The sequence below is a fragment of the Nycticebus coucang genome, chromosome 8 (assembly GCF_027406575.1).
Source record: "Nycticebus coucang isolate mNycCou1 chromosome 8, mNycCou1.pri, whole genome shotgun sequence".
In the NCBI taxonomy this organism is placed as follows: Eukaryota; Metazoa; Chordata; class Mammalia; order Primates; family Lorisidae; genus Nycticebus; species Nycticebus coucang.
The window spans coordinates 49,165,733-49,309,911 of NC_069787.1; the positions used below are offsets into that span (position 1 = coordinate 49,165,733).

At 42.2% G+C, this 144,179-nt stretch overlaps 3 protein-coding genes, 2 long non-coding RNA genes and 1 pseudogene across 5 annotated transcripts in view; 3 read left to right on the top strand and 3 right to left on the bottom strand.

Annotated features, from left to right (window-relative positions):
• The first annotated feature begins 11,836 nt into the window (after window positions 1-11,836).
• On the top strand, window positions 11,837-11,971 carry LOC128593099 (uncharacterized; annotated as a pseudogene).
• A 5,177-nt stretch (window positions 11,972-17,148) lies between these two features.
• On the bottom strand, window positions 17,149-18,319 carry LOC128591330 (protein APCDD1-like). The gene is made up of 2 exons (XM_053598823.1): window positions 18,241-18,319; window positions 17,149-18,020 (listed from the first exon to the last, which is right to left on the bottom strand). The coding sequence occupies exons 1-2, from the start codon at window positions 18,317-18,319 to the stop codon at window positions 17,149-17,151; spliced, it is 951 nt and encodes a 316-aa protein (XP_053454798.1).
• A 15,277-nt stretch (window positions 18,320-33,596) lies between these two features.
• Window positions 33,597-108,964, top strand: LOC128591331 (uncharacterized). Its single transcript, XM_053598824.1, has 7 exons — window positions 33,597-33,719; window positions 34,153-34,580; window positions 38,710-38,768; window positions 60,591-60,660; window positions 66,521-66,613; window positions 104,518-104,582; window positions 105,037-108,964. Coding segments are annotated over exons 1-6 (774 nt in total). The 3' UTR covers window positions 104,519-104,582; window positions 105,037-108,964.
• Window positions 77,723-81,686, bottom strand: LOC128591233 (uncharacterized). The gene is made up of 3 exons (XR_008381553.1): window positions 81,541-81,686; window positions 78,001-78,185; window positions 77,723-77,744 (listed from the first exon to the last, which is right to left on the bottom strand). It is a non-coding gene; the product is annotated as an uncharacterized LOC128591233 (long non-coding RNA).
• LOC128591228 (60S acidic ribosomal protein P1-like) lies at window positions 95,399-96,109 on the bottom strand. Its single transcript, XM_053598675.1, has one exon. The coding sequence runs from the start codon at window positions 96,000-96,002 to the stop codon at window positions 95,658-95,660; it is 345 nt and encodes a 114-aa protein (XP_053454650.1). The 5' UTR covers window positions 96,003-96,109; the 3' UTR covers window positions 95,399-95,657.
• A 27,947-nt stretch (window positions 108,965-136,911) lies between the features above and the next one.
• LOC128591230 (uncharacterized) overlaps window positions 136,912-144,179 on the top strand; it is an 8,224-nt gene continuing 956 nt past the window's right edge. The window contains exons 1-3 of the long non-coding RNA XR_008381551.1: window positions 136,912-136,987; window positions 137,363-137,483; window positions 143,224-144,179. The exon at window positions 143,224-144,179 is cut by the window's right edge and continues 956 nt beyond it. This is a non-coding gene — a long non-coding RNA (uncharacterized LOC128591230). The remainder of the gene's footprint in view (window positions 136,988-137,362; window positions 137,484-143,223) is intronic.

Below are 144,179 nucleotides of genomic sequence, written 5' to 3' on the forward strand. Positions count from 1 at the left end.
GCAAAGGCTTGTACGTTTAACTAGAGAAACTGCATTGGTTAGAAGCATTTTCTGTGTATAAACACAGGGTAGTTATTAATGTGTGTGTGTGCATCCGTGTGTGTGTACGTGACTTAGTTGCAATAAAAAAGAAAATAAAGACTGCAGTGCTTTGAATCATAATGATTTGCAACTAGAAATACATTAGCCTTGTCTATGGTTGTTGCTAAATATATTAAATCTCAGGATGTGGCGGGATGGAAGGACAGCCTTAAAATAGTCCCTTTGAAAATAGCCCCTCCGGGGGGGCTTTTCTCTGCAGATCTATCTCCTTGACACACATTCCCAGGGAAGTCAAGCCAATGAGCAGGGTGCAGGGCAGATTCTGTGGAGGAAGGAACAGACCCGATTGTTCCCCAGTGTAAACCCATAGGGGTGCCAGGCCAGAGGTCCTCACACTTGTCCCACCTCTGGGCTCAGGACACTTGGATCACAAATACCCTCCCTGGTGAGACAGCTGGTCCCCCTGCCAGGTGCACACTCATCAAACTCCTCAAAGCTTCAGCTGCTGGGCAGACTCCCTCCCTCCCCCTGTGTGAGCTGTTGGCAAGGACTGGAGGCTAGGGCAGGACTTCGGTTGCCTGTGCCCCATTGTTCTACCCCGGGGCTCTCTCTTGCAGCAAGAGGCCCTGGGTACCAGGGCAAGCACCCACCTAGGAGCAACCCATATTCAAGCGGTTATGTGAATTCCCCCGTCCCCTTGCCCTCCAGGGGACACATCTGAGGTGTGTACTTTACACGAATTCCTAGTGTTGTTTGAAGGAATTAAATTCCAGGGACAGCTGTAACCTGCTTTACTCCATATTCCCTACTGGCTGTCTTCCTTTCCCTACCCCTCCTCTTGGGATTTCCTAGGTTCAACTCCCAAATAAACTATTTGTACTTGGTACCTTATCTCAGGGTTGGTTTTTGAGGGAACTTGAACGAAGACAAGTATATGACTCCTCTCATGGTTAGTCAGAGTCCTCACTAACTTTGCCGGATGCAGATGAAAACCGTGAGAGACAGTGCCAGATGTCAGCCTTCTGGATGCGCTGTGATGACGGACCATGACCTCAGGACAGAGCTGGGAGCTAGGTCCAAAGAGAGGAAAGAGCCTTAGTGGATGCAGGAGGACAGTCCCTTCCGCTAACCCAGTGCTTCTCAAGCTTCTGAATGCAGCGGCCCTTTAAGACAGTTGCTGTGGGTCACGACCCGCAGGTTGGGAACAGCCGCAAGCAGCACTTCTGTGTTTTCCTTCCATTCCAAGCTTCACCTTGGAACTTACTCTGCGTCTCAGGAACTGCAGTAAGTCAAACTAGGCCACTGGGAAGTTTTTTGTAATAAAGATTTTCCAGCATGCATTCAGATGAAGATGACTTTGAGACTATTGATTAAGATGAAGAAGCAGGCTTGGGAGGAAAAGAGGCTGCCCCAGTCAGCCTCCTTATCCTGCTGGCCCAGCCCTTACAGCAGGACTTGTCTAAATTCTACCTCAGAACCCATGCCCATGTGACTAGAGACCCCTTGACAGCCCCAATATGTCTCTCTTCAAAATGTGATCCCCGATCTAGCAGCATCAGCATCACCTGGGCACTTGTTAGAAGTGCAGCCCCATAGCAAACCTACTCCTCAGGGTTTGCATTTCAGTAGCAGCCCAGGGGCCCAGGTTGCACAGCTGGCGGTTAGAGGTGGCTGCCTCTGAAAGGGAGTTAAGGTGAGAACTACATAGCTGAAGGACTGGGTGATTGCTCTTGGATGTCCACAAGACTGATAAAAATGTAAAACCATGTGCTCTCACCTACCAGGCACAATGTAACAGTACACGGCACACCTCCTGGGTGAGGGCACAACTACAGCTTGGACTCTACCTAACAAGGTAATCTAATTGTACCCTCATATTAATCTGAAATTTTTTAAATGTAAAACCAGTGTAAAGAAAGGAAATAGATATTTTAGAATGTTATTTAAAACCGTAACAGCATAAAAACAGAACTAAAAAATTTAAAATGTATGATTTATTGAAGGCAGAGTGAGGGAAAGAGGTAGAATATTTAGCTAAATGTTATATTGTTCATATAGAAGAGCCAAAATACATAAGTCAAGGAATAGAATTATAAGTTATGTTATTTAGAAAAATGTAGATGACCACCAGAAAATAACAGACTCATTTTAAAGCTCCAGGGAGCAGCACTAGTGAAGAGGTGGGTGGGCAGGAAAAAAAAGTTTTATTTTTTACTCTAGGTCTTCTACACTGTTTAAATTTTTATTGGCATGCACATGCATTATTCCTTTGTTATTTATAAAATTAAGATTTTTTTTAAAAAAGAACTAGATTAAAAGCTAAACAAGGTTACAAGAGCAAGAGAAGGTTTTTTTTTTGTGAGAATGCAAAAGACTTGGACATATTTATAGGCAGAGGATAAAGGAAAAATAGAAAGATAGTAAAAGTAGAAGAAAAGAAATAGCAAATAGATTTTTGTCCCCTACTTCTGCTGTGATTCTTCCTGACCTTCCAAAGAACATACCTACTCAATTTTTCTTTGTTAAATGTATTCTTTTCTTTTTAATTACAAAAGCTATCTCAGTTCTTCTCCCTGTCTCAAGAGTAATCAATATTATTGTTGGGGTGTGTTTTGTTTCTGTATCAGCTAGCTGATGCTGCATAATAAAAATTCAGTGCCATGCATTGTTTACATGTCTGGTGTGGTCAGTTTGGTGGCTTTACTCATTCTGACTGGGTTTGCCTGCATGTCTGACAGTCATCTGTGAGCCAATCTAGGGTAGCCTCAGCTGAGACAACTGTGGAGGATAGACTCTCTTCCCTGTCTCTCTTCCTCCAGCAGCCTATCCCACGCGTGTTCTCAGAGTAACAGAAGAAGCACAAGAATGGGTAGGTGCCATTGCATCAGTGTCTTTTGAGCCTCTGCTTGCAGCACACTCAGCAAATTGAAGCACACATTCTATTGATTCAAAGAAAATCACATGGCTAACCTCAAAGTCTACAGGAAAGGGCTAAACAAAGACACATACAAAGTGTCTTTTTCTGCATGGATACATATCAGAAGGTGAGGAATTGGGTCTACTATTGCAATTAATCATATTGCTGGATCAGAGGTTGACAAGTTATGGACCACAGGCAGAAGCTGGCCCATCATCTGATTCCGTGAATCAAGTTTAATTGTAACTCAGCTGTGAAGTAATACATACTTCATTTATGTATTATCTGTGGCTGCTTTCACACTACAATGTCTAAGTTCAGTAGCTGCAACAGAATTGATAAGGCCTAGAGGACCTAAAATGTTTGCTGTCTGGCCATTCATATAAAAATGTGCTGATTCTTATTGTAGATCTTTTTCTAAGTATTCATATACATCTATATTTATACATATGTCATACTAATATTAATATTTTTAAATTTTAATAAAGAGGAATATATACTACTTCTTATTTTAATAAAGAGGAATATATACTACTACTTATAATGTTCTTTGCTACTTTAAAATATACCTTGATCTTTCCATGTCAGCACAAATAGACCTAACTCGTTTTTTTTGTAACTTTTGCAATTTTCTGTTCTATATAACATAGTATATTTAACCATGTGCTTTCACTTGCCACACTCCTTTTATTTTTTTATTTCTGCCACTGCAAACAATATCGCAATAACTACCCTTTTATATGCCTCTTGGTACACATTTACAGTGCATTTCTTTAGGATAAATAAGTAGATGTAATAGGATGCATTAAAGAGTATGTCTATTTGGGCGGTGCCTGTGGCTCAAAGGAGTAGGGCTCTGGCCCCATATACTGGAGGTGGTGGGTTCAAACCTGGCCCCAGCCAAAAACTGCAAAAAATAAAATAAAATAAAAGAGTATGTCTATTTTTTCCCCCAACACATTAAAACAGCAAAGGTGAAATAAATTGAAGTGAATATCAGTATCTCACTACTTAGATCCTATCATTATCATTTTTGTATACTGGCTTTATCATACATCCATTTCTCTATGAATTCATTAATTTGTCTAATGTATAATGTATTTCCAATTAAATTTTGAGAAATCAGTTCACCTCTCCCTAATTACTTCAACATGCATGTAAATCATTAGAGTCAAATATTTTTTAGAATTTTAGTATTTTATGTAAGGCTTATGTGCAGTAAAATGCTCAGATCTTAAACAAACATTCATGGAGTTTTGACGAATTGTATGCCTGTGTCACACTAAACTCTACCAAATGCTAAAACATTAACATCACCCCAGAAAGTTTTCCCCATGCCTTTCTCAGTCAAAGCCTGATCCAGAGCAAGGCCCCAATTCTCTTCAATTCTGAAAAGGCTGAGAGAGGTGAGGAAGCTGCAGAAGGAAAGTCTAAAACTAGCAGAGGCTGGTTTCTGAAGTGTAGAGAAGGAAATGGTCTCCATAACAAACAAACAAAAAAAGTGCAAGGTGAAGCAGCAAGTACTAATGTAAACACTGACACAAGTTGTCCAAGAAGTCCTAGTAAGATCACTAATAAAGGTAGCTACACCAAACAGCAGATTTTTGATGTAGACAAAACAACCTCATCTTGGAAGAAGATGCCATGGAGGACATTCATAGGTAGAAAAGAGAAGTAAATGGCTCCAAAACTTTGAAGTTTTTTTAACTGTCCTCTTGGAGGCTAATGCTAAAGTTGGTGACTTTAAGTTGAAGCCAGTGCTCCTTTACCATTTAAAAAAATCCTAGGGCCCTTCAGAATTATGCTAAATCTACTCTGTCTGAGCTCTATAAATGGAACAACAGTGCCTAGATGACAGCACATCTGTCTACAGCAGCGGTTCTCAACCTGGGGGTCATGACCCACAGGAATTATATTAAAGGGTCATGGCATTAGGAAGGTTGAGAAAGGATGATTTCCTAAATATTTCAAGACCAATGTTTAGACCTACTGCTCAGAAAAAAAGATTATTTTCAAAGTATTAGTGTTCAGTGACAATGTACCTGGTCACGCAAAAGCTATAAAGGAGATGTACAAAGAGATGGACGTTGTTTTTATGCCTGCTAACAGAACATCCATTCTGCAGCCTGTGAATCAAGGAGTTAATTTTGACTTTCAAGTCTTATTATTTCAGAAATTACATTTTGTAAGACTATAGCTGCCGTATATGGTGATTCCTCTGACAGATATGGGCAAAGCAAGGAAGGATTCACCATTCTAGACACCATAAACATTTGTGATTCATGGGAGGAGGTCAAAGTCTCAACATTAACAAGAGTTTAGAAGAAGTTGATTCAAAGTTTCATGGATGATTTTGAGGAGCTCAAGACCTCAGTGGAGAAAGTACCTGCAAATTTGGTGGAAATAGCAAGATAGAACTAGGATTAGAAGTGGAGCATGAAGATGTGACTGAATTGCTATAATACAATTTTGTGATAAAACTTGAACGGATGAATTGCTTCCTATGGATGAGCAAAGAAAAGTGGTTTCTTGAGATGGTATCTGTTCCTGGCGAAGATGCTGTAAACATTGTTGAAATGACAACAAAAAAAATTAGAATATTACATAAACTTAGTTGGTAAAGCAGCAGTAGGGTAGGAGAGGACTGACTCCAATTTTGAAAGAAGTTCAAGTGTGGGTAAAATGCCATAGCTGCACAAACTATAGAGAAATCTTTCATGAAAAGAAGAGTCATTGGATGCAAGAAATGTCACTGTTGTCTTATTTTTTTAAATTCCTGCAGGTACCCCAACCAATAATACCACCATCCATCTGTGGCCATCAACATGTATGAGGCAAGACTTTGCACCAGCAAACAGATTATGAGTCGCCAAAGGCTCAGATGATTGCTATCATTTTTTAGAATCAAAGTGTTTTTTAATTAAGGTATGCATCTTGTGTTTTAGATCTAATGCTATTGGACACATACTAGACTACAGCACACTGTAAACATATAAATAACAGCACACTGTAAACATATAAACTTTTATAAATATACGTTTATATGTACTGGGGAAAAAATTCTCATGCCTTGCTCTATCTCTAATAGTATCTATCTAGCTTTGAAGTTTTAAAGCCAATCAATCTTAAGAAGATGAATTTAAGCCATTCACAATTATTTTGATTACTAATGTTTGGATTCATTTCATCTTACTTTATTCTCTTTGCCATAATTTTTATTGTTTCTGTTTCTTATTCTTGTATTGACTTGATTGTATTTGTTTTTTCCATCTTTTCTCCTAGAATGGTCTGGAAGAAATAGGTTTATATTCCTGGGGAGTATTCTTAAACTGTAGCACATACAATTTAATTTGTATTTGTCTACTTATTTTTAAAAAGATTCACTGTATCCTCACTCTAAGAAGACAATAACCTTGGCGTTGTTTCATTTTCCAATCCTCATTTTCATCCTTTGGTTTACCTCTTTTATTGATACCAGCCAGAAGTCTAGCTTTGGATAATCTTTTTTTTTTTTTTTTTTTTTTTTTTTTTTACAATCTCTCATTATTTAGACCTAGCAATAAATCTTACTAGGGAATTTTCTCTTGGATTCTCCCCACCCCCATACAAGAGTACCTGTAAATATTGCTTTTACAGAGCACCTGAAGCTGGTAAGCTGCATCTCTCAAAATGTCATCATTTCAATCACACACTTACTTGAGAGTTTGGCATTGAAGATTCCACACTACACCACCTCACCACAGCAGCTAAAATTCTGTGAGTTTAATTGATGTTACTTTTCACACTGTGCTTCTTAAAAACTTCTCCCATTCTCACACATTGATCACTGGGAAGGTTCTGGGTCCTATTGTCTTCCTTTGCTTAGAAAAATCCTCCTCATTTGAGTAGGAAGTAGATTTTGAACATATGCTGACAGGCTCCCACCCTTTCTACCTCAACTTCCACCTGCACAGCCTCAGGTCTTGAAAAGAAGAGGAGGAACATTGAGTAGTCTAAACTGGCTCCCATTTGTGCAGTCACAAAACTATGTGCTTAAGCCTGAGTGTTCACATAAAGCAAATTAGGGGTACTTTTTTTCTTTATAAAAATTATTCTTTGGTGTACAAAAGCATTCAATGCAATTTTCCTTTTAATATCCAACTTTTCTAGTACATTTCAAATCTGATTCCATTTCCAACAATTCAGTTGACTTTTTATTTTGTAGAATACAGTGATTGTATTAAACCTATAAAACAAGTATGCCGATAGTTCCTCTTTACAGGTTTTTATGTTTTTTGAAGTTTCAAGGATGAAATTCTGTGAATTCATGCAAGATAGTGGAGGACCTGGTATGGTTTCTGGACATGGACTCTCCCGCTGAGTTGTTCAGATGAAAGAAATTGCAAGGAAAACTAGAAGCTACTGTGAGACCTTGCAATCTATACTCAGTCTCTATTTTTGATAATGTCATTTTTAAACAAATATCCTCATTAAAGTTTTGCAAAACAAGAGCTGTAAGTAGTAATTTAACTTGAACTTCTAGAGCCATCTTCCTTTCTAAAGGTGTTCAGGTGGGCCACACTCTTGTTCCCACTCAATAACCCAATTAAGGTATTAAAGACTGATGAATTGTTTCTGATGAATTGCCCAGGGTGACAGATTTATCTGACCGCAGTAAAATCCTTAGCCTAGGGTCTGGCACTTAACTTGATGCTCACCAAATATTTTCTTTCTTTTTTTGTAGAGACAGAGTCTCACTTTTTGGCCCTCGGTAGAGTGCCATGGCATCACACAGCTCACAGCAACCTCCAACTCCTGGGCTTAAGCGATTCTCTTGCCTCAGCCTCCCGAGTAGCTGGGACTACAGGCGCCCGCCACAACGCCCGGCTATTTTTGGTTGCAGTTTGGCCGGGGCCGGGTTTGAACCCGCCACCCTCGGTATATGGGGCCGGCGCTTTACCGACTGAGCCACAGGCGCCGCCCCAATAAATATTTTCTAAATGAAGAATCTGGAGGGTTTTTTTCCCAGCCAGTTTTGTAGACTTTTCACTTCATTGCGCTGCCTCCCTACTAATCAGGAACTGCTCATTAACACAAACTGCTTGCAAGGGACTACCTGTGTAGCAGATCGGAAGGTCGGCCTCCTATTGGTGTTATTTGTGCCTGAAATGCAACCCACACACATAACTTCTCTATGTGGTCTGTGTGTTCAGGAATCTTGAATGTTTTCCAGGAGGGGGTGTGGAGGGTGACTTCTCACATGTGGACAGACAGGGCCTGCTTCCTGAGCATGCAACCTGTGCAGTTGTGCTTGAGGAGTTGGGAGTCAATGCTTGTTTTAATGCTCTTATTTCTCCACTTTGAAACTCTTAATTTTTAAACAAGAGGTTCCAAGTTTTCTTTTTGCACTGGGAAATCTATAATTGATGTAGCCCATCCTGGTGGTTAGAGACCAATCATGAAAAAAAAAAAAAAGATTAAGGCTTTTGATATGAATGATACTTAAGTGGGTAAGATTTTCAATGTCATATAAAGAATACCTATTTTTACAAAATATGATATCTTCTCTGTGTTAAGGGAGGAGAGTGAATATTTGTCAGGGACAGGGTAACATTCTAGGACCGTTGATCTTCCCATTTTGAATGTAAAAGAAACTTTCGGGTCCGGGAGTCCCACCTGCTCAGGTTACAGACAGGGAACATCCAGAAGTAGCTCAACAAGCTCCTGCCCCCTTGACCTGGCTGGAGGCAGGTCGCAGGGCTCCTGGGTCCCCCTGCTGCTTAGACTGAATCAGGGTCTCAGAATCAGAAAGTGGCAGGTCAGGGAACATGGTATCTGTCTTCACAGAGTGGTCTAGGGCTGAAGGTGGCCTTCTAAGTCCTGGAGTGTGGTCTTTTGACTGAATCTAAATTTTATAAAACAAATCCTTTTAACAGAGGGATTTGTCCTGTGAAGTTTTGATTCAACTGAGGGACTGCACTTGGGGATCTGGAGGGTTGCATGTGGCCTTGAAACGATAGGTTCCCCATCTCTGGTGGTATAGAGATTGTAAAACAAACAAAGGCATAGCCCGTAGCTCAGTAGATAGGGTGCCGGCCACATACACCCAGGCAGGCGGGTTCAAATCCAGCTGGGGCCTGCTAAACAACAATGACAACTGCAACCAAAAAATAGCTGGGCGTTGTGGCTGGCGCCTGTAGTCCCAGCTACTTGGGAGGCTGAGGCAAGAAAATCACTTAAGCCCAAGAGTTTGAGGTTGCTGTGAGCTTGTGATATCACAGCACTCTACTGAAGGTGACATAGTGAGACTTTGGTCTCAAAAAAAAAAAAAAAAGATTTCAATAATTGCATGTTTATCTTTGCAGTGGTACAGGCATATTAATGAAGGCTAATCTACAAAGAGCCAAAAAAAAAAGAAAAAACCTTGAAGGAAAAACGGATCAGTTGTCCTCAGCTCACATATTTGTCTATGAGGAGGTCGCTCAGTGGGACAGGCAACATGATTATTCACTGAGGTCTCTTTGTCCTCAGCAACCAGATTAAGTGGGGAGATGAGGAGAAGGTCCTCCCGGAGCCGGAGCAGTGATATGCCTTGGCTACTTTCATTCCTATCACTGTACGGTGGAAAAAGTACCTTCAATTGATGCAGCAGGAACCTGAGTGAAATAGCTTAAAGTTGTTGAAAGTAAAAATAAAATTGGCATGAAGTGGTGATGAGGAAAGAACTGTCGGTGAGCCGTCATGAGCTACGTGGGCACGCTGTGGTAGTGTTGCATAAATATTTCTGACAAATAGAATCATGAGTTTTGTTTTTTTTATAACTTTTTATTGTGGTAAAATACACATGGCATAAAATTGATCATTTTAACCATTGTTAAATATACAGTTCACAGTTCACTGGCATTAAGTACATTCACAACCCTATAAACCCATCACCACTATCTGTTTCCAGGACTTTTTCATCTTCCCAAAGTGAACCTCTGTGCCCATTAAAAAATTGCCCCCAACTCCTCCTCTCCCCAGCCCATGGCAAACCCTATTCTACTTTCTGTCTCTATGAATTGCCCATTCTAGTATCTTACGTAAGTGGAATCCTACAATATTTGTCCCTTTGTGTCTGATTTAACTCACTTAGCATAATATTTTCAAGGACCATCCATGTAGTCGCATGTAATATCGGAATTTCATTGTTTTTTAAGGCTGAAAAATGTTCCACTTATGTATACACCACATTTTATTTATTTATTTCTCTCTTAAGGGACATTTGATTGTTATGAATAATGCTTCTATGAACTTATATAAAAATTTCTATTTGCTTTTAATTTTTGAGTATATGCACAGTAGGGGAATTGCTGATCATATAGTAATTCTTTTTTTTTAAGCTTTTTTATTAAATCATAAACACATAGATCATATATACATTAATACATCTATAGAATACAGTGTGCTGATTTCATATAGAATTAGGAATGCTTACATCACACTGGTTAATATATACCTTATCTCGTATATTAGTTATTGTGTTAAGACATTTATACTCTATACTAATAGATCCGACATATACCCTTGCCTCATGCACCATTGGTGTGATCCCACCATTCACCCTCCCTCTATCTGACCTCCTCCCTCATTTCCCATCTCCCTCCTCCCTCCTTCATCTTGGGCCATAATTGTGATCTATTCTTCATATGAAAGTGTGATTGATTGTAAATTGGTCATATAATAATTCTATGTTTAATTTTTTTGAGGAACCACCATATAGTACTGTTTTCCATAGTAGCTGCACCATTTTACATTCCTACCAACAAAACACAAGAGTTCCAATTTCTCCACATCTTGCCATCACTTGTTGTTTTCTGTTTAGGAGGGGTTGGGTTTTTTTGTTTGTTTGTTTGCTTTTAATAGTCATCCTAATGAGTATGAAGTGGTATCTCACTTTGATTTAGATTTACATTTCTATAATGACTATTGATGCTGAACATCTTTTCATGTGCTTATTGGCCATTTGTATGTCTTTAATGAAATGTTTATTCAAGTCTTTTGGCCATTTTTTAATTATGTAAATGTATAAGGTATGAAGTATTGTTATAATCTATACAATATGGAATAATTAAGCCACGCTAATTAATATTTCCATTACTTTAATTTTTTTATGGTATAAACATTTGAAATTTACTCTTAGCAACTTTGAATATGCATTAAATTATTATTAACTATAGTCACCATGCTGTGCAATGGATCTCAAAAAATTTATGCCGCCTGTCTAATGGAAACTTTGTATCCTTGACTAACATCTCTCAATTACCCTTATTTCCAGGCTTCTGATAACCACCATCCTATTCTCTGAGTTTGTTTCTTTTTTTTTTTTTTATTAAATCATAACTGTATACATTGATATGATCATGGGGCATCATACACTCGCTTCATAGACCATTTGACACATTTTTATCACAGTGGTTAACATAGTCTTTCCGGCGTTATCTCAATTAAGTGAGATAACATGATCTCTGCCCTTCTGTGCCTGGCTTATTTCACTCAGCACAATAACTTCTAGGTTTATTTCTGTTGTAGCAAATGACAGAATTCCTTTTTAAGGCTGAATAATATTTCATTATACATACATATATTTTATTTATTCATTCAACCATTGATAAATACTTCTGTTTATTCCATAACTTAGCTATCATGAATTGTGCTGAAATGAACATGAGAATTCAGATATATCTTTGACATATGAATTTCAAATACTTTGGATGTGCGCCCAGAAGTAGAATTGCTGGATAATACAGTAATTCTATTTTTTTTCAGGACCCTTCATATAGTTTTCCATAATAGCTGTACTAATTTACATTCCCAACAACAGCGTACAAGGGTTCCCTTTTCTCCACATTCATGCCAATCACGTCTCGGCCTTTTGGCTAAGATCAAGTTTAGTGTCTACATTCTCTTTTTTTTTTTTTTTATTAAATCATAACTGTATACATTGATATGATCATGGAGCATCATACACTCGCTTCATAAACCATTTGACACATTTTTATCACAGTGGTTAACATAGCCTTTCCGGCGTTATCTCAGTTACTGTGCCAAAACATTTACATTCTACATTTACCAAGTTTCGCAAATACCCCTGTAATATGCACCAAAGGTGTGATCCCACCGATCCCCCTCCCTCTACCCACCCCCCCCTTTCCCACTTCCCCCTATTGTTAAGTTGTAGCTGGGTTATAGCTTTCATGTGAGAGTCCCAAATTAGTTTCATAGTAGGGCTGTGTACATTGGGTACTTTTTCTTCCATTCTTGGGATTCTTTACTAAGAAGAATATGTTCCAGCTCCATCCATGTAAACATGAAAGAGGTAAAGTCTCCATCTTTCTTTAAGGCTGCATAGTATTCCATGGTATACATATACCACAATTTATTAATCCATTCGTGGATCGATGGGCATTTGGGCTTTTTCCAACCATAAAAATACTAGAGGAGAATGCAGGGAAAACCCTTGAAGAAATTGGTCTGGGTGAGTATTTCATGAGGAGAACCCCCTGGGCAATTGAAGCAGCTTCAAAAATACACTACTGGGACTTGATCAAACTAAAAAGCTTCTGCACAGCTAAGAACACAGTAAGCAGAGCAAGCAGACAGCCCTCAGAATGGGAGAAGATATTTGCAGGGTATATCTCTGACAAAGGTTTAATAACCAGAATCCACAGAGAACTCAAACGCATCAGCAAGAAAAAAACAAGGGATCCCATCGCAGGCTGGGCAAGGGATTTGAAGAGAAACTTCTCTGAAGAAGACAGGCGCATGGCCTTCAGACATATGAAAAAGTGCTCATCATCTTTAATCATCAGAGAAATGCAAATCAAAACTACTTTGAGATATCATCTAACTCCAATGAGACTAGCCTATATCACAAAATCTCAAGACCAGAGATGTTGGCGTGGATGCGGAGAAAAGGGAACACTTCTGCACTGCTGGTGGGAATGCAAATTAATACATTCCTTTTGGAAAGATATATGGAGAACACTCAGAGATCTAAAAATAGATCTGCCATTCAATCCTGTAATTCCTCTGCTGGGCATATACCCAGAAGACCAAAAATCACAACATAACAAAGATATTTGTACCAGAATGTTTATTGCAGCCCAATTCATAATAGTGTCTACATTCTTGCCAACACTTCTGTCTCTCAGCTAACAGTCATTCTGACAGGTGGGAGATGATATCTCACTGATGCTTTAATTTGCGTTTCCCTAATAATTGGTGATGTTGAGCATTTTTTCCTATATCGGATGGCCCTTTGTATGCCTTCTATTGAGAAATGTCTATTCAGGTCCTGTGCTCACTTTTTAATTGAGTGTTTGTTTTCTTGTGAATTGAGTTGTTTGAGATCCTTATGTATTCTGGATATTAACCTATTATCAGATTTATGGCCTGAAAATATTTTCTCTCAGTCTGTAGGTTGTCTCTTCATACTGTTGATTGTTTCTTTTGCTGTGCAGAGGCCATTCATTTACCTATTGTTACTTTTGTCACCTATGCTTTGGGGCTCAAATCTAAAAAGTCATTGCCTAGACAAATGTTGAATAGTTTTCCTTCTGTATTTTCTTCTAGTTTACAGTTTCAGGTCTTATGTTTAAGTCTTTAACCAATTTTATGTTGATTTTTGTATATAGTCTGAGATAAGGGTCTAACGTCATTCTTGTGTGTGTGTGGATATCCAGTTTTCTCAACACCGTCTGTCAAAGAGAGACTGTCTACTTCCCATTGTGTGTTCTTGGCACCTTCACTGAAAAAAATCACTTGATAATAAACATATGAGTTCATTTCTGGACTCCATTGGTTGATGTGTGTATTTTATTTATTTATTATTTTTTTTTTTTACTAGTTACTTTTGTTTTATTGTGGTAAGAAATACAGAACACGGAGTTTGCCATCTCAACCAGTTTTAAGTGGCTTCCCACTGCTGTGGAACCATCACCACCACCACCCGCTGCCCCAGGACCCCTTCATATTCCTCCACTGTAACTCTGTACAGCCCCCAGGCCCAGCCCCCGGCAGGCGCCATCCTACTGTCTTCCTGGATGACCTCTGAGGAGTGGAAGAGCAGGCGTCGTGTACCGTTAGCCCTTATTTCACTCAGCATAAGCTCCTCAAGCGTCACGCATGTCAGCATTTCCATCCTTTCAAAGGCTGAACAATATTGTGTTGTGCGCACACATCACATTCTGTTTACAGGTTTTCTCAATAGACACTTACGTTGCTTCCATCTTTCCACTACTGTGGATAATGCTGCTATCACCAGGGGTATACGCCTATCTGTTCCAGTCCCTGCTTTTAATTCTTTTGGGTATATATCCAGAAATGGAACAGCTGTGTCATATAAGAATCTTATGTTTAATATTTTGAGGGACCACCAGTGTCTGCAGTGGCTGCAGAATTTTACATTCCTACCAGCAGTGCACAGGGATTCCGATTTTTCCACATCCTCACCAACACCTGGTTTGTTTTCTGGTTTTTATTGTTTTCTTTTCTTTTTTGTAATAGCCATCCTAACAGGTAACTTGGCATCCCACTGTGGTTTTGATTTTCCAATGATTAATGATGCTGAACAACTTTTCATGTTCCTGCTGATCATTTGAAAATCCAAGCCCTTCGCCTGGGAGCTTTCAAATCATTTTGCTTCTGTTGTTGACTAGTTACTTTTTGAAACAACTCTTCAGCTGTCATTAAAGCTAAAAACAGGGGCGGTGCCTGTGGCTCAGGGAGTAGGGCGCCGGTCCCATGTGCCGGAGGTGGCGGGCCCGGCATGCGGGGTGGGGGGGGGGAGGTAGTATTTTGGCCTTTGTGGATACTGTCAACAAGCTACCAGGTTTAGCCAGGGTTGTATGAGGAGACACCTATTTTGTAGACAGGTTTTTTAAAAAAATCATTTGTGCTCCTAATTCTCAAACTCTTTGGCTTGAATCAAAATTATAAGTACAAAGAGGGAAGTAGAAATTAAAGGCTCTATGTTGTATTTTTAAAATGCCTTCTCTTTTCTAAGATGCTCTTCTTAACTAGTATCCTTCCAAGATGAATAAGTGGGAAGAACATAGAATAAGATAGATAGTCTTATTAAAAGACAGAGTGATTTGGACTCCACCGTATCACTTGCTTTATAAAATCGCTCTCTCTTCAGATCTGTGCTCTGATACATGATTCTCTCTTGAGACTCGTCCTCCCCCTGGCTCACCAACTTGGCACCCTTTCCCTGAATCTCAGAAAGGGCTATTTAAAGTCAAAAGTTTCTGTACACAAATAGCTTGAAGGTTAAAGCAGAGGGACCAGAGAATGTTTCCTTGTTGCTATTCTTTATACTCACTATAAAAAGCTTTAATTCAGAAGTAGGGGGCGAATAAAGATCCCTGTACAATTAGACTCAGAAAAGAAAAAAACAATCAAACTTATCCTATAAACAAACAAAACCCCTTACATAGTATAAGTGAGCAGTGTTTTGGGCAAGAAGTGGGGTTTTGCCTGCTCTGCCCTCTGATTCCTGCCCATCTCTCTGGTAGCAAGGTCAATAACTGCGGCTGCACTTGCAGGACGCTGGAGTCTGGGGCTGTAGTCCATTGTCTCCTGAAGCTTTACTTTGTCCCCCAAGACACCACGGGGACATTTTACAGATGCAACCAAGATGTGAGGAGAGGAAATCACTCAGCTAAGAGAACTTACAAACAAAGGTAGAATCAGGACCCCGATTTGGCCTCCGGACTACTGAGTGCTACTTCCTGCCCTGGGCTGCCCCTTGGGGGGTGGAGGGCGGGGGTCCTGTAAAGAACAAACAGTCCCCTATCAAGGACTCCACCCCAGGAAAAGGTCTTCTCCCTCGCGAGACTGATGGGGATTCTCCAGGCTTTCTCCTGTTCCCTGCCAATATTTATTTCTGGAGAGCTGGTTCATCAACAACATTTGCTGACAGTATCCACTTGTTTTCGCCGTCTTCCCAGAATGGAAGAAAGGACTTGACGGGATCCTCATTCACAGCAGGCTGGATACAACACACATCTTCAGAAGCAGCATTTCTAGGGCTAACAGGTTTTGTTCAAGGAGGAGGAGAACTGGGAATAGATGATGGAAACAAAACACCATGAAGGTTTCTGGAAAGAGACTTACTGTGGCTAATGGCCCTGGTCAAAAGCTTTCTTGGAAAGTACAGTTTTCCACGTGTTTGATCGCGTCTCTGCTGTGGATAATCCTGTAGGCACAGCCTTCTCAGGGCCTACCCACGGCTGGCAGGTTCTCTGACGCCAAGACCACAGAGTCCAGGGAGAGCTGAGCATGCGGCCAATGTGACGAGGTCCTCATGGACATGCAGACTACAGAAAGCTGTCACTGCACACCAGAGGAGCCAGCATCCGTCACACGTGACCAGTGTTCACATACTGGGGAGGGACGGCACAGTGCTTCTCTGCTCTTGGATTCTAGGAGCTTATGGACTCGGCTCATTTTGGTCCCTTCAAGGGAACTTGGGTGACTCCACTTTCAGAAAGCGTGAGGGGGAACTGCTGTGGCCACCCACACTATGTCCCTTTAACTGTAGCTTTAGGTACAGGCTGCCCATGCTGGCTGTCTGGCTGGCTGTCTGTCCTGTGGGAATGGACTGAATGTTTGTGAAGTCCTAAACCCTTATGGCAGGGAATTAGGAGGCTGGGCCTTTGGGAGGTGACTAGGCATGAAGGTGGAGCCCTCACAAGTGGGATTAGTGCCCTTAACAAAGAGATCTGAGTGCTCCGTGGCTCCCTCCCCACCACAAGGGGACACAATGGAATCAGAGTCTACGGTCTAGAAGAGGCCCTGAGCAATGCACCACACTGGTGCCATGAGCTGGGCTTCCGGCCTCTGTGAGCATAAGAAATAAGCACCTGTTGTTTCTGAGTCCCAACGTCTATGGTGCTTCGTGACACCACCCTGCATGGACTGCAACACCAGCTCCCAGCAAGTAGCACGGTGCCGAGCTGCAGAATGTGGGTTCGGTGCAGTCAGCCACCCTGCCAGGAGGTGAGCAGAGCACAGGGCACTCGGGGGGACTCTGAGAGCCTCGGGGAGACACCGCATAGCAACCCACAGCCAGTTACAGACACCCAGGAAGGGGCCTGTGCCTCGAGAAAGGTTCACTGCTGGTTCCCGCATGTGGAGTTGGCTGCCGAAGCTCAGGGAAGCAAATCTCAGCCAGACACTCTTCTGCGTCCTGCCTTGGCATTCTGCAGCGGGGGCTGGTAGCTGGACGGCCGGTAGAACGTCCTCTGGGAGGCATCGGTGTGGATGTCGCCGAGGAAGAGCTCCTCCACCAGGTGGTCTGGGCTGTGCTGTGGGTGCTGCTTCTCCACCCAGATGAGCTGCAGCTCATGCATGGCAAAGCTCACGGCTGTGGTGCACTCACAGCCGTTCTCCTCCAGCCACAGGTCATAGGCCACGTCCTGCACCCAGGGGCCCCTGGTTCCCAGGAAGCCCGGGCAGGTGCGGTTCACCAGATGGCTGAGCTTCTCGGCTGCTGCCTCCTTGTGGCTGATGACCTGGACATTGTGCAGCTGGTAGTCAGCTTCAGTGTCCCCTCGGATGATCCAGGAGGCCTGGCGGAGGCGGATCTTGCCCCGGATGATGAGCGTGTAGGTGGGGTCTGTGCACCGGTTGCTGCCATAGTAAAACTGGTAGGCCTTGAATGTGTTATTGTGGTAGAATCTGTAAGATCTTGTGATGAACTCAGGGCCTGACCTTACTTCACAGACAGTGGAGACCAAGTGGCCCTCGATTGTAGGCGGCATCTGCACAGTGATCCGTGCACCATTGTGGAGATGTTTGAGCATGTGATAGCACTGCGACTCCTTGAAAGCCCTCCAGGCACTTTTCTCTAAGGACCTAGGATGTGATCGGCTGTCTGGATGAAGGAGGGCAGAACCCTCTCCCAGCCCATGAAGCAGGAGGGCCAGGAACAGGTATCTGAGCAGGAAGAGGCGCGGACAGGACATCTCCAGTGCTCCTCGGAGCCCTTCGCTCGCCGGCCTCCGATCGCTCCCGGGAAGCTCGGCGGCGCTGCGACGGCGCCCTGCCCTCCCCCCCCCCCCCCCGTCCAGGCCCCGGTGAGCGCTCGGCCACAGCCCGCGTGCGGCCGGGCCAGGCCCAGCTTCAGGCGGCCGCAGCGCGCCCCATGCCGGGCGGGCGCGGCGCGGGGCTGCCGGGCGCGCGCTCCCTGGGCGTCGTCGGGCAGCTGTGGGCGCCCGGTCCCCGTCCGCGTCCCCGCCTCGCCGCGTCCCGCCCCGCGTCCCGCTCTGGCCGCCGCGCGCGCCGCTCGGAGCTGCAGTGGCCGCCACCGCCGCCGCAGCTGCAGCGTCTCTTCATATTTCCAGAGCGCCGCCGGCGGGGCGGCCAGGCGGTGACCGCGTAGGAGCCGGGGAGGGGTCGGCCGGGAGGCGACGCCGCGCCACCGCCCCCTGGCTGCCGCCGATGTGTCTATTTTAGTCAATACCATTCTATTTTACTTACTATAGCTCTGTAATATAGTTTGTAAGAAAATACTGTGATGCCTCCAGCTTTGCTCTTTTTGCTCAAGATGGTCTTGGATATTTAGGGTTTGTGGTCCCATATAAGTTTTAGGATTATTTTTTGAATTTCTGTGAAAAATAACATTGGAATTTTGATAGGGGTTGTATTGAATTTATAGATTGCTTTGGCTAATATAGGTATTTAACAATATTAGTTCTTCCAATCCATGGAATATACAGGGTGTCCCAAAGGTTTCCATACATAGGAAAAATGAACAAACTCATATTTTATATTATATTTTAATATTGTATATGTACATATTAATCAGAGAAATATTTTATAAATATTTTGTCAAATTTTGTAATGAGCATCTTGTAAAGAAAGGTATGTTTATCTACAATTTCCCATTTTCCCTGTGTATATACACATGGTGACCTTTGGGATACCATGTATTTCCATTTTTGTGTGTCTTCTTCAATTTCATTCATTAAAGTTTAATCATTTTTCAGTGTACAGATCTTTCACCCCTTCGGTTAGATTTATTCCTAAGTGTTTTTTGTAGCTATTTTAAATGGATTGCTTTCTTAATTTCTTTGTCAGATAACTCATTATTAGTGTACAGAAATGCTACTGATTTTCATGTGCTGATTTTGTATCCTGTAAGTTTACTATACTCACTTATTAGATCTTAAAGGTTTTTGGTAGTGCTTTTAGAGTTTTTGATATATAAGATCATGTTATCAGCAAACAGAGACAATTTGAAATCTTCCTTTCCTATTTGTATGCCTTTAATTTCTTTCTCTTGCTTAATTGCTCTGGCAAGGACTTCCAGTATTATGCTGAGTAGAAGTGCCAAGACTAAGTGCTATAGTTTGGATGTGGTTTGCCTCTACCAAAATTCATGTTAATATTTAATCCCCAATGTAGCAGTGTCGGGAGGTCGGGTCTAATGGGAAATGTTTGGATCATAGGGGGTGAATCTCTTGTGAATATATTAATATCCTCTCTTAACGAAGAATAAGTTCTCGCTCTTTCAGGAATAGACTAGTTCCCTGCCAAAGAAAGTTAGTAAAAGGGTTTGGCTTCCTCTGTTTCTCTCTCCTGCTTCCTCCCATGCCTTTGTATGTGCATACTTGCCTTCCACTTTTAGCCTTGACAGGTAGCAGCATGAGGCCCTCATCAGAAGCCAAGAAGATGCTGGCACCATGCTTCCTGTACTTCCCGGCCTGCATAACAATGAGCTAAATAAACCCCTTTTCTTTATGAACTACCCAGCCTCAGGTATTCTGTTATAACAATACAAAATGGACTAACACAATGGGACTCCTGGTCTTGTTCTTGATCTTAGAAGAAAAGCTTTCGACTTTTCATTCATGAGTATAATGTTAGCTATGGGCTTGTCATATATGACTTTTATTATGTTGAGGCACATTCATTCTGTAACTACTTTGTTGTGGGTCTTTATTCCGAAATCATGTTGAATGTTGTCAAGTGTCTTCTCTGCATCTAATAAGATAATCACATGGTTATTGTCCTTCATTCTCTTAATGTGATGTATCACATTTATTGATTTGCATATATCAAGTCATCTTTGCATCCCAGGGATACAGCCAGCATGATCACAGTGAATGATCCTATCAGTGTGCTGTTGAATTTGGCTTGCTAGTATGTGTATTTAGGATGTATCTATGCACATCAGGGATATTAGCCTATATTTTTCTTTTCTTGTAACATCCTTGCTTTGTTAACAGGGTGATAGTGGTCTTGTAAATTGGGTTTGGAAGCATTCCTTCTTCAATTTTTTGTAAGAGTTTGAGAAGGATTGAAATTAATTCTTTAAATGTTTTGTGGACTTCACCTGTGAAGGCCCAGGTCATGGGCATTTTTTTGATGGACAATGTCTTTCAAATGATTCAATCTCCTTATCATTACTGGTCTGTGATATTTTTTAATTTTTTCATAATTAAATCTGTACAGGTTTTATGTGTCTAGTAATTTATACATTTCTTCTATGTTACTCAATTTATTATAATATAATTGTTCACAGTGATCTTTTACATTCCTTTGTTTTTCTGCAATATCATTTGTTATGTCTCCCCTTTCCTGTCTGATTTTGAGTTTCTTCTCTGTTTTTCTTAGTGGATTTAACTAAGAGTTTGTTGTTGTTGTTGTTATTTTTTAATCTTTTCAGGAAAAAAACTCTTATTTAGTTTTTATGATTTTTTTTCTATTGTTTTCTGGTCTTCATTTTATTTATTTCTTTGTGATCTTTGTTATCTCTTTCTTTCCGTTAGTTTTGGCATAGCTTGTTCTTTTTCTAGTTCCTTGAGGTGTAACATTAGGTTGTTTGAGAACTTTCTTCTTTTCTGATTTATTGCTATCAATTTCCCTCTTAAAACTAATTTGTTGCATCACATAAGTTTTGGTATGTTGTATTTCTATTTTTGTTTGCCTCAAGATATTTTTGGTTCTCTTTTTTATTTCATCTATGACTCATTAGTTGTTCATAAGTTGTTGTTTAACTTCCACATGTTTGTGAATTTTCCAAGATTTCTCTTATTACTGACTTCTAATTTCATGTCATTGTGATCAGAAACTAATTCATATGTTTTCAATCCTCTTAAATTTGCTCAGATTTATTCTGTGTCCTAATAGCTGATCTATTCTGGAGAATATTTGGTATGCAGCTTAGAAGAATGTATATCTGTTGCCATTGGATGAATGTTCTGTATGTGCTTATTAGGTCCATTTGGTTTTAAGTGTATTACAAGTCTAGTGTTTCCTTTTTAATTCTCTGTCTGGATGATATGTCCATGGTTGAACATGTCATATTTAAGTCCCCTACTCTTATCGTATTTCAGTCTATCTCTCCTTTTAGATCCTTTAATATTTGCTTTGTGTATTTAGGTGCTCTGATGTTTGGTACATATATATTTACAACTGTTGTACCCCTTCATGAATTACCTCTTTATCATTATATAATGTCCTCCTTGTCTCTTTTTACAGTTTTGCCTAATATAAATACAGCTACCTCAGCTGCCTTTTGTTTCCATTTGCATGGACTATCTTTTTCATCCCTTCATTTTCAGTCTATGTATATCCTTAAAAGTGTGGCAAGTCTTTCTAGGCTGTATATAGTTGGGTCTTATTTGTTTATCAATTCAGCAACATTATGTCTTTTTATGGAGAATTTAATCTGTTTACATTGAAAGTAATTAGTGGGAAAAATAAAGTAATTATATATAGGTAAGGACTTTACTGCCATTTTGCAAATTTCTTTCTTTTTTCTTTCTTTCTCTTTCTTTCATAGATTTTTTTTTCTTTCTCCCTTTCTGGATATCTTCCTTTGTGGTCTGTTGGTTTTCTGTGGTGCTATGCTTTGAATCCTTTCTATTTTTTGATTTGTTCATCTACTACAGATTTTTCCTTTGTGGTTACCATGAGGCTCTCAAAAAACATCTTTTAAGGCTTGGCATCTGTAGCTCAGTGGTTAGGGTGCTGGCCACATACACTGTGGCTGGCCAGTTCAAACATGCTCAGGGTCTGCTAAACAACAATGACAATTACAACAAAAATAACAACAACATATAGCTGGGCATTGTGGCGGGCATCTGTAGTCCCAGCTATTTGGGAGGCTAAGGAAAGAGAATCACTTAAGCCCAAGAGTTGTAGGTTGCTGCGAGCTGTGATGCTATGGCACTCTACCAAGGGTGACACAGTGAGACTCTGTCTCAAAAAAACACCCAAAAAACAAACAAACAAAAAAATCTTTCAATAGGCTACTTTTCAACAGTTAACTTTGATAACAATTTAACTTTGATTCCATACAACAATTCTACATTTTTACTCCCCCATCTTATTTTTTTAGTTGATGTTTTATGAGCATTTTATGCTTTTGATGTCAATATTTACATCATTTTGCAGTTTGTGTCCCTTAATGATTTATTTTTGCTATAGTTGTTTCAAATAGTTTTGTCTTTTAATGCTCATACTAAAGATAAAATTGTTTTATACCATTGCAGTAATATAGTATTCTAAACATGACTATATATTACTTATAACTTTGAGTTTTGTGATTTGATAAGTTTTATGTTACTAATTAGCAACTTTTCCTATTAGCTTAAAAAAAAAAAAAAAAAACTTTCCCTTTAGTAAATTCTGTAATGCAGGTCTAGTGATGATAAATTCCTTTAGCTTTTGTTTGTCTAGGAAAGCTTTTCCTTTTTCCTCATTTCTAAAGGATAGATTTCCTGAGTATAGTATTCTTTGATGGCAGTTTTTCCCTTCAGCATTTTGAATATATCACCCTATTCTTTTCTGTCTTACAGGATTTCTTCTAAATAGAAAGATAAATAATTTTGGGCGGCGCCTGTGGCTCAGTGAGTAGGGCGCCGGCCCCATATGCCGAGGGTGGCGGGTTCAAACCCAGCCCCGGCCAAACTGCAACCAAAAAATAGCCGGGCGTTGTGGCGGGCGCCTGTAGTCCCAGCTGCTCAGGAGGCTGAGGCAAGAGAATCGCGGAAGCCCAAGAGTTAGCGGTTGCTGTGAGCCGTGTGACGCCACGGCACTCTGCCCGAGGGCGGTACAGTGAGACTCGGTCTCTACAAAAAAAAAAAAAAAAAGAAAGATAAATAATTTCATGATAAATAATTTGTTATAAATTATTATTATTATTATTTATATAATAATTTCTGCTAAATAATATAAATTTATAATTAATAATAAAATAAAATAATTAAATTAATAATATAAAATTATATATTATATATTTATAAAATATAAATTTAGATAATTTCTGCTAAATAATATAAATAATTTCTGCTAAATAGAAAGATAAATAGTTCATGATAAATAATTTGTTAAATTTTGCTGCTCTCAGAATTTTTTCTTTGTCTTTGATTTTTGGTAATTTATTATGTTTCATAAGCTCCTCTTTGAGTTTAGTTTTATTGGAGACCTTTGTGCTTCCTGTACCTGGATGTTGGCATTTTTCCCCAGATTTGTGAAGTTTGTAGTCATTGTTTCTTTAAATTTGTTTTCTGACCATTTTTCTCTTTCTTCTCATTTTTAACTTCTATTATTCAAATATTAGTTCTCTTGATGATGTTCCATAATTTTTATAAGCTTTCTTCATCCCTTTCCATGTTCTTTTTTTCATTTAGCTCCTCTTACTATATAATTTCATATGATCTATCAAGCTCACTGATTCTTCTATTTGACTGAGTTTGCTGTTGAAGCTTTCTATTAAAATTTCCAAATCAGTCATTATATTCTTCATCACTAGGATTTCCATTTGTTTATTTGGGGTTTTATTGTTGTTGTTGCTATTGTTGTTGTTCTTTGGTCCAACTTTTCATTTTATTTGTGCATTGCTTTCCAGATTTTATTTAATTTTTGAACTATGTAATTTTGTAGTTTGCTGAACTTCCTTAAGATAATTATTGTGAACTCTTTGTCTATCATTTTACGGATTGTTATTTCATCAGGGTCTATTATTGGAAATTAAAATTATTGGAAATGTTTCTTTTGATGGCGATGTAACTCCTTGATTCTTTGTAATCTCTGTGTCCATACATTGGTGTATGTATATTTGACAAGACAGCCTATTTGGCCTTTACATGTATTCTTTGAGTAAACCTTCACTATTTTGTCTATCCTGTGATTTTGGATGGGCTGGCTGCTAACAATCCCAGGCAGGCAGACCTTGTTCCCAAGTTCTCTAGTGGTTGGGCCATTATCTTTGATCCGAGGTTGAGTGGGGCTGCTGGCTAGGCTTCACTGTCCAGCAAACCCACTAACTGCACTCTGTCTGAAATCAGACAGAATTGCTGGCTGGGCACTGAAATTCTATCTGATGAGAAGGGTCACAGGGTGCATTTCTAAGCTATATAATACTATTGGAGTTCTGCAATTGGGTTAGGATGCAGACTGGGCTTTAAGGGTAGGCAGAGATATAGCTCCAAACAGATAGGTCCACATGCTATGCTCCATAAAAGTGCACAGTGGTGGTCGTGGTGGGTATATCCCTGCCTGGACAGTAACTTGATATATATTTAACAGCTAAGGACAAAACGAGACTCAGGTGGAGGGATTAGAAATCAATATTTCAGGCAGATGGAAATCAAAAGAAAGCAGGGGTCACAATTTCAAGATACATTGGGCTTCAAACCACAAAAGATAAGGAATGATAAAAATAAAGTACTCTATTTTCTTGTCAAGGGAACAATACCAGAAGACATCTCAAGCCTAAGTCTTTATGCACCCAAATTAATTAAATGTTTCCAGATTTACAAAATGAACTCTAACAAGTCTGAACAATATAATATCCTATAACAGCATAATTTCTGGGGACTTCACACCCTATTGACAGAACTAGACAGACCCTCCAAACACAAACTGAGCAAAGAAACGATCGAATTTAACATGACTTGCTCGGCAGAAATTCACTGCAGTGACAACTTCCTGCCTGGGCCAAGCCTGTGTGGCCATTTTTTGAATTTGCCACTATTCTTATTAATTTGTAGGAGTTGTTTATATATAGTCTAGCTATTCATTCCTTATCACATATATGATTTACAATGTGTTCTCCCATTCTTTTCACTCCTTTGATAGTATCCTATAAGGCACAAAATTTTTTTAATTTTGATGAAGTTTAATTTATTTTTTCTTTTATTACCTATGCTTTTGGTATTATAAGCAAAGAATCATTGCCAAATCCAGTGTCACAGAACCAAAAGCTTTTTATTGAACAAAGTGAGTTTTAGAATGTCATCAATTTCCAACAAATAAAACTTTAACATATTCATTAATACTCAAATTCTACAATATAGTTAGATTGAAATTAAAGGGATAAAAAAAGATATACCATTCAAGTATTAACTTTTAAAAAGCAGAAGTGGCCATACTGAGATAAGTAGACTTTAGAGCAAAGGAAATTACTAGAGACAAGGATGAATGTTACATAGTGATACAAGGATCGACCTTCCCAGAAGACACAGCAATCTAAATTGTGTATGCTCTAAACCACAAAGTTTCCAAATACATGAGGAAAAAAAAAGTGCTAAAAGGGTAAATAGACAAATTCAAAATTATATTAATATTTGGGAATTACCACACTCCCCTTTTATCAACTAATAGAACTACTAGACAGAAAATTGGTAAAGCCATTGAAGAACTCAGCACAATCATCAACCAATAGGATCTAATCAACATATGTGGAACACTCCACCCAACAACAGCAGAATATATGTTTTGTTTTGTTTTGTTTTGTTTCAAAAGCTAGTAAGACATTCACAAGACAGACCACATCTTGGCTCATAAAACAAACTTCTACAAACTCAAACTATTTGAATCATACAGAGTATATTCTCTGATTATAACAGAATCAAGAAAGTTAAATAACAAAATCTCCAAATAGTTGGAACTTAAATAACACACTTCTAAATAAATCATGGTTCAAAGAAGAAGTCTCAGGAGAAATTTTAAATATAATAGAACTGAATAAATATAAAAAATACATGTCAAAATTTGTGAGACATAGTTTAAACCACGGGTTCTCAAACTGTGGCCCACGGACCACATGATGCAGTGTAATTGTATTTGTTCCCATTTTGTTTTTTTACTTCAAAATAAGATATGTGCAGTGTGCATAGGAATTTGTTCATAGTTGCTTTTTTTTTTTTTATACTATAGTCCGGCCTTCCAATAGTCTGAGGGACAGTAAACTGGCCCCCTGTTTAAAAATTTTGAGGACTCCTGGTTTAAACAGTGCCAAGAGGGAAATGCATAGCACTAAGTTCTTCCATTTAGAAAAGAAGAAAAGTCTCAAACTAGCAATGTATGTTCTTAGCTCAAGCAGCTAGAAAAGTACAGCAAACTAAACCCAAAGCAAGAAGAGGAAGGAAAAAATAAAGATAAAAATGAGAAAATTGAAAGTAGGAACACAATAGAGGAAAATCAATTAAACCAAAAGCTTTCTTGTAAACAAAATCAATGAAATCGATAACCCTTAACAAGACTGATGAAAATAAAACAGAGAATACATGAATTATCAATATCAGGAATGAAACTGGGGATGTTATTATAGATCTTGCAGTCATTAAAAGGAAAACAATAAAGAACTACTACAAATAATTTCATGTTTTACTTCTTAGAAGGGATTCAAAAATTTAGAAAAATGAATAATTTTTTAAAACTATAAACCATGAGAACTCAATCAGAATGGGAGATGATCTGACTAGTCCTATTACCAACCATTGAAGAAATTAAATTTATAATTTAAAAGCCCATTAAAAATACGTTCAGGGTCAAATGATTTCACTAAATAATTCTATCAAACATTTAAAGAAGAATTAACAACTATTTTATATAATCTGTTTTCCCATAAACAGAAGATGAAGAAACATCCTTAATTCATTTTATGAGGGCCTGATACCAAATGAAACACAGTAAAAAGGAAAAGGTAAAGCTCATGCCAATATCTCTTATAAACTTCAATGCAAAAACCACAACAAAATTGAATGTAAGTAGGTATAAGAAAAATTATACATCACGACCAAGTGTGATTTATTCTAAGGAGGCAAGGCTGGTTCAACATTTGAAAATCAATCAATGATATCACTTCACTGTATTATAGATAGGATCATGTCATTGGCATTTTATAAAATATAACACCCATTCATTACAAAAACTCAAAGCAAGTTAAGAATAAAAGAGAATTACTGCAATGGGATAAAAGGCATCTATGTCCATTATGGTGGCTCTCACCTGTAATTTAAGGAGCTCAGGAGGCTGAGACAGGATGATTGGTTGAGGCCAGGAAGTCTAGGTTTCAGTGAGCTATGATCTCACCTCTGTACTCCAACCTGGGTAATATAGTGATATTTTATCTCAATTTTTTTTTAATTAACTAGGCATGGTGGAAAGGCCTATACTCCTAGCAACTTGGGAGGCTGAGGCAGGAGGATCAGTTGAGCCCATGAGTTCAAGCCTGCAGTGAGGTTGATGACACTACTGCACGTCAGCCTGTGCAACAGAGCCAGAGAAACTTTGTCTCTAAAAATAGCATCTACAAAAACTCTGTAGCCAATACACTTAAGATAAAAGACTGAATATTTTCCCCTAAGATCAGAAATATGGCAAGGAAATCTATTCTCACTACTCTTACCAACATGGTACTGAAAGTTCTAGCCATTGAAATATGATATGAAAAAAAAATAGATGGTATGTAGATGAGGATGGAAGAAATAAAATTTGTGCTATTTGCAGAAAATGTGATTATTTACGTAGAAAACTCCTAGACATGATAGGTAAATTCAGCCTGGCCACAGGATACAAGATCAACTAGAACATAAACTCACACAAACATGCCAGATGATTTTTTTATAGGTGCACAAAAGCAATTCAGTGGAGGAATTATAACCTTTTCAACAAATGATGCTATAAAAACTGGGTGTCCACAGTAAAAAAAAAAAAAAATTGACATCAAGTTAAACTTACATTTTATAGAAAAATTAAATCGCAGACTTAAATGTAAAACGTAGAACCATAAGAAATACTTTTAAAATTGGAGAAAATCTTCAACATTTAGGGCTAAATAAACATTGTGAGACTTGACACCAAAAGCAAGATCCATAAGATGAAAGAATGATAAAGTGAGCCTCGTCAAAATTAGGAAGGTTTGTTCTGCAACAGTTCATGCAAAGAAGATGAAAAGACAATCCAGAGATTGGGACAAAATATTTGCAAATCATATATCTTACAAAGGATATTTTCTATGCTCAGGAGGCTGAGGCAAGAGAATCGCTTAAGCCCAGGAGTTGGAGGTTGCTGTGAGTTGTGTGAGGCCACGGTACTCTACCAAGGGCCATAAAGTGAGACTCTGTCTCTACAAAAAAAAAAAAAAAAAAAAAGGATATTTTCTAGAATATATGAAGAACTCTTAAAACACAATAGTTAAAACAAAACACACCTCGAAAGAGTACATGGGCAAAGGAACAAACATTTCACCAAAAAGAAAAAAGAAAAAGGGTACAGAGATGGCAAATCAGCATATAAAAAAGATGTTCAATATCATTAGCCATCAGGGAAATACAAATTAAAGCCACAATTAAATATGACTACACTAGTAGAATAGCTAATATAAAAAATTGTGACAACACCAAATGCTGCCAAATATGAGGAAAAAATTACATTGCTGTTGGAAATGCAAAATGGTATAGGCATTCTGGAAAACAGTATGGCTGTTGTCACGATACTAACTGTATTTACCATATGCCCTAGCAATTGCCCTCTTGAGCATTTATTCCAGAGAAAAATTATGTTCCCACAAGAACCTGTACAGGAATGTGGATAGCAGCTTTATTTATAATAACAAAAATCTGGAAACAATCCTTCAACAAGCAGTTCAACAAGTGAACGGTAAACAGTTTACTGTTGTGTTACCTCCATACCATGAATACTACCCAGTAATAAAAAAGAACAAACTATTCATTACACACAGTAACTTGAATGAATCTCAAGGAAATTTTGCTGAATCAATAAGAACAATCCCCAAAGACTGCATTATTGTATAATTTCAATAGAATATTCTTAAAATGACAAAATTGGAAAAAACAGCTTAGTGAGTATCAGGGATGGGGGCTCTTCCCCAGGTAGGTGTGGTTATAAAAGGCCATAAGAAGGACGCTCTGCTAAGTTCAGTTCTGTATTTTGACCGTCCTGGTGATACATGAAGTTACACATGTGAAAAACGGTATAGAACTAATTACACAGAGACAGGAAGGGGAAGAGAGGGAGGGCCAGAGTGGATTGAGTACTGGGGAAATCTAGGTCAGGTAGGTGGATGCAGCCTGGTTGCCATATTCTACTGTAGCTTTGGGAATTGTTACCAGTGGGTGAAACTGGGTAAAGGGCTCACAGAATCTCTGCATGTGAATCTACGATTGTCTCAAAACACTTTAATTTTTAAAAAATGTATGAATGCTTCTGGGCTATATATGTTTTAAAATAAAGTACAATACTCTTAAGAATGCAAATGCCAAGGGGCAGAAGGCTATTTCTTAAAAATTTAAGAAGGCACCTAGCCTGTAAGTGCCAGCCCTTCATCTAAGGCCAAGAAGCAGAAGGCTATTTCTTAAATTTAAATAAACCTCCCACCCCATAAATGCCACCCCCTCACCTGGCTGTGGGCGACGTGATGTGTGCTACATAGCGTTGGAATTAGGTGTTCGGGAGGGAGTGGCCCTGGCTTCTCCGTGTTCAGGTATGAGTCTAGGTGGTGTAGAGATGGGCGTTGGTGTGACAGCCAGCCAGGGCAAGGGGCAGGAAGAGCGAGAGCTATGCCTCCCCCACTGTCAGGGAGGGGGCCGAGGAAGGTGCGGGCAGAAAGCCAGGCGACGGCTTGAGGAAGGTGCTGGCGCCTTGGCGCCTCGGGAACCCTCCCGCTTCCCCTCCAGGAGAACACGGGCGATGGCTTAACAGCCCCGGTGCAGCGACTGAACCCCACGGTCCAGAAGGAAAGGTGAGTGCGGGACTGTGGCTGCAGGCGCGGCCTCTGGGCAGCGGCCCAGGGGCGTGCGGAGCTGAGCGGCTTGCAGAAGCGGCGCCCGGTCTTAAATGCAGCGGAGACGCCAAGAAGACTTCCAATGCCAGCATCTCTGCGGCCCGGGGGCGTGGGGCCGCCCGGAAATCCTGGCGGCGCCAGCCGAGTAGCGTCTGCAGGCCGGGGGCGCGCACACGGGGCACGTGGGTTTGTACGCGCACACGAGGGGCACGTGGGTTTGTAGGAACCCGCGCCGCGGGGACTCCTCCCTACTGCGCTGTGGCTGCCGGGTGCCAGCTCTGGAAGAACAGTGGGTTGGGTCCCTACCTTGGTGCAGGCGGTCTCTGCAGCTCCAGCCCTGCACCCAGTAGGCAAAGCCAGGGAGAGAGACATGGACGCTTACAGTGTCCCGGCGGCGAGAGGCCCTTTCCACGCTCCTGTCTTCCGCGACCCCGCGGACTCCTTCCCACTCCGGAAAGGACCGGGAAGCCAGGCGGCTTTGTCCAGTGATGGCTAGGGGTGCAGGCGGGGGACAAATGGGCTTCCCAGCTGCCCAAACCCCCGCCTGCGAGAAAGACTGAGATTGACCAGGGGCGCCTCGGGGCTTGGAGGAACTGCACCCCGCAGCTGAGCTCGGGAGACTGGTGCTGGGACCCCGCCGGCCGGCAGGTTCCACGTGGGTGGATCCCGAGAGGAGGGCAGCAGTAGGGTCGCAGATCGCAGCTCACACCTACACGCGGACCTGAGCTTTCAATGCTCCGGGCAGGATTGGCTCCCTGAGCTCGCGCGGGAGGGAAGGCGGCCGAGTTTGGGGCTGCGGGGAGGAGGTGAATGACTGAGGTGGGGCCGCAGGGAGGGGGCAGAAGGCACTAGAAGGCTGTGGCCCAGCTGTCGCAGCAGCCCCGCAGTTGGCACCGGGCGCGAGGGGGCGGTGAGGTGCCTGCTAGTCGCACTGCGGACCCTGTCGGCATAAATCTGCCCTAATGATGAAAGGAAAAGGGTCCACGTTAAAGGGCCATGGCAGGCAGAGACTCTTGCTGGTTCCAGTCCAGGCATAGGGATTTGGCTGCCAGGATCTACAGTTTGGAGGGCAACGCCAGTGTCATAATGTGGGGAGATGACCGTGAGCGCGGCCGTGTTTGCGCTTGGGAGCTTCCACCTAGAGCTCCAGAAAGCCCTGGAGAGGGAGCTTCCTGAAATTGGGCATATCCCACGTTGTCCTAAGCCTACCACCCACGCCTTCCTACCCCATTCCAGCCCCACTCCCAGGTCTTAGCAGAAAGTCATTTAAGCACAAGTGGCATCACCAGTTTCATTTTAGGTAAAAACCCAGACAAATCCCGCACTTTGTTAACCTGTCCGCCCCCAAAGCACCCGGAGGCATTTTTTTCACAGCTCTAAGGCATGGTCATTCCAAAGCCACAGGGAGTGAGTTGTTCAAGTCCTGGGCTTCTGCTAGGCAAACCCCGGAGGATGCCACCGGAGGACGCTGAAGGCAAAGGCTAGCAGGGCCCGGCGCGGGCGAAACTACCGTGCTACTTGCATCCTCTGCGGGAACTGAATGTGGACAAGCCACGTGATCCCTCTCCCCTGGCGAGCGGGGTCAGTCCTGCGTGGACACTTGGTTAATGTCACTCTCTTCACCTCTCGAGTGTCAACAGAGAATGACTCAGTAGACAGATGTCTTCGGAATCCGAAAATCCACCTGCCCTTGTCCAGTCTCACTGCCCTTGACACCTCTGCCCTTTACTGAGACTGGCGCTGTGCGTGCACCTGGACCTCCCCCAGCTCCCTTGTCCACAGCTATCCACAACCAAGGCAACTGGAGCAGGACCTTTCCAAGTCACCTGTCTCACGTCAGCAGCCACACCGAGGCGTCTCCCTCGCCCTCCTTCCCAAGGGCAGGGACCATGACAGTCCAAAGCTCCGGTGCCCCACACCCTCCCCCTGCAGGACTACCCCGGTGTCACACACCCTCCTCCTTGGGACTACCCCCTGCCTGTGTGTGTGCGCTTGGGCCACGCGTTGAACCGCACAGAGTAAATCCCCAGACCTACAAGACAAAGCATTTCAAGCTAAGATGATCCAGAGTTCAAATATAAGGCACTTCTCCAGGCACTGAGCGCTCGCCACCGGACTTGGCCTCTGGGACATTGCATCCAAGAGAAAAGGATTTTGTCTCTGAATCCCCACCAGATCAGTTCGGAAATCACCTCTTCTGGACGTGTAGCAACAAGTGGCATCACCGCCTCCCAGGCAAACCCAGAGGGACTGCTCTTCCCCTCTCCCTGTTCTTAGTCCTTGCGGGAGTAGCTAATGGGGGATGGGAGACAGGGAGAAGGACATTCTTTTTTATTTTTTTTTAATTTTTAATTGCGAAAATTCCGACCTGTACTATGGGATTCTCTGGTCAAAATCAACCTTCAATTTTAACGTGGCAGTAACATCAAGATTCACACCTAGAAATGGAACATTTAACCCACTTTTCTTATTGAAGAGGTTGTTTTTAAACCTAGTATCCTCCCTCCCTCACCTTGACAGACTTACACTTTATGTGATTTCCCCAACTTTTGTGGTTTGGAGAAAGGAGTGGGTGATGGGAGGACACCAGGGGTAGCCAGGCGTCCATATAGAAAATGTGCTTGGTATTAGTTTAATAGGGCAATTTCTTTTTGCATCAGATGCCCCCCACCCTTTTAGGTAGATTATGGGTATATTCAAGCTACCTCACATGTTTCCTATCTGTCCTTTGTGCCCAATGCTTAATGAATAAACTTTCTTTCAGGTAAATCTTCTGATTGCTTGTCCTATACCCAGCTAAGCCCAGGTAGGAATGAGTTAGTTAAAGTCCCCAAGTTTAGACGCTGAGAGTCACAGTTGGGTTTAAAAAGGCGCTGGAAAGCGTGTTGCCCGACTGCTGGGAGTGGGGGATAAAGGTGGCGCGCCTGAGGACCAAGGGCCACTATTCCTCCCCATCCCATTACCACACCACCCAGGCCCTGGCCTCAGTTGACCGCTGCTGCGGTGGCCTTGGCTGCAAACTGCGGAGTCCCTGCTCAAATCCAGTACGAAACTCCCTAAAGAATCCAGTGTAGAAACAGGAAACAGACTTCTCGGTCCAACTTGACTATAACAAATAATCTCCTAAGTATACCCACATAACTACCCAAGCGGAGAACAGACGCCCAGATTCATGGTCACCACGTGTTGCTGGAGTTGGCGCAGACGCATCTGGGCGTGTAGCCCCGGACATGACACCGCAGTTTCTCCAAATTCCTGCCATCTAGGTTGGTGCAGTCCGGAGAGAGGGCCACGGGGAGGTGGGATGAGAGGCTGCGGGATCCACTAGCTCTGGGGGAACACTAGGGTTTAGAACAGCATGCAGTGGGGCAGGGGGTAGGGTGGGGGGCTCTCGTACAGCTCTATTCTCCCGCATAAGAAAAGCAATGCTTGTTATGGACGATTAATATTAATAGCTGGGCATCTCATGACCATGCAGCGTATCCCTGCCGGCACCACTAGCTTTAGTTGTTTTAATTTGACCTTTATTAGCAATGTGCTCCCACAGGCTGTGAACTGGATGAGCACCCCATGACCGCCCTGTCCCCTTGCACCCCGCCTGCTTCCTGGGGAGGGTCGGAGCTTGTAGCTCCTCCGACGCCGCCTCTGCAGCAGAGAGCAGGCCCAAGTCCCTCCGCTTCAGACCTGGGAGCGGTCAGGCATCCTGGGGCGTGGTCCGGGGCTGGTGGTCTCCCAGCCTTGGAGCTGGGCGGTGTCTGCCATGCATCGCCGTGAGTTCCTCTCAGTACAATGTGCTGGCGTGCAGAGAGGAGTAAAGGAAACACCATTCTAAAGTGGTACTGGCATCTATGGAGCGGCAGTGGTCCACACTGAGTGTGCCTGTGCCTAGCGGTGTGTGTGTGTGTCCGAGGGGGGGGGAGCGGTTATTGCAGCTCAGGGGAGGGTACTGCGGCCAAGGGCAAGGCGGGAGGACAGTGAAGGCCGGCTGGCCGCTTGCAAGCCCTTCCCCGAGTTCAGCTGCCGGGATCACCAGCACTGCAGCTAAAGGGGCTGGTAGGCTCTCCTGCACCCCCCACCCCCCCCACCCCGTGCTCTCCCGCCTTCCGTGTGTCCCCGGCTTTTCCAGGAGGAAGATGGGGTGCCCATTGCAAAGGGGCGCGCTGGGGCGCGGGGCCGGGTGGTCACGTGTTCCCCCTCCCCGCCACTGCTGCGGGAGTTCCAATCAGCGCGCCCCAGGGAGCTCCTCCCGGGCAGGAACCACCCGGCTCGGCTGCGGAGGGTTGGCCGGCGTCCCCGCCGAGTAAGGGGCGGTGGTAGCGGCTGCTTGGTTACAAATGGCCCCTCCGGTCCGGCTGGCCTGCTCGCTCGAGCTCGGGGCGGACCCGCCCAGGCCTGCTCTTCCAGGCGGCTCCCTGAGCCTCATCGCCTTGCCCGGGGCAGCCCGCTGTCCCGGCCACTCCTGAAGGCTCGCCAGGCACCTAGCACTGAGTTTTGCCTGCGGAGGTTGCGACCGAAGTCTGGACCGCCTCGGCGTGGGGTTCGCCTTCCCGGCAGGTAAGTGCGCCCGGCGGGCGTGGGATGCTGCAGGGAAAGTGCGTGGTCCTCGGATGCGGACGCGCATCTGTGCGGTGCCCAGGTCAAGTTTGCAGAGCACTGGGAGGTCTCTCGCCTCTTTGACCTCCTCTTACTGCTCTGGCAGGTTGGAAGCTTGGACGACAGCTTTGATTTGGGGAAAGGGCTTCAGAAAATTCTTGTCTTGAGATGCTTGGCAAAGGTTGAAAAGACACATCAGGTGGGATCGTGGAGCTGCAGTTGATGGGGTTAGACAAATGCCTTAGCGTGTGCGTGCGTGTCTGTGGCTCCTGGGTGAGAGTTATCCCGAGATGGAGCTAAGCTGCTGCAGAGGGTCATTTTGCTCCCCAAAGCCACTTTGACGCTGGAGAGTGATTGAGCCTCTCTATGATGGTCATTAAATGTTATGGCAGCAAACCAGTGACCCCCAGGATTTCTGATATACCCCTGTAATAGCAGGAGTGCAGGTGCTTCAGTAAAGAGTGTGTGAGATATTAAGGCACCCAGAAATTTCATACTCCTTTTATCTTTTAGCTTCTTGGCAGAAATTAAACATTAAAAGTGCTGAATCATGCAAAAAGACACGGAAAATAATTTACTTCATATTTTTGAAAGTTTTCAAAGCTAATAATATCTGCATTTTTGGATGAGTGCTTTAAGGTGTAGGCACGAGGTATTTAAAATCATATTTTGAGACTGTGCCCTTGGTTTGATGGCTCTCGGTTGCTTTCTTTCTGTATGGTGAGTTGTATCCATTAATTACTTCTTACCATCCTCACTACCCTCTCCTCACCCCCACCAACAGATCAACAACCCCTCCCAAAACAAGAGTATGTATGTGTGAGAGTGTGTGTTGGTGTGTACATGATTGTAAAGGGACTGGAGGAAGCAGTCCTGAGAAATAGAAAACATCAAATGATGAATGCAATGAAGGCCAGTTTGATTTGTCATATGCCACTGAAGGGAATGTCAAACTGATAACATGCATACTGGAGAGAAAATGAAACAAGAGTTGCCCATTGAGGAAGAAATCAGCCCTAATTCGATTGTACTCAGTAAAGGAGCTGAGGGTAATGCTTCCACAGTCCTCTTTGGTGGAGGTGGAGGGGTGTAGTTTTGATGCAAGTTCTGAGGTCAGACACCAAGTAACATAAAGATGATTTTTAAAAATCAGAGTCAGGATTAATTAAATGGGTGTGTCCAAAGGTAGCCCTTGCTCCTTTACTCTGGGCTGCATGGTCTGAACTGCTCAGTGGCCTGCTGACTCATTAGGGAACCAGCATGGCTTAGCAGGGTTGGATGTTACTTGTAGATGCTCAAGCACTGTACTTGTGGAAAAAAAAAAAAAATTAAAGCATCAACAGAGACATTCATCAACAGACAAGCCAGTCTCCTTTTCACATGTCTTCTTTAGGGAGGGTTTTCCCCCTGATTCCTTGACTTGTCACCTTCATTTCAATACCTGTCATCCATGCTTGTGCACAGCACATTTGATGTGACACAAAGGTTTTAATCTAAATCTTAAGATTAGAAACAGCGACATTCTAAACATTATGATTATTTCAAAGGTATTTGTGAAGTCTACTGCAAAACTGGAATCTGAATGATTGAGTTTTCTTTACAGCATTAAAGCTCCCTTCACATTGCATGTAAGACCAGGGAGCCCCACCCTGTTTCTGAGCATCTGCATGAAAGACCAAGAAAGGAACTCAACAGTTGCAGTGGTGCAGGGAGAGGCTTTTTCTAGGCTTTGATGTTACCTTGATTTGAGTAGTTATTAACATTTTGGAAGGTAGGCTTTAATCCATAGGTAGGTCTTAAAGAGCATAGTGTTATTTTGTTTCACCTGTCAGCTTGTTAAAATGCCCATTTAACTTTCAGAGGTTTATTTTGATAAAAAAGGGATATGAATGAAGAGCTGCTTCCAAATTTTAAGATCCTGAGGCGAAGAGACATGATTGGAAGGACAAACATTAAAGCAAATAGTGAAGCTAAAAGTGTTATTTTTGCTTTGGTATTCTTAATAAAATTGCTTTGCAAAACTAAGTTATTTTAGAATGAGAAGGCTCATTTTCAGGCAATGTATGGAATCAACCAGCTTGTGGGAATGACTAGCACCTGGCATCTCCGTTAGAACAGAGAGGCATAATTAGAGCAAGAAACAGATGAATGAGTTTACCTTTTACTGCTTGGTTCTTCAAACAGAAACCAGTCATGTCGCATCAGATTAGAGGAAGGCTATTTCTGCAATAAAGCAAGATTTCAAATCTTTTTTTTTTTTTAATTTTTATTTGTGTATTTATTTTTTTTTTTTAGTTTTTGGCCGGGGCTGGGTTTAAACCCACCACCTCTGGCATATGGGACCGGCGCCCTACCCCTTTGAGCCACAGATGCCGCCCAAGATTTCAAATCTTATTTCAAACCTGTGGGAAAGTAAACATTTTGAGCTGCTATGAAGAAAGAAGCCTTATACATTCACAATTCATTATTATCATATCTACGCTTACCCACATAATCTACTGCAGATAGTGAGTCTGACCAAGGGAACGAAAAACACCTTTTAAATTTAAAAAAAAAAAAAAATTCAGAAGGATGCCTACTAGTTAATACCATCTATTTTAAAGTTAAATAAGTCATTTAAAGAAAACAAAATGATAATTTCCCTCGATGGCTAGATTGAATTAACGCATTTCCAAATCTGAATGTAGTGACCGGTTAGCAGTAACTCGGCAGTTCTTCCAGCCTTAAGTGATACTCTAAGTGAAAATCACTTGTTCTATTCTGAACTTAACATGTAAGCTCAAAGCTGCTGAAAATATCTTCTGCTTTTTTCCCCTCCCCCCCACTTATATCATCTTTCTTCTCTTTTAAATCTTCCAACCACACCTGCAAATCCTAGCACCTAGAAGGCCTTGAGAGTCACCAGGAATACACAATCAGGTAAATTGCCTGTGATTGCGGGTCATTTTGAAATCAAAATAGATTTCAGCGGCAGCTTCAAGAGTCAAATTGGCAAGACATTTCTGGTGCTTTGCTCAGACACTGGCCCCCTGGCAGCCTGGTTTCAAAGACGGTCTTTCCTTAAAATATGCAGTGATGATTTTGTGGAAGTTAGCTCAGCCCACTTCCACAATTAATTGCAGTGTCAGAAGGTTCCAGAATAGTACCTCCTTGAGTTAGACAGTAAATATGCACACAGCATTGTATGAGGAACATTTCAAAACATCCACCTCCCAGTAAAGTAAATGTGACGGCTGAATAAATACCTGGGCTGTGTTAGCCTACAAATGGCAACAAATCTCATTTTTACCATAAGAGATGGTGTTAATGTACACTAAGCTTTTTAGGATACTGGAGAACCTTGCAGGATGGAGGCAGACATCTGATGTCTGACTTCTTTTGGTGATGGCTTCCAAGACTCTACCTTTTTCCATTTGAGGGTGTCAGGTTATGTATGTTTTACAAGGAATTTGAAGAAAATAAATTGTCCATCTACTTATTACACAGAGTTGTAGGATTAGTAGTATCATTGGTTTTAAGTAATTGAAAATTAACATATTCATATGTTTTGGGGTATGTGAGTATTGGGTTGATGCAGTAGAGAATAGCCTCATTTGGAAATTGCTGCCTCTTTAAAATTATGTGATGTTAAATATTTGTACATACATCTTTGCAAAATTGAAGAATGTGCTTTGGTGTGCACATTTTGCCACATACGCATGTGTCCTATACAAACTAGAATTGCTATTTAGGATTATTTAGTACTTAATTTTGTACTAGTACTTGGCCAGTAGAGAGGATTTTTGTTTCATTTATAGCAATGATTGGGCTCTGAATCTGCTGTTTAGGTATCTTAGTATGGAGAACCATCAGATGAGGCAGCAAACTAATACATTTGTTCTTATCAGTACATTTGTTGTAATGTGTCATCTGTTAGGTTGCTAATTTAAAAGTAATCCACTTCTAGGTGTTAGAACTGAAAATATGAGAGATAGTTATTGTTCAGATGTAGCTCAAGATGCATCTCCTTTGGTCAAATTACTGTACATCTTTGTTACAGACTTTGGAAACTGTTAAGACTGCTAATGATCTAAACCTTTTGGTCTTACAGGTGTTCTTTTGATACAGTGGATAGTGACTCTGCTCTTCTGCCTGAGAGTGGTTCAAAATGTAAATTCAGCAAACCAAATTAATAATGATCATTCTGAAGATCTCTCCCGAGCAGTTCTCACCATTTTTGGTTCCTTCTACCCATGATTCTAGCTTACAAATAAGAGTCTAGCAGGAGGTGATGTCATCCCCTTGGGTGGTGGGGGGTAGCGAGGGGAATGCCTAGCCTGGATGACCATGACCGTCATCATAGCCACTGACTGGTGTTCTTCTCCTCCCTGCCATGTTATTTTTCACGGTAATAGAATATGAACCTTTGGTGTCTGAGTAATGCTGAATTGATGTCGTATCTTTCCGGGTGGCTCTGCCTGTTCTAATCTTCTCCTGGCTCAAGAGGATGATTTCCAATCTATAGATACATCCAGGCTCAGGGGCTGAGCTCTTTGGGGCCATATGAAATCCTACATCTGCTGCCAAGTTACCTTTCCTATCACATACATTAACTAAAATGCTTTAGCCCAACTGATGGAGGTCACGCTGTTAGGATCTGGTACACATAAGTTATAAAGTGAAAAGTGTTAAAGTATATAAAAGGCCACTGCTGTTTCACATGCAGAGATTGCATGGTGAGGGATTTTTACAGATTTCCTGGGGCTCCATTTATGAATATCAAGTACTTACAAGTATGTTTGGTTAAGGAGGGAACTGCCTGTGCTCCGAAAGGGACCCAGTGCTGGTTTAGACCCCTTCCTGCCTCTTTAGCAATCTCAACATGTAATTTAAGATATTTTTGCAATTTCATATTTTACATATTGCATCAGTGGTCAGGTTCTAGAAGGCTGATTTTTACTAGGGAAAACATCTTCTCTACCTTCTCTTGTCCCTTGCTTTTTTGCTTTCCTGTCTCTGCTTCCTTGCCCCAAACATGGTTTTTCACGTAATCCTCTTCACTAAATATCACTTCCATTTTTGCTTCTCTGCAGTTTATTGCTTGAGCTGCTAATAGTCTTTCAGTACAAACAGTATATTGATCACTTAAAATCTCATTTGAGCTTGACTGAATATACATAATGGGGTGTCAATAGGGAAAAATCGCATAATAAATGGCAGGCAACTTATATTCATGAGAAAAAATGTCTTGGGCAGCACACAAAATATCATGTTTACTGTAGCATGACAGAGTGATTTCTCTGGTCTCCATCAGATTCATCGGGTGGATGTTTAATAGCGAAGGCAAGGTTAGAATATCAAGATCTGGGCGGCGCCTGTGGCTCAGTCTGTAAGGCGCCGGCCCCATATACCGAGGGTGACGGGTTCATACCCGGCCCCGGCCAAACTGCAACCAAAAAATAGCCGGGTGTTGTGGCGGGCGCCTGTAGTCCCAGCTACTCGGGAGGCTGAGGCAAGAGAATCGCTTAAGCCCAGGAGTTGGAGGTTGCTGTGAGCTGTGTGAGGCCACGGCACTCTACCGAGGGCGATAAAGTGAGACTCTGTCTCTACAAAATAAAAAAAGAATATCAAGATCTTGGAACCTTTCTTTGTTTGTATGGGAAGCCTTTTTGTACACTCCATGGAGTACAAACATCTTCTAGAACCATGGCCAGCAAGAAGGATCTTTTCTACCTGAGAAATTCAGAAATTGCAAACAAATCTGTTTAAGTTGGTGTGTATTTAAAATCAGCTACTGATTTATGCAGTCCATATTTTTTAAATTTTTACCATGTGGGTATCAGTGCATACGCTCACTGTATGCGAATATCATTTTCAGTGTGTATATGGGAGAGCACAGTATATTTAGAGGAAAGTCTGCTTTACATAAATTATTTTTAAGAACAACTGAGCAGAGGAGTAGCCATGTGTTAAGAAAACTGAATCTTCTTTTTTTTTCTTTTTAAGTTTCCCATTGAATGATAAGTGAAGGAATCTCACATTTAGAGATTTATATTTAATTCTTTAAAATCAATTTTCCTGATAGAGCAGTGCTTGTGATGGTAGCTATTTCTGGTAATGTGATAGTTTGGTTACTTTATGTAGCTGACTTGGTAGCTGACTTTGTTGCTGGCCAGGTCTGGGAACTGGGGTATCTAGCCTATGAGGCAAAAGTCTACCTCCCTCCCAACCCACACCCCCGCCCCAGGACAGTGTAGGGAACGTTATGTTTTTCCCAGTCTGCTGGGTGGGAAGCAGCCTAGCTACCATCAGGAATTCTTTGTCTCCTGTAAGTGAATAAAGTCAATGGGCTCTTTGCTAATCAGGTTCTAACTTGCTTTTTTTCCTTCGTAGACACACACAAAAATCTTACTCTGGACAAATGTCTCTACCATTTCCTGTGCAATATTTAAGATTTTTTAAAGTACATTATGCCAGAGTTTTCACTTTCATAGCCTTAGGTTATGTCTGTTACCTAGAAGAATCTACTTACCACAAAGAGTGTGCAAAATAGGATAAGTGAGGCTGTGAAGATATGAAAGACACGTTGTCAAACCCTGATCACGCCTACTGTTTTTCCATAGCAAGAACTTTTGCCTGTTTTCATTTACTTTACTGACATGCTTCTGATTTGTTTTCTTCAGATTTCTGATTACCAGTAAGAAGGACTATAAAGTTTGCTGAGACGATGGGATTATTTGAAAACTAGCCAGTTGCCAAAGTTTAATAATATATGGGGTAGACATAAAGTCGATGTGCAATTTAAAATAGTTTAACATAGTAAATTGCTCACGAACTTTATGGACACCTTATATAATTATAGGACAGCTACGTATTTTAGAAATATCATTTATAAGTAATATCTTATATTCCCTTATATATGTACCAACAGTTTTCTACCAGTTAGAAACTATATGTAGCATATAGCTTTTTGCACAAAGAGAAGCAATCAAATTTGATGGCTTAAGCTTGGGAAATTATGCTGTTGAGATTATTTCAAGAACTTTAAACTCAGGAATTAGCTATTTGAATAAGCATCATTCATTTTAACCTATGAAGAAATGTATATTTGAAAATGTTAAAGCTGAGACTTACTGGTTGTCATCAGTAAGTGGGAAAAATTAAATCCCAGTGAAAAGAAAATTGGAAATATAATACTCAGAGAAATTTGAGTATTGAAACCTGCATTTATAGGCCTTGCCATTGCCTTAAATCTTGGATAGTTTTACTAATTTATTTTAATAAACTGAAGGAAGAAAGAATAGTATGAACTAAGAAATTACATGAACTATTTTCAGAGTAAACAGTAGTAAAGATTATTTTTTAATATTACAATACTCAGTGTAGTAATACAAATACACATTTTTAATAAATTACTTCCTCACCAGTCCTTAACATCTTAGTGAAAGTATTTAAAGAAAAATAGAACAAGTTTAAGTACATATTTTTTGTAAATCTTATCAGTAGAATTAAAAACAACATAAATATACTCACTCGGTTCTTCATGAATCTTTTACATCATTTAAAAAAATATTTAGCATAAACTTTGAAATAGAGTTGAACTTACCTTACAGTTGTTTCACAGAAGTGTACATTGTAATTCCTAGGGTGTAATTTTTATGTATGTCAAACCCAAATTAGGAAATAACTAGAACTCAATGTGTGTGTGTGTATATTTATACACACACATTTTCAGAAACCAAAGAGTCAGGCCTCTTTTCCCTTAGATGTAGCATATTTAAAATAAGCAAAGCAGTGGGACTGTTTTATCTTCCAACAATGATTTAAATAAGAACTAGGTTGATGTCATAGATTAAGCATAAAAAAAAAATTGTGGGTTTTTTCACTTTAATAAAAAGCATATCCAGGTAAAGAAAAACAGATACACTAATTCAATTACCAGTGAAATAGTTTGGTATATATTACTTTTAATCATTTTAACTTTACATTTAATAAGTTGATTTTCAGGTTTAATGGCTTGTTAAGAAAAAATCAACAAGTCAATTTGCTTATACCCTGTAACTGTTGAGCTTAATGTAAGTTAATTTCATTGAAGGAAATATTGTAACAGAAAAAAACCTTTAGTGCACCTCCCAGTGCCTGTTAAAAGAGTGTGTATCCTCTGAAGGGAATAACTTGGGGTAACAATCAGCCAGGGGACCTATTATTATATTATTTTTTATTTTGCATATTTATAAATAAATATATGAATATTATATAAGTATATAACGTGCTTGTTACTAGTGTATTATAATGTTGTTCTTATTATACTTAAATGTATGTGCCATTTCAAGTGAGCCTAAATCATTCCTGTTTAGTTGGAAACCTAATACTTAGACATGTCCAAATGCCTTGTGAAATTAAAGAAAGTAGGCTTGACTATTTACCCTCCTTAGTTTTTGTTTGAGATGTAAGTTGTGGCAAAGTTATTTTCTTATTGATGGGCAGATGCTCCATGATAATGTAGGAATTTGTTGGAAAGGTTTTTGGTTTGTTTTGGTTTTGGGGTACATGTCGGGGTGGTTCAGGAGTGAGAGTCCCATTTTAAAAATCAAACAATTTGGGGCCGGGCACGGTGGCTCACTCCTATAATCCTAGCACTCTGGGAGGACAAGGTGGGTGGATTGCCTGAGCTCATAGGTTTGAGACCAGCCTGAGCCAGAGTGAGACCTCGTCTCTAAAAATAGCTAGGTGTTGTTGCAGGTGCCTGTAGTCCCAGCTGCTTGCGAGACTGGGGAAAGAGAATCACTTGAGCCCAAGAGTTTGAGGTTGCTGTGAGCTGTGACGCCACAGCACTCTATCAAGGGTGACAACGTGAGACTCTGTCTCAAAAAATAAATAAAAATAAATCTGATGAAAACATTTGATCCCATCTTCAGGTTCAGTTTCTTCCTCCTTGCTGTGGCCTTGGGCCCATTCAGTCTGTGCCTTGATCACACTGGCTTTTAGCAATTGGACATGCAAACCCAGTATCCAATGGGCTTGATTTTGTTTCCCCCAAGCAGAGGAGGTATGCAGTCTATGAATTCTGTCCCCAGGGATTTGAATGTCCAGTGTCATAGCCAGTGTTATTCTTCATCATGGTGGCTACACCCTCTTCATTTTGTGGATATGCTCTTTTTATATTCCTGTAAACACCTACATTTTTCCAGCGCCCTGCCCTCCCACTGCACAGGGCCTCAAGCAGGCCCTTTGTGCCCTGCAGGCCGGGCCTCACTGTGTGGTCCAGCTGCTCATCTGTCTGTCTTCTCTGATTTGCTGATCTGTACCTCCCTCAGGTCTGGTTTGTATGATACCTTGTGGGCTTCCTCTGATGGCTTTGGCCAAAGCTGGATTCCCAAGGCCCCTGCTTCCTCCTGTACCTCAGGGCCTTGGCTCTCTTTCCTCAGGGGCCACTCCCCGCACAGTGCCCCTGCAGGCAGGACTCACAGTTGATCCTCCCCCTCCCTGGGGAAGAGCCTTTGCATAGGCTCTGCTGGCACCATATGCCGCCACAGGAGGCTGCCTGCAGTGTTGTTGTGTCTGGGGCATTCTTAACCAGATGCTCTGGCTGGTGATGGAGGCCTTTGGATTTCCCTGAGTGTGTGTGCTGGGCTTTCGTCTAGGGCCCCCACCCTGCTGCCTCAGCTCTTCTTACTGCCCCCACCCAGCATGGCGCACCCATAAACACCCCTCCCTGGTGAGCACTGTCCTTCCTGCTGCCCCAGCCTCCCGCTAGTATCCACATGTGCGTTCTCAACAGCCTCCTAGCACTTTGATGGTACTTTTGGAAAACATTTTCCTCCACCCACTTCTACTGTGAAAGAACAAGAACTTTGAGATACAGCTGGTGAATACCAGTAGTGGGAGAGAAAGGATACCAGTGACCTTCCCCGTGCTGTCCTCTCCCCATCGCCCTAGTCTCCAGCATAGCTTATGAAGCACAGGCCAGCCAGTCCAGCATCTCCATTTTGAGCCATCCTGGCTGTAACCTGGAAGCCACCTTCTGGGGCTGCTGCTTTGAGGATAGCCTTGAACAGCTGGGCCACACCCTCTGAGCCACACTTCCTCCCCAGAAGGTGTTTTGGGGAACCTGGAGGACCAAGACCTTGCTCTGGACAAGTGCATGGTGATGAAAGCCACTAGCTCTGCCCTGCTGTCCCCTGGGGAGAAAGAGTAGCAGCTGGTCAAGAGAGGGGATTGTCTAGCAAGAGTGGATCCAGAATGCTGAGGGCTTTATCTGGTGGGCCTTGACAGAGCTACTTCCAGAGATCAGTCTGGATGGAGGGAAGGAGGAGGCAGGGAGAAGGCTGCATCAGAGGAGATTCCTGTGTGGTGGCTGCAAAAGCCTGAGGGAGGGCGAGAGGAGCTGCAAGTGTGTCAAGTATCTCTTGTGGGATGGAAGTGCAGGTGGGGCAGGCAGACACCAGAGCGCCAGTTCTCGGGCCTGCCTTGCCCTGCACAGACTCTCGGTCTCTCCTCAGCACGCTGCGATCCCCCGTGGGCTGCCTTTAGCCTCTGTCCTCATTCTTCCTCCGTCTGGGAACTTCCTCTTCTGGGTGCCACCATCCTGACGCATGGGCTGGCTAAGCCAAGGCATGGCACCTCTGTGGCTGTCAGAGTTGGATGAGGGGACTGCTGAGACTCATCCTCGGGACTGGGGCCAGCAGTTGACACACTGCTAGGCCTCCATCCCCCTGCAGCCTCAGCAGGAAAGGGAACTAACCCCAGAGGGGAAGCGGCAGGTCAGCCCCTACGTGCTGTGGCCGTGAAGAGGGGCAGCAGTTTGTCTAGCCTTGTCTGTCTGGCAGCCAAGAGACCTTTTGGCAACTTTGGGTAGGAAGAACATGGCCAGTGCCCCACCCCATCAGCCCCCAGGCTTCCTCCTTGCTGCAGCCCCTCCCTGCACCAGCAGCACCCCCTTGCCCCTGGACTGGGGCATACCGCCTTCCCCAGCCCATCCCTCAGCAGCCCAAGGGCCCAGAAGTCTGAAGGAGGCGGGTGCCTCGGGCTGGCCCCTCTGTGACCCGTCACCGTGAATGTGGCCAGCACCGGCCGGTAGAGGAGCTGCTCTTCTCTGCTGTGCTGTCAGTCTCTGAGCTGACAACTGAACCACTGAGAAAGGCCAGTTCACACAGGCCCACACAGAGCGGTCCTTCTGTGCACAAGAATGGCCCAGTCGTCCGCATCAGCACCGTTTGTATCTTTATTTCTACGAGGTGTATACTTGAGAGCGGTGGAGCAGCATTGCCTTGAGAAGAGCTTTTGGTCACTGGATGTAAAGTGCACTGAGAGGGTGCATTGTCCCCAGGCAGCATGGGGGCCCAGGCCAACAGCCAGTCTTCGATCTGTGTTTGAGGAGGGGGTGGCAGCACGCTGATATGGGCTGCAGGGTCACTGTGGCTGGCAGAGCCTTTGTGTTGAGTATGGGTTGGGGGAGGCGGGGAAGCTGCCGCATGGCCTCAGGCCTGTGACAGGCCCAGGTAGGCCTGAGAACACTTTGCAGAAGGGCACGGTGGCCTGTTTGGGCAATGGGGAGCTGTTCTCACCAATTCATGCAATCTGAGAGAGGCTTGAGTTCATTAATGATTTAAGATTACAATATTGAATACCAGAGCCCCACGTGAAATGGACCATAGTGATCTGTAACTGTGATGTTGACGTGAACACCGCATCAACTCAGGAGGTTGATGAACCCCCTGGGGAAAGAGCTGTCTGCACAGAGGCCTGGTGTGATTTAAAGACAGTCCCACCTACAGGAGGCACCTTCATTCACCCGCTCTCATCTACCCCTCAAGCCCCTTCCCCCAGGTCGGATCACTTCTTAGCCTCCCCTGTCCGCAATCCTTGTTCTGCCAGAAGGGCCAGGTGGGCCGGCAGGGGCTGGGCAGGGCCTAGGATCCTCGCAGTTCAGTTCACGTCCTGCCGCTGGCTCAGGCTCTAGGGATATCATTTAAATTGGGCTGTACAGGTGTGGGTACTCTCCATCCCTCATACTGGACCCGAACAAGACACAAAGAGAATCGTTGGCCTCTTCCAAGCCTACTACTTATTATTTCTGCTGGTGCTAAATATCACTTTGTAGCATTTCCTGCCTCTCCATGTGGATGTTTTCATTTTATTTTTATAAACACCTATGCAGTGCATACTAGTATTACCATTTTGTAAATGAAGAAACTGGATTCAGAGAGAGCAGGCCAGTGGCACAAGGTCACACAGCTAGAAAGAGGCCACGCCAGGCCATGTTGTTTCAGAGGTCTGGACTCCCAGCTGCCTTAATCCAGGCTTCTGGGCCCTTCTCCCTGGTTCCTGGTGTTTCTGAGTCACAAGCCATGGAAGAAGAAAAGGAAGGAAGAAGTCAGAGGCTCGGGTGCTCCAGGGGCCCCATTTCCTAGCTGCTCCCTCCCAGCTGGGCCTCCACGCATCCATATCCGTAATGTGCCTCCCCAGAGCCCACTTTCACTTGCCTCTGCACATGTCACTAAGTCATTTCCTTAACTCTTTTTTTTTCTTGGGGTTTTATTCCTGTTAGGAGAAAAAATTTCTTTCACAATGATTTGTGTTTGCCTCTGCAGATCATTTTTTAAAGACTTACAGAATTATTTTTGTTTGACTATTAGACTTCTGTCTCTGAAAAATATATAACCATATGCTGTCAACCCTGGATACTGGCTTTGGTGGAATAGCTACCCTGCATTTTTTTACCCTACATAATGATCAGTGTTCTGTCTCAGGAAAACCCAAACTGTAGCTGGAGAAATGCCGAGAGAATAGGGAACAGGTTCATGCTCACAGGTACACAATACCTGTCATCTCAGGTACCTCTGTGTACCCACGTCAGAAAGAAGAGGAACCATGGCAGACAGGCACAGGCTTCACGGGAAGGGAGCCAAGGGAGCAGGATGAGTGGCTGACACCCTCAACACTAAGTTGAGCTCCTGAGCCTGTTTATGGGAGCAGTGGAGCAAATGCTTGGATTGGGATGTCCTGGCTTCAGACGCTGGTATGTCACTTCCTTGCTGCTGTGTACCTTCGGGCAAGTTACTTGGCCTCTCTGTGCGTCAGTTTGGGAGTCTGTAAAGTAGGATACTACCTCATAGGGTAGTGTTGAGGGCTGAATGATACATGCATACAGCAGCCTGAGACACGTGCCTGGCGCATAGTAGGTGCTCAGTGTTGTTATGGACAAGAGAAAACCACTTTCTGGAAAGGACCATTCAGAACAAATGGCTGGGGATATTTTTCACCCAGCCAATAATAGCTGCAATCCCTCTTTTCTGCAGGCAGAGATGGCTGACAGCTCTAGTGAGGTGCACGTCTAAAATCCGAAAAGGGCCCTGCCAGCCACGTCATAGGATTCAGGGAGACTATGTGATTTATTGTTTATTTACTTTATTTATGCCACGCTGCACTCCACGCAGGGTCTGAGCTGTCTTCCTTCTGCTTTCTCTTGTGTGCTGTTGCTTCTTGGTGATTGAGATTAGGACAGGAGTTGGCCCCTGTTCTGTGAGCTGACAGGCCCTATCGCCTGTCGGAGCACTTTCCTCCTTCGTGTTTGCCTTTGATTCCCTCCGAGTGGCAGGGGTGCGGTGGGGCGGGGTTTGTCTACTTGCCCTGGTGTACATCCCTGTCTTTTTGAAAGGTACTTGCTAACACAACTCTTGTCCCTTTTAAGAAAGTTCCTATTGTACTCGCAAACTAAGGCCTTCTGCAGGGGCTGGAGGCTGGCTGGGTAGTTGGGGCTGAGTCAGGTTTATCACAGGCGCCTCTGCCACATCTGAATTCCATGCGGCAGGCTTCAGGTGGTAGCCCAAGGGTTCAGGCCATTAGATACAATGAGGGGTATGGTTCAAGGACGCTGCCTCAGCAGCTCTCTTGTGGGACATTCTTAGCCTCATGGTAACCAGGATGTGACAGTCCCCTTTGTAGTTGCCAGCCACTGGGAACCCCAGCCATTTGCATAAGCTTCAACCCCGCTGTCATCCCTGGCTCCTTCCTCATGTCCACATCCATCCACCCCACCTGCAGAGTCACCACCTAAGCACAGGGCAGCCCCATCCCAGTATTAGCTGGACGGGTGTTCAGAGCTTCAGACTTCTGAGGGAGAACACACTGAAATCAGTAGACACGATCCCGGACTGAGAAATTAGCATGCTGGGTAGTTCCTGTCACCTTGCCTCTTCAGCAAAATAAGACTGCCATCTACCGTAGCTCGCAATAGTGGTACAAATGTCAAGTTTGTATAAATGCAAATCACATTCAAGTCTATTGTGTTTTCCTTTCAAATACTGGTACTTTAATCACTTAAACCACTCTGACCCTGTAACTCTACAGCATAGTGTTGATTTTTATAATGTCTGTCTTGTGACTCCTCGTAGGAGACAAAGCATTCATGGTCCACCTGGACTGCCTCCCTAACGTGAGGATCACACAGCCAGTAATGATCAGCACCGAGGCCGCACAGTGAGCATGCAGGGAAATCTAGAGCAGGGGGAAAAAGCACAGGACCTTGGGCTAGGAGCTGGGTGGTCCCATGTGGCCCACTCTACCCCAGGAGACCCCCCAGGCAGTGGATTGCCCTGGCTCTCCATCCTGAAGTCTCTGGCCAAGTTAGCATAGAGCTAATCAACCAACTCTTCTCCAGGGTAGAGTGTTTCAGTCCTAGGCTATTTACTTTAGGATTATGGACCAGTGCTCCAATAACTTTATATAGTACACTGTTGGGTAAAAAAATAAAGAGGGGAACTTCAGCTTGAGGACCCTTAACAAGCCCCTAGAACAGTGGTTCTCAACCTTTCTAATGCTGCAGTGTATTTTCATTGTTACAAAGGGGTCGCAACCCACAGGTTCAGAACTGCTGCCCTAGAAGAACAGTGGATCTTGTCGGGCAATCAAGTGAAGAAAACAAGTGATTTTGGGCTGAGTAGAACTAGATGCATTTGAGACAAAGAAGCTCAAAATGTTTAAATAACTGCAAGTGCTGTGTGCAGTAGAAATGTCCCTGACATCCTAAGAGGGTTTTATTTTAAACTCTAATCACTACAATAAACATTTTCTTAAAGAGGATAAAAAAGTTTCTAAATCTGAACAGTGTTGTCTATAATCTGTATAATGGCTATAAGAATGGTGAGATTTTTGTTTTCCCTTGGAAATGGGAAATTCCTCTACGTTCTATTTATTTTTTTAAAAACATTCATATTTTATAATTAATATATTGTCTACCGATGAATACTAATTTAATATTTTCTATTTTTTTAAAAACAACCTATTAACATGAGATGTAGTGTGTGTTTTCTTTTTTTCTCCCACCAAGTTGAAATTTTTCTGTATTTGAAATGGCATCACAAAATGGATGGGCAGTGGGTTTTTTTGTTTAATTGTTGGGGATTCATTGAGGGTCCAAGAAACCAGGTTACACTGATTGCATTTGTTAGGTAAAGTCCCTCTTACAATTGTGTCTTGCCCCTAAGAGGTGTGGCACACACCCAGACCCCACCAGGCAGTGGTTTTTATACTGGGTATAAGAATGACCTCATAGTCCCACCTGGTTAAATTTATACCCACCTCCAAATTCTATTAATTCTTCTATTACTACTTTGTTCTATAGAATACTTGATGTGCTTCTGTGGCATTTACTATGTAATAAGAAGCTAGCTATAGAGTAAACTCATATTAATTACTCTCTAAATAATTTGAGCCCCTTCCCTTAAATGTAGACACTGTAATATGGATGAACATTTTATTAGAGAAATTTGATAAATATGTTACAAATCCCAGTTGCACTTGAGGAAATGGTTTGGTCAGATGTGAACACTGAAATAAAATCCCACAGCTTCTCAAACTCTAAATTAAAATGTCAGTTGCCACAAGAGAGGGATTTTTAAAAAGGGAAATTTGTTTTTTAAAACTGAGCAAGCTAATCCACCTTGGCAGATTTTGAATTCCCGTCCTTATCAGGAAATAGGAAAAAGAATCCTCAAATGTACTGTTAAGAGGTGGCTGTATATGTGGAGAATACAAATGGATTTTAACATTAGACTAAACACAGCATAATTTGAAATTCTAACTAAAAGTACACACACTGTCTCCCCAAACCTATCCTGTATTCTTTGTTGGATGAACCTTGTCATTATGGTGTGCCTTGCCCACACATTCACGACATGTCCTCGCTCACTGCCATGTTCTTTTGTGAGTGTAGAAAAATAAAGGAATCTGAAGGTGATTTGTCTTATCACAGGCCTGATCAATTTAAAATCTGCAGGTTTGTGATAGTAGTTTTGCAGTCCTAGGAAAGCAGTAAGGAAGGGGAAAGCATTCAAATGACGCATTGCCGCAAACAAAGCTTTTAAAAATAGGCAAATATAAACAGGATTGATCGATTTAAATTGATTTTTTAAAATGTTTTATTCTGTGGAGTTTGGGGAGTGACTTAGAGCTTTAGGGGAGCTAAGGAGCTGCCTGAGTGCTGGTGGCTTTCTGTTTTTATTTGAACTGGAGCAAATGAGAACGTAAATGCTTCCTGAATATTTTCTGTTTTCAGGAGACTCGCATGAGAAAACAGCACCCATAAGTAGGAACAATGAAGCAACCTGCTTTGACTGCTTATAGGGACTTTAAACGGATGCTCCAGCTATAAAATACCAACAATCTCAGCAGGCCTCCTTTCCTCATTTCACAAAATTAATTGTAAGATCAATGTCTTCCAGGGGTTCAATCTTTGTATGTTCTGTGCACGGCAGATATGTTCTACTTGCCTAATTTTTAAAAACTGACCAATACCTTCCTGGGGAGAATTGAGGAAAATGGTATGGTCCTGGGTATTTATTTCATGACACTGCCCACAAGGCCTCACTGGTCTGTAGGCTCTATGCCAGCCACCAGTCCATCATTTCTCAGTGAAAAGAACCTTTCAGCTTGGTTACCACCTGGAGAGAGCTGAATTTCCAGCAGTCAGGCTTGATCTGGATAAATAATTAGAGCTGGAGAGGGAAGACATCACCCTGGTGCTGTCTGTGATTCTGCTAATGTAGCCAGACCCTGTGATTCCATCCCTGCTACAATCTTTTTTTTTTATTTTTTATTTTTTATTTTTTTTTATTAAATCATAACTGTATACATTGATATGATCATGGGGTATCATACACTCGCTTCATAAACCATTTGACACATTTTTATCACAGTGGTTAACATAGCCTTTCTGGTGTTATCCCTGCTACAATCTTAAGGCAGCGTTTCTCTAAAGCCGTGGAGGAAGGGAGGAAGGAGGGAGGGAGATATAGCAACAAAGCCAGTTGCTTGCATTTGTCTTGAAAAAAACTAATGACATTTTTCATTCTTTTGGTAAAACCAAGAAAACAGCTGCAGCTCTTCATCTACACCGAAGCTGAATCTCAATATGTCTCCTTCCCCAACCACCCTCACCTATCAGGACATACATGTCCCAATGCGATTACTTTGGCATACTGATTCATTTTTAAAACCATATTGCCCCTACTTTACTGGAATTTGCAGAGCTCTGAGTTATGAGGGCAGATCACATTTCTCATAAAGCAGACCCTGAAGTGGTTAATAGGTTGTTGTTGAACTTTAACAGCTGCTCATTAAAAGCCAATTTAAAAAAAGAGAAAAAGCATATTGGCTGTTGTACAGTGTCTGTGTCTCTCTACAGGTATCCATTATTCTGCCACTTTATCACATTTTATCCTGCCCTTCTGTATGCTGCTCATGGATGAGAACGAGAAAGCCTTGGCCACCCTATTCTGAGCTTCTGGTGAAATCTCCAATTTTTCTCTCATTTGTGTTTTCAGTTCTAATCTGTATTTATTGTACCATTAATTCTTACTGATTGAGACTCATAGCAAGAAAGGCCAATTTAATGTATTGAAAAATGGTAACTGTACTCATGGTGTAAGAAAAAGGTAATTAGTTAAAATAATTTAAATTCACAACAGGCATGTTTCATATGCTTATATGTTAACCACAAAAGTCCCTTAATGATCAGTTGTTGGACCAAGAACTGGAAGACTTACTGAAGAAACAAAGCCCTTTAAGCTTAGGTGGCCTGCCCTGATTCAAAATATGGCAGACTTGGAGTGTCCAGCAAGTTGGAAATTAACTATCCCCCAACCCAGGGCCAGCCTCCACAGATTTATTTATCACAGATTCCAAAATTAGCAACTTATTAATTAATAGAGTTGAATATATACTTTTCCAGCAAATCGTAGCTGGATCTCATTTGCTTTAGTCACTGACACGCAGGCCTTACTGGGTGTTTGGTGTGTGACAAACCTAGATGGTCTGGGCAGGCCTATCTCTGGAGTAAAATGACCCATCAGCCCAGGAGCACTGCACAGTCACACGTGTTTTTCCAAACCTCCTGGCTTAAGACTTCTCTTTTTTAAAAAATTCCACCCATTTAGTGAGACAGTTAACCAGGGCACCTCTGAATGGACTAAACCCAGTTCCTTCCCTCCTCCTTCCTCCCCTCTTAAAACCTAAGGGGCATTTAAAGTCTCTCTGCCCTAGGGCGGAGGAAGGTCTTTGGGGACTACTGGTTGTGTTGAGTGGGGCCGGGGTGCAGAACGCTGCCAGGCACACTCTGTTAGACATAGGAAGATTGGGGATTTTTTTTTTTTTTTTTGAGAATCATGGGACATGACTGTCCCATTGTCATGGGATAGTACCTGGGACAGTGTCAGGACTTAGGTACTGTAAGTGTCATATATGAAACCTCTGGAGAGAAACACTGTGTAGGAACTCTTTCTCCTGATGCCACTCGCAGGTTACTGCTTTCAAAGCAAAGGCAGACTCTGTCCCTGCCCCGGTGGGAAGTCTTTGCCTGCGCACTCCCAGCTTGGGATTGATTTTTGGCCCCTGCTGCAGCAAGTTGAGGGCTGGCTGGGGGCGGAGTGCAGACTCTGTGGGTTGTACCGGGAGCCCAATGCTGCCTCCGATTTTTTTTTTAATTGGGATTTCCATATGACAAAAAAGAAAGAGGTTTCTCCTCGATCTAACCATTGGAGCCCTTAACATCTTTTAATAACACCGACGGGGTAAGTGGCAGAGTCGTGTTCCCAGGGTGGCTGGCGGCAGCGGGCTGCGCAGTCCTCCCGCCTGGCCTCAGGCCCGGCTGTCCCTGCGCGCGCCCCTGTGTGGCCCGGGGACCTGCAGGCCGCCTGCTCCTCCCCGCCCTTCCCCAAGGTACTGGGGGCCATCGCACCCCACCCGAGCTCCGCAGGCTGAGCTCGCCCCCGCCCCCGACTTCTCCGCGGGGATTTTCTCTGGAGGTTAAATTGCGTGTCGATTCTCACGGGGCTTTGCCGGCTGCCCTGAGCCTGTCCTGTAGGATTCTGTGATCCGGTCCGGCAACAGAGGAGTGGCCACAAGGGTTCATTTTCTCTAGGAACCGGCTGGCCGTCTTGCCATGGCAGGCTGATTTATTGATGTATGTAAAAAGTGTGTTTTATTTTAGTAATTCGGCAACCTTGAATTCCTGGAAGTCGCCTGCCCTTCCCAGGCATCCTGTTCACTGGGAGGAATGAAAGACAAAGGTGGTCGTGCCCGCCCCCCTCCCCTGCATTTTCTAGCTGGTGACCGTTGACTTTGCTGTTGTATAGAAGGCCAATTAGGGATGGAAGGTATTTTTCCAGAGGAATCACTAAAATAAATATTAGTGTTTATAAAGTGCACTGGTCTTTTAAGAGCAGTTTGACAGGCAACCTCTTCTGGGGTGTGTTGTGCTGTCCAGCTTTGGGATGGCTCTAGGGTTGGTGTTGTGTCTGTGTTACAGTCACTGGCGTGTTCTCATCAAGGTACACGAGAATCGCTGTTGCCTTTTCATTACAAAGGCTACTACAATGAGCAAGGAAACATCATTTCAACTGTATTTTCTGTATCTTTATCTTATTCAACTTTGGTTTTCGGCTTCCCATACTTCCCCCCCTTCTCCCCATCCATCCACGCCACCATCATAAAAACAAAAAAAATCATCTCCACAGACTCTTACATTCTGGGGAGAACTCTATTATGCCTGTAAACTGAACCTGGATTGTGTTACTAATTTTGTAAGAGATTCTGTCATACAGGAAATCACAGCCTCTGGGTCAATATGTGCATATGAACCTCTCAGCCAAATAATCTGAATTGTTTTGAAAGGATATTTTTAAGCCAATGAACACTTAGCAAAAATATCTTTACAGATCCTGATAAACCTATTTTTAGTTTCAGTACTTTAAACACTTGCCCAGCCCAAGTGGCTCGAATCAATGTAAAATGTGCTTCTAACAAAAGATGTTGATATTGTGAGTGATTAAATCAATATACATTGCCATTATGGAAATAGCTGATCTAATAACAATAGAAATTTCCCTATAGAAAGTGCCACTCTGATTTTAAACTCTAGAAGATATATGTATTTATTATATTTTACAGAGAAGGAGTCGTGTAAGAATAACTAAAGTACAGTGACATTTGTTCTGGGTTTCTGTTTTCCATAAACTTACTGTATATTCTATTTGATATGTTGCCATTCACTTCTTAAAAGTGATCCACTAAATTTATAATAGACTGTCATTTATTTATGTGTAAAACAGGAGAATATAATGTGCGTATAGCTACATGCATGACTTAATCTATGGATAGAAATGACAGCCAGTAGGGTGAGAATAATGAACCGTCTGCCTCTGTGAGAAAGAGCAAGAGGGAAAGCACCCCGATGGCTAACTTGTGAGTAACCAGCAGGAAACGGGGCCAGAAAGCTTTTCTTTTGCTTCTGTTCCTAAACAAGCTTCTCCTGGCGGCATCGCATTCATGTTGGAGTGATTAAGTAAAAACAAGAAGACAGAACATTTATTAGGCAATATGTTGTTTTTATTTTGTATATTTACTACAAAAATTTTTGAAATGCCTTTATCGTCTGCTGAAAAGTAATCATAGAATTTTTATTTTGCAGATGGTGGAAGGAGAGACATTTAAGAGTAATGGTATGAGTTGGAATGTGATTTTTAAGCTTATGGGGAAAACAATGAGGCATGCACGTCTGGAGTGTATTTGGGTGTCTCTGTGCCTGTTTTATAGAAGGCACATTACCTTTGTCTTCAAACCACAGCACTGATGTACTGCACACGGAAGGAATGTGTAACGACTTAACACAGCGATATAGTAATAATGCATTCAGTGTAGGAAACAGTACGTAGATCTCTCTGAGGTCTTGAGGATAGAAGAAACTTGCCACAGAGAATGTAAGGAAGGAAGGAATAAAGCGATGCTGGGCTGACTACCTCCTCAGCTGAGAGATGGTTGGTATGCCCTGAAATGTGGATTTTTGAGTGAGCAGACACTATCTCCCTGTCTCTCCATGGCCTTTGGTTTATTGTGGGTGGAGTTGGCACTGAGGCCCTGGGGAGGATGGTGGTGTCTATAATCTTTTACTGATGGTCTGAATTCTATGGTGCTCCTACAAAATGCATGCACACAAACACACATTCATTAAATGGTAACCGTGAGAGCATGCGGTTCATGCAGCTCTCTTTAAATTCATTTAAAAGACATAATGGAATTTTAAAAAATACTGCTGCAAACCATTACCCTTCAGATCACTCGTTGTGATTTATTTTAACCTAGAAGTGACCTTTTCTCTACAGAAACTCTTGATCATTACAGAAGGGTTTTTGTTTGTTTGATTGTGCAGGCTTGGATTCTAAGGAAGAAGAGCAAGGCAGAATATCTCCGAGTGTCAGAAATGTTTGAGACAAACGTCCTGTTTGATGTTGAACTGTTGGTTCATGTAGTCATGAAAAAAATACTTTCTTCATTTTGATGAATAATTAAAAGGGAAATGTGTTTAATATAAAAGCTTATACCTGGGCAAAAATGATATTGTTTTATAGTCTGTTGTGGTTGAATCAGGAAGCAGGAGGAAAGTCATGTCTACCCTATAGATACTATTGATCATCTCTTACTTATCAAGGGTGATATGGGGAGTGAAATTACTGGGGAATAGTAGAAATTATTTGTATAGATATTTATTGATACACAAATCCATTCATTGTATTTTTAAATGTGTCAAAAGAAATCTTGAGTGGCTTGCTGGGTTGGCCTTCTGCGCACTAGAAAATGCCGTATTCTTGTTTACCCTCCTACCCCCAGCAGGTCATGAATTCCCCAGAGAAATGAGAGGTAGAGCTGGACTCCGTTAGTAACTGGTATTTGATCTCTTAGTCAATGCTGTCTCTAGGCTCCCCTTTAACGTTGTTATTTGGGGGCCAGGATGATCCCCTACCTCCCACCGCACAAAAAAGATATCTTCTATGCACTTGAAAAGGACCTGATTTTGGTGGTGGTTTGTAGAACTCAGTTCCAGGGAGACAGTAAAATACCTTAGTGATGTCTTCTTTATGTAATTTACATATTTTAGGCACTTTATGTCAGGTCAATGGCCTATTTTGCTACTCTAGACAATTTGACCAGTGTTAACAAACCTGTCATATCTTAGAAAGAATAAATTAAGAATGGCTCTGGGAAGCCCCAGAGGCCCTCATTAACTAGTTTCTAATAGGTTTAAAGAAAAAAAAACCCTTACCCTTTCTTCAAATTCTGTCCCAAATGCAGTGCTCTACTGGTTGATAATCAATAATGACTCATGTGGGATGTGACTTGCAGTGAAGTTTCATTGTCTCTCCCTAGATAGGATTTCTCTCTAACCAGGTAGCTGAAGAGTGAAAACAGATGCTTTTCATCTGTGCTTCAAGGATAGCAACATGAAAATCAAAATGTACAAAAAAAAGAAAGAAAATCGAAGTGTACAATAGAATCAAGGTATTGTTTAATTATTAGAAGCTTATACTGTTTTTTTGTTTGTTTGTTTGTTTTGCAGTTTTCAGCCAGGGCTGGGTTTGAACCCACCACCTCTGGTATATGGGGCCGGCGCCCTACTCCTTGAGCCACAGGTGCCACCCAGCTTACACTGTTTTTGAAATTAAAGAGTGGTAATTGTAACCTCATGAAATATCTAAAAATGCATAGCAAATACTGAATACTAGATGTGGATATATAGTCTAAAGCTAAACTTTTGTGACATATTTTTACATATGTACGATCGTGTAACCTTCACACCATTGCAGAACTGTCAAATACAACTAAGTAAAATGTGTATGGGTGGGAAAAAAAGAATGTATGCTAATCTGGTATGAGTGCTAACGTGGGCTTGGAAATGGACCAGTCTACATTTTACTGAATCCCCCAAATTCTTAAGACAGGGACCAGACATGTTATAGATGGAAGCTTATTGGTATGTGGAATGCATGTGCTGTCACACAACACAGTCTCCTCTTCTGTAGACCCCTCTCTCCAGCAGGCAGTGGGAGAATCAAAAACACAAACGCATGGGAGGCTGGCTGTGTCGCTACAGTTTCCTCCACTGTGTCATATCTGTGATCAGGCAGATGATCTCTGCATGGATGGAGAGTTGGCTGTGTGTAGTCAGAACATGAATAATCCAACATCCAGGAAGATGGTGGAAAGGAAACATTAATTCGTTTATCTTTTAAACCACTATCTATTGAACACCTGCATCATACCCTGTACAACAATCCTGATTAACATATAATCAGTATTATATGATTATGAGCCCATTCATCAGAAAAATCTTCTCTATAGTGAGGATGTACAGGTGGGAAAGAGAAAACAAAATTTAGAACATGGGGATAAGTGTGTATAGCTTAATAAAACATTTTGGTTGTAACCGAACACAATTTGAACTATCTCAAGAAGTCATCATTTCAAAGAGCTTTTGGTTTTGTTGATTTTCTCTAGTTTTATTTTCAGTTTTATTGGTTTCTCCTTTAATTTTCATTACAACTTTTCTTCTGCCAACTTTAGGCTTAAATTGTTCTCCCTTCTCTAGTTCCTTAAGCTAGAAGCTCAGGTTATTGATTGTAGATTTTTTTCGATCATTTCTAATATATGCATATAATGCTGTGAATTTTCCTTCAAGCACTGCTAGCCTGCATTCCATATATCTGGCAAGTTTCATTTAGTTCAAAGTACTTTGACATCTCTCTTGACATTTCTTTGTTCCACATGTGATTTAGAAATGTACTGCTTAACTTTAAGATATTCTGCAATTTCTAGTTATGTTTCTGTTATTAGTTACTAGTTTAATTCCATTGTGTTCTGAGAATATACTCTGTAGGATTTGTATGCTTTTTTAGGTACATTTTATAGTCCAGGATATGGTCTATCTTAAAGTTCCATGTGAGCTTGGGAAGAATGTGTATTCCGCTGTTGCTGGAGTAGTCTGTAAATGTCAATTTGATCAAGCTGATTGACAGTACTGTTCAGGTCATATATATCCATACTGATTTTCGCCTGCTTGATCTATGAATTATTGACAGAGGGGTGTTGAACTCTCTATAAAAACGGATTTGTCTGTTTCTCCTTTCAGTTCTGTCAGTTTTGCCTCGTGTTTTTACAGTCCACTTTTAGGTGCATACACTGTTTTGTCTTGGACAATTGACCCCCTTATCATTATGTAATGCCCTTCTTTATCCTGATGACCTTCTTCGTTTTGAAGTCTGCTATGTTTAAAATTAATGCAGCTATTTCAACTTTCCTTTAATTACTGTTAGCATGATATGTCTTTCTCTATAACCTTTTACTTCCAAACTATTGAAGTCTTTATAGTTAAAGGTAGATATCTTGTAGATAACATATAGTTGGATCTTGTTTGTATTTTTGCTTTCTTAATCCATTCTCACAATCTATTTTATCTGGCATATTTAGACCGTCACATTCAAAGTGATTACTGACATAATTTCTACCATATTTGTAACTTTCTGTGCATATTTGGTTTTTGTTACTCACCTCCCCCTTTCTGCCTTCTCTGGTCTTGATTGAGCATTTTACATAATTCCATTTTATTTCTCTTTTAATAAATAAATTATACTTCATTTTAAGTATTTGTTAGTGGTTGTCCTAGAGTTTACAATATACTTCTTAGGTTTTAGAACATTGTTGGTAAAATATGCTTACCATATTTTATAATTTTAACCATTTTTGGTGTACAGTTCAGTGGTATTAAACACATTTGCATTGTTTTATAATCATCCAGGACTTCTTCATCTTTTCAAAATGAAGCACTATATCCAGTATGTAATATACATTTTAAATCGATTATCACCTTCATATAACACTATGCTCTTCTCATACAGTACAGATAGCTTAAAGTATTCTCTGTTCATACCTCCTGTCTTTTGTGACATTGTTATTATTCATTTCCCTGATCCATATGCTATAATCACTAAAACATTATATTACTGTTATTAATTTTCTTAAATTTTATGGTATATAAGGTATACAACATAATACTACAAATACATATACAGTAAAATGGTTACTAATGTGGACAAAATTAACGTAACTGTTATTTTACATAATTACCTACATTCTCTCCCTGTGTCAAAAGCAGTTGTAATCTACTTATTTAGCAAAAACACTAAATATGATACCCTATTATTATTGCATTTTGCAGTATTATTTTATTTAAAATAATCTAATATTATTTTATTGGGGTCCTGTAAATGTGGTGCTAAGGGTAGGAGAAGGGAAGCATTCTATAATCTTCTAATTCAATCTCAGTGTTTTAGCGGGCCTGAGTCTTGAGGTTGTGACCTTAGCGGTGTTTTCTCCAGTGGTATAGCTTATTGTCCCTGCCTCATCCTCCCGTCTCTGGCTGAAGCATACCTAACCTGTTTCCTTAAAGTGGTAACTAGCAGTGAGGGTTTCTTGTCTCCTCTCTTAGGTGTACAGGAAACCTGGCGGAAGGAGGTGGAAGAATGTCCATTCTCCTACTGTATAAGGCTCTAGCGAAGTCCTTTCTGCTGGATGTAAGATTGGGGTTTTTTGTTTGTTTGTTTTTCATGGAGAAGGCACTGGGTAAATTTTATAATGATGATTCTTTCCTTGTCCTTGCCAGAGCCATGACAGCATCTTTCTGGTACCTCAATTATGAAAACCTGGTGGGATTTCTGGAGCTAATACTCAGAAGGTGAGTCCCCCTGCACCCCAGACTGTGATCCTCATGAATTTCAAAGAAAGTCCAAAAAAAGGAATTGATTTTGCGTTCCAGATTTTTTGTGTAAGGATGGGAATGTTTCCCAAGCTCTTTACTTGTGAGAGCTGATACTGGAAGTCTCTTTCTCAAGAAACTAAGATATATTTATTGACCTATATAAGAAATTCATGGGAAAGGGAGGCAAATCTGGCTTCAGTAATCACTGAGACTATGGCCTTGAAAACTGCTTTTCTACATTTTGACTTCTCCCTGTGACAGTGCCGTTTACTAATGCCAGTCATCAATCTGTTTTCTCCATGGCTGAAGACAATTCTGGACTCAGATCTTCCTCATCAGCTTTAAAAACCACCACCACCACCAACACCACCACCACCAAAAATAATAACAATAAATTCTGCAAGAGGATCGTGATTGGATCAACTTGTTTCACATGCCCATAGCCTGGACCAATCACTGTGGCTGTGAAGGGGCAAGACTATGACTGGCCCAGCATGAGCTACGTGCAGACACCTGGTGCCAGGGAGATGGAACTGTTTCCCGAGACATTACTAGATATTCTTAGGAAGCATAGATAGGAGGGGAGTGTAGGAAAGGAAAGAAAGACTACTAATCCATGCCCTATAAGGGGAATGGGGAATAGCTCACTCAAGGTAAATTTGCCTCATTTACAATTGCCTCAGCTTACAAACTCCTTTAAATCCTTTGGAATGTTTATGAGAAGGGAGGATTTCCAATCTTGCTTCTCACAGTCCTTACTGAAGTGGATAACTGAGTCTATTCATCTGATAATGCATTTAAACTGAATTATTGTGACAAAGGATTTCCATTATCTATTTCATTGTGTTGCAGACTGTCAGGATAAATCTCATGTGGGGAGAAGATCAAAGTTGCTTTCTTTTATTTCCAGTTTTTATATTCCATGACTGCTTGGACTCAGCTTGATTTAATGCATAACTTAGGACAGAAGAGCAAGGTGGTTTCTACTCTAAGCTCCTAAAGCCCCTAACTCGTGTAAAAATCTCTTGAGATGACAGTTTCTGGCAGCTCAACCTGGATGAAATTGCCTTTTTTAAAAAAGTAATTAATGTTTGCTCATTCAAGTTTGACCTGTAATAGCCTGAATGTCCTGAAAAATTTCAAAAATAGGAACAAAAGTTTCAAAAAAACTTTCTGTAAAAATAATTAGAAGGTGTGCAAATTCTATTATTAAATACAACTTGAACTGGTTTAGGCAAAAAAGGACATTTATAACCTCACCCTCCAATATATACTCTGTGCACATGTGTGTACGTGTGTGTGTGTGAGAGAGAGAGAGACAGACTGATTTCAATTCTAGGATTTTAAATGTTGTCATCAGGACCTATTCTTCCATCTCTTGATTTTGTTCTTTGTAACTGGCTTCATCCTCAGCTTACTTCCTTATGAGCTGATGTCTAGCAGAAGAGAACATATGTGTCTCTCTTACAAAGCCATCAAATCTAAAGATGGAACCTCATTGTTTAGACTGGGTCACATGGACAAACCTCAGTCGATAGAGGACGATATCTATATTTTGACCGGGTAGGAGAGTGTAGTCGGTTTGTTCAATCCTATCTTAAGTAACAACCCCCTTGGCTAGGTTTGATCACCAAAATAGAAGTAATACATATAACAAAAGGGATGATAATAACAACACACATTTATGAAGTGCTTGGTATGTGCCCAGCACTCTTCTGAACATTTAAAATGGTTTAACGAATTTATAACCTTCTCATCCCAAACTCATGAGAAGACAGAGAGGTTGTATAACTTGACAAAGGTTGTATAGCTAATAAGTAGTAGTACCAGGATTTGTACATAGCAGTCTGGATCCAGCGTGAGTGCAGTTACCACAGATCATTACTCTCTTTAAGGAGGTGAGCAATGAAATCCAGGGGCTACTCTAGAACACAGCATACAAGAACAAACAATTGTCAATATCCCTTCTAGGAAGTTATTTCTTTCTATGCCCTTCAGTTGACTGTTATCCCTGATCCTAGTTTTCCCCATAGCCCATTTGGAAAGTCAATACATCTGGATCAAAGACTAAATCTCTACTTTTAATGTATGTGCACTATTTTGGTTGTTTTTCTATAGTCTCAGCCTCAATAGATGGATTTCTACAAAGAAAAAGGTTTGAAGTGAACCCATGTCTCGTCCTTTCTGTTTCTCTCTTAAAAAAAAAAAAAAAGTCTTCAGTTTATAATTTAGAAGCCACCCTGTTCCTCCATTCTCATGAGTTCCATTCTTTTTCTCCTCAAACCCCACTGACCTAGAAGTCTGCAGATTGATTGCACCCTCTGCAGCTACGCAAACCAACTGCAGTACCCCCGACAGCAGATGAGTTTCAAGGGAATCCGAAAGAGAATTGGACAGGCAAATCAAAACATCTTGTTTCAGCCTTTTACAGATATTTATGGAGTTTGTGGGAAAAAAAGACTGAAAAAATTTGAAAATGAGGAGAATCAATGGGAGGAGGGAAAACATCAGAGTTTCTAAAGTTAGAAACTCTGAGTAACCTAGTTTGAAAGAAAAAGAATAGTTTGATGAATTCAGTAAAAAATATTTTATGAAAGTATGTGAGTGTGATTTTTAACGGAATAAATTGATACGTTACAAGGTTCAACTAGACATGTATCTTTTTCCTAAAATAGCTTGTGCTATGTAACAAACCACCCAAAGCCCAGTGGTAAAAAACAACAATAATGTCTTATTTCTCATCAGTCTGCAGGCTGATCTGGTTGGCTGTCTACATAGGCTTAGCCAGGGACAGCTCTGCCCCACATGCTTTTCTTCATCCTCTGGAATTAACAGGTCAATTTGGGCCTGGCCTTCCCATGATGATGGCAGAAGATCAAGAGGGTAATCTCAGCTGTATAAGCCCTTTTAAAGTTTCTGCATTACTTATATATCTGCCAACTTTCCATTAGCCAAACCAAGTCACATACAAAACCTAGCATTCAGGTATGAGAAGCACATCCTACCCAAATAGGAAGATACTGAAAATTTGCACAAAAAAAAGCAAGTGGAAATAGGGAGGGAAAAAGAATTCAGGCCTTTAATGTAATCTACCATGTCCTATCATCCAGCCTGTGCTGATTAGGCTTATGGGTGGTAGTTGATGAGCGATGAGCCCTAAAATACTTTGAGATCAACAAGGGGCCTACCCATGGCTTGAGTGAGCCAATCAGATAGTAAAAGGAGCTGACACCTCATCATGTTTACTACATGCCAGCCAGTGCTCTATCATCCATATCTACTTAATACTCACAATGATCTGAGGAGACATTTACCATTGTTGGCTCTATTATACTCAGTGAGGAAACTGAAATACGGAGAAATAACCTGCCCAGTTGGTAAGCAGAAGAACTGCTAAGTCGAAGGACCAAGATTCAAATCTGGACTGTCTGACTACAATACTCATGCAATTAACCTACTCATTTTTCTCTCTTGGAGAGAAAGAGACAGAATTTGCAAAACAGTAGTGAAGCAGAAGTTATCAGGATGTCATGGTCAGCCTGAGTCACATGTAAGCTTTGTTTAAAAAGAGAGTGAGAAAATATGTAGAGGTTGAGAAAGTTGGTATAGAAAGAGGAGGAAAAGAGATATAGGCAGAGGTGATGATGGGAAGAGCTGTGCCAGGACGTGGGGAGAAAAGGTGAATGAATCTCTGACAAGTCCCCAGGGCTACTTCTCTGGAAGAAGAGAAGTGGTGAAATAATGATAACAGATTCCTGGAAAGTGTATTGCCTGTTAGTAAGCATTTAGTTTGGAAAGTACTAAGAATCAAAGACTGGAGAATTGTTATGATTTGAAAACTCAGGTTGCCACAGTTGTAAACTTCTTATAAACTTTTATAAAATCAATTTTTGATTTCCAAAGTATAAAAGAGATCAAAGCAGAATGATTATGGTTGAATGAATGTGATACATCTTCCAGATGGCCCTTTCTTCAGGCTATCCTTCCCCCTCACTGCTCTGAGCTGAGCTCTGTTGAACCATCAGGATCCTTAGGACACTCTTTTAAAAACATTGACCCACACTTAGGCAAATGGTTTCTTCAATGGCTCACTATTAAACATTTTAGGTATTTTAGGTTCCATGGGCTTTTGCAATTACTCAACCCTGTAGTTGTAGTATACTATATAAATGACTGCACTTTATTTATGGACACTAAAATTTGAATTTCATATCATTTTTCATGTCACAAAATATTTTCTTGATTTTTTTTCCACCTGTTTTAAAATATAAAAACCATCCTTAGCTCACAGGCCATATAAAAAACAGTTGGTGAACAGACTTGGCCTGTGGACCACAGATTGCTGAGCCCTGAACTAGACTTTGCCAAGGGACCCTGGGTAAGAACTCTGCCTTTGCTTAGATGTAGGACAGGGGTAAGGTTAGATACAGGCTAAGATAAAGTATGACTTTGGCACTTGAGGTGAATATTCCCATCCCTGAAGATTTGTTTTCTACCAACTCACAACTATTTTCTGTCCTTCCAACACCTTCTTATTTATTGTGGAACAAAATAAGATTAGAAAACTCATCTGAGATTCTGCAGGTGTCAGATCCTTTTCTGAGAGCAAGTTTTGATCTGAGGGGCTAGGGAAGGAACAGCTAGGCTTTTCCATTCTCTAGCTTTAATTAAGATCCTACGAAAGAGACTAAGGTGGAGGCAGCACAGAGAACTTTCACTGTCTTGCCTGGGGCCAATGCTGGTTGCAAATCTAAAGAAGCTTCCTAACTTAATGGTTCCAGAACTGTATTGCCAACTTTCAATTTGCTATGCCACCTTCCACCAGAGCAAGCTTGGATGACCGAAATCTAACAATTCCTGGCAACTCTGCTATGTCAGAGTCATGTAACAAGTGCTTCTGGAGTGTCTGTGGTTTCTTCCTCCCCATTTGGAGCCAAGAAACATAAAGAGGAGAAATGCAAGAAGGAAGAAACTTAAGGTCCTAAGGCCTCACATGTAATCAGCTTAGAGCAACTGAGAATTTGACTATATTTTTATTTTCATCTAAATCCCCTTTGTGGCCCCTGTTAAAAGCTTGGGCTGTATCTTTAATGTATCAGACTTATTTTTTTAAAGTCATTTTCAGAATAAAAATAAAAGATGACAAAACTCCTCTATTTTGATTGATCACATTTGTTAATCACTTGACCAGTCAACTTAGATCAACTTGAGTGTCAAGTTAACCAAAAAAGTCAAGCGATTTTCTACAGGTGAAGCTACAGGATATGAAATGGATGGAATAATTCATCCTCCCTCAAATTTCTACTTCCCTCTTACTTTCTACAGAAGCGCTTACTTCACAAATCAGTCTTCCTGTACTCCATCCTGCCACACCAGTTGACTTAACCTGAACCTTTGCTTTTCTTCTTATGTGTAATACAGATTGAATAAAATGCTCTCTAAAATACCTGTTGAAGGGCCAGGTGTGATGGCTCATACCTGTCATCTTAGCACTTTGGCTGGGTGAGGCAAGAGAATCCCTTGAGCTCAGGCATTTGACACCAGCCTGATCAAGAGCGAGACGCCGTCTCTGCTAAAATTAGAAAAGCTAGCTGGCCCTGGAGGCCAGAGCCTGTAATCCCAGTTACTCAGGAGGCTAAGGCAGGAGGATTTCTTGAGCCCAAGAGTTTGAGGTTGCTGTGAGCTATTATGCCATAGTACTCTAGCCTGGTGACAGAGTGAGCCTCTGTCTCTAAAAAAAAGAAAAAAAAGTAATAAAATACCCTTTGGAAACATATCATCAAACTTGGGAAAATATGATAAAATGTGAAATCTTTTTTGTTGTTGGTTTTTTTAGGCAACAGTCACATTACACTGCCTTATGTGATTATGTGATCTGTGTTAGGAGGAGACCTAATTCAATGAAAACGACTCATGACACAGGAAAGTGGTAAGAGAAAATAAAAAGCACATATCTAAAAATCTCTCTCTGCTGGAAAATCAGCAGTTACACTGACTAATTGTATTTCTGCAAACTAACTATTTCATAAAGAGATTAAAAAAAAAAAAACAACCCTTAATTCATGATTTCCCCTGAAGCTGTCATTTGGTCTCAGTGGGTGGTCAGGAAGTGAAGTGCAAAACATCAGGGTCTGCATCTCAGCCAGTCTTCCCTTTGATTAAACATGGAGCCCAGACAGGAAACAATATGCTCCTTGCTTTAGTGCCATTGTGGATTGTTCATTAGTTTTAATTATTTTCTAAGGTCTAGAAGGAGCCATCAAAAAAACTTAATCATGAATGGAAGGCAAGGCAGTCTTCTGTGATCATAAAAACACATAAAGTGTTTTCGATTATGGACTTTTTATAATTTACACTCAAATTTGAACTGAAGGGGGCATATGGCATTTCAACATTTATTTAAAAAGCCTGGGAATATATGATAAATTATAAGTTTTTGTTATAAAATCAAATAACTTGACTTTCTATTATGTTTTTATGGCTAAATTTGTGAGGGTGTGTGTGGAGGAATCCTTTCTAATTTTAACTTTGCTAGAAAAATAAAAATATAGCATCTTCTTGCTAGGAGATATTTTAAAGATTACGCCAATTATACAAGGCTTGTGCTTCTGTCAGCATTTTTATCCAGTGCAGGGAGGGTCTCTGGAGCAGCCTATTCTATTCTGGAAAGTTCGGGAATTCAGAACTCGGTCTCTGCACGACTTCACATGTGACCTCCATGGTTTCATAAATTTGGCTCAATCTTTCTTCTAGAACAGCCCTTCAAGTATTGGAGCAGCTGTTGACTCTCTGAAATCTCCAAGGTCTGGGACTGTGGGCTCTGGAATCCAACTGATCAGGTTCAGTTTGAGGTGTTATCATTAACTAGATGAGTCATTGGGCAATTATTTAGCCATCATAAACCTTGGTTCCTCCTCATGAAAAACTGAGGAAAGAGTTATGCCTACTTACAGGGTGACTATGAAGATTAAATGAGGATATTCATCTAGTCCTTCACAGTCTGCCAAATGGCAAGTGCTCGTAAAGGCTATTTATTACTAATAATGTTAGGACTATGTTTCTCATGAAACAATCCCCATATGTCCTCATGTGACATGGCTTTGCATCTCCTCATTAAGGGGTGACCAATTGGTCCTGGTTTTATGAGTGAAAGTCCCACATCCTGGGACTATACCTCAGTCCCTGGCAAACTGAGACAATTGACCACCCTATTCACTGTATTGGTTACTTACTTCAGGATTTTCCTGCTTTAATTAAAGTACATTTACGATATCCCTGATAAAACCTGCTGCATGAGACAGTCCTATTAAAAAGTGCCGGGAGTGCCGAGAATTATGTTGGGGGTATTGTCTGACTTATGTTTTGATTAAATCTTGTTCTCCGATAACTGACTGGAACCTTTAACCGTGCCTTTGGCTTCAGATTTGGACTTACTCTGGATTGGGTTTGAATCTCATAAATCCTTTTATCACTTTTATTTATTTATTTTTTTTATTGTTGGGGATTCATTGAGGGTACAATAAGCCAGGTTACACTGATTGCAATTGTTAGGTAAAGTCCCTCTTGCAATCATGTCTTGCCCCCATAAAGTGTGACACACACCAAGGCCCCACCCCCTCCCTCCTTCCCTCTTTCTGTCCCCCCCCATAACCATAATTGTCATTAATTGTCCTCATATCAAAATTGAGTACATAGGATTCATGCTTCTCCATTCTTGTGATGCTTTACTAAGAATAATGTCTTCCACGTCCATCCAGGTTAATAAGAAGGATGTAAAGTCTCCATTTTTTTAATGGCTGAATAGTATTCCATGGTATACATATACCACAGCTTGTTAATCCATTCCTGGGTTGGTGGGCATTTAGGCTGTTTCCACATTTTGGCGATTGTAAATTGAGCTGCAATAAACAGTCTAGTACAAGTGTCCTTATCATAAAAGGATTTCTTTCCTTCTGGGTAGATGCCCAGTAATGGGATTGCAGGATCAAATGGGAGGTCTAGCTTGAGTGCTTTGAGGTTTCTCCATACTTCCTTCCAGAAAGGTTGTACTAGTTTGCAGTGCCACCAGCAGTGTAAAAGTGTTCCCTTCTCTCCACATCCACGCCAGCATCTGCAGTTTTGAGATTTTGTGATGTGGGCCATTCTCATTGGGGTTAGATGATATCTCAGGGTTGTTTTGATTTGCATTTCTCTAATATATAGAGATGATGAACATTTTTTCATGTGTTTGTTAGCCATTCGTCTGAAGAGTATAGGCATAGGTGGCACATTTCTTTTTTTTTTTTTTTTGTAGAGACAGAGTCTCATTGTACCACCCTCGGTAGAGTGCCGTGGCATCACACGGCTCACAGCAACCTCCAGCTCTTGGGCTTACATGATTCTCTTGCCTCAGCCTCCCGAGCAGCTGGGACTACAGGCACCCTCCACAACGCCCAGCTATTTTTTGTTGCAGTTTGGCCGGGGCTGGGTTTGAACCCGCCACCCTCGGCATATGGGGCCGGCGCCCTACTCACTGAGCCACAGGTGCCGCCCAGGTGGCACATTTCTTAAACTGATTGAAGCTATCTATGATAAACCCACAGCCAATATTTTACTGAATAGAGTAAAACTGAAAGCTTTTCCTCTTAGAACTGGAACCAGACAAGGTTGTCCTCTGTCACCTTTACTATTCAACGTAGTGCTGGAAGTTCTAGCCAATACAATTAGGCAAGACAAGGAAATAAAGGGAATCCAAATGGGAGCAGAGGAGGTCAAACTCTCCCTCTTTGCTGACGACATGATCTTATACTTAGAGAACCCCAAAGACTCAACCACAAGACTCCTAGAAGTCATCAAAAAATACAGTAATGTTTCAGGATATAAAATCAATGTCCACAAGTCAGTAGCCTTTGTGTACACCAATAACAGTCAAGATGAGAAGCTAATTAAGGACACAGCTCCCTTCACCATAGTTTCAAAGAAAATGAAATACCTAGGAATATACCTAACGAAGGAGGTGAAGGACCTCTATAAAGAAAACTATGAAATCCTCAGAAAGGAAATAGCAGAGGATACTAACAAATGGAAGAACATACCATGCTCATGGATGGGAAGAATCAACATTGTTAAAATGTCTATACTTCCCAAAGCAATCTACCTATTCAATGCCATTCCTATCAAAATACCAACATCGTACTTTCAAGATTTGGAAAAAATGATTCTGCATTTTGTATGGAACCGGAAAAAACCCTGTATAGCTAAGGCAGTTCTCTGTAACAAAAATAAAGCTGGGGGCATCAGCATACCAGATTTTATCACTTTTCTATCTTGTGTAACACAGATGGAACTAAACTGTTGGTCACTCGTGCCTACCTGGTGCTGACTTGGCATGTCCTTGAAGCCTGCTCCATCGTGCCCTGTGAAACTACATAGATAAATTAGATAAATTACCCTGCACCAAATCACAAAACATGAGATTAGAAATATAAGAATTTTGGCCAATCTGGACACTTAGAGTTGGGTTCTCAACCACATATAAACCCTCTCAGTTGTTACTGTCCTCTAATACATACGTCTGTATCTATAATTAGAAGAACTATTCCTTACTGGAATCTTAACATACTATTTCTTCCAAAATTTATTGATGCTTTGTTCTGAAAACCCTTTTAAGAAGGAAAATGAGGTTGATTTGGTATGGTATTTGGTGCCTGTGGTAACTCTTTCCTTTTCTAACAGCTCCAAAACCACCTACCTACTTGTTACAATGTATGTAATTCATGAAAAGACACTGACATATACAGGAAAAAGTTGTAATGGCTTCCAATTGCAACAGATAAGGAAACTTATCTGTGTAGAAATTTATCTGTGATCTGTAAGACCAGATGTCCCTTTGTCAACTAAGACCAGCCCTAATGCTAAGGAAATAAAAGTTACCTACAGGTTGAGAATTCAGGGCCCAGCTGGCATGGTAAATTTCTAAATTTCTATGGCTACAAGCAAAACCCTTGGGGAACTCCATAACAATAGGTGTTATCAGGCTGATTTATAACCCAGGCCACTACAAGTCTGATTGAACAGAGGACCAGCCTTACAAACCTTCCCTTCTTTTTTTTTTTATTAAATCATAGCTGTGTACATTGATATGATCATGGGGCATCATTCACTAGCTTCACAGACCGTTTACCAAGTTTCACATATACCCTTGTAAGATGCACCGCTGGTGTAATCCCACCAATTTCCTTCCCTCTACCCACCTCCCCCCTCCCTCCCCTCCCTTTCTCCCTTCCCCCTATTCTTAGGTTGTAACTGGGTTATAGCTTTCATGTGAAAACCCTAAATTATTCTCATGGTAGGACTGAGTACATTGGGTACTTTCTCTTCCATTCTTGAGATACTTTACTAAGAAGAATATGTTCCAGATCCATCCATGTAAACATGAAAGAGGTAAAGTCTCCATCTTTCTTTAAGGCTGCATAATATTCCATGGTGTACATATACCACAATTTATTAATCCATTCGTGGATCGATGGGCACCTGGGCTTCCTCCATGACATAGCAATTATGAATTGGGCTGCAATAAACATTCTGGTACAAATATCTTTGTTATGACGTGATTTTTGGTCTTCTGGGTATATGCCCAGTAGAGGAATTACAGGTTTGAATGGCAGATCTATTTTTAGATCTCTAAGTGTTCTCCATATCTCTTTCCAAAAGGAATGTATTAATTTGCATTCCCACCAGCAGTGCAAAAGTGTTCCCTTTTTTTTTTTTTAATGGCTGAATAGTATTCCATGGTATACATAGACCACAGCTTGTTAATCCATTCCTGGGTTGGTGGGCATTTAGGCTGTTTCCACATTTTGGCAACGGTAAATTGAGCTGCAATAAACAGTCTAGTACAAGTGTCCTTATGATAAAAGGATTTTTTTCCTTCTGGGTAGATGCCCAGTAATGGGATTGCAGGATCGAATGGGAGGTCTAGGTTGAGTGCTTTGAGGTTTCTCCATACTTCCTTCCAGAAAGGTTGTACTAGTTTGCAGTCCCACCAGCAGTGTAAAAGTGTTCCCTTCTCTCCACATCCACGCCAGCATCTGCAGTTTTGAGATTTTGTGATGTGGGCCATTCTCACTGGGGTTAGATGATATCTCAGGGTTGTTTTGATTTGCATTTCTCTAATATATAGAAATGATGAACATTTTTTCATGTGTTTGTTAGCCATTCATCTGTGATCTTTAGAGAAAGTTCTATTCATGTCTCTTGCCCATTGATATAAGGGATTGTTGGCTTTTTTCATGTGGATTAATTTGAGTTCTCTATAGATCCTAGTTATCAAGCTTTTGTCTGATTGAAAATATGCAAAGTGGAAGACATTATTCTTAGTAAAGCATCACAAAAATGGAGAAGCATGAATCCTATGTACTCAATCTTGATATGAGGACAATTAATGACAATTAAGGTTATGGGGGGGAAGCAGAAAGAGGGATGGAGGGAGGAGGGTGGGGCCTTAGTGTGTGTCACATTTTATGGGGGCAAGACATGATTGCAAGAGGGACTTTACCTAACAATTGCAATCAGTGTAACTGGCTTATTGTACCCTCAATGAATCCCCAACAATAAAAAAAAAAAAAAAAAAAAAGAAAAGTGTTCCCTTTTGTCCACATCCACGCCAACATCTCTGGTCTTGGGATTTTGTGATATAGGCTTGTCTCACTGGAGTTAGATGGTATCTCAAAGTAGTTTTGATTTGCATTTCTCTGATGATTAAAGATGATGAGCATTTTTTCATATGTCTGAAGGCCGCATGCCTGTCTTCTTCAGAGAAGTTTCTCTTCAAATCCCTTGCCCAGACTGTGATGGGATCCCTTGTTCTATTCTTGCTAATGCATTTGAGTTCTCTGTGGATTCTGGTTATTAAACCTTTGTCGGAGACATAACCTGCAAATATCTTCTCTCATTCTGAGGGCTGTTTGCTTGCTTTACTTACTGTGTTCTTGGCTGTGCAGAAGCTTTTTAGTTTGATCAAATCCCAGTAGTGTATTTTTGAAGCTGCTTCAATTGCCCGGGGCGTCCTCCTCATAAAATATTTTAATATTTTCTTTATTTTTTTAATATTTTATTTATTTAATATTTAATATTTTAATATTTTAATATTCGCCCATCCCGATTTCTTCAAGAGTTTTCCCTGCACTCTCCTCTAGTACTTTTATAGTTTCATGTCTTAAGTTTAAATCTTTGATCCAGTGAGAGTCTATCTTAGTTAATGGTGAAAGGTGTGGGTCCACTTTCAGTCTCTTACAGGTTGCCAGCCAGTTCACCCAGCACAATTTGTTAAATAGGGAATCTTTTCCCCACTGAATGTTTTTAATTGGCTTGTCAAAGATGAAATAACAGTAAGTAGCTGGATTCATCTCTTGATTCTCTATTCTATTCCAGACATCTACCTCTCTGTTTTTGTGCCAATACCATGCTGTTTTGATCACTATTGATTTGTAGTATAGTCTGAGGTCTGGTAGCGTAATTCCTCCTGCTTTGTTTTTATTTCTGAGTAATGTCTTGGCTATTCGAGGTTTTTTCTGATTCCATATAAAACGAAGTATTGTTTTTTCCAGATCTTTAAAGTATGACAGTGTTGCTTTAATAGGGATTGCATTGAAGTTATATATTGCTTTGGGTAGTATAGACATTTTAACTATGTTGATTCTTCCCAGCCATGAGCATGGTATGTTTTTCCATTTGTTAATATTTTCAGCTATTTCTTTTCTTAGAGTTTCATAGTTCTCTTTATAGAGATCTTGAACATCCTTTGTTAGATAAATTCCCAAATATTTCATCTTCTTTGGCACTACTGTGAATGGGATAGAGTCCTTAATTGTTTTTTCAACTTGACTGTTGTTAGTATATATAAAGGCTACCGATTTATGAGTGTTGATTTTGTAACCTGAGACGCTGCTGTGTTCCTTAATCACTTCTAAGAGTTTTGTAGTAGAGTCCCTAGTGTTTTCCAGATATACTATCATATCATCCGCGAAGAGCGAAAGTTTGATCTCTTCTGACCCTATATGGATACCCTTGATTGCCTTTTCTTCCCTAATTGCAGTGGCTAAAACTTCCATTACAATGTTCAAAAGCATTGGAGACAATAGGCAGCCTTGTCTGGTTCCTGATCTGAGTGGAAATGATTCCAATTTAACTCCATTCAATATGATATTGGCTGTGTGTTTGTTGTAGATGGTCTCTATCAGTTTAAGAAATATCCCTTCTATACCAATTTTCTTAAGTGTTCTGATCATGAAGGGATGCTGGATATTATCAAAAGCTTTTTCTGCATCGATTGAGAGAGTCATATGGTCTTTGTTTTTTAATTTGTTTATGTGCTGGATTACATTTATAGATTTACGTATATTGAACCAGCCTTGAGATCCTGGGATAAAACCGACTTGGTCATGATGTATAATTTGTTTGATGTGTTGCTGGATTCTGTTTGTTAGGATCTTGTTGAATATTTTTGCATCTATATTCATTAGTGATATCGGTCTATAATTTTCTTTTCTTGTTGGGTCTTTCCCTGGTTTGGGGATCAGGGTGATGTTTGCTTCATAGAACGTGTTGGGTAGTCTTCCTTCTTTTTCTACCTTTTGGAATAGGTTAAGTAATATAGGTACTAATTCCTCTTTAAAGGTTTGGTAGAATTCAGACGTGAAACCATCTGGTCCCGGGCTTTTCTTTTTAGGGAGGTTTTGTATGGTTGATGCTATTTCCGAACTTGATATGGGCCTGTTCAGCATTTTCACTTGATTCTGGCTAAGTCTTGGAAGGTGACGTGCTTCCAACTGTTGGTCAATTTCCTTCAGATTTTCATATTTCTGAGAATAAAGTTTCTTGTAATATTCATTAAGGATTTTTTGGATTTCTGAGGAGTCTGTTGTTATTTCGTCTTTGTTGTTTCTGATTGATGAGATTAGAGATTTTACTCTTTTTTTCCTGATTAGGTTGGCCAAAGGTTTATCTATTTTATTGACCTTTTCGAAAAACCAGCTTTTTGATTTATTGATCTGTTGTATTATTCTTTTGTTTTCAATTTCATTTAATTCTGCTCTAATTTTGGTTATTTATTTTCTTCTACTGGGTTTGGGGTTGGAATGTTCTTCCTTTTCCAGTTGCTTAAGATATCCCATTAAGTTGTGAACTTCCTCTCTTTCCATTCTCTTGAGGAAGGCTTACAGTGCTATAAATTTCCCTCTTAGAACTGCCTTTGCGGTGTCCCAGAGGTTCTGATAGTTCGTGTCTTCATTGTTGTTTTGTTCCAAAAAATTGCTGATTTCTTTCTTAATCTCATCTCTGACCCAGCTATCATTCAGCATAAGGTTATTTAACTTCCATGTTTTTGTATCAGTATGCAGATTCCTGTTGTTACTCAGCTCAAGTTTTATTCCATGGTGTTCCGAGAAGATGCATGGAATAATTTCTATTCCTTTAAATTTACTGAGGTTAGACTTGTGACCTAAGATGTGATCGATTTTAGAGTAAGTTCCATGGGCTGATGAGAAGTATGTGTATTCAGTTTTGTTGGGATGAAATGTTCAGTAGATGTCTGCTAGATCCAAATGTTGGATGGTTAGGTTTAAATCTAAGATTTCTTTGCTCAGCTTCTTGTTGGAGGATCGATCCAACACTGCCAAAGGAGTGTTGAAATCTCCGACGATTATGGAGCTGGAGGAAATCAAGTTGCTCATGTCTGTTAGAGTTTCTCTTATAAATTGAGGTGCATTCTGGTTGGGTGCATAGATATTAATAATTGAGATCTCATCATAGTGAGTAATACCCTTAACAAATATGAAGTGACCGTTCTTGTCCTTCCTTACTTTTGTTGGTTTAAAGCCTATTGTATCTGCAAATAAAATTGCAACACCTGCTTTTTTCTGATTACCATTTGCCTGAAATATGGACGACCATCCTTTCACCCTGAGTCTGTATTTGTCTTCTAGGTTAAGATGTGACTCTTGTATGCAACGGATATCTGGCCTTAGTTTTTGTATCCAGTCAGCTAACCTATGCCTCTTTAGAGGACAGTTTAAGCCATTCACATTAATGGAAAATATTGATAAGTCTGGTGAAGTTTTGGGTATCGAGTTTTTCAAAAGTCCAGTGGCCATTTTTAATCCTTTCGCCAGTGTGGAATTTGGAGTTTGATCTGAAGTTTCTGAGTGAGTTTACTTTTGTGGTATAGGATTGGGTTGGTCATTATGGAGGATAGGTCTGAGAATATCCTGAAGAGCTGGTTTGGTTATGGCAAATTTCTTCAACATATGAATGTCATTAAAGTATTTAATTTCTCCATCATAAATGAAACTCAGTTTAGCTGGATACAAAATCCAGGGTTGAAAGTTATTTTGCTTTAGGAGATTAAAAATCGGTGACGACCCTCTTCTGGCTTGAAAAGTTTCAGCAGAGAGATTTGCAGTCATTCTGATATTCTTGCCTTTGAATGTAATTGTTTTCTTTCTCCTGGCAGCTTTGAGGATTTTGTCCTTCATATTAACTTTAGTGAAGTTAATTATGATATGCCTTGGGGATGTCTTATTGGGGTTGAGTCGTGCTGGGGTTCTGAAGCTGTCCGCTATCTGAATTTCAGAATCTCTAGGCATGTCTGGAAAATTCTCTTTCATAATTTCATGCGGAAGGGCCTCTGTGCCCAGCGAGGCCACTTCATCTGTTTCTGGAACTCCTATGATTCGCATATTTGCCTTCTTCGAATTATCCCAGAGCTCTCTGAGTGAGTGATCCGTTTTTGCTCTCCATTTCTCTTCTTCTTTGAGAGTTTGGGAGCGTTCAAAGGCTTTATCTTCGATGTCAGAAATCCTTCCTTCTGCTTGCTCCATTCTGTTAATGAGGGATTCTACTGTATTTTTCATATCTTTGAGGGCTGCAAATTCTGGCTTCAGTGTGTCTAAGTCTTTGGTGGTTTTGTCTTTAAATTCGTTAAATTCTTGAGACAACTTTTGAATTTCTCCTCGAATTCCTAATTCCACTTTGTTAATCTTGTCTGCAATCCAAATTCTGAATTCGATTTCTGACATCTCAGCCAGTTGTTAATGAATGGGATCTTCAATTGCATCTGCCGTATCTTTCCTTGCGGGGTTTGATCTATTCTGGTTATTCATGTTACCAGAGTTTTTCCGCTGATTCCGCCCCATGGTTGTTTTACTCCCTCTGATTTTTTCCCCTGGGGCTTTGTCGATGGCCCATACAGTGTTGTGGCCTGCGAAACTGGGGCCCTGTCTGGTGTGGTGGGGCTAAATGGTTCTGCCTTGTTTTCAGCTGGTTTCTGTTCCACCCTAGTGAAACAGATACTTTGGATTGAAGTCTCAGCTGTGGAGAAATAGCAGCAATTAAGTCACCCCGCCCCCCACCTGCATAGGGTGGGATCAGGGCAGAGTCAGCACTGACCTATAGGCTGTTCCCAGCTGCATATAGTGAAAGGCGTCAATCTTTATCAGAAGGCTCTGGCGGCAGCAGGGACCAGGATGGGTGTTGAGGTAGTTTTTTTTTGAGATAGAGCCTCAAGCTGTCACCCTGAGTAGAGTGCTGTGGCATCACAGCTCACAGCAACTTCCAACTCCTGCGCTCAAGCAATTCTCCTGCCTCTGCCTCCCAAGTAGCTGGGACTACAGTTGCCTGCCACAATGCCTGGCTATTTTTTGGTTGCAGCTGTCGTTGTTTGGTGGGCCCGGGCTGGACTCAAACCCGAACCCGCCAGCTCAGGTGTATGTGGCTGGCACCTTAGCCGCTTGAGCCCCAGGAGCCGAGCCGGTGTTGAGGTAGTTTTGATGCTGGCCCTAAGCTGGCTTCTTCTACCCCACACAAAGCCCCAGATGGATGGTATCCAGGGGATCATGCATACCAAGAGGATGCTATTGTTTTGAGGCTGAGGAGGTAGTCAGGTGAGAAAACCCCTCTAGAGGAGAGGAGGCTTAGGAAGTAGCCCCTATACACATCTAGCCACTCACCTTTTGAATGTCATAGTGGAGGCCACGGATAGCAAAGTTGGGGTTGTAGTCATATTTCCTAATCCCCTCTGGGTACTGTTGGGGTAAAGAAGCCCAGGCCTAAGCCAGTAGCACTACCAAACCTGGCTGGAGGGCCATCTTAGGGGGTCAATCCAGCTACTTTCCCAGAGCAGTTGCCAGGCCAGGGTAGCCCTGGGCTTAGACCAAGCTGCACTTCTGGAGCAGTGACAATAAAACAGGCAGGTATAACTGGGGTACCCAAAGGGATGAGCTGTACCTTCTAGCCTCCGGGACCTGGTGGTGGCAGAGGCCCCTGCCTGGCTGGTCTCACCTTGTAGTGCTCAGTTAGGATGTCATGGGCAGCACTGAAGATCTCAGGATGCAGCACATCTGCATACTGGGCCAGTGTGTGGTCGTAATCGAAGCCATAGACTTCGACATCACGCAGGCTGATCTCATTGTTGGCGTAGATAGCTGCTGGGTTCAGGAGACTGTAGACCTCAGGGGGCAGGAGGTCTAAAAGCAGGAGATGCAAAGAGGTGGCACAATGAGGATGGTGACACCACAGCAACTAGTGGATCCTGTGTACCTGACTGGTGCCCAGCTCTGTAAGCCACATAAAATACCTCACAATTGCAATTCTCAGCCTAATGCTGTAGATGATGAAACTGAGGTTTGGAGAGAAGTCATTTGCCCAGAGTCACGTGATTTGGGTAAGGTAGAGCTGGCAGTGGGCTGAGCCCATAACTGGAGCTCCTCCCTTTGGGCACCCTAGTTATACCTGCCTGTGTCTCCTCCAGGCTCTTGCCATAAAGCCCCATGAGATACACAGCTGTGCTGGAGCCCTGGCAGCACCCTGGAGGCAGGCAGGCTGGCACTCAGCTCTTCACTGTCTAGCCCAGAACAGCTGCTCTTGGGCCTGTCTAAAGTGCAAATCTTTCCTGTTGCTCAAAAACCACTCAGGAGCACCACTGTCTGGTCCCTGTTGGACAGCAACTGCTCTCTCAGCTGCCCAGCTGCCCATGGGCCATCTCCATGGGATAGCACAGGGGGACTCCAACCCAGAGGGTGCTGGCTCTGTCTGAACCAGACTATGTGGCTGAGGCCATTGTGCTGTCTTTCCATCTTGCCTGAGCTGGAATTGGGGCTCAGAAACATTAGTGGGGTGGGGAGCCCCTCTGCTGCTGGGTCTAAGCACCTGCTATAGCCCAGAGAGCCAGGTTCCCTCTAATCAGATTTCAGCTGCCTGCCAGCCCACCTAATGACATTTGCTGGCTCTAGCCAGGGAACATTGCTAATTACAACAGGGGGGAAGGTGTGAAGTTGGGTTCTGGAACACAGGCTGTTCCCTTCTGGGGATGCAGTCATGCCCCCTCCCCAAGTCTCTGGCCGCTCCCAAAGGGCCACAGTTGACTTAACAGCAGAGTGGGCTCCTTGGTACCAGGTCTCCTGCCTTGATTTCCCCATCTGTTTAATGGCAGAGGTTGATGGGAAAAGGGATGTGGTGAAAAGGGCACAGACACTGAGGATGAGATCATACCCTCCCTTTCATGGCTGTGACTTTAGGAATATCACCTCATATCCCAGACCTAAGTTTCCTTATCTCTAAAGGGGTAATAAAAATTGTACTGACCTACATATTTACTAAGGGGCATTCCCACCCTGCACATATGCAGGATTAAATAGATCATGTACCTCTCAAGACCCTCATGAGCTCCCTATCCCCAATTTCTCCATGTCACTCCAGGAATAGGGGATACAGGGAGGGGACAGCAGGCTGGACTAGGTGCACAGGGCACTGCCTTGCACAGGCCCCAGGTCCAAGTCTCCAGGATGCCTGTCTCAGGCACAATTAGCCCCAAACACAGAGAAGCCCCTGGCCTTACAGCATGTCTGGCAGTTGCTGCAGTCAAGAGGCAGACACCTCACTGATGTGCTCCCGTGCCCAGAGCATTTGCCTTAGAGGCTCCTTGGGAACACAGGGCTCTGCCCCTACCCCTTTCTTTTGTAGCCAAGTGCAGTGTGTGGGTGGGGGAGTAGGTGTGGCTGGTTCCCAGGCCAGCACAGAGCAGCGGCTCTGCAGATCCATGGGTACAGACAGGACACTCTTCATTCGGATGCACGTGAGACACAGCTGACTGTAGCCCTCTAGGAAGCTGCTTCTCAGATGCCCCTCACCTGGTGTTGCCAGGACCCTGAGCCTCACCCTCTCCATGACCCTGACTAAATCCAGGCCTTGCCCTGTGTCCTTGAGAATTTTCCTAGGGGCCCAGGGACAGACAATCCTCTGAGGAATAAAGCAGAATGAGGAAGGAGTTAGCTTCCTGACCCAATTTTTGGACCAAGGAAACCATAGCTCAGGTGTCACAGGGTCCCACTCTCTTCCATAGGGTGGTGGTGGTGTGTAGAGCCAGGCGAGGATGTGCCCTCCCCACTATCCTGAACTGGCCTGCAACCTTTATAGCCTCACTGTCCAGCCCTCACTCTCCTCTCTCCTCAGCCCCAAGCTCCCACATCTGCCCATGGGTCCAGGTCCTGGGGCCAACCCTTTCCTGGCAGCCATGACACTCACTTGTGGATGCCTTGGAGACCTGTCTTGTTTAATCCTTTTTCCAGTTCTGGAATGTAATCACACTTATTCCTCCATTGTCCAGAGAAAGAAACTGGGGCTCAGGGAGGTGAAGGGACTTGCTCCAAACTACTGAACAGTTGGCAATGGAGTTGAGATCTGCGTGCCCCTAAGCCTAGCCCTCCAATGTCACCACACAGGCCAGGTAGGGCCGATCTTGGGCCTCAAAACAACCATTCAACAACCCTTGCTTATAGGACTCCACTATTCTGCCTTTAGCTTGTCAAGAATGAGATTCAGTCACCCATGACTCCCTACGTCTTCATACAGATGCAGTGGAAGCCCCTGTCCAGTCCATTGGACTCTTTCACACAGGGCTACTTTGTCTATCAGACAATGAAAGCCACATCAACCCTGGGGTTCCTCTGAACCTACCCTGCCCATTCTTGGCCTGGCTCTTTTCTAGTTATCACCACAATCTGTGACAGAGGTCCCAAGACTGTGTTTTGAGCTTGAGGGCAGAGGTCTGAGAGCATGAGGCTCCCCGAGGTTCATCCAGCTGGTCAGTGGTGATAAGGCCCACAAATCCAAACCACATACATGTGCCTGCTGCAGGGGCAGGGTCCCACTAGACATATCTAGATAAGTGGGCAGATGTCCAGGGCTCTCAGCTCTCTGGCTACCCCAGTGCACCCCAGGCTGCCCTTGCTTTGGAAGGGGTGTCTCAGAGCTCATCATCCCATTTGGCAGAGTTAGAGGAGCACCCTAGGGTAAGCGCCTCGCGCAGCCCTGGTCAAGGTTTGTAGTAGCCCTTCTGGATTACAGGGGACTGGGGGACTTGGTCTGGTTTCACCAATGCCTTTGCCTTGTGGGCTGCGAGTGCGCTGAACCTCCAGGGTGAAATCAAGAGCGTCTGAAAAGTCCAGCCGGCGTCAGCTTAGGTAGGGCCGTCCCCAAGAGCCTGTCCGGACGAACGCCACTGTCTGGCTTTGTCCATATCACCCCACCCCCCACCCCCAACACTAAGGACCCGAGCAGAACAAGGGCTTGGGGGCGTTTCCGCAACGGCCTCCCCGCACGCGGGAACCCAAGGAAAGAGTGCGGCCACTTCAGGAGCCTCAAGCTCCTGTAGACCGAGCCAGGAAAGAAGCCTTCCGCCCGAGCCTTTCCGGAAAAGCTGACCGACCCTCGGACTCCGGGGCCCCAGCGAGACGCCCGCGACCGCTCGGGGGTGGTGCCCTGGCGCTCTGTCCGCCACGCGGGAGACACCCCCAGGCGCACGTACCGCTCCTGCTCACCCACCGTGCACCAGTCTCCGCATGTCCTGGTAGCGAGCCCACAAGTGTGAGTTGACTTCCGTGCTGCCGGCTGGCGCGGAGCGCGGAGAGCCAGGGCAGTGGGCGCCGGGACCCGGGGGGCCACAGCTAGGACAGGAGGGCGAGGACCAGGCAGCCTGCGGCCCGCCCTGGCCTCCGCACAGAAGCCAGCGCAGAGGGGCCGCCCGCAGCCCGGCACCCGCCATGCCCACTGCGCGCCGCCAGCGCAGCCCTCGACCCCTGGCCCAGCCCGCCGCCCTCCGCCCTCCGACTGCGCGCCCGCCACGGTGCCCCAGTGCTCCTCACAGCAGCCGGCCAATGGGCGCGGCGCGCGGAGCCTGTCAGGCCAATGGGTGCGGTCCGGGGGGCGGGAGGTCCGGAGCCCCGCGGGCGGGCGGGGCGGACGCCCTGGCCCCTACCCCCCAGCTCCCGCGCGGCGGAGGACTTTGCGCCCCCCTTCGGTAGTCACGGTGGTGATGGTGGCCCCTTCTGTCGGAAGTCGCAGGGCCTAAGAGCCACAGTCCTGGTGAGGCTCCGTACCACCGAGGCACAGGAGAGGGCCGGAGCGCGGCGGGTCCACCCAACCCCGGGATCCTCCGCCTCTCCCTGAGCTCCTGGTTCCTCCAGCCCTTTCCTTAAGCATTTGGGTCCTTCTGGCCCCTGATCGTGTGCTTCTTTTCCCCAGGACCTGTCCCCCTTTCCCAGAGTCCTGTTCCCCGCCTCCGGCCCCTATCTGCCCACTTACCAGAGCCTGGGCTGTTTCAACTCATCTAGCGAATAAAGACCCCTTTCCATGCTCTCCCCAGTGCCGGTCCCACACTGGGTGAGACCGCAGGACCTGAAGTGCAGTCAACGTCCACTGAGCAGCCCTTTTCCGGGTACCTCCGGGTGACCCTTACAACTCAGAGCAGGATGACTAGGCCGTGCGCTGCAGAGCAGTGGGGCAGGGGTCACTGCACCCACTTGGTTCTGACCACAGCAAATGGCTGCATGATCCACTCAGCTCTTGGCTTCAGGCTCAGGCCCTCTCTTGAGATGCCTGGTCTTTTCTAGCAATATCGCTAGACTTTCCTAGGAAATTCCTCTTAACGTCTTGGAACTGCTGTCCACCCACATTTCTTCTATTCCTATCTATTTTCTGAGCCTGCACAAGCTGAGCCTGGGCCCAGAGGAGGCCGATCCTGCACTGGTGAGCCCTGTGGGTGGGGAGCCAGCTAGTTGGGAAAGCGTTGTTTCCCGGGGGTCAGGGTACATGTGTATTTGAAGCTCTACTGAAACTTGGATGAAGACATGCAGTGTGCCAGACACTGCCCGGCACTGGTGAGGATCAAAGCCAAGGGCTCGGGTGGCGGCCTCCCCAAGGGTTCCACTTAGGAGGGCGCTGGGGACCTGGCCCAACATGAATCGTCTCCAGGCACGTGGACAGCCTATGTCATGCAGCCCTCAGAAACACCAGGAAAAAAGAGAACCAACAACAAGCTGCGGTGGGAGTGTGTGGCGCAGGCGCAGTTAACTCAGAGCATAATGAGGCGTCTTGGCCAGGTTATAGGCAGCAGTTCAGGCCATTCACTCCAGTCCTCTGACTCTTTTGGGGGCCCTGCAATGGCGCTCTATCTCCTCCAGTCTGTTTTTGTATATTTTGGGTCCCTATCATCAAACTCCTCATTTGCCGTAAGGTTTCATCTAATTTTCTTAAGATTGTCTAATAGTTGTTTTCACTCTCAAAGCTGTTCCTCTAGTTGTTATTTTAGCTCTAGGAAATGGTGTGACAGCCCCTCACAGAAACCTTCATCAAGTACAGTGAGTAGCATGAGAAGATGTAATGATGAGTGGAGGCTCTTCTAGACTCAGAGCTCTGCTTCTACCCTGTTTCCCCGAAAATAAGACCTACTTATAGGAAAGATAAGACGTCCCCCTGAAAATAAGACCTAGCGCAACTTTGGGAGCACACCTTAAAATAAGACACTGTCTTATTTTCGGGGAACCGGTATGTGGCTTAATCTCTTGACTTAAATTAAGAGAGTAAATGTTAAGATCCAGGGTTCAGCAGATCGTTATAATTATCGTAACTCATACTGTAGCTAATGTTAATTGATCAGTTATCATGCTCCAGGCGTGTGTCATTGGATTCAGAGAAAGTCCCCCATTCCCTCAATACCCACTGGGAATTGAGCTTGGAGAGCAGGGCTGTGGTTTGTCAAAAGCTCTGACCATCACGCTTTTCTGTGATTAATTGTGAATAGAGCACCTACAAGTGCCTGTAGAACAGTAAGTGCCCAGTACATGGCAGCTTCTATTAATTTTAGTCCTTGTGATCATCCATCCATCTGTATCTGTATTGAATGAGCACCTCTGAGAGGATATCATGAATAAGATAGAGTTCCTCATTCCAGAAGTTCTGTAATGGGAAAGACAGATAATGCAGTTACCATTAAGCATGATCAGTGTTGTGAGAGGCAAATGAGAGGAACTTAAGAATCTTGGGTGGGCACCACAACTGGACTAGAAAGTGCAAGGAAGGCTTCTGGAAGTGGTTACCAAGTAAAGGAGGACCTGAAGAGTGATTAGGTGTCAGCCAGATGAGGGGGTTTGTGGAGTTGAAAGTATCTTCATGGCAGTGGTAAGGGCAGACATGGGGACTTGTCTGAGAGTATGCTCTGTGTTTGAGGATTGAAGCAGACGAACAGTGAGGGAGGGGGAAGTGGCTAGAAGGGTCCTTGGGCATGGGTCAAAGGGACTGGAGAACCAAGAATGGATCACAAAGATTGAGGTTTTTTTTTTTTTTTTGTAGAGACAGAGTCTCACTGTACTGCCCTCCGGTAGAGTGCCGTGGCGTCACACAGCTCACAGCAACCTCTAACTCTTGGGCTTACACGATTCTCTAGCCTCAGCCTCCCAAGCAGCTGAGGCGCCTGCCACAACGCCCAGCTATTTTTTTGTTGCAGTTTGGCCGGGACTGGGTTTGAACCCGCCACCCTCTGCATAAGGGGCCGGGGCCCTACTCACTGAGCCACAGGTGCCGCCCGAGGGTTTTTTTTGTTTGTTTGTTTTTTGAGACAGAGTCTCTGTTGCCCTTGGTAGAGTGCCATAGCAACCTCAAACTCTTGGGCTTAAGCGATTCCCTTGCCTCAGCCTTCCAAGTAGTTGGGACTACAGCACCCAGGTATTTGTTGTTGTTGTTGCATTTGTCATACACCAGCCTAGGTGTATGTGGCCAGTGCCCTACCCACTGAGCTACGGGCCCTGCCCAGGTTGAAGGTTTTTTTTTTTTTTCCCTGCAGTTTTTGGCTGGGGCAGGGTTTGAACCCACCACCTCTGGTATATGGGGCCGGCACCCTACTCCTTAGAGCCACAGGTGCCACCCCATATTATGTTATTTTCTTTTTTTTCCTTTTATTTGCAATTTGGTGGGGGCCAGGTTCGAACCCACCACCCTCAGTATATGGGACTGGTGCCCTACCCACTGAGCCACCTAAGATTGAAGGGTTTTAAGCAGGGGATTATCACTTGGGAGAATGGCTCCTTGTCTCTGTGGAGAGGAGATTGGCACAACATTTAGGCTGTATGGCTGTACAGATTTGAGATAGTGAGCTGGTGTAGGTTGGGGGCAGAAGGGATGCCAAGGGGTAGGTGGAATTAGAGACATCCCGTGATTGAGTAGACTTGGTAGATGAGGAGTGGAGGCTTCAGGTACGACAGCAGGGGTGGTATAATTCCTGAACACAGGCAGGGTGAACCTGGGCTTCATTTGGGATGTGCTAAGGTGGAGGTATCTATACAAATGTGAAACTCAGGAGGCATATCTAGGGCAGAAATCTGGATAAGTGGACCCACTCACAAGCAAATTGTGATGAAAGTCAGAATCAAACCCCAATATTTTAAGGATGGCTGAGAATGGGCAGGGCCAATGTGGAAATCAGGTAAGTTTGTAATCACAGATGACAGGCAGTTAAAGAAGTCTGACTCCGTAAAGGGGCTGTAACCTCTCTACCCCCTGAAAGACTGGAGGATGTGCAAAAGGTGATCCGGGAGGGGTGTGTGGAGGGAGGTTGGAGATACTTGACCCTTGAGAGAGTGGAAGAGAAAGAGATCAAAGCCGGATGGCAGGAGTAGGTCTTCTTAGTTAGCTGGATGAGTTCTTTACTGATGACTTCTTCCCTGTGAAGGGGGAGTTCAAGGCCATTTGAGAGTGGGTGAAGAAGGGTATTCTGAGGAACAGGGTTGTCAGGCATCCCAGTGGACCCAATTAGAGGCATCAGTTGGTCCTGCAGTGCATAGCAAGTAGGGTGAGGCCTGGAGAAGGGAGGTGGTCAGATTAATCTGTGGTTGGGGATTTTTACATTAACAAGAGTGTGAAGGAATGCCAGTTGATTTGGCAGGAAGAAGGGGAAGACAGGCTCGACTGTAGCATAGTGTTTATGGTGCCAGCCACATATATCGAGGCTGGCAGGTTCGAACCTGGCCTGGGCCAGCTAAACAACGATGACAACTGCAACAAAAAATAGCCAGGCGCTAGCCAGGCATTGTGGTGGGCCCCTGTAGTCCCAGCTACTTGGGAGGCTGAGGCAAGAGAATCACCTGAGCCCAAGAGTTTGAGGTTGCTGTGAGCTATGATGCCAAAGAACTTTACTGAGGGTAACATAGTGAGACTGTCTCAAAAAAAAAAAAAAAGAAAGAAAGAAAAGAAAAAGAAGGGGAAGACAGAACCTGGGGAAAATGTTGGTGAGATCCAAGGACAGGAGGTGTGGTCTGAGCAGACTTGCTTCATACGAGCATTCCAAGTGACAGAGAAGCTGGAGGTGAAGGGAGCTGGAGCTTCAGCCCCTGGGTAGCAGTGGTGTCTGGAGACAGGGGCAAGAAACCTAAACTAGAGGCCTTCACTTTCAATGACTGAAGATGCAGAGAGCAGGTGCCAGTGCATAGGAGGTAAAAGTCAAATGGCCTAAGCCCTAAAGGAAGAGATGTCTTTAAATGAGGGTAGAGAATCAATAGTTTGGAAAAGAAGCAGTTGAGAGTGAAGAAATGGACTGCCCCTCCCCACCTGAAGGCTTTTGGGTATAGGAGAGGGAGAAGCATGGAACTAGGGCAAGAAGTGCCCCTGAGGGGGCACTCTGAGGTTTTAGTTAAGTAGGATGATTTCAGAACACAGACTTTGTGGGGGAGAAGCAAGTGAGGGAAGCTTTAAAACATTGCTAAAAGGTGTGCTAGGATGTGGCCTAATGCTTACTTTGCTATTTAAGTCTAGAATTCCATTAACATAGTCCTCATTTAACTCAGATTCTGTTTTAATTAAGCTTATTTTGAGCTGGATGCAGGGGCTCATGCCTGTAATCCCAGCACTTTGGGAAGCTAAGGTGGCTGAATCCTTTAGGCTCAGGAGTTCAAGACCAGCCTGAGCAAGAGAGAGACCTGCATCTGTATTAAAAATTGAGACTAGAGGATCATTTGATTACAAGAGTTTGAGGTTGCTGTGAGCTGTGATGACACCATGATGGCACTCTACCCAGGGTGACAGAGTGAGACTGTCTCAAAATGAGAAAAAAAATTGAGCTTATTTTGGCATTGAGTTAAAACACTAAGAATCTGAAATAGGAGACATTTCTAGACTATTGGTTGAATTATTCAGATCTCAGTATTTTAAAGTCTTCAGTTTTTAAAAAGTCTAAGCAAATTTTTTATTTGATACAGATGATGTCTACCGTAGAAAAGCCTCAGAAAGACAGTTATCAAAGAAGGCTGGAAGATGAATGAGGCTAAACTTCAGCAGTCAAAAAAATGGATATGGATTTTCACTGTTGGTTTCAACACCTGTAAAAATGTACGTTTCAGATCACTTGTTCTTACACAGCTTGTCCTTTAGCAGCTTTACAGTAATCTAAGAACTGTCTTTACAAAGAAATTTCATGGTTTTACCATTTCTGCTTGAGTATTTCCTGACTCACTACTGGGCAGGACTTGTGAGAAAATTATTTCCTCCTAAAACACTTACCCAGTGAATCTAGTTCATAAAATATTTTAAAACATTGCTAAAAGGTGTGCTAAGATATTATCTAATGCTTACTTTGCTAATTCAAGGGTCAATTAGGATGCTTTCCGGGGTAGTCTGAATTGTTTGTGAAGCCCCTTTGTAACCTTATTTACTTTTTTGTGGAATTCAAATTAAATTATGGACATTTTTCCATTGCCAGATCATTTAAACCTAGATAATTATGCAGATTACAATCTCTTCCAGCTACTGGATTATAATCTTTTTTCTTAGGATAGTGGGAATTCCTGACTGACTACATATTACTGATGATAGTGTTGTGAACAGAAATAAACCCATCCCTTGTCTGGGTCCACTAACATACAAGGGCTAGACCTCCATGAGGACTTCACACCTTTCTGTGATGAAGATGCTTGCTGTTCCTTCATCCAGCATCTAATGATGGACAATTAATTGCTTCTTCCATAAGAAAGTGAAACTACGCAGTGTAAAACCACCACAGACTTGAGCTAAATGAGAAGTTTAGTCTGTAGAGATTTGGGATTTGACTCCGTTTAAGTTTTGGTCAGACTGGTAGAAAGAGCAAAGACATCTTGCCATGCTTTGGATAATCATATTCAAATCATTTTTTAAACAATAAAATACTATTTAAGACTAAATTCAAAACAGTTTCTGGCTGGGTGTGGTGGCTTAAGCCTATTAATTCTAGCACTCTAGGAGGCCAAGCTCAGGAGTTTGAGACCAGCCTGACCAAGTACAAGACCCCATCTCTACTAAAAATAGAACAATTAACCAGGTGGTCCACACCTGACAAGCTACTGGGGTAGCTGAGACAGGAGGATCACTTGAGCCCAGGAGTCTGAGGTTGCACTAAGCTATGATAATACCACTGTGCTCTACCTGGGGTGTCCCTCCTCCCAACCTCTGCAAAAAAAAAAAGTTTCTTTTGCACAAGTATAAGCAAGCTCATGTTTAAGGCCATAAGATATCCTCAAGTTAATGATCTCTGCCACAAACACGTCTCCTGGTTTTTTCTAGAGACTTTTTTCTAATTTAAGTTAGTCCATTTATGTTAGAACCAATTCAGTAAACAACCACTAACTGCTCAAATCTCGTTAAAGCACTATCTACAGCAAGCCCATAGTCACTGTTGGGAAACAGCTTGAATGTGAAGGCAGGTAATAATCAGTACCACCCAACGTTCGTTGTATTTTCACATTCAGCCAAAGAATAACAGTAAACACTAATAAATCCATTAGCCAACTTCTGTATCTGCTGTGGGTTCATTCCCTGGCCTATCCTTCCTGCTTCTACCCTAGAGAGAACCATTAGCCTGAATTTTGAATTAGTTTCCTCTAGGGTTTTCTTCCTCATTTCATTTTTTTCCTTTCTTTTTCTTTCCATTAGAGTGTTGATATATTGAAAGACAAAAACTTTTAAAAATTAAAGACAACTTCTCACTTTAAGGCAAGTAGCACAGCAATTCAGAGCACATTAGTTTGGATGCTAGGAGTAAGAACTCACCTTTGTCTACCAAGCTATAAGTTTTAACGTGAAAATTGCAATGCTTTAATATGCTGATTACAGAATGACAGTGCCCCTAGTGTAAAATACAAGGCAAAAAATTTTATTTATTTGTTTTTGAGACAGAGCCTCAAGCTGTCACCCTGGGTAGAGTGCCGCGGCATCACAGCTCAGAGCAACCTCCAACTCCTGGGCTTAAGCGATTCTCTTGCCTCAGCCTCCCAAGTAGCTGGGACTACAGGCGCCTGCCACAACGCCCGGCTATTTTTAGGTTGTAGTTGTCATTGTTTGGCAGTCCTGGGCTGGATTCTAACCTGCCAGCTCTGGTGTATGTGGCTGGCGCCTTAGCTGCTTGAGCTGTAGATGTCGAGCTGGTAAAAATTTTAATAACTTAAATTTCAAAAACTAGAGCACGTATTCTAGATTGATGAAAAACTAATGAGCATTTACTGTTAGAACTCTACCTCTACTGTGGTGCTGGGGAAAGAACATGAGCCTTGGAACATCACTTTATCATATGAATTTATAGGGAAAGTACCTAAGTCAGGCACATAATCCATAATAAATGATGGTTATTTTTGTCCATCTAGCAGTTCTATTTTGGAAGTCTTACCTAATGTCATGCTTAGTCTCTTTTTTATGTGTAAGAATTTTTCACACTGAGTTCCTTCATTTAAAAAAATATACTCTTGGCCAAGCATGGCGGCTCATGCGGGTAATCCTAGGACTCTGGGAAGCCGAGGCAGGTGGATCGCCTGAGCTCATATGTTTGAGACCAACCTGAGCCAGAGCAAGACCTTGTCTCTAGAAGATAGCCAGGCATTGTGGCAGGTGCCTATAGTCCCAGCTATTCGGGAGGCTGAGGCAAGAGAATAGTTTTGAGTCCAAGAATTTGAGGTTGGTGCTAGCTATGATGCCATAGCACTCTACTGAGGGTGACAACATGAGACACTGTGTCCCCCCCCAAAAAAAAAAAAAAACACTCTTTAGCTGGGTGTGTTAGCTCATGCCTGTAATCCCAGCATTTTGGGAGGGCAAGATAGGAGGGTTGCTTGAGGCTAGGAGTTTGAGACCAGCCTGGGCAATAGAACATGACCCTACTTCCAAAAATAAATAAATATAAACAAACACGCATACACACAACACTCTTGGACCATGGTGTTTTCCAAAGCAATTTCTTTCCCAGTAAAGCACTATCAGTGCTTAATCTTCACACTTCACAATATTAAACTTGGGGATTCTTGTCACATTTATGTGCAATCCACAAGACATTAATAACGCAAAATACCCCAAAAGGGAAAAGGAATGGTCTATTCATTTGTTTGGTTCATTTTTTTTTTTTTTTGCAGTTTTTTGTCTGGGGCTGGGTTTGAACCCACCACCTCCGACATACGGGGCCGGCGCCCTCCTCCTTTGAGCCACAGGGGCCGCCCCATTTGTTTGGTTCTGAAATTTCATTCAGTTGACCTAACATACTTCCAAACTAAAAAAGAAATAAGAGTAATACTTGGCAATATTTGTTTGCTCATAGTGCTCAGCTGGGATGTTTACAGATCAATGATCGTTCAAAGTAATCCTCCTGAGCGTAGATGGCAGTACAATTTTAAATTTTCAAGAGAACAGAGGCACAGGGATTTGCAAAGTGATGTTAGAGGAAAACAGTTGGTTGATTTTGCCAACACTTTCTATTTAAAGTGTGGTTATGTTTTAAGAGTTTATAAACATGTTAAAGACACAATCTGGGCCACCTGTTTCTCCTGACCACAGATAAGCTATGTGAAGTGGGTTATACTGCTTTATGATGGAGGCCATGCTTTCCTCACCTTCTGCCCTCGCTATGCAGTGCTTGCTCCAATTTTAACTTCAACCTGCGTTTCTGCCCATCCTGAGGACATGTTAGGAATTCCTTGACTGCCAGTCTGAGCCATGTGGTGAGGGGCACTTTAGGCTGCAGTCTGACCACATATGGCATCTGTGTTAATGCAGCCTGAGTTCTGAACCGGGGGTCTGGATACTGACTTTCATCTCTACCCGAGGAGCTTCCTTTTCTTAAATTGGCAGCCATATTCTTGTCAGCATGAAATCAGGGCTTGCAGGAGTTAAATTTGCTTGCAACTAACATCTGACAGAACTTTAACAGAACAACCAAACCTGGTTAATCCGAATCACTTTGCAAACTCCATTTTTATTTGGATTAAAAAGCTTTAGGTGAACAAACATGATACATACATGTTATAAGACTAGTTGCCACTTAAACCTCAGATGATGATATGATACAGAAATTAGAATAAAGCAAGTTTTAATCAGTTCTGAAGACGTCCAAGCTGAAAAGTCATTAACACCAATTTGGGGATTTTACACAAATAATTGTCCCCCCTTAATTCTTCCTCATAGGAAGGAAAAGGTAGGTTAAAAAACCAACAGAAGCCTTTTTTTTTTTTTTTAAATCAGTTGGCTGACAAACAAATACTATTTTAAATCTATAGGTTTTTCCCCCATATAAACAATTCTCCACAGGGACTTAACATTTTGAAAACATTCAGGCCGTTATACTTTCTAAACCACATTACTATAGTTCCTGTAACTTATGAAGAAAAGATACATAGTTTACTTAAACTTTTCTTTTGTCTGGATTTTTCTTTTTTTGAAGATGGCTGACCTCTGATCTTTTATCCTAAATATTAACTGATACTTTCCAAGTTAATATATAACAGACATGATTCTAAAATAAATACATAGGTCTTTTAAAAAAAAAAAAAAAACTTAATTAGGGCCTTTCTAGTGGCACCCTGGGCCAGCTCTGCACTGCTTTAGGGAAGCCCTTGGTTGGATCTATGATTTCTGTAGCACCTCTAGGTGCTGGGAAGGAGCCTGAAGAAATGCTCTGGCTTCTGATACCCTGATTGGCCCACAGTGAAGAGTTTTTAGAGGCACCCCAAAGAAGTCTCATCCAAACCTAAAAAGGGGGATAAAACGAATGCATGAAATAAATAAATAATTTAACCAAAACTAAATTTCAGGTTCTTTGGTGTAATTCAAGGATGTCTAAGGAACAAAATAATCTGATTTTATTATACAGTCCATGATGATTCAATGGCCCAAATAACTAGGAACTGAAGATTTATCAGATTCAGTTTAACAATAAGGTTACTGACATACTATTGCAATACACTTTTTTAAAATTCAAAATTATTTAAAATACTTGATGAAAATTGAGATCCAGTGGTTGACTAAAGGCAATTAAGTTACAAGGGCCTCCCGTATTTAAAGTATCTAGCTATAATAAGAGACCTTTTCCCATTCTATACTTTTGTCCTCATGATTTAATAAGTACAGTAATTAAACATCTGGGTATTGATTCATAGCAGATTAAAAGGAAAGAAGTGTCCTCTGAGAGTCACTCTCAACTTACAGACAGCAGTGGAAGCTCTCAATGGCAACCACCCCTCTTACAATAAGCAGATTTCAAAAACATACCCTCAGTGAAATAATGTTCCATGTTTGTTGCTTCTTACTGTGTATCATACACTACCTCCAAATGTTGATTCTAGGGTCATATAAGAAAGAGAGGACCACCAAACTCAACTGTTTGGGATCTGTAATAGTCTTTCCAGTGAGAATTTTCTTAAATTATAATTTCCCTTCTCCTGTAATTCATAAACACAAGCTAAATTCAGAAAATATTTTAGAAAGTATTAGATTTTTGATTGAGAATTATAACCCTCTAATAAAAAAAGAAAAAAGAAGAAAATCCAAGTTCATTGGAGAAACTAATTTAAAAAAGAGAGAATTACAATTCTAAAACTTAGAAGACAAAAATGCCACGTCTGATAATAAGGAAATAAAGAATACTAAAACATATTTGGATATACAAGTAATCTACCCTTTCACAATTATATTTCTGATGCAGCTCTTAATCTAGTTAACACACTCCCTTCCTCTGCTAGGTCAGGTATTATGTTTTAAACAAATCACCTCCATGCAAATTTTAATGCTTTCTTCAAGATGAACTTCAATGTTTTTCAATGAAACATTTAAAATTTTATATCATCTAACACGTATAGACATAAATTCTGAATTCATTATGAATAAATCAAAAGTACCCTTAAACTTACCTTTAGGACTAAATATAATTCAAGGTTGTGCACAAGTCTGGAAAAATCACTGACACCAAAGATGTGTAACTTAGCACAAGAAAAAAAAAGCTTTTCCCTCTCAGTGGCCAAGAAGTACACTAGCTGCAGACAGATGAACAACACTGATTACAGATTTCTGTATGAGCCTCTGAGTTGACAGAGCAAATGTGCCATGTCTGCCACATATCTGAACCTACATAACCACCTTTCAAAAGAAGCACGTCACTTCACTTATAAGAAACAGCTTTTGTGGAAAGTGGCTGAAGATATTCAGGCACATGAAACAAACACAAGTACACTCCCCTGTCTGATGTAAACTAGGAACAACTTCACATTTCATTATCAACGAATCTGTAAACTCTGGTGTGTATTTTTTCTCCATTTCGTTTGTTCTTTTATAAAAACAAAACCCCCCAAAACAAAAAGAGCCCCCAAACCCCAAGCCAAGACAAAACCTTTGATGGTTTCAGTTCCATGGCAACAAGTAAAAAGATAAAACTCCAAGTCTACATACACAACCAATTATGAAACTGGTTTTAAACAAAGGAAACATATGCAAAAAAATCATTGTGTATTTGATAAAGTCAACTTAATATAACAAAAACGAAATAGCTTATTAAAAGTGTCCTTATATAAAAATGGCCTTGTGATGTACAGTAAAATGCAATAAAAATTATTATCCTTTGTTCCTTTCCCCCACCCCCAGTAACTAAAATGGCTACTGTTCCACAATTCGTTATGCTTCTATAAAAGAAACAATGATGTGATTAAATGTTTTCTAGGTTGTATGCTTGGCGAATGTTGAGGGTGTCTCTGAGCATCAAATCCCGAAGGCGCCAGAGGGCATCTGCCATGGTGGTGTGGGCCCCTTTACTTTTCAGCCAATGAGAGGGTAGGCGGCTTTCTCGTTCTTTTGACAAATGGATGTCACGTCTTCGAGCTGAAAATTAAAGTGCAGACAGAAACAGAAATTGGAATTTTTTTGTTTTGAGACAGGGCTTCCCTCTGTCACCCAGGCATGATCTTAGTTCACTGGAACCTTAAACTCCTGAGCTCAAGTGATCCTCTCACCTCAGCTTCCTGAGTAGCTGGGAATCCTGGTGTGTGCAGCCACATCCAGTTGATTTTTTTTTTTTTTTTTTGAGACAGTCTCACTGCATCGGCCTGGGTAGAGTGCCGGGTCATCACAGCTTATAGCAACCTCAGACTCTTAGGCTTAAGTGATTCTCTTACCTCAGACTCCCAAGCAACTGGGACTACAGGCACCTGCCACAACACCCAGCTATTTTTTTTTTTTTTGAGACAGAGCCTCAAGCTGTCCCCCTGGGTAGAGTGCTGTAGCATCACAGCTCACAGCTCACAGCAACCTCCAACTCCTGGTCTCAAGCGATTCTCTTGCCTCTACCTCCCAAGTAGCTGGGACTACAGGCGCCTGCCACAATGCCCGGCTATTTTTTGGTTGTAGTTGTCCTTATTGTTTGGCGGGCCCGGGCTGGATTCAAACCCGCCAGCTCAGGTGTATGTGGCTGGTACCTTAGCCGCTTGAGCCACAGGCACCGAGCCCACCCAGCTATTTTTTTGCTGTGGTTGTCATTGTTGCTTTAGCTGGCCCAGGCAGGGTTTGAACCTGCCAGCCGTGGTCTATGTGGATGGCGCCCTACCCACTGAGCTACAGGCTCTGCCCCATCCAGTTGATTTTTTTTTGTTTGAGACAGTCTCATTTTGTTGCCCTCGGCAGAGTGCCGTAGCGTCACAGCTCACAGCAACCTCAAACTCCTGGGCTTAAGCACTTCTCTTGCCTCAGCCTCACAAGTAGCTCGGACTACAGGTGCCTGCCAAACACCTGGCTATTTTTTTTTTTTTTTTTTTTTGAGACAGAGCCTCATGCTGTCGCCCTGGGTAGAGTGCCTTGGCATCATAGCTCACAGCAACCTCCAACTCCTGGGCTCAAGTGATTCTCCTGCCTCCGCCTCCCAAGAAGCTGGGTCTACAGGCGCCTGCCACAATGCCTGGCTATTTTTTGGTTGTAGCCATCATTGTTGTTTGGCGGGCCCGGGCTGGATTCAGACCCACCAGCTCAGGTGTATGTGGCTGGCGCCTTAACCACTTGAGCCATAGGTGCCGACCCCCGACTATTTTTTGGTTGTAGTTGTCATTGTTTGGCAGGCTGGGGCTGGATTTGAACCCACAGCTCTGGTGTACATGGCTGGCGCCCTAGCTGCTGAGCTATAGGTGCTGAGCCTATCCAGTTGATTTTTAAAATTATTTTTTGTAGAGACGGGATCTTGCTATGTTGCTCAGGCTGGTCTCAAAACACTCAAGCGATCCTCCCACCTTGGCCTCCCAAACTGCTAGCTAGGATTACAGGCATCAGTCACTATGCCTGGCCTAGAAACTGGAAAAAAATTTTTTTGACAGCAGAATTCAACTTTTTATTGAACACATTACAAAAAAGATTTAGTCAAAAAGACCAAAGCCCATGTCATCATCAGATTCCTCAGATTCTTCTTTCTTTGCTTCTAGTTTCTTCTCCTCAGCTGGGGCAGCAGCAGTGGAGGGGGCAGGACCTCCTGCCGGTGCAGCACCAGCTGCTGGAGCAGGTCCACCAGCCCCTACATTGCAAATGAGGCTCCCAGTGTTGACATCAGCCAGGGCCTTTGCAAATAAGCCAGGCCAAAAAGGTTCAACATTTACACCAGCTGCTTTAATGAGGGCATTTATCTTATCCTCCGTGACGGTCACCTCATCGTCATGCAAAATGAGGGCTGAGTAAATGCAGGCGAGCTCTGAGATGGAGGCCATGGCGTGAGCGAGTACTGAGATAGCGCTGCCAGGCGCGGTGCTAGTCGCTGGATGAAGTGAGGGCCTCACCCCAACGCGGCCTTAGCTTTCTCAGAAGAACCAAGCACCCTGGCGGCAGCTGAGGAACTGGAAATTTTTATTCTTTTGTGACAGAATCCTACTCTGTTGCTCAGGTTAGACTGCTGTGGCATCCAGAAATTGAAATTTTAAGATGTCAAAATTTCCCTCAGTGCTAAGGTTTGATAGACTTAATTAAAACATTTAATATTCATTAAAAATTATGGTTTTAACTATAGAATATTTGCAAGCAAATTTTTATACTGTTTTATTAAGTTCTAAATATATATATATATATATATATATATATATATATATATATATATATATATAGTTTTGAGACAGAGTCTCACTCTGTAGCCTTGGACTAGAGTATAGTGGCATGATCACACTCACTGCTACCTCAAACTCCTGGGCTCAAGTGATCTGCCTGCCTCAAGCCTCCGGCCACATACACCAGGGCTGGCAGGTTTGAACCCAGCCTGGGCCTGCCTAGTATTACAAGTGCCTGCCAATATGCCTGGCTAATTTTTTTCTATTTTTAGTAGAGACAAGGTCTTGCTCTTTCTCAAGCTTGTCTCAAACTCCTGACCTCAAGTAATCCTTCCATTTCAACCTCTGAGAGTGTTAGGATTACAGGTGTGAGTCAACTTCCTGGGCCAATTTTTTTTTTTTGAAAAAAAAAAAAAAAGAAAAGAAACGCCAGGGGTGGCACCTGTGGCTCAAAGGAGTAAGGTGCCGACCCCATATGCTAGAGGTGGTGGGTTCAAACCCAGCCCTGGCCAAAAACTGCAAAAAGAAAAGAAGAAAAAAAAAATGCCAGTACAGTGTAGTGGTATTATCATAGCTCACTATAACCTCAAACTCTTAGGCTCAAGCAATTCTGCCTCAGCCTCCTGAGTAACAGGGACTACAGTCACGCACCACCATGCCTGACTAATTTTTCTTTTTTGTTTTGAGACAGAGTCTCACTTTGTTGCCCCCTGGGAGAATACCATGGCATCACAGCTCACAGCAACCTCAGACTCTTGGGCTCAAGCGATTCTCTTGCCTCAGCCAAGTAGCTGGGACTATAGGCGCCTGTCATAACATCCTGCTATTGTTAAAGACAGGGTCTAGTTCTAGCTAATGCTGGTCTCAAACCTGTGAGCTCAGGCCATCTGCCCACCTTGGCCTCCCAGGGGGCTAGGATTACAGGCACGAGCCATCGTGCTTGGCTTAATTTTTCTCTTTTCTGAAGAGACCGGCGTCTTGCTGTGTTGCCCAGGCTGGTCTCACAAACTCCTGGCTTCAAGTGAGCCTATCTCTCAAAATGCTAGAATTATAGGTCACCATGGATGGCTTAATCATAATAGTTTTTATAGGCAGGAATATTTAATAATTCAATGTTAACAGTATCTAAAAAAGTAAACATTTGAAGAAGAGGAAAATAAACTACACACAAAAAAATCAAATGATCAAATTTTGTTTAGAAATGAAGAACAAGTAGAAAATTAGTAATTTCTCTGCAGAAATTAGACAAGTTATTTCAGTATGTACTGAAAATACATTAAGTCTTGCTGGGCGCCGTGGCTCATGCTTGTAATCCTAGCACTCTGTGAGGCCAAGGCAGGTGGATTGCCTGAGCTCAAAACCAGCTTGAAGAATGAGACCTCCTCTCTACTAAAAATAGAAAAAAAAGCTAGCTGCAAGTTATGGTGGGCTCCTGTAGTCCTAGCTACTTGGGAGGCTGAGGCAAGAGGGTTGGTTGAGCCCAAGAGTTTGAGGTCACTGTTGAGCTATGACACCATGGCACTCTAGCATGGATAAACAGAGACTGTCTCAACAACAACAAACCTCCCCCAACTCCCAAAACATTAAGTCTACTGAACGAAATAACTTGATAGGTGAATAAAAACATGCTTTTGGATATTTTTTTTTTGTTAAATTAAAACGAAATAATTTTTAATTTATTTAACTGCATCTATACTTAATCCCCAAATGCCTAAAAAATAGTTCAGAATATACTTCAAAAGATGACTCACAAATTTTCAGTGTGTGATGTCAATATGTGAAGAAACTCCAAAGTATTCTATGAAATATATGATTTAACTGTATTGGAAAAAGGGATGAGGAAGCATGTATTTCCCAAAACCTCATTTAGAAAGGCTCATTTAGAAAGACTCTCCTCGCCAGGCAAGGTGGCACATGCCTAGCACTTTGGGATTATAGACCAAGACAGGCAGATTGCTTGAGCTCAGGAGTTGGAGAGCAGCCTGAACAAGAGTGAGACCTCATCTGCTAAAATTAGGCAAAACCATGCATTGTGATGGGCTCATGTACTCTGAGCTATCAAATAATCCTGGTATGTGATGCATACAATTAGATCTAATAAAGAAAACACTACCCTAAACACTTGGTATACTTGACAGAACAGAAATCGAAACAGGAGTCTGGAATGCAGGACAATAACGTTACGAGGGTTAAGAGTCCAACAGAGATTATAAATCTTTTGACTGGTTTGTTTCTTACCTTATTCTTACAACATATTCTCCATACAGCAGCCATAGTGATTCCTCTAATGTATGTTTCAGCTCATACCACTGTTCTGCTCAACCCCTTCCAGGACTTCCCATCTACTCTGTCTACAGAACCTACCATGATCAGATGTCCACCTCAGAGGGCTCATCCCCTATCACATTCCCCTGTCCTGCCTTAACCACTCTTCTTCTTCTTCTTTTTTTTTTGAGACAGAATCTCACTTTGATGCCCTTGGTAGAGTGCTGTGGCATCACAGCTCACAGCAACCTCAAACTCTTGAGCTCAAGTAATCCTTTTGTTTCAGCCGCCAGAGTAGCTGGGACTACAGGCTCCCACTACAATGCCCAGCTATTTTTAGAGTTGGGCATTTTTAGAGTTTTTCACTCTTGCTTAGGCTAGTCTCCAACACCTGAGCTCAGGCAATCTACCCGCCTTAGCCTTCCAGAGTGCTACGATTACAGGCATGAGCCATTGTGCCTGGCCTTACCCAGCTTTCTTATTGTTTCTCAAATATGCCTTTGCATCTGGCATCTGTTGTGTCTAAAGGGAGTAAAATTTCAGATATGCAAGTGGTTTTCTTCCTTGCTTCCTTCAGGGTTCTTTTCACAAGTCTCCTACCAGTGAAGTTTTGTCTGACTGCAGGACCTTACCTTAATACTACTCTCTATCCTATTATACTGCTTTAATTTTATTCATAGCCCTAATTACTACCTGATGTTCTATGTACTTATTTTTTAATTTATTTACTGACTCCCCAACCTCTGCCCCAATGTAAGTCTTTAAGAGAGCAGAGATTTACATTTTTTTACTGCTATATACATAACAGCCAGAACAGTGTCTAGCACAGCAGTACTCAATCAGTTTTTATGGAATAAATGTGATTAAATGAAAAAGCACAGATACTTACCTAGAATACATGTCATGGGGCAAGTTTCTTCCAGATTACTCAGAAATACTTCTTTTTTGTAGAACATTTTTGTGGGTTCATGCTCTGTCTCTTCTGGGCGAATGAAGATGGGGCCATAAAAATATGCAGCTCCATCTCGAACCCATACTTTTTAAATTCTTTGGAGAAAAATGGAGAAATTAAAGTAGTTTCATTCTTAAAGAATTAATCTAACAAAAATTCTGTTAACTAAAAACTTAATAATACATACCATTCAGAGGCATTTCAAGTTTTTTTTTTTTTTTTTTTTTTGAGACAGAGTCTCATTATATTGCCCTTGGTACAGTGCCGTGCTGTGACAGCTCACAGCAACCTCAAACTCTTGGGCTTAAGCAATTCTCTTACCTCAGCCTCCCAAGTAGCTGGGACAATAGGCACTCACCAAAATGCCCGGCTATTTTTTTTTTTTATTTATTTATTGTTGGGGATTCATTGAGGGTACAATAAGCCAGGTTACACTGATTGAAATTGTTAGGTAAAGCCCCTCTTGCAATCATGTCTTGCCCCCATAAAGTGTGACACACACCAAGGCCCCACCCCCTTCCCTCCGTCCCTCTTTCTGCTTTTCCTCCCACCCCAATAACCTTAATTGTCCTCATAACAAAATTGAGTACATAGGATTCATGCTTCTCCATTCTTGTGATGCTTTCCTAAGAATAATGTCTTCCACTTCCATCCAGGTTAATACGAAGGATGTAAAGTCTCCATTTTTTTTAATGGCTGAATAGTATTCCATGGTATACATAGACCACAGCTTGTTAATCCATTCCTGGGTTGGTGGGCATTTAGGCTCTTTCCACGTTTTGGCAATTGTAAATTGAGCTGCAATAAACAGTCTAGTACAAGTGTCCTTATGATAAAAGGATTTCTTTCCTTCTGGGTAGATGCCCAGTAATGGGATTGCAGGATCAAATGGGAGGTCTAGCTTGAGTGCTTTGAGGTTTCTCCATACTTCCTTCCAGAAAGGTTGTACTAGTTTGCAGTCCCACCGGCAGTGTAAAAGTGTTCCCTTCTCTTCACATCCACACCAGCATCTGCAGTTTTGAGATTTTGTGATGTCGGCCATTCTTATTGGGGTTAGATGATATCTCAGGGTTGTTTTGGTTTGCATTTCTCTAATATATAGAGATGATGAACATTTTTTTTCATGTGTTTGTTAGCCATTCGTCTGTCTTCTTTAGAGAAGGTTCCATTCATGTCTCTTGCCCATTGATATATGGGATTGCTGGTTTTTTTCATGTGGATTAATTTGAGTTCTCTATAGATCCTAGTTATCAAGCTTTTGTCTGATTCAAAATATGCAACTATCCTTTCCCATTGTGTAGGTTGTCTCTTTGCTTTGGTTATTGTCTCCTTAGCTGTACAGAAGCTTTTCAGTTTAATGAAGTCCCATTTCTTTATTTTTGTTGTTGTTGCAATTGCCATGGCAGTCTTCTTCATGAAGTCTTTCCCCAGGCCAATATCTTCCATTGTTTTTCCTATGCTTTCTTTGAGGATTTTTATTGTTTCATGCCTTAAATTTAAGTCCTTTATCCATTTTGAATCAATTTTTGTGAGTGGGGAAAGGTGTGGGTCCAGTTTCAGTCTTTTACATGTAGACATCCAGTTCTCCCAACACCATTTATTGAATAGGGAGTCTTTCCCCCAAGGTATGTTCTTGTTTGGTTTATCGAAGATTAGGTGGTTGTAAGATGTTAGTTTCATTTCTTGGTTTTCAATTCGATTCCAAGTGTCTATGTCTCTGTTTTTCTGCCAGTACCATGCTGTCTTGACCACGATGGCTTTGTAGTACAGGCTAAAATTTTGTATGCTGATGCCCCCTTATTTTTATTACTAAGAACTGCCTTAGCTATATGGGTTTTTTTCTGGTTCCATACAAAACGCAGAATCATTTTCTCCAAATCTTGAAAGTACGATGTTGGTATTTTGATGGCATTGGATAGGTAGATTGCTTTGGGAAGTATAGACATTTTAATAATGTTGATTCTTCCCATCCATGAGCATGGTATGTTCTTCCATTTGTTAATATCCTCTGCTATTTCCTTTCTGAGGATTTAAAAGCAGCAGTTGACCACCCAAGGGACTATAACAGTCAACATACAGAGGTGGTCAACATAAGTAACTACCATACTGATACATACATGTGGTGCATGCCTGGTCTATGAAAATTAGGTCAGTTTAAGGATATAGTCAATGTAGGGAGATGGTCAGCTATGGAGGTTCTGCTCTAATAGGTTCTTAACATCCCAGGTCTCTCAAAATGCCCCATGGAGACTGGTACCCATTTCATGCAGTATTGAATCCTCAGTATACAAAAATCCTGCACTACCCTATTCTCAAAGGTCCTTATAAGCCTCCTTGCCTTCTAACTGCCCTTAAGATTTTGACTATGAGCCACCTATTCAACAGATATAGTCAATTAGTAGAAACAACCTCAGCACATCTGAGTGCTAACTGCCAAGTTTAGATGAATCTAAGATGAAATTTTTAGGCCTGCCGCCGTTCCTTCATGGTCAAAATTTCCTGAGATTATTACTAATACACTGGTCAATGGTATACTGAGTCTACTTTTTATTCTTCTTTCTAAAATTCAGAACTAGATTTGCTAATATTTAAGCTTCTGAAAAGGTTTCATGCTATTTATTTTCTGAAGAAGACAGGCGCGCAGCCTACAGACATATGAAAAAATGCTCATCATCTTTAATTATCAGAGAATCAAAACGACTTTGAGTATCATTTAACTCCAGTAAGATTAGCCTATATCACAAAATCTCAAGACCAGAGATGGTGGCGTGTTTGTGGAGAAAAGGGAACACTTCTATACTGCTGGTGGGAATGCAAATTAATACATTCCTTTTGGAAAGATGTTTGGAGAACACTTAGAGATCTAAAAATAGATCTGCCATTCAATCCTATGATTCCTCTACTAGGAATATACCCAGAAGACCAAAAATCACATCATAACAAATATATTTGTACCAGAATGTTTATTGCAGCCCAATTCATAATTGCTAAGTCATGGAAAAAGCCCAAGTGCCCATCGATCTACGAATGAATTAATAAATTGTGGTATATGTACACCATGGAATATTATGCAGCCTTATATAAAGATAAAGACTTTACCTCTGTCATGTTTACTATTTTATATATCTGTCAAAGTTTGTCCCCAAGATAGATGGGAAGCTCCTGATGTCTTTTCAGATAGGTGTAAATATCACACAGAGCCAACAGATGTATACTAAGAATTCCAATGAGAAGAACTATATGTGTTACTTAAAGTGTTTTTCATTGAATCAATGCCCTAATTTGTACAATATAAGTGCAAGCAAATCATAGATATGCATCTTAAACATATTTAAAAATCATCAGGTGCTTGTATTGACTTATGTTGGCTTTTTGTACCACACTATCAATCTGTGGAGGGCTTGAGCATTTTTCTTCTAGTAAGACATTTATTTCAATAAAGTGATATAAAACCTTTCGTCTGTACCTACTTGCAGCTGAGAAATAAGCCTATTTGTAATGACTCTTACATGAGAATTGTATTGAATGCTTCTCTGTGTAATCAGACATTACATGGAATTAGAAACAATAGGGGGGCAAAATCAATCAGCCGTGGCAGAGGGATTGAGATAATAATGACTCATTTGACTTGGTTGCTTTGGAAAATTAATAACAACAGAGGTAATTACTAACCTGGGAGAGCCAGACTCTTGATCATTCTTTTATACTTTTCAACATGAAGTATGCCAAAGCTCATCACTTTAAGCCACGTGCTGTCTGCCGTAGCCAACAAGTGACTGGCTCAGGTGGCTCAAAAATCACATCCTCTGGATCAGTGGTTCTCAACTGGAGGTGCTTTTATCCGCATTTAGCAACAGCAGGAGACATTCTTGGTTGTCTAAACTTAGAGGAGGATGGTTGCTGCTGGTGCTAGTGGGTAGGAAGTAGGGAGTAACTACATGTTCTGTGATGCACAGGACAGCTCCCCACACACAGAATTATCAGTCCCAAATGTTAATAGTGCCAAGGTTAAACAACTCTGGTCCTAGGTCTTACATTATAAACTGCCTTGACACAGAGCTCAAAAGGCAGGTCACAAGAGCACCAGAAAAGGAGCTACGATGGTAGGCCCAAGATGAATGGCTCCGCTCCACTTCCTTTGGTTGAGGTCTCTATTCCGCACAAAGGGCTTGGCAAATCCCTTCATTTTTCTTCTCGCTCTATCTGCTCTTCAGCGCAAGGGGCATATATCATCGCCACCTGTCTGCTGGCTGGAAGGCACTCCTGCAGGGAGAGACAGCTGAGAAATGGCCACTCTGGACACCGCTGGCCAAAGGATGCTCAACTGGGAAATTTACCCCAGCTCCTTCCTTCCAGTTCCCAGCTCCTGGATGTTTAAGTGACTTAGCCATTGCAATTGAAAATATTTATTCATCCAGGTGGCAAAGGTGTGGGTATGTAAGAAAGCATGAGATTGTTGAACAGATGTGCTAAAAACATCTGCATTCACAAATATTGCTGCTTTATGCCTCAAATTAGCCTTACAAACAATTTACCATATTTTGTGCAAGGCAGACAGTGACTGCTTTGTAGTACAATAAAAATAACACAGCAAGCTTCCTACCATCAGGTCCACAAGACCTTGAAGTAATGTGGGTTTTCTCTGCTACCTCAGCTCTATCTCTGTTAAACATATTAACATTTCACTGTGCTAGATTTTTATTATAACAGGAAAAAGTCAAGTTGGGGTGGAAAAAATTGTCCAAATCATCTGCTGTAGGAATCCTCACAAAGTAAAGAGAGTTTCATTTGTAATGTGGATGACTGCTGTCCTTTGCTCTCAGTCAGAGCTGGCCCTTAGGTCTAATCTACAGCACCTGGATGCTTGCAGTGTACCCCTCTGTGTACCTACTGTGGGTCTCTCTCAAAATGTCTGACAGCTGTCTAGTCCTTTCTCACCTTCAATAATATGGATATATTCTTTTGCAGAGGTAACAGTGTCACTATGTGGTTCTGTATCTTTCATCCTGAGAGCACCCTGAAAAGGCAGAAAGGTATGTCTTGACTTATGAGAATCTCTGGTTCTGTGGCTGGTTCGGCAGGAGAGGATTTTAGTACAGCTCAAATAATGCTATGTGGATGGCTTAGTTAGACACTCTGAAACTAGTGAACTCAAGCAAACTGTTGCTCTGACTTCACTTCATGTGATGCAAGCCTTACATTGTATTTTCTAGAAGAGATGCCTATTTCATACATTTTTTTTCAGAGTCAGTATTTAAACACTGCCTGAATTCCCCAATCTGCACCCTTTCCCAGCTTTGCAAACATTACACAGTCATTCTGTTAGAAGCATAGGATTTCTGAGATGCTCAGTCCTATCCTCCCATTTTACAGAGTAGCTAAATTTTAGCCTCTCGCTAAAGATTACTGCAGTAGATTTTTGGTTTTCAAGATACTTGCTGCCTCTGTTTGTGGGATGACTTAATTTCTTTACTCCTCTGTTATCAGGTTTGTCCGTGTTGTTTTGATTTGGCCAATGAAATATGAGAAGACATAATGTGTGTCATTTCAAGCAGAGACTTTAAGATCCATAAGAGGTTCTGTCATGTTCCCTACCTCTTTCTATGTGAGAAGCAGTTTCTGAGACAGGACCATTTCTTCAACTGACGTACCAAATCAAACAAGAGGGGAGGCAGAGCTGTGGACAACTCCTACCAATGCAAATGAACAATAAACCTTTGCTGTTGTAAGCTGCCTGTGTCGCTGCTGACTTGGGGTCCTTTGTTACTGCAGCATCATATAGAGTATACTGACTATAGGGTTACCCAACAAATACATAACAGAGCTGCTTTATGTCTTAGTGCTGATTCTCTGACCTGATTTTTTCCTACAACATACCACACTGAACAAACCATATTTCAGCTATCATGAGGTACAGAGAGAATGACATCTACCACTTGAGCAGAGAGGACAGGGCTTTTCATATTTTCAGTTAGTTTGTATTCCAAAACCAATTAGAAAGGATTTAGTGATTACTTACTCCATGGATCATTTGTACTGTAGAAATAATTAAGAGTACAATTCCTCAAGCAAAGCCTAGCCCAGTGGTTTAGACTTTCCATAAACTTGTCTTTCATATTCTGCAGAAGGCATGTCTCATCTTATGCAGCACCAAACATACTGTTGTGTTTAAAATCAAAGATAAAAAATAAATAAAACAAAAACTCCTGAAATTTAGAAGGCATCAAACAAAAAAATAAGACAGAATGACAGAAAGGCAGAAAGGCAAATGAAAAAAATCCCATTCCAGACGTTGCACATGATTGTAAATATCAATTAGGCATACAAATTTACTTCATTATTTCTAGTTAACAGGTTTTCAAATAAGCTAAGAACATTCTGGTGATGTCTTTACTTAACATTGTAATTTCACAAACTGCCAAGAATAACGAACTCCACCAGGGTAAATGAAGATATGCTTGGATTTTCTTAATTGCCACCTTGCTAAAGCTGCAAGCTCATTGTTTAGTTGTGGGACAAATGGTTCTCAGCACTGTCAGGCAGGCGCAGGGGACACTGGGTTGCTACACAACCTACCCATCTCATTACTGTGTTACTGGCAGCCATGGCTGAGAAAGGAAACAAAACTTGTTTCAGAAGAGGAGTTGCAAGGGCCTGCGTGGCAGCTACTAACAGAATGAGGAGCTCTCCTCACTGTTAGAATGTTTGCTTTCCCGGCACCTGCTCATCCTCTCTGGGAGAAAGGGCTTGAGGGTAAAGATCTACTCTACACTGGACCACTAACTCAGCACCCAGTGCAGTGCTTGGAACAAGATGTGTTCTCAGGAAATATGTGGGTGGATAAAGGGATGCATGAATAAAGGAACACCTCTGTCCTACCCATACCTCTCAGCCCCTTCCTATTACTCCCCGCTTGTTAGAAGACAGACATCATGTTCTCCTTTGACCCTTTGAGGCTAGGTCCCTCCCCTCTACACCTTCATTCCCTCTCTTGCACTCAATGCCCTGTCCCACCAGTTCTGAACTCTTCTAAGGCACAAGCCTGCAGCTGAGTCAACTTTTCATATTTCTTAGTGTTTCACAAAGCACATTATTCTTAGCAGGTGTTCTATATATTTTAATTCAAAAAATAATGTTTTATATTCTTAATGTATTGTGTCTCAGAATATTTCCTCCTTAGAAGGGAAATGGGATGAGAATTAAAAATGATGAATACTTAGCAAATTGCTGAAGGAGACTTCAGATACAAACATAGGGGAAATAATTCTTAGAATCTGACCTCAGAAATAAATGGTTTCAACTCCTGGATGGCAGACTGGCTTTATGTATGGTAAGCATTCTCAGTGGGAGTGATGTTGTTACCAGGAGGGTGGAAATTGGTTCATGGGGGAGGAGTGAACAAATTCTTAGGTATTCAAAGGGCCATGGTACATAAAGAGAAACACAGTATATCTGTGGTACTAACATTTCATGGGGAGGGGTGGTGATTAGAAAAAAATATCTAAATAGACTCCTCGGGGACAGAGAGATGATAATGTAGAAAAGGCTGGGAAACACTTGGTTATGAGGCTATTTTCCCAGCCCAAGAAAAGAAGGGTATCTATGATATTGCATCTTTATTTATATATTTCTGCATAGAGTAGAGGGATAAAATAGACAAGATGGATGATTTTGCTAACAGGGTTTTTTTGAGAATCTTATACTTTACTTTGATTTTCAGATTTTACTTTCTCAGCAAATTAAACATGAGATAATTCTATTGGTACCCATGTTTAAAAAAATGCTCTGGTTATTAAAATCCCAAAGTCTGAGAATCACTATGTTGAATAATGAGCAACTGAATCCATATGTAAAATTAGCCCTGTCAAATGTTAAACGAAGTGACTAGTCTTAAGAGCACAGGAGACAGATGCTTCAGTCCCAGCAGGAACTTGGGAAAGAGGTGACTTTTCTGTAAGATCCAGTGCAGTGGTTGAGTGAATCAGGTTCGTAGTAACTGATCAGTGTCCGGGCAGTTTTCTTGATGCCTTATGTCCACCTACACTCCACGCCATGCTCTCTCCTCCAGCATTTCAGTGTGTTATATTGTATTCTGTTTATTTTATATATTACTGCAAATTTTGCACTATTTAGTGTGCTTGTATTTGTAATTTATGTACATGGTGGTGTTATCTGTTTTATTATATTCTCTGTTTTTAAGCTCTGGGTTGTTCTGAGGATTTCTCTGCTGCGTTGTCTTCCCAGGTGTGCACCTATCATGGTTTACTCACCACTCTTCTCGAAATGGACACCCAGGTTGTCTCCAGCTCCGCAGTACCCCAAATATCTTGGCAGTATATCTTGCCACCCAGGCATGTCACCTTAAGGACCTGGGTCAGAGTTCCCTGGGTTGTGTCCCAGAGAAGGACTTTCTTGCTTGATCCTGGAGATTCAAGAACCATTTTGAAAAATCTTTGCACCTCAGTTGTCATAATATGAGATTTCTGCTGCTTAATAATGTTTTATATTTCTGAGATATTCTACTTGATATTGATATATTTTTATACACTATTGAATTCAGTTAATGTGTCTTTATACCTGTGTTCATAAATGAAATGTGTTACAATTTTTATAAATTTTTCCTGACTTTCATCTTTTATCTATTTATGGAGTTAAGAATACACTAGATCCACAAAGTGAGCTAGTTAGATTTTGCTCCCCACTTTTTATTGTTTTTTTTCTTAAACAACTTACATAAGTTAGAAATCAACGTTTCCTGAAAGTATAGTGAAGGAGGGATTTCAGATGCAAGGGGAGGGGAAGTACTTCTTAGAACCTTTACTGCATAAATAAGTGATTTCAAGTTCTGGTTCACAGACTGGTTCACATCTAGTTCTGGGATCATTTTAGAAGATAATCTTTGTCTACCACTTAAAAATAATTATTGGACTATTCAAGACATCTCGCACCAATTTTCTCAGAATTTATCCATTGCGATTATTTTTACAAAAGCAATAGCATATAGTTATTGATAATCTTTTGTATTTTTATGACAGCTATATCTATGATTTTTTGCACTGTATATTTCTTAATGGTTTTTAGGAAAAATTCACTTGCTTTGAAGGATGTTTGGAGAATACTTAGAGACCTAAAAATAGACCTGCCATTCGATCCTATAATTCCTTTACTAGGTTTATACCCAGAAGACCAAAAGTCACAATATAACAAAGACATCTGTACCAGCATGTTTATTGCAGCCCAATTCATAATTGCTAAGTCATGGAAGAAGCCCAAGTGCCCATCGACCCACGAATGGACTAGCAAATTGTGGTACATGAATACCATGGAATACTATGCAGCCTTAAAGAAAGATGGAGACTTTACCTCTTTCATGTTTACATGGATGGAGCTGGAACATATTCTTCTTAGCAAAGTATCTCAGGAATGGAAGAAAAAGTATCCAATGTACTCAGCCCTACTATGAAGCTAAATTATAGCTTTCACATGAAGATAATAACCCAACTATAGCACAAGACTATGGGGAAAGGGCCAAGGAAGGGGAAGGGAGGGGGGAGGTTAGGGTGGAGGGGGGAGGTTAAGGTGGAAGGAGGGTAATGGGTGGGGCCACATCTATGGTGCATCTTAGAATGGGTATAGGCGATTGCACTATTGTACACAGCTATGATTTAACAATAAAAAATTGTAAATTAAAAAAAATTCACTTGTTTTAAGTGTAAGTTCAATAATTTTTCTTAAATTTACAGAGTTGTGCAACCATCATCCCAATCCACTGTTAGAAGGTCCCAACTCGGGGTAGGGGTGCTGTCTGTCTGTCCACTCCCGGTCTCATGGCCAGCCATGAGCAGCCGCTACTCCACTTTATACATTTACATATACATTTTCATTCTATATTTTGTTTTCTTATTTGAATTAATATTTTTAAAAATCAGCTTTAAATTTTGTGAATCTGCTCTATTTTTTTCATTTCACAGATTTTGAAAGAGTTGTCAGTCTAACAGTGATGGCAGTGTTCCACAGCAGGAACGGGACTGATGACACAGGCCTGGACTTGCTTTGATTGTCATTTAGGCTTTGCCTCAGCAGTGCAGCGTCTGCTTTTTGTAGCCTACACTCTTTTAACATTCCTTTGGCAGGTTGCCCCAAGTCTTGTTTTCCCCCAGATATTGGAGTTTCAGCTTCTACAAAGGCCAACCCTAAACTATTTGGCAGGACAATGGATCCTAGTTTCTGGTCTAGCTATCTAAGCCCCCAAACTAAACTGGTATTTCTAAATATAAATTTATGCCATTGTGAGTCACTGTGTGGAAAGAAAAGGAAAGAAAAGAGAAAACTAAGTAATGGTCTTACTAATTTCTGCTTTCTCAGGAAGAAGAAACATCATCTGTGAAGCAAAAAACCAGAGGATATTTAAAGGATTAGAAGATTTTGAAGTCTTGTTCTCTGATTTATTTGGCAAACATGAGCCCATGACTGCCCACATTCCCCTGCACAGCCTAATTACGAATTGAGACTTATAGAAATTTTTCTAATCTTCTTTGTGATCTGTACCCACGTCAATCACTGGGAAAGGAGAGAAGCTAATATCAAGCACTTAAAGTTTGCCAGGCACCCTACGGAATTTTGTTTTTGTGTACCCAACAGTGGGAGTGTAGAATCTCTTCAATGTCCTGGTTTTATTTTCTTTGGACATAATATAGCCAGAAGTGGAATTGTTGGATCATGTTGTAGTCCTATTTTTAATATTTTGAGAAACCTCCATACTGTTTTCTACAATGCCTGACCCTTTGAGGTTGGCACTGTTATTCAACTTCAGAAATGTGGCAACTGAGAAAATGAGGTGACTTGCCCAAGCTCATTATATACCAGTCACTTACTAATCCCCTAGGGTCACTCAGATGGAGTTAAGGTTAAGATCCACATCACTGTAAGTCTCACACTCTCTCTCCTGCACTGTGCCTAAAATGTTAGGCTAGACGTGAACTTGGAGTTCATTAAATGAAGCATTCCCCAAGTGTCAGTCGGTCATTCAAATGCATTCAAATGCTTTCACCATAAATTTTAACATATCCATGCAACACCTAAACTGGTATGACTTATTTTTATTTAAATTGATTCATAATTTTTTAATAAAACATATTTATATTTTTAAAAAAGCTTGTATCACTACCATAAATGAAAAGTTAGTATCATTTACCATTAACAAGAAGTAGGTTGGTTATTCAACTATTTTCACAATAATCCTGTTACTGAACCTGGGCTCAGTGGCTTCTAGCAAGATGTGTGTATTGTCGCCTGCACAGACTGACTTAGTCCAGGTAACAGAGCTGGGCTTAGCTGGCCAAGCTCCAGGTTGCAGGTCTGCTGACATGTCTCATTCTGGGGCCTAGAACTAAGGAGCAGAGGCTGCCTTTGGCTTGAAACTGGCATTTCTACCCACATTCCATTGGTCAAAACAAGTCACCCAGCCAACCCCCATATCAATGGGTCAGGAAAGTTGCTTTGCTCATAGAAGTGGGAGAGGGAGTACGGAGTGATCTTTGCTAAGCAATAATCTAATACCCCATGTGAAAGGGATGATCAACACAATGAAAATAAGACAAAAGTTGAAAATTTTAGTTAGCCACCCCTGCCTGCAGAAATAGGGTTTCCAGAAAAAGTTAGGATACTTAGTTAAAATTGAATTTCAGATAAACAACAAATGATTTTTGACCAGAAGTATGTCCAAATATTGCAGGACATATACCCTAAAAATGACTTGTTGTTTATCTGCAATTAAAGTTTAACTGTAATTTAATTTGGTCAGTCTAGCAACCCTATATGAAAAGATTGTAAGTATAAGCCTGCTTTTAAAAAATGTTTCTATCAGTTTAATTTATTTTATTTTTATATTTTTAATTTCAGATTAAGATGAAGGTACAAATATGGTCAGGTTATATTGTTTACGTTTCTAAGGGAAAGTTCAAGTTGTAGTTGAGCCCTACACCTAGAGGTTCTATTACATAGCCTTACATTGTGTCCATTTGGTGATAACTTACCAACCTTCTCCCTTCTCCCCTTTCTTCTTTCTCTCCTCCCCCTCCCTTCAACTTGAATATAATTGTGTTTTTCTCTTGTGTGGGTGTGTAGTTATTTATCTGTTGATTTCATATTAGTATTGAGTACAATTGGATACTTGCTGTTCCATTCCTATGATACTTTACTAAGAAGAATGTGCTTTAATTTCATCCAGGTAAATACAAATGTGTAAAGTTCCCATCTCTTTACGACTATTATTCCATGGTGTACAAATACCATAGTTTATTAACCCATAATCCTGCTTTTCCTTATTTTTAAATTTTTAATAGAAAGATTAGAAAGTATTACAGATATTCTAGCATTTAATTGAGACTTTTTCCTCAATGTAGAAACTATAGAAAGATAATTGAATATAAGGAAGAAATTCATGATCCAAGGATCTTTTATGATACATATCAATACCATTTATTAATATTTTTTATTTTTGAACTCCGTGTCCATCAGTGCCTCAATATCATTTAGAGTTCTTTCCTTGTCTCTTGTAAATCACCACACATTCATCTAAGATTGTCTTGCATACAAACAAAGGAAACTTTTTTCAGCAGATGAACTTTTCTCCTGCTTGTCCCACCTTCCGGTAAGTTTTATCTTATAAAAGAAGAAGCCTAAGCTCAGGGACCATGTGAGACACTCATCCAACCCCACACGGACACCAGCTGAGATGTGTCTAAGCAGGGGTGGCCCCGTGAAACTTTGAATTCTGTCCCTTGAAAAAAATAGGAACAGTTGGATGCATTTTCTTTTTCCACATCAGGATATTTGTTTATAATTCCAGAAGGTTCTGAAAGTCAAGCTTATCATTGTGATTTTTAAGTTTAATGTGTGGGAAATAAGATCTAGTTCTCTGGTAACAGTCATCATTATCTTTTTATGTGAGCTTTGCTCATCCTTAACCCTGATATACACTACATCTGTGTGAAGATAAATACTTTTCAACTTCCCCCAGATGCTTGAGATAAATGGCTAGATGCAGAATAGTTATTAATTAAAAGTCATGTACTGTGGGCATCTTTTTGATTGTTCTAAAACTGCTAATCACCTGCTCTGTCTACCGTGGTCCTTCTACAGACCTGTGGGATTGAGCTGCTCAGGTATTTAATGAGAAAATGCCAAGACTGGGTTTAATTTACTTGACGGCTACCTCTCCCATGAACTCACACACAGAGTAGTGCCATTTTCGTGCATTGGAGAACATTAAGAGTGGCTTGAATCCTTTGAAATCCTCTTCAATTGAATCTTATGCTTGAGGGAAGGGCCTTCAGACAATTAAATGAAAACAATCTGCTCATTTGGAAGCTGAGTCTTTGTGTACTGCTGATGATCTGGGAGGCCCTCTGGGCTGCTCAGATTTTTCAGTCTGCACAGATTCTCTCTCTTCTTCCCCCTCTGCCTTGTCCTCCATGGAACCCTCCTGCATCTCACCAGCCTCCAGTGCTGAGTTCTGAGCTGACAGCCGTTGCTCTTTGTCCTATTTCTCTGGTGATGAACTGAACTTGGCCATCTGATGTCACCAACATAGTGTATATGTGTCATGGGTGAAGGAGGGCAGGTGTACAGTGGCAGGGCTGGGACACTGCTATCCACTAAAAGTCCTGATCTTTATCCCTGCTTATCTTCGTGTCTCTGGAGATGACAAACTGTTTTGTCTTCAAGAGCCACTATCATCTTAGTATCACAACTAAAGGAACTAATTTCTTCTCTTGTCCTTGTAACACTCTTCCCCATCTCTTCTGTATCTGGCTGGCTTCTCATACTGAAGAGCCAGATCCAATTCCAGCTGCAGGAAGACTCCCTGATCCTGGCATCTGAGTTCCGTGATGGTCTGTGATGAGCACCTGCCCCTCCAACTACCTGCACCAGGACTCAGAGAACCTTTTCTATGAAGGGCCAGAAAGAAAATATTTCCAGCTGTACAGGCCACATGAGGTCTCTGTCACAGCTACTCAGCTGTGCCACTGTAGCTTATCAGCCATGGGCGTGACCGTGTTCTAATAAAACTGTATTGATGGATACTGAAATTTGAATTTTATATAATTTTCATGTGCCATGAAGTATTATTCTTCTTTTGATATATTTTCTGACCATTTAATTATTGAAAGGCCATTCTTGGCTGCAAATTATACAGAAAAGAGTGACAGGATGGATTTGATCTTTAGGCTTTGCCATAGTTTCCTGTTCTTTCAAACTTTTGTTGGTTTAATTGACTATTTTTAGTCTCACTGTGGTGAAAGCCTCTCTTGAAAACCTCCCATCTTGCCACATCTAGGACCCAGCAGGGATCCCAGCCTGTGCAGGAGAGGTTAACCTTGCTAATTGCAGCTTTGTGGCCAGGGAGCCAGCCGGATGGATGACTGTTTCATGAGAAAATGCTTTAGTGGTATGTAAGTCACATGAAGGTCTCTTTGGCCCTCTCCACACCCAGACAGGAAAAAGCATGATATCATTGCAACCTGAGAACATTAAAAATGGTTTTGAATCCTTTCACATCTTCTGCAATTGAATTGTGCACTCAAGAGAAGGGCTCCAGCCGTGGCTCCGTAAGTGGAAATCTGCAGCATTCTGCTTTGCTCACCTAAATAATCCCCTCTGCTTGGTAAAACTCTTTCCAGGATTGGACAATTCCTTTCCCCTTCTTCTCCATAAAGCTCATGAGTGTTTATTTATCAGTGTTTCCTCTGTTTGGCGTTTTCTTTTCTGTGGCTCCTTCCTTCTCATTTTTTGGTGTCAGCTTAAATGTCACCTCCTCACAGAGGCTTCCTCTGACCCCTCTGACAGTACGGACACCTGCTCCCACCCCGTACTTCAGTACTGTCTTTTCCTCTGTCAGCACAATCATAATTTGAAATTCCTATCGACTTACTTGTTTCATTTTTACCTCCAATCTAGCAGAGTTCCTTGTTCTTCATAGGTGCTCAATAAATATTTGTTGAATGAATGAATAAAAGTTGGCTGCCCGCATCACATTTCCTATATTTATTTATTTTTAAAATTTTATTTATTTATTTATTTATTTTTATTGTTTGGGATTCATTGAGGGTACAAATAATTAGGTTACACTGATTGCATTTGTTAGATAAACTCCCTCTTATAATTATGTCCCATGCCCCAAGAGATCTGCCATACACCATGCACCCCTCCCTTCCACTCCCATCTCCCCATTTGCTCATTCGCCTACCATTCCCCATTGTATTAGCTCATCTACTGCTTTAATATTAGAATTGAATACATTGGATATTTGCTTCTCCATTCTTGTGATGCTTGACTAAGAAGAATGTGTTCAGGCCAGGCACAGTGCCTCATGCCTGTAATCCTAGCACTCTGGGAGACCAGGGTGGATGGATTGCTTGAGCTCATGAGTTCAAGACCAAGCTAAACAAAAGCAATACTCCCATCTTTACTAAAAATAGAAAAACAAACAAAGGCAAAAGCCTTGCTTGAGCTAGATTTGGAGGTTGCTGTGAGCTATAACATGGCACTCTACCCACCCAGGGTGAAGGCTTGAGACTCTGTCCGAAAAAAAGAAAAAAGAAAAGAAAAGAAAGAAAAAGGTGTTCCACCTCCATCCAGTTAATACAAAAGATGTAAAGTCTTCATCTTTTTTTTAATGGCTGAATAGTATTTATGGTATACATATACCACAGTTTGTTAAACCATTCCAGGGTTGGTGGGCATTTAGGTTGTTTCCACATTTTGGCAATTATAAATTGAGCTATGATAAACAATCTAGTGCAAATGTCCTTATGAGCAAATGAATTTTTTCTTCTGGATAGATGCCTAGTAATGAAATTGCAGGATCAAATGGGAGGTCTAATTTGAGATCTTTGTGAATTCTCCATACTTCCTTTCAAAGAGTTTGCAGTCCCACCAGCAGAATGGAAGTGTTCCCTTCTCTCCACATCCACACCAGCATCTGCAGCTTTGAGACGCTGTGATGTGGGCCACTGTCACTGGAATTAGGTGATTCTCAGGGTGGTTTTATTTTTTTATTTTTTATTTTTTTTGTAGAGACAGAGTCTCACTGTACTGCCCTCGGGTAGAGTGCTGTGGCGTCACACGGCTCACAGCAACCTCTAACACTAGGGCTTAAGCCATTCTCTTGCCTCAGCCTCCTGAGCAGCTGGGACTACAGGCGCCCGCCACAACGCCCGGCTATTTTTTTGTTGCAGTTTGGCCGGGGCTGGGTTTGAACCCATCACCCTCAGCATATGGGCCCGGCGCCCTACTCACTGAGCCACAGGCGCCGCCCACAGGGTGGTTTTCATTTGCATTTCTCTGATGATTAGGGACAATGAGTATTTTTTCATATATTTGTTAGCCATTTGTCTGTCTTCTTTAGAGAAGATTCTATTCAAGTCTCTTGCCCAGTGATATATGGGATTGTTGCGTCTGTTTTGATTGTTGTTAATTAATTTGAGTTATCTATAGATCCTATTTATCAAGCTTTTGCCTGATACATAATATGCAAATATCTTTGCCCATTCTGAAGGTTGTCTGTTTGCTTTGGTTGTTTCATTAGCTATACAGAAGCTTTTCAGATTAATTAAGTCCTATTTTTTAATTTTTGTTATTGTTGCAATTGCCACAGAAATCTTCTTCATAAAACCTCCCCCGAGGCTGATGCCTTCAAGTGTTTTCCACGTATGTTCTTTGAGGATTTTTTTTTTTTTTTTTTGTAGAGACAGAGTCTCACTTTATGGCCCTCAGTAGAGTGCTGTGGCCTCACACAGCTCACAGCAACCTCCAGCTCCTGGGCTTAAGCGATTCTCTTGCCTCAGCCTCCCGAGCAGCTGGGACTACAGGCGCCCGCCACAACGCCCGGCTATTTTTTTGTTGCAGTTCGGCCGGGCCCGGGTTTGAACCCGCCACCCTCGGCATATGGGGCCGGCGCCTTACCGACTGAGCCACAGGCGCCGCCCTTCTTTGAGGATTTTTATTGTTGCATGCCTTATATTTAAATCTTTTATCTATCTTGAGTCAATTATTATAAGTGGTGAGAAGTGTGGGTCCAGTTTCAGTCTTTTACATATGGTTATCCAGTTCTCCCAACACCATTTACTAAATAGGAATTCTTTTCCCCAGTGTATGTTCTTGTTTGGTTTATCAAAGATCAGGCGGCTGTAAGATGTTAGTTTCATCTCATGGTTTTCTATTAGGTTCCAAACGTCAATGTGTCTATTTCTGTGCCCATACCAGGCTGTTTTGATCACTATGGTCTTGTATATAGCTGAAAGTCTGGTAAGGTGTACCCTGGCTTTGTTTTTATTACTAAGAATTGCCTTGGCTATATGCGGTTTCTTCTGGTTCCATACAAAATGAAGAATTATTTCATCCAAATCTTGAAAGTACGATGATGGCATTTTAATGGGGATTGCATTGAATCTGTAGATTTCTTTGGGAATTATAGACATTTTCACAATGTTGATTCTTCCCAGCATTGAACATGGTGTGTTCTTCCATTTCTTAATATCTTCTGCTATTTCTTTTCTTAGGGTTTTGTAATTTTCTTTGTAGAAGTCCTTTACCTCTTTTGTTATGAATATTCCTAGGTAGTTAATTATTTTTGAAGCTACTGTTAAGGGAATTGTGTCCTTGATTAGCTTCTCATCTTGGCTGTTACGGGCATCTACTGATTTGTGGACATTGATTTCATATACTGAGACATTGTTGTATTTTTTGATCATTTACAGGAGTCTAGGGTTTAAGTCTCTGGGTTTCTCTAAATATAAGATCATATTGTTTGCAAAGAGGGAGAGTTTGACCTCCTCTGCCCCCATTTGGATACCCTCTATTTCCTACACTTGCCAGATTGTATTGGCTAGAAATTCTAGTACTATGTTCAATAGTAGTGGTGATAGAGGACAATCTTGTCTGGTTCCAGTGCTAAGTGGAAAAACTTTCAGTTTTACTCCATTTATTATAATGTTAGCTGTGGTTTTGTGATAGATAGCTTTGATCAAATTAAGAAATGTTCCACCTATTCCTATATTCTTAAGTGTTCTAATTAGAAAAGGATGCGGAATTTTATCAAATGCTTTTTCTGCATCTATTGAGAGGATCACATGCTCTTTGTTTTTGCTTCTGTTGATATGGTGAATTATGTTTATGGACTTATGTATGTTAAACCAGCCTTGCATCCCTGGGATGAAACTTACTTGATCATGATGAAAATTTTTTTTTAATGCATAGCTGTAGTCTATTGGCTAGGATGTTATTGAGAATTTTTGCATCATTAGGAAGTTGGTCAGAAGTTCTCCTTTTTAGTTGGGTCTTTTCCTGGTTTTGGTATCAGGGTGATGTTTACATCATAGAATGTGTTGGGGAAGATTCCTTCCTTCTCAATTTTTGGGAATGATTTCTGTAGTGTGGGTATAAGCTCTTCTTTTGAAGGTTTGATAGAATTCTGATGTGAAGCCATCCAGACAAGGGCATTTTTTTGTTGGGAGAGTTTTTATTTTTTCTTCAATCTCAGTTCTTGAAATTAGTCTGCTGAAGAAATCTATTTCTTTTTGGTTAAGTCTAGAAAGAGGGTGCAATTCCAAGTATTGATCCATTTCCTCCACATCGTCAAATTTCTGGGCCTCTTTACACTCCCTGATAGTCTCCTTCATTTCCTTAATATTTGCTACAGTCTTTCTATTATCTACATATCTTGAATTGAATTTTGTTTCTGTCTTTCCGTTTTCTTGTTCATTCTTTTGAATTGTCTTTATCATCTTTTCTTTCTTTTTTTTTTTTTCCCAGCTTTTGGCCAGGGCTGGGTTTGAACCCACCACCTCTGGCGTATGGGGCCAGTGCCCTACCCCTTTGAGCCCAGGTGCCACCCCTATTATCCACATTTTAAGTCCTCTTTATATCAATTCCATTAATTCTTTATAGGTGGTGTGTTGTGCATTAGTTGCCTCATGGTCCCTTGAGGGAGTTGCTCTGTTTTGGTTTTTTATGTTGCCTGAATTTTTCTGTTGGTTCCTTCTCATGTGTTCTTTCTTTTTGTTCACCTCCTTGTCCTCCTTCATACTTCTCACTTCCTCCTTTGCTTCAAATTACCTTGTCTCAGAGATTAGGTCTTGAATTGGCCTCAGCCTGAGCAAAGACAAACTCTTCCTCATGGCCAAAAAATAGGATTCCTTGCTCTTGATGACAATATGTTGTAATATGTCACCAAGACACCAGGTGGCACTGTGGTTTTTTAGGAAACAGCATAGCCAGCAATCTCTATGGTCCTTATTCCTATCTTAGTTGCCTTTGGTGATTGCCTGATTGTTTCCTCAGCATTCAGACCTTGCTGGGTTGGGATCCTAAATCTCACAAGAATCCTTCAGGGGCAAGTCTCTTAGTGCCCCCTGACTCCAGTTCCCCTTGGGTGTGGGAGTCCCTCAGCTTGTCCCAAGAGTGAAGTTCTAATCCCAGCAAACAGAATTAAGACTATAGGCCGCTTCTAAGTCCTTCTCACTACCTTCCCACTATGGCGGCCCCCTGGCTGCCAATACCTTTTCAGTATGGCTGCCCCACCAGCCACTAAGCCTATGGCAAACCCATGCCAAGTGATATTCAAATGTGGTTGCTGTGTACTGTTCCAGTCTGCTTACTCTTCCAAGCTTTCCACTCAATGGAAACTTCCCCAACCAACTGAAAACTCCAGATAGGTTTCTTCCAGTCCCTGACCTCCATGGAGGACCAGCCAATCCCAGCATGTCACAATCACTTGCCTAATTCATCAGATTTCCATCATTCCATATCATATCCAGCTCACCACCTCCTTGCTGCCCTTATGAATAAGGAAAGGCCAAACTACCCCCGTATGAAATGTCACAGTTGACAGAGAAATAAAATTATCTATTGGTTAAGGCGGGGCCATTTTGGGTTTTGTTCTAGTAAGTTGACTTAATTCATCTCTATGTTCATCCAGTCAGGAAGCTGCTAAGCTCAAAACCAAAACTACCTTTCTTTCACACTTACATCCCAGATAGCAATAGTGAGCTCAAGCTTGGTCTCTGCTGCTTCAGCCAAGCAGCCAGGAAGGGCCCCAACTCCCTCCCTCCATCCCCTGGATCCTGGTGAAAAGCTCCGTCTCTATAAAGGTATGGCAAGGTGTTGCCTAAAAATGACTGCTGGCCTAACTGGGATTTCTATATCCAGGTGGTGGTCTCTCTCTCCCCTCCCACCTGAGTCGCAGATCACAGGACAAAGGATTCTGTGTGTTTTCTTCTGTGGGGCATCCCCTGATCTGGAGTAGGGACAGGGAGGTCTCACAGACATGCACTTCATAAGTTGATGGCTGGTCAGGAGGAGCAGGGTGGGCATCTGCTCAAAGCTGACACCTGCAAAGGGCTGCTGAGTTTGCTCTGGGGGTCAGGGTGCATTGCTTTCAGCCCTGCTGGGTGACACTAGGCCCATTTCCTCACTTATTCACCCTAAAATCCCTGACATGGGAAGAGAGATTCATAGACATCAGGCAAGGGACATCCTTGGCTGGACTCTGTTCTGTATCTGGCACTATGCCCAGGGCTACAAGTGCAGAGATGAAAGGTGCTAAGGTCACTGAGCTGGCCTCCAAAGGGAACAGAGGGAGAAATAAACATCATACACCGTGGGGACCAGCACTGTGTCACCCTGGATGTCAGGAAATGTGAGGGCTGCCCGGCCCATCCAGGAGCTTGGGGGCTCCCCCAGGAGAAGGAACTCCCACCAGCTCAGCCCCTCTGGGCCTCTTGTGGATTAGGCAGGGTTCAGACACAGGCAAGTCAGGTCTATCGAACCGCCTGCTGTGCGGGAACCCTTGTGTGAAGCCTTCACAACCTCCCTCGGTGGGAGGGCCAAGTCCTCGTCCTCATGTTTTACTCACTGACCCTCACTGAGCACTCACTACCTCCCAAAATGCTTTCTACACCCACTCTACTCATTAACTCAGTAATTCTCACCACAGCCTATAAGATAGCTATCATCTCAGTCCCATTTCACAGGTGAGGAACTTGAGGCCCAGAGCTGCTGTGTGTCAGATCTGGACGCGGTCTTGGGGATGGCGTGGAGCTGAGCCCGTGTGCTCCACACTGCACATGCCACGGCCACCTCCCTCCTCACTTGGGAAGAGAGATTCACAGACACCAGGCAAGGGGCAGATTCCACCCCAGAACCATGTGCGAGGAGGCCTCGGAATCTAACACACCAAAGACCACTGTCCCGGATATGGGTATCTGTGGGGAGTTCAAGGGAACTGGAGTGGACAAGAAGAGCCCCTCTGTCCTGACCCCTGTTGGAAACATTTCGAAGCCTTTGGAGCCCACATTATTGCCTTGGTCACGACAGCCAGGCAGGTCAGCACACTTTAAAGCCTGCCAATCACTGTCCATGTGAACATGTGGCTGTCAGCACCCACTGTCCCCTGCAGGGGAGGCTCTGCTCCTCTACATCAGTTCCTGCTGTCAGCCAGAAAGTCACAGGCAGAGGGAGGCATGCCAAAAGCTATTCTGAACAATTGGGGTTTTCTTAGGAATTCATCAGAGCAAATGAATAATTCACCTCGAGGGAGGAGATGGAAGGAGGTATGGGAGGGGCAGGGTCCCGGCTCACCTTGAAGAGCAGGTAGGCAGCGATGGTGATCCTGGCACTCAGGTGGACTTGGCCATGCCGTAGTTCACCAGGAGTGTGCTAGAGCCCTGGCCTCGGCTCTCACCTTGATGCCACTGCAGTGCTTAGAGCCCGGTGGCAGCCTCCCTGCACCAAAAAGGAGAACTACATGGTCACCGTGAACTTGCCCTTGGTGAACAAGGCACGGCAGGCTGAGGGTCCCTCTTTCATTCTAGGCTTGATAGGAAATCTAGTGATTTTAACAATCATTTTTAATTTAAATATACTTCACTAGAATATACAACTTGCACTTTTTGTTTATTTTATACAACTTCCTTTTTTTTTTTTTTTTTGCCACATATTGAACACACCCTGTATCCAGCACTCAGATCAGGAAACAGATTATCAGCACCACAAGGTCTCCTGGAGACCCATCTGATATCTAGCCTGTCCCCTAGGGAAACCCCTACCTTGACTTCTACCATCAAAAGCCTAATGTTGCCTGATGCTATAGTTAAACTCTTCCATACCTGGCTTCCTCGGCTCCACATCGTTCACGAGCTTCCTCATCTGTCACACATTGCAGGTCCCTATGCACATTTCCATATATCACACCATTGTATGGACACAGGGCAGTAGACTGACCCATGCTGCTGTGCACATTTCCGTTCCTTCCAGTCTGAGGCTCAGATCCACGGGACTGATAAGAACATCCAGGCGCCTTCCTTTCCGAGGGCACGCTTAGGAGTTTCTGTTGGGTGTCTCCCCAATAGTGAGTCTTCTAGGCCATTGAGCATGCGTTATTATTGCAAAATAACTCTCTCAAAGTGGCTCCACCAATGGATACTGCTCCTAACAGTTGCCCTATATCCTTGCCTTTGTTTTCCATCAATGCCTTAATGACATTTTTAAAACATTCTTTTGATTCTGAAAAAACACACATGACATAGTATCTCCACCTTGCTCCTTTTCCATGTACAGTTCAGAAGTGTGAAGGACACTCACACCGTGTGCTACTGTCACCACCATTTCTCTGTACAACTCTTTTTGTTCAAACTGAAGCTCTGTACCCAGTAAACAGTAACTCCTTAATTCCCACCACTCTCCCTGCAGCAGCCCTGCCCTACAATGCAAGGAGTCCTTCTGGTTGGATAGAAAAGACACTAGATAGGAACTCAAGAGCTTGATAAAGAAATAAACATGTCTGGTAAGGCAAATACACCATTTTACATTCCCTCCTCCACCAGTGCACAAGAGTTCCACTTTCTCCACATCTTCACCAACACTTACTGACTTCCGTTGCTGTTTGGATAGGAGCCATCCTAAGGAGTGTAAAGCAGTTTCTCCTTGTGGTTCTGCTTTGCAGTACTCTGATGCTTAGTGCTGTTAAGCATCTATTCATGAGCATCTTGGCCATTTGTGTACCACCTTTGAAGGAATATTTGTTCAAGTCCTTCGGCCACTGTTTCATTAGGTTATTTTTTTTTATTGTTGTAAACATAGGCGTTCTCTAAATATTTTCCATGTGAACCTATTATCCGGTATGATTTGAAGGTATTTTCTTTTGAAGCACACTCTGTTGGATATTGGACTCTCGGTAGACAGACCTTCCCCCTCACCCCATGATTTTGAATATTTCAACCCATCGATATCCAGCCTCCGAGGTTGTTGGTGACAAATCTGATGTTGATCATGTGGAAAAATGATGATGAGAGTCATCATCCTCACAGCTCCTTGACGTTAACAATGGAATTTATTGTGTATCGCACACCCCAAAACACTTCTGCATCGTATCGTGATGACAGCTATTTATGGCATCTTTCTGACCACAACCCAATTTTAAAGAAAAAACATTGAACACTTCCCATATAGACATGATGAGGTCTCTAAAAACCTAAAGTTAGTATATATTTTCAAATGATAAGTGATAAGGCCACTGAAATGTTGCACGGTTTTAAGTTCTAATAAACCAAATATCAATCTCTATAATCCAGGTAAACAAGAAGCCCTTGTTTCAGTTTCAAGGTGAAAATGTTTTTGTGCTCATAAAGGGAAAACAAAAAAGAAAGAAAGAAGGAAAGAAATAAAGAAAGAAAAAAAGAAAGAAAGAAAGAAAGAAACCCACTCTGTGTTATCCCCATCCCTGATTGGTCCATTTCCCCCTGCCTCTGACCTCATAGAGAGCCACTGAGGCTGAAACCTATATAAACCCCTGTCTGGGCCTGTGTCTTTGGTCGTTACAGCCCAGGAAGCTCTTTTGGTGACCTGCGGACTAGACCTCAGATAGCGTGTTTCCTTGATGGTAGTTCTTGCAGTTATCCCAGTGAGTAGTTTAGTATAGCGGAGACAGTATTTTTAGCGTAGTGTTATTTGTTTTCTTAGCATAAGTTGACATATTATTTTTATCCTAGTTAGCTTTCATTAGTAGTGTTAGTCTATTTAGTGCCCCAGTTAGTATAGTTTGTTAGTGTTTTTAGCATAGTGTTAGTTGTTTTTGTTGATTCCTTATTTAGCGTAGCTTATCTAGCATAGTGCTAGAGTAGTCAGGCTCCCCATGGCACCTGGGGTGGCCTCCGTGTCTCTGGACAAGGAGGTCCTCCAGGACTATGAGTTCTTGAAGACCCTTGGCCGGGGCAGCTTCGGTGAGGTGAAGCTGGCTCGGCACCTTCCAACCGGGACCAAGGTGGCGGTGAAGATCATCAGCAAACACCGTGCTTGTGCCTCTTCGGAGCCTGAGATCATGAAGTGCTTGGACCATCCCAACATCATTAAGCTGCTGGAGGTCATAGAGGGTAAGGATCGGGTGTACCTCATCATGGAACATGCAGGTGGTGGTGACCTGGCTAACAGAATAGACACATCTGGCCAGATGGAGGAGGGGGAGGCCCGAGCCATATTCTTGCAGATACTGAAAGCCGTGGAGTACCTTCACGAAGAGGGCGTCTTGCACAGGGATCTGAAGCTTGACAACGTATTATTGGACTCCCAAAAGAATGTGAAATTAGCTGACTTTGGCTTGGCCACAACGTTCATCGAAGTTGAGATGTTCACGAGCTGTTGTGGCACCCCTGCGTTTTGGGCCCCAGAGATTTTCCTGCTGCAGCCCTACAAAGGACCAGAGGCAGAAATCTGGAGCCTTGGTGTCATCCTCTATACGATGGCCGCTGGGACCATCCCATTTTTCGGACGGGATTCAGAGGAACTGGGAAGGTCAGTCTTAAATAGCACCTATACGACACCTGCTTTCACTACCCCCGAATTAAAATCGTTTCTCCAAAAGATCCTAAACCCTGACCCCAGCAAGAGGCCCACCCTCCGTCAGATGATGGAAGACCCCTGGATCCAGGCTGCACATGACAGCCAGAGGCCACGCACGGCTGTGACAGACATGCCAGCAGAGACTGCCACTCCGCCAACTCCTAGTCCCACTTGTGCCCCTCAGCCTGGTCCGGTGTCCTCTCCCTCCCCCAGCACCAGCCACCTTAGGGGAGGCCCAGCGGGAGACGTAGGAGCTCAGGCCAGTCCCGGACAAGAGCACTCCCTCCCGGCGGCTGGGCAGGTGGTGGTAGTGGAAGAGGACAGCACTGAAGCGGTCCAGGGCCGGCGGGGGTGCGCGAGGAAGATTGCCAGTTTCTTTTGTAAGATGTTCTGCCTCCCGCTGGCCCAGAAGTTCCGCCGCGGCAACAAGGTGGTGCCTGTGACCAGCCTGGAGACCTGAGGCCCAGACCAGCCAGGGTGAGGCGGCCAAGCTTTCTCCTTTCATGTCATACAGTTTTAGAGCATTTTCAATAAACTGACATTGACATTATATCTTTCTCTGTGTGTACACGGGTGGGGCACAAGGTGAAGTTCAGGTGCGTGCAGAATGGAGACATAAAGCTAACACCCCCATCCCTGCAGGCAGATGCAGCTTGCTGTCAGAGATGTGTCGCCTCCGAAGAGCTGACCTCATTGATTGTGACACGGATGGTGGGCGACATAGGCAGGGATAGGGTGTTGGGGGTGGTCACAGGGAACCAAGTTTCAGAAGTCCGGACACCCCAGTGGAAAGGGGCCTTGAGGGAACTGCCAAGCTCACAGCAACACCGGAGTCTCTGGGCTGTGTGCAGGCCAGAGACGTACACCCCATGCGTGGCCTCCCCACACTGATGTCACTTGGTTAACTTTTTCAGAAGGAACAGTGGACACTTAGGTTCTATTGGCCTGTGTCCACAGCCTGTGTTGCACAGCAGGGTGACCAGGTTTAGGAAAATGTAGGGCACATTTCCAATTACCCGAGAGCCCACTTCAAATGTCTCCTTGGAGGGCAAGAAGGCCCTGAGCTCCCAGGATCCGGAAAGATGGTGTGGGAGGTCGGCCAGGCAAGGACTCCCAACTGGGTGGGGGGGCCAGACAAGCAGCCTGAGAGGAGTGAGTGGGAGCATGGCCTGGCTTCCTACCCCTGACCATGGGACAACCATTGTGGCTGGACTGTGACTCCTGGGCATTGGTCTCCTCACTGCCCTTCTCTCCCTTTTCTTCCATGGTTGTGGGGCAGGCAAGAGGGTTCTTAGTCATCCCACTCCCATTTCTTCCCAATCAGTACAAATAAATGTCAATCCAGAAAGCTGAGTCCTGGGTATTTTGCTGTTTTCAGTCCTCCCTGAGCAGCGGGGGCTGTACACACCCTGGTGTAGGCTGCAGGAGGAGCTTAGTACTTGAAGTGAATGAGAAACACTCACTGGAATGGGGCCTGGAGGGAACTACCAAGGTCACCCCAACAGCCACACAGGAGTCTTTGGGCGGTGTGCAGGGCCGGGATGCACACATGCGTGGGTGGCCTCCCAACCCTGATGTCACTGGTTAACATCTTCATCAGGAACAATGGGGACTTGAGGTCTCCCTGGCCTGTGTTGATTATCCTAAGTAGGATAACAAAGTCATGTGAACCAGACTGTTTAGGGAGTCAGATAGTGACATGGCTGTGGTCCCCAAAGTGCCCTAGGGGACCACTTGTCCTGCTGTGTTCTGACTAAATAGTGTTAACACTTGAACTTTTCTTTGTGATATTTCCTCCTTTTTATTACTGTAGCACAAGTGGGTCCCTCTAAGAGGTCTGAGCCAGGCATGGGCCTTTGCTCCCACACAGCACCGTTCCTCTGTGTTCAGTCTTTTCTTTGCAAAAACACATTTCCACATTCACAACCTGTTTTGCCTCTCTTTTTATCTTTTTTTTCAAATCCATACACTGAATCAACTTTGAAACAACCTCTAACTTAGTATACATATATTTCCTCACTAGGGGCATGTTTATTGCCTTTTTCATAACACTTCCTCCTCCTTGGTTCACCCCATCTGCCAAACCATGTGCATCCAGACTCCCAGACTTTCCCTCACCAGTAACATTGAAGTGCAGGGAAGACCCTAAGAAAGAACATTCTCAATTCTCCTTTACAGAAATAGGTATGTGAATTAGCATGGACTTGTAATAAAAAAGCTTAAGAAATTAGCCTAGGCCTGGGAGGTATTAGCTTCCAGAAAAACACATTTGCTAATAGAAATCAAGGATGCAGCTGGAAGCTTATGTGTGACCCTTTGCTTTCTGTTTTTCCTGACACTTTGCAAATGAAGGTAATGCTAATCACTTCTGTCTACCATTGAGTTGTTTGAACCTAATATGCTGACTTAGCACAAATAAGGCGGATGAGTGAGGGCAAGGTTTGGATGTTACTCACAGAGGATCTACCTATCAAACAAGCTGCTGAGGGAAATGCATAAAATTGAAATTAGTTGGGGTTATCTGTGGACTCAAGCTATGTGTACATTCCTGTAACCCGTGGTTGATAAATCCATTTGTTGAACAAATATTTATTGAGCATCTATTATGTACTTGGACTCAGAAATGTGGAATCCTAGGAATGTGGCAGTGAATGAAACAGACATGGTCTTCCTAAGGCTTTCTGTTTACTTTTAAACAGGGGCATTCAATGAATAATTACACAAACATTTTGTTACAACTTATTAAGTGATATAGAAGTTGAAAAGAGAATGTTTGGAGAATTTGGTGTCTTCATGCAAGAGAAGATAATTCAGAGTGGCTAGAGAGATAGTGAGGAGAAGGGCCACCTCTGTATTTTCCTCGAATAGCATACCATATGGCCCTCACTAGCAGAGTATAGAAAAATCTGAAGACATTATCTCTGTTTTATGTATATTTATCCAATTTATTAACCCGTGACCTAAGAAATCAGGCATTCACACTAGGAAGACCTACACAATTAGACACACGAGCACCTTCATCAATACATACAACTCAGATGATCTGGCTGCTCCCACCCAACCAATGATAGCAGAAATTGTCCTACTTATCACGGATCACAGCGAGACACATCCAGTGTTATACACCAACTTCCAGTCAGGAGACATAACAATGAGCCATTTTGTTGCCTACCCTTCCTAGGCATTCCAGTTGCTCAGGAGGCAGTCTAGTGGGGAGTCCCCCGTACCCCATCCTGAACTGACATTTTGTCAGACATTGGGGTAGGGAAGCCCTGAAACCTAGCAGAGAACTTCTATGTTTCCATCTTCCCTTCCCCCTCTCAGTTAGCAAAGCACTAAAGGTCAAACCCAGCCAAGTCAGAATTAGTGTGGCGAGAAAACAAACGCAGAGGCTTGCCCAGGAAAGACCCAACACGGTGATACAAATTTTGCAATATCCAGAGGACAGATTTCTAGTTCGGGGGTAGGGCAGCTGGGAAGCACCAGACAAACAGGGAGCAGAACTTAAGCAGAGAAGCTGTGGAGCTTGTCATTTACCTTCCTCCTGGCAGGGGGAGGGGAGGGAGGAGAGAGACAGAGGTTCTGCCAGTTTAGGGATGGCACACAGGGAAACAGGAATCAGGATGCCATAAAGACCAGGCTGTTCAGCCTCCTTCAACAAACGGGAAAAGGTGGCCTGGTTTGAGAGTCGCCTGTCCTGGAGGAACCCCCTCAGCCTTCCCTGGCTTCCCTCTGCCCAGGTCCCAGGGTCCACGCCCTCTACACCTGCAGGTCATTGTTGTTCCCTGTTACAGCTGTCTCAAGGGCTGCTCATAATTGTCTTGGGCTGCGATTGTAATTGAGGCCCAATTTGTCTAAAAAGACTCTTCGTAGCAATGACATTTGAACCTGTGAGACAAGCAGAATTTGGTGGCTGACTAATTGTCCTTTCCCAACTACATAATAACGTGGGGTATAATGCATCCTGCTGAGGCTCCCATCAATGCCACAGCTATACAATGAGATGGCAGGGTTACCCAGGGTTCTTCGTGTGTGATTTGGAGGGGATGAGTGGGATTCAGTGTGGAACCCTGCCACTTTAGGCCTTTTCCTTTACGAACATGGCCACTGGGATCTGGACGCCCCCCCTTAGCCTTCCCATGATCGAGGGACACTCCGTGCATAATAACCATGAATTACCCATTTGAGACAGGGCCACCAGTGCTTCAGGCCTTTCCCCTCCTCACCTTTGGTCCTGTGGGGTCTGGTGTGACAGGAGTCTCTGGGCCATTTACAAAGTGGTGATGCACACACCCCTGATGTCACCTGGTTAACATCTTCACTAGGAACAATGGGGATTTGAGTTCTTGCTGGCCTGTGTTCATTATCCAGAGTAGGGTAACAATGTTGTGTGAAGCAGACCGTTTAGTGTGTCAGAGAGTGACATGGGTGTGGTGTCCAGAGTGTGTTACTGGCCACTTTTCCCTCTATGTTGTCTGAAGAGTATAACAGTTGAACTTTCCTCTGTGATGTTTTCTCTTTTTTATCACATTGATATGTAAGTGTTCTTCTCAGACGCTGAGTGAGGTGTGGGCCTCCAGCCAGCTGGAGGTAAAAGGGTGCTTCTGGGCCAAACAGACATCCTAGGGGTCAAAGGCAGGATGGATCCTGGGAAACCACAGTCCAGAGGAATGGCAGGTGGTGGGAAGAATGGCTTTCATAAGACAAGTTACACCTTCTCAGGGCCCTGGTATTTCCATGACAGGTATAGATCTGTGGTTTCAGACACTCCTGAATCAGCTGCCTCTTGAGGTCCTAAGAATTCTCAGGAATGTGTGGGAAGGCCCCAGCCCTGTTGCATGGACTGGCCCTATGGTGTGAGCAGTCTTTAACATGCAGCGGCCCTGACCACTATAACAGTGAGGGAGATGACTCTCCTGTACCCCAAGAGTGCAGGACCAGGGGAAGCAAAAAGGATCTGAGGACATGGTGGGAGTCTTGTGGGCCCACTTTGTCCCCCAGAGTGGAATTCCTTGTGCCTGACAGCCCAATTAGTGGTCACCCAGTGTTGTTGCCCTTAAATCCCCCCCTGGCTCTCACCCCTTCAGGGCAAGTCCCAGTTCCTCAGTCGACTTTCAGGTCGCTCCGTGTTCTAGCCCCTGTTGAATTTTCTCCCTCCCCAGCCCACCCTTTCCACTACACACACCGAGTCTTCCGGTTTGCCACAAAGTCATCACACCTCCTGCCTCTGCCCCTGTGGGTTCCTTGCTGTTCAGCCCACATGCCGGCCATCTGGCCAACGCCCACTGTGCTGCCAGAGATGGATCAGACACAGATGCCCACACTGTGAAGACCTTGCTGCCCAGCTGGGAAGATGAGACAGGGACCTAACTAGCTACATACAGCCACCTGTTCACAGGTATAAAAAATGGACATGCACAGCCCCGCCCATGGTCACCTATTGTTGAGGCATCAGGGCAGCTTCTGAAGGAGGTGGGTCTGGGGGTTCCTCCACAGGAACAGTCCAGGAGGTATTCTGGGCAGAAGGAAGCCAAGATGGATAGGAGCCCCAGGGCAAAGGTGGCAACAATCCCAGACTTTAGACCACCTCCCCTCATTACTCAGACAACCCCCGCATGGGTGCATTTTGCTCCAGGCCTACACACTTTATCCATCCCCCAGGAGGGTCCTGATGACTGGACATTCTGCTGATGAGACCTTCTCTCTGCTGCTGCTTCAGGCTGGGCTGGGTGCTCCAGTGGCAACCTCTCATGTCCCTCATTATTTCCACGCTTGGGTTTATGGAGAGTAAATGGTGGCAATCAGGCCCTAAATTAAATCATTAATTTATTAGGTAACTTGGCTTAAGTCAGTCACAACAGTGCTGGGTACCGAGTATTTTCTCCATAAACACTACTTGTCACTCATCCCCCTTCCACCTAGACAAAGACCTAAGAAGTTACCGCCTTCAAGAAATATTACACTGTAGGGTGGCACCTGTGGCTCAGTGAATGGGGCGCCGGCCCCATATACCGAGGGTGGCGGGTTCAAACCCAGCCCTGGCTGAATTGCAACCAAAAAATAGCTGGGCATTGTGGCAGGTGCCTGTAATCCCAGCTGTTTGGGAGGCTGAGGCAGGAGAATCACAGAAGCCCAAGAGCTAGAGGTTGCTGTGAGTCCTGTGACATCATGGCACTCTACTGAAGGCGGTAAAGTAAGACTCTGTCTCTACAAAAAAAAAAGAAATATTACACTGTAAAAAATTATAAACAGAAGAGAAACAAAAATACTAATTATGTAACCTAAAATACATAATAAAATCCTCAGGTGAGGTCATATGTATGTTTTTTTTCTTTTAACCTCAGGTATAATTACAAGTAATCCACCAACCTCTTTCCCACCCAAAATAAAGAGCTAGAGAGTATGCAGATGGCAGAAAAATTGGAGCGCAAAGGATTTAAATATCACATACTTGTTTTGAATGCAACACAACCACCAAACAGCAAATATACCCTGTGACTCCTATGTGCTGATGTTTGGTTCCCAGGTTTTACTCTGTATGTGCACTTCCTATAGTACATTTTGTTGACTTGTCTCATATAATCTCTTGTGTAATTCCCTTTGAAAAGGAATTCTGTTGCCAAACAACTTTGAGAAATGATTCATAATATATATGTCCCTCAGAGAGTCATAATACACAGTGCAATGCTGAGGACTCTGAGAAGTTCTATAATAAAGGAAAATGGTTGAATGCATTTAACCAAGTTTATTTAAAAAGTGGACATGCTATGTTGCATATCTTTTGATAGTAGAACTTCTGGGAGTATCGCCCTAAAGCACGCAGCAAGGTACTAATGGAGACATAGGGAGGAAGGAAGGCAGCACATTTAATCATCACCACAGCCTCAAACGGTAGATATCACTGCCTTTTTAAGAGTTAAGAGTCAGGCTCAGAGAGGTAGAATGTCTATTTCAGTGCTGGTGACCAGCTGGAAAATGATGGCGTTATGAATTGATGTCTTCTTCCTGGCTCTAGGAAGTTGTTGTTCAGTCCAGTTCTCTCCACTCATTCTAAAAATTTCTTTCAAGTTACTTGAAAGCCTGGTTTTCTGCAGGACTTTCCCCATGTCTCCAGCCATACCTGCTACCCAAGCACCCTCCTCTTGTTCTTCACTCCATTCTAATTCCCTGGTTGTCACTTTTCTTATCTATTGCTATTCGTTTTGATTTCCAGAGTTCCCATATCTAAGTTGTAAAGAACTTAACAGCAATAAGTATTAAAAACTATTATAAAAGAAGACTGCTACACACACAAAGTAAAAGAAGTTCATGAACCACAATACATCGGCAACTGAGAATAATACTGGTAGAACCATTATGTCTTTTAAGTGTTACTGTAGGCCACACATGTCAGCATCTTAAGGAATGGGCTATATGAACAGTATTTAGTACCACTTTGATGCCAAGTATATCTCTGCTGGTTCATCACCACAACGACGTGCTATTTTCAAATAATCGAATGAATGAGGCAGTACAGGGTTAGTAATGACATATTCATGTATACACGTTACATATATGTATGTGTGCACACATAATTATATGCATATGTGTATTTATGCTATGTATTAAATACACTAACACATACATGCATGCATATACACTTAATTACATGGGGATGTACTGTCATGCTACATTTACATGTACATCTTTGTGTGCGTTTAAATTTTTGAGTTGCTTTTACATTGAGAGTTAAGTAAAAGTGTTTTTTTTTTTGTTTGTTTGTTTGTTTGTTTTGGTCAGACTGCCTGGCTTTTATTTCTGATTCTCCATTCACTATGAATGCAGCAAGTTCCTTGAACTTGCTGTATTTGCTTTCTGTTACTGCTATGGCACAAACTTAGTGGCTTACCTAAACACAACATGGATCAGTCAAAACCAAGGTTTGAGCAAGGCTGCATTCCTCCTGGTGGCTTTAGAGAAAAAACTGTTTTCTTCCCTTTTCAGGCTGCTGGTGGGGTGACCACCTTCTTTAGATTGCGGCCCCTTCTCCATCTTCAGTGGCCAACTGCTCTTTTTCACTGCACTTCACTCTGACTTTTCTTGAACCACAATAAATCGGCAACTGTCTCATTTCCACCTTTGATGATCCTTGTGAGTACATTGGGCCTACCTAGATTATCCAAGATACTTTCCCTGCAGCAAGATCCATAATTTAATCACATCCTTATAGTCCCTTTTGTCATGTGAGGTAACATATTCACAGGTTCTGAGGATCAGAGTATAGACACATTGCAGGGCCATTATTCTCCTAAGATGTTCCCTTGTCAAAATGATGGAGCCTTCATACCAGGATTTCTGTTTAAGAGAATTGTGGTAACTGAGACTGTATCTGATACTCATTATTAGAAGAAAGAGATGAAATTAAACACATTTTTGTGGAACATGTTTAGAACAAGGCTATGGAAAAATTTAAACCTATTCTTTTTTTTTTTTAGAGATAGAGTCTCACTTTGTCACCCTCGGTAGAGTGCCATGGCATCACACCTCCAGCTCTTGGGCTTAGGCAATTCTCTTGCCTCAGCCTCCTGAGTAGCTGGGACTATAGGCGCCCGTCACACACCGGCTATTTTTTGTTACAGTTTGGCCAGGGCTGGGTTTGAACCCGCCACCCCCTATATGGGGCTGGCACCCTACTCACTGAGCCATGGACACTGCCCATTAAAGCTATTCTTAATGTAAGCTATTCTTAATTGGGACCAAACAATATAGGTGATTAGAAAATACGTTCTCATTGTTGTTAATCAGAAAAGTTTGTATTGCTGAAAACAGAAAAGAGATTTTTTGTTAATCTCTTTGAGGGACTGAAAGTCCACTTCATCTCATGATGCCAATAAAGTCAATTAGTAGCTTTTGCCTGCAGAGCCCTGTTAAGAAGGAATCTGCAGGTCAGCAGGAGGCAGAGTCAGGCCTGCCAGTTCTTGCCCCCTTCATTCCACTGGATTGATGAAAATAGGTGGCGGCTCATTATTTTCTGTTCTGTAATAACCTGAGAAAAACTATCTACTGGTTTGGAGGTATAAAGAGTGTAGCAAAACTTTAAATTGAGTACTGTGGAAAGAAGTCTTTAAGAAAAGATGCAAGTATTGATCATTAACTCATTGATTAACTCTGCCTTTGGTAATTAATTTGTATTTATTTTATTCAATATTTATTATATATTACTGATTTGCCTCAAAATAAATTCCTGTCCAACCTCCAGGCCTATGGGCCACATGTTGATTTTGTGAGAATGTCTTTTGCTTCTTTGTGGTATTGGATATCACAAAATTTATAGATGACTCTTTTTTAGATAATCAGCTTTCATTACTGTGTGTGTGTTTCATAGACACCCTGACAGTTTCCCTTATACCAGGCAATGTACTAGGCATACACTGATCAACCCAAAGCAATATGACTTCTCTCCTCAATGAGCTTGTTCTTTATTGGAAATTATAGGAATTAATTGAATAATAAAACAAATAAATGAAAAAAACTCTAGCTGTGATAAGTGCTAAGGAAGAAATCTATTGGAGCAAGGGCAGAATGAAAGAGGAAAGTTGTACCTAATTACCATTAATAACAATTATCTAGGTGAAGGTCCAAGAACAGATGGGTAAGGGCAAAACAAAGTTTCAGGAGGATGTAGTAGCAGCATGTGCAAAGGCCCTGCAGTGATGTGGATGGAGGGGAATGAAGTTTTCTTGGGCTGGAACATAAAAAGCCAATAGTAGAGTGATACCTGATGAGTTTTTAGAGTTTTTAAAAGAGAGGCTAAGTAATAGAGATAAGTCAAGAAATGTTCTTAGAAGAGTGGAAAAATGATACAGGGGTGAAAGGTGATTACTTGAGAAAGTGGGTTTCATTGACAGAGCCTCTTTTCTTATAGCTCTTTAACTCCTGCAACCTAGATCTTCTCTATTACTTCTCTCCTCTTGTCTTACTGGGTCTCCTGACCCACACCATGAGGGATACCATACCGTGTGTGGAAGTCACAGGGTCCTTCAAGTTGCCAGTCTGGTGGAGGAAGATCTATTTTCCACAAGCAAAGCCAGGACTCTATAAAGGCTTCATGAGTGAATCTTTTTTCATCTTAAGATTGGGTTCTTGGTTACCATTAAATGCTGCACTAATGACCTGTTATGAGGTAAACAGGCTTTTGTGGGCGGTGGACAGGACTGTGTTCAGTGATACCTCTACTTAAAAAAGTGAATGTGTCTCCCAACAATGAAATGACAGCAGTTTATTCATAAACTGGTGACTGTACCTTGAGTGAGTCATATTTTATCCTGTTTGGAATTATTAGTCAGGGAACAGCTAGAATTATCCCCACCAAGAACCCTCCCAACTCTGTAACTCAAGGGTGCTGACGGCCAAGACTGTGCAGGTAGGTCAGAGGGTAAGAGGAATCCACATAGGAGAAAAAGTTAAGCATCGATGTTGGCAAAAAAAAAATGCCTAAATCATTTTACTTTTAGCTATTAACCTGTCTTCTGGACAGAGCAGGCAGTAGTACTGAGATTTCATTTGCCTTAATATGTAAGTTTACAGAAAAGATTGGCCTCTTTAATTGTCACAAAGACAATTATATACTACAAATCCCAGGAAATAATTTATGTGAAATCACTTTTCATAAAATCATAAAATGTTTATCAGCTTGCCCAAGATAAACTAATATAAGTATTGTGTTGATAACACGCTGTTTTTCTTCCTATTTCAAAGTGTGTTTTTTATAAATATTAGGAAAACAATGTTCAGACAAACAGGAGTATTTAACATTACAAATCTATATTCTTGTATTTTGGTTCTCTTGGTTCTAAAATGTACAGAAATTAAATTTCTTTCTTTCCCTCTCTGCCTTCTTGCCTGCTTAGGTATTTCTCAAGGGCCTACCATGTTCCCAGCATAATCATCAGTGATGGAGAATTCATAATCCCCAATTCATTTGCCATCATGTGAGGGACTCAGGAAAATAAATCAACAATTGGAAAATCAAGTGCCAAGTGCTCCAATAGAGATACATCAGGGAGCTCTGGGGAGTGAGGTAAAGGCAGGCTCTGTCTGAGGGGGGTGGGCACAGCACAAGTCTCTGCAGGGCAGTGACTGGCATTGGTAACCAAAGATGCTGCTCCCTAGGCAAAGGAACCAGAGCATCCATGCAGGACAAAGGAACATAAGCAGAAGGCTAAAGGCCCAAAAGAAAAATGCCAGGCAAATAATTTAAATATTTGAAGCTTAGTGATTCAGTAGTTGATCATTTTTTAACGAAATCAAAGATAAAAAATGAAGAAAACAAAACCTGTTGAAATCTTATGTTAGAATTGGTTTAAATCTAAGCAGTCTTTTTGTTCTGGATTGATCAATATTCAATCTTAATTGCCCAATATATTAATAATATGAGAATGAAGTTTTCTGGGTCTTTAAAAAAAATTTTAAATATTTTTTAAATTGACACATAAAATTATATTTATCGTGTACAACATAATGTTTTAAAGAATACATATGCTGTGGAATGAGGACATCTACCTAATTAACATATGCTCTCCTTCTAGCTGTTCCTTCTGCAGTCACTTTTATGAAGTGAATACTTTACACACATTCTTTTTGACACTTTTAAGAATAAGTTTTGTTAACTACAGTCACTCTATTATACAACTTATCTCCCAAACTTGTTCCTCTTATCTGAAACCTCCTGTCCCTTGATCAACATCTTCCCTATCCTTCCTCCTTTCCCCACAACCAGCCTAGTTCCTGGTAACTATCGCTCTACTCTCTGCTTCCAAGAGATCAATGTTTTTAGATTTTGTGTGTGGTGAGATCATGTGGTATTTGTTTTTGTATGTGTCTGGATTGTTCCATTTAACATTATGTCCAACAGGTTCAGCTACTTACGTTGTCACAAATTACAAGACTTTCTTCCGCAGAGGCAGCTGAAGCTTCTGCGGTGAGAAGGAGTCTGAGGTCGTCCAGTTCCGAGTACAGGGCCCAGCAGCGATGCAGTCTAATCAGGCACGTCCCTCAGCTTGCGCGTGTCCGCGGTGACCGACATTTCGCGAGGTCCCCCTGAGGTGGTTTGGTTCTGAGCTCCCCCAGAGTGGCCCAGGGGAGAGAGGGGCGACACACGCACTAGGTGGTTTCCTAGGAGTTCAAAGAGGCCGGGTGGAGCCCAGCTGTGCCTAACCGAGCCAATTTGGGTCAAAGTGGGTGGAGGAGGGCTGAGCCAGATGGAGCAAACTACTGGATCCCGCCCCGCTGGGGGAACTGGTGACCCGCCTTTTTCCACGTGCTGAAGACAGCGGACTCGTGCACGTGGGCGGGGTGGACGCAGCCATAACCTGGAGCCCACAGGGGCCAGTGGAACCGAACAGAGTGGAGGCGGGGCCGGACGGAGCCGATCCAAGGCCGGTGGGCGGGGCGAGCCGTTGGAGCGGGAGCGCGCGCGGCAGAGCTCGGCGGTGGAGCCCAACTGGCCAGAGGAGGCAGAACGGTTGGCGGCTGGAGGCTGTGGGAGTTGGAGTTGATAGAGGTGTGGCATGGCTGGAAATATTTTACTATCCTCTGTTTGGGACTCAACGGGAAAGCAGGACTCCTGGGTCCAGTGCAGATGTAACCTCAGAGGAGCGTCTTTTCCACTGGCGCCTCAGTTTCTCCCTTTACCGAGTTAGGGCAGTGGAGGGAGGCAGAGGAGGCTGGTGGCGCCGCCTTTCTTAGGCCCCCACGCCTGGGTGGACTTCTCAGACCCTCCAGTGGGATGGGATGGTCAGTCTTCCCTTAGGGTCGCCAAGTTCAGTTCAGGGTGTAGGGGTTGGTGGGAGGGGGTCCAGTGGGGAGTGTTCTGGGGAAAATCAGTGTGGACATTTTGCTCTTCAGGATGATAAGCGTTGCTTGTGTTTATTCACAGAGCGTTTCCCGGTGCTTCACGTGGCAGATGCCACATTTGCAGGTCCAGAGAGGTGATGTGAGGCACTGGCGCAGGTGAAGCCTGAGCAGAACCCCAAAGCTGGAACTTCGGCTTATTTACTGTGAGCGGGTGGCGGGGCCCTGGGCCGGGCAGGAGGAGTCAGCGGGCCGGTCTGTGTCCTGCCAGGGCAGCCTCGCTGAGCTTCAGTGTTTTAACGTTTAAGGTGAAGAAAGTGGCGCCTGCCGCCCAAGCGAGTGTGCAATTCACAGGCAACCTTTGAATTAAAGGCTTGGGGGATAGATGAGGTAGGAAATCTGTACTTTGACAGTTTTACCATGTAGTCTTATATACGCAGAATAAGGATTCTTTTCCCCAGTGTAATATTTTTGTTTCGTTTATTGAATATCAAATGGCAATATGAGGCTGGTTTAATCTCTAGGTTTTCTATTCTGTTTCGTATGTCCATGTCTCTATTTTTGTGCCAATGGCATACTGTTTTGATCACTGTGGACTTATAACCTGAGGTCTGGTAAAGTGATCCCTTTGGCTTTGTTTTATTACTAAGAATTGGTTTAGTAATAAAAATTGGCTATACGGGTTTTTTTCTGGGTCGATACAAAACTAAGAACTGTTTTTTTCCAGTACTTCGAAGTATGGTGTTGGTATTTTGATGAGGATTGCATTAAATCTGTAGATTGTTTCGGGTAGAATAGACATTTTAACAACGTTGATTCTTTCCAGCCAAGAGCATGGTATATATTCTTCCATTTGGTAACATCTTCTGCTATTTTTTTTTTTTTTAGGATTTCATAATTCTCTTTGGAGAGATCCTTATCCCCTTTGTTAGGTGTATTCCCAGGTATTTTATTTTCTTTGAAGCTACTATAAAGGGTATTATGTCCCTGATTTGCTCCTTAACTTGACTGTTACTGGGATATACAAAGGCTACATTTGTGGACATTGATTTTTACCCTGAGCTGTTACTGTATTTCTTGGTCACTAATAGGAGTCTCTGAAGTTTTCTAAGTATAAGATCATATTGTCAGCAAAGAGAGTTTGGCCTCCTCTGCCCCTATTTGGATGCCCTTAATAGCCTTCTCTTGCCTGATTGCATTGGCTAGAACGTCTAGCACTATGTTAAATAGCAGTGGTGATGGTGGACATCCTTGTCTGGTTCTGTAAGTGGAGAAGTTTTCAGTTTTACTCCATTTAGTGTGATACTGGCTGTAGGTCTGTCATAGATAGCTTCAATCAGGTTAAGAAATGAGCCGTCTTTGCCTATTTTCTTTAGCATTCTTTTTAGAAAAGGATGTTGAATTTTGTTGAATGTTTTTTCCTGTGTCTATTGAAAGGATCATATGGTCTTTGTTTTTGCTTCTATTTATGTGGTGAATTCTGTTTCACATTAAAAAAATTAGTAAGTTCTATTTTTTTAGGGCAGTTCTGAGATTCACAACGTAATCGAATGGAAATCACAGAGTTCCCATATGCCGTACATCACAGCACATTCACAAGCCCTCTGCCTTTGGCATATTACTGCAGAGTGGTGTATCCTGCCTCAGAGTGGTACACTTGTTACATTCCAAGAACCTATATTGATACATCATTATTACCAAAGGTCCATAGTTCACATTAGGGTTCACTCTTGCTGTTGTAGTTGTGTGAGTTTTGACAAATGTATAATGTTGTGTATCTGCTATTGCAATATTATATAGAATAGTTTCATTATCCTAAAAATCCTCTATGATCCATCTCTTTATTCCCGCCTCCCTCATCCTCTAGAAGACCACTGATTTTTTTACTGTATTCATAGTTTTTTCATTTGTGAAATATAATAGAAATCATACAGTCTGTAGCCTTTTCAGATTGGCTTCTTTCCCTTAGTAATATGCATTTAATGTTTCTCCTGTCTTTTCATGGATTGATGGCTCAAATAATATTCTATTCCTTGTATGTTCCACAGTTTATTTATCCATACACATACTGTTGAGCATTTTGGCTGCTTCCAAGTTTTGGCAATCATGAATAAAACCACTATAATATAAATAAAGCAGTTTTAAACATCGGTTTGTTTTTAATGCATTTGGGTAAACATCAGTGAGCACAAGTGCTAAATTACATGTAGTAAAACTATGTTTAATTTTCTAAGAACCTGCTAAACTGTTTTGTAATGTGGCTATACCATTTTAATTCCCCACCAGCAATGAATGGGAATCTTGTTGCTTTTTATCTGCTCTGTCATTTGATGCTGTGTTTGGTGGTTTTGCATTCTAAGAAGTGTGTAGAGGTGTTTCATTGACCTTTTTTTGTATGTTGTTTTAATTTAAGTTTCCCTGGGGACATGTTATGTTGAATATGTTCACATATGCTTACTTGCCATACGTGTACCTTCTTTGGGTGTCTAATCAAGTCCTTTGCCCATTTATTAATTACATTGTTCATTTTCATATTGTTGCGTTTTATGAGTTCTTTATATATTTTGGATAATGGAATTTTATCAGATATATCTTTTGCAAATATTTTCTTCTGGTCTGTGGTTTGTCTTCATAGGGTAAATTTTAATTTTAATGAAGTCTATTTTACCCAATTATACCCAAGGTCATCTAGGTTTTCTCCTATTTGATCTTGTGGGAGTTTTGGAATATTGTATTTTACATACATCTAGATCTTTTTTATTTATTTTTATTTTTGTGAGATGGGGTTTTGATGGATTGGCTGACCTCGACCTCCTGGGCTTACATGATCCTCCTGCCTCAGCCTTCTGACTAGTTGTACCACCTTGCCCACCACCTACATTTAGTTCTGTTATCCCTTGTGAGTTACTGTTTGTGAGGGTTTAAGGTCTGTGTCTAGATTCATTTTTTTCTTTCTTTCTTTCTTTTCTTTTTTTTTTTGGCCTGTGACGTACAATTTGTTCAAGCACTGTTTGTTGAAAAGATGATCTTTGCTCCATTGTACTGCTTTTGCTTCTTTGAGAAAGATCAGTTGACTGTATTTATATAGATCTATTTCTAGACTTAATGTTCTATTCTGTTCATCTGTCTATTCCTTACCAAAGCTGTACTGTCTTGATTGATGTTTATTTACAATAATCTTGAAGTCAGGTAGTCTCCATCTTATGACTTTATTCTGCTTCAACATTGATCCAGCTATTCTTGGTCTTTTATCTCTTTATATACACTTTAGAATCAATTTGTTGATACTTGAAAAATAGCTTGCTGGGATCTTAAATGGGATATTGCAATGAATCTATAGATCACTTTGGAAATAACTAATATTAAAAATATTACATCTTCTTATTCATGAAGATAGAATATCTTTTCATTTATTTCATTCTTTGATATCTTTGATCCAAGTTTTGTAGTTTTCCTCACATAATTTGTATACATATTTTGTTAGACTCATACCCATTTTATTTTAGGAAGTGCTATTACAAATGTTAATATGTTTTTTTGGGGGGGGTTGTTTGTTTTGAGACACTTTGTCTCACATTGTCACCCTTGGTAGGGTGCTGTGGCATCACAGCTCACAGCAACCTCAAACTCTTGGGCCTAAGCGATTCTCCTGCCTCAACCTCCTAAGTAGCTGGGACTACAGGCACCCGCCACAATACCCAGCTATTTTTTTGTTGCAGTTGTCATTGTTATTTAGCAGGCCTGGGCCGGGCTCAAACCTGTCAGCCTCCATGTATGTGGCCAGTGCCCTACCCACTGAGCTACAGGTGCCGCCCTATTAATATGTTTTTAACGTCAAGTTTTACTTGTTCGTTCCTAGTAAATAGGAAAGCAATTTGTTATATGTATATTACTTAGTTGTAGGGTTTTTGTTGTTGTTGATTCTTTTAGATTTTCTACATAGACAGTCATGTCATCTGTGAATAAAGACAGTCTTTTTTCATCATTCCCAAATATGTGTACCTTTAAGTTCCTTTTCTTGTCTCATGGATTCTCTAGGACGTCCAGTGTGATGTTGAAAAGCAGGGGTAAGAGGGGACATTCTTTCCATAATCGTAATCTTGCAGAAAATCTTCTAATTTCTCACCATTAATTGTGATGCTAACTATAGGATTTTTGTAGATGTTGTTTATCTAGTCAATGCTAGTCTGTATTACTAGTTTACTGAGAATGTTTATTGTGAATGGGTATTGTATTTTGTCAAAAGCTTTTCCTTCATCTGTCTGTAAGATCACGTGATTTTTGTTCTTTAGCCTGTTGATGTGTTTGATTACATAGCCTTGCCTGTCTGGGATAAACCCTATTGGGTCATGGTATATCATTCCTTTTATGCATCATTCAATCTGATTTGCTAGTATTTTGTTCTGTATTTTTGTTTCTGCCTTCATGAAAAATATTGGTCTTTGGTTGTCTTGTAATGTCTTTGTCATTGGAAGTATTCTTTTTGCTTCTATCTTCTGAAAGAGATTGTTGATAATTAGTACAAATTTTTCCTTTAAAACGTGATAGAATTCATCAGTAAACCAGGTGCTTGACCAGGTGCTTTCTGTTTAGGTAGGGAATTTAATTTCTTTTTAATTATCAATTTAATTTCTTTAATGGATAAAAGCTTACTGAGATTGTTTTTCTTATGTGAGTTTTGCTATACAAGGTGTCTTTAGGAATCAGTGCCCTTCATTTAGGTTATCAAATTTGTGGTCATAGACCAGTTTATAATATTTCTTTATTATCCTTTTAATAGATTGTGTTTTAACTTTATTTGTTTCAAAAATATTTTTAAATTTATCTTAATATTTCTCCTTTTTATTTTTATTTTTATTTATTTTATTTATTTTTTTTTTTTGTAGAGACAGAGTCTCACTGTACCGCCCTCGGGTAGAGTGCCGTGGCATCTCACGGCTCACAGCAACCTCTAACTCTTGGGCTTACGCGATTCTCTTGCCTCAGCCTCCCGAGTAGCTGGGACTACAGGTGCCCGCCACAACGCCCGGCTATTTTTTGTTGCAGTTTGGCCGGGGCCGGGTTTGAACCCACCACCCTTGGCATATGGGGCTGGCGCTATACTCACTGAGCCACAGGCGCCGCCCCTCCTTTTTATTTTTAATTAACACATAATCATGGTACATATTTATCAGGTATAATGTGATGTTTGTGATGTTTCAATACATGTAAACATTGTGTAGTAATAAAATATGGGTGTTTGGTATATCCATTACATACATACTTATTTCCTTGTGGTGATAGCATTCAAAATCCTATCAAGTTTTCTGAAAGATCCAATACAATATTGTTAAGTATAACTAATAACAATACCAGAATTTATTCCTCTTACCTAACTGTAACATGGTTGACCAATCTCTCCCCATCCAGCCTTTCTACCTTCCCTCCCTATTAATACATTTATGTGTGTATTAATTAGTTGTAGGGTTTTTGTTGTTGTTAATTCTCCCAGCCTCCCAGGTTGTAGTAACCACTATTTTACTCTCTACTATGGGATTGTATTTTATTTTACTCTCTACTATGGGATTGTATGTTGTTTTTTTTTTGAGATTTCTTCTTTGACCTATGTTATTTAGCATTGTATGATTTAATCCCACTAATTTTGTGATTTTCCAGCTATTTATCTAGTATACTTTCATTAACTGAGAGCAGATATTGTATGATTTCTATTCTTTAAATTTGTTAAGATGTGGTGAATTGTCCAGAATATGGGCTGTGTTGCTAAATGTTCCATGTTAACTTGAAGAGGGTGTAAATGCTGTTGTTGGATGTAATAGTCTACAGCTGTGGTGCTTTTGAGTTCAGTTATATCCTTACTGACTTTCTGCCTGCTAGATCTGTACATTTCTAACGGAATGTTATTGAAATCTCCAACTTAATGCCATATTCATTTATCTTTCCTTGCAGCTTTATCAGTTTATGCCTCACGTATTTTGATGCTCCATTGTTGGGTGCACACACAACAAGGATTATCCTGTTTTCTTGGAGTAAAGAACTATGATCAGTATGTACAACTCCTCTTTGTCTCTCATGACAACATTGGAGGGGAACCAGAAAATCATTATGTCCGACCAACATGACCAAGATAGGGTAGAAAAGGGAGGTCACTAGGAAAGATCTGGGAAGAGGCAAAAACTGCTTAGGTCTTTGCCTACATGGAAGGAGAACAAATGACAACTAGTGTTTATGGAGAGCCCTTGAGGCCGAAACCTATATAAGCCTCTGTCTGGGCCTGGGTCTTTGGTCGTTACATCCGAGGAAGCTCTTTTGGTGACCTGTGAACTTGACTTCAGATAATGTGTTTCCTTGATCGTAATTCTTACAGTTATCCCAGTGAGTAGTTTAGCATAGGGTAGATAGTATTCTTAGTGTTGTGTTATTTTTTTTAGCATAAATTCACATATTATTTTTATCCTAGTTAGGTTTCATTAGTAGTGTTAGCCTATTTAGTGCCCCAGTTAGTATAGTTTAAGTGTTCCTAGCATAGTAAGTATTAGTTGTTGTTGTTGATTATTTATTTAGTGTAGCTTATCTAGCGTAGTGCTAGAGTAGTCAGGCTCCCCATGGCACCTGACTGGGGACACTGGGGTGGCCTCTGTGTCTCTGGACAAGGAGGTCCTCCAGGACTATGAGTTCTTGAAGACCCTTGGCCGGGGCAGCTTCGGCGAGGTGAAGCTGGCTCGGCACCTTCCAACCGGGACCAAGGTGATGGTGAAGATCATCAGCAAACACCGTGCTTGTGCGTCTTTGGAGCCTGAGATCATGAACTCCTTGGATCATCTCAACATCATTAAGCTGGTGGAGGAGGTTATAGCGGGTAAGGATCTGTTATACCTAATAATGGAACATGCAGGTGGTAGTGA

What these genes read in the sequence shown, in the direction of transcription:
- LOC128591330 (XM_053598823.1), bottom strand. Translation starts at nt 18,319, where the DNA reads ATGAAGAGACGCTGCAGCTGCGGCGGCGGTGGCGGCCACTGCAGCTCC. An exon ending in GCGGCGGCCAGAGCGGGACG is followed by an intron (nt 18,021 to 18,240) that starts CGGGGCGGGACG and finishes GGGCAGGGCGCC; the next exon opens with GTCGCAGCGCCGCCGAGCTT.
- LOC128591331 (XM_053598824.1), top strand. Translation starts at nt 33,597, where the DNA reads ATGACCGCCCTGTCCCCTTGCACCCCGCCTGCTTCCTGGGGAGGGTCG. An exon ending in CCGCTTCAGACCTGGGAGCG is followed by an intron (nt 33,720 to 34,152) that starts GTCAGGCATCCT and finishes CGGCTTTTCCAG; the next exon opens with GAGGAAGATGGGGTGCCCAT. An exon ending in CTGGAGCTAATACTCAGAAG is followed by an intron (nt 60,661 to 66,520) that starts GTGAGTCCCCCT and finishes TGGTTTTTTTAG; the next exon opens with GCAACAGTCACATTACACTG.
- LOC128591228 (XM_053598675.1), bottom strand. Translation starts at nt 96,002, where the DNA reads ATGGCCTCCATCTCAGAGCTCGCCTGCATTTACTCAGCCCTCATTTTG.